Raw genomic sequence first — 141,408 nt, 5'->3', positions numbered from 1 at the left:
TTTCGGCCATCAATATGGCCAAAAACGGCCATATCGAAGCCTCCCGAGCCTCCCACAGAATTTCCAGTGTTTTTGGGGGCTCCGGCGATTTTCCGGCGTTTGTTCGCGGTGGCGGCAGGAGGTGGGGTGATTTCGTCATGAATTAAAGTTTTTTTATAAGCGGGGGTGTTTTAGCTAAATCTGAAATATTGGGGGTTAAAAAATAATTCAAAAATTAATAATAAAAATAATATTATATTAATATTTAAAAGAGGGTCAATTTAGTAATTTAAATAACATACCCCCATTTATTCCCATAACCAAAACATATTAATATAACATACCCACCAACAACCAAACATATTTTCTTAAGATTTCCAGTAATCTTCCAAGGTACTATTCTTTCCAGTAATCCAATATTCCCAGTAATCTACATTCCTGAACCAAACGCCCCCATAGAGATAAATCTTAACTCTAATTGTGAAACCCTTAATGTTCTCTTCCTAATGTCTGGCACTTTCCCTGCCTAACAATTAGGGATGGGCATTTTTGAAGTTTCCCGAATTAATTGGGATCGAGACGAGCTCGAGCCCAATGGCTCCCTAGACTCTAGGACGGGCCGAGGACGGAGGTGGTCACGTCCCGACTGCGGTCCAAATATATATACCATTGACCTTAATGTTCTCATTCTCTAATTTTGGGCCCTCAGGCGGGCTCATAACAAGGGTCCTTGGCGCCAACCCGGCCCATGCCACGCCCATGCCCATCCTACTAACAACCCCACCTCCTTTTTCTCTCTATGTAGCAGTCCTTTCACCTTCCCATCCCACATCTTATTTCCTTCCAACCCCAAATTGTCATAGCAGCAAACTCTAGCCCCCTTCCCCCCTAGCCCACTACTTCCACTCCACCATCACACTGTCACGAACCCAAGAGCCTACAACTTACCATTGCACCCAACCCCATCCCACTTTCCCCTATTGCCTTACCAAACCCATTTTCCTCGCAATCCTATTAACTCCACCCTTCATTTCATCCACCAACATTCATTTCAACACCACTTGCTCCAAAAACACGACAGTATAAATTTATTAACAAAATCCAGATAAAAAAAATTAAGCACTCCAGATAATTGTAACAATCACACATAGTATAACTCCACCCTTCATTTCATCTTTCCCCTATTGCCTTACCAAACCCTTTTCCTCGCGAATCCTATTAACTCCACCCTTCATTTCATCCACCAACATTCATTTCAACACCACTTGCTCCAAAAACACGACAATTAAATTTATTAACAAATCCAGATAAAAAAAAAATTAAGCACTCCAGATAATTGTAACATCACACATGAGTATAACTCACCCTCAAATCGGCTTGGGAAGGGTGTCCATATGGTCCCAAGTGGGTGTTAATCTTGTAAGGTTTCCTCAAGGACGATTCTACTCTGATATTAATTGTAACACCATAATAGATAAAACCTCACCCTTAAAACTAACTTGTAAAGGGAGGGTGCTTGCTTGGTTATTAACCATCCTTTAGCCATATGAGACTTAATTAGGATTGTTACAATAATAATTGGGTTTGGTTAATGGGTTGTGATTGAAATGATAGGCCTTTTCAATTTTTATATGATGGGTTTTAATTTAATTAATATGTTTTTATTTGTGGTGAGATTGTTGTAAAGATAACTACTTTGGAGGTTGGAAGAGGTGAAGTTTTGAGGTGGCTCTACTAGGTTAAAATTATTATTATTTTCATTTTCCATAATTTTTTGGAAATTCTATTAATTATTGATAATATAAAAGATAATTTATAATTTTATTCTCCCTACTCTTAAGGTTAATGAAAAAACACTAAAGCGATTTGGGGTTTACTGTTAGTATAATACTACATATACAACATTTTTATACAATATTATGTGACAAAAGATGATTGAATGAATGTTTATTTTTAATTTAAAATTAACCAATCATATTTTTTCATATAATATTGTATGAGAAATGTATAATAAGAGGTTTCTTGTTTTCAGAGAAATTTTAGGGTGCAAAGTGATCCCGAAAGGATACAACAATATTAATTAAGTGGTTATTTTATAATCATTTATTTTTACTCTACAATTGTTCAATAATTAGCTTTGGTATTGGAAAATTTTAGTTATATTCTTAAAAATACCCTCAAATGCATCTTAATGTTTTCGGAATTTTTTATTCAACTTGTACCACGTCTAAATACGTTATGGTTACCAAGTCCTATATAGATATTAGTAATATTAACTTATTGATGTTAAAATCATGGCATAAATTGATAAATAATAGGATTAGTAACATATTTATTAGAGATAATAGAAAAAATGAAAAGCTATTAAAATAAAAAAGCGTAATCCCCAAAAGTATCGCAAAATTGTAAGACACGTGCTGGTTATGACATTGCTTTTCAATTAAGACTTCCACAAAGAGGCTGCCGTATTTGCAACAGGTGAATAATAGATTAAGATACTGTATTATATCTTGATCTCTTTTAAGTTGATGGGGTTAAATGCTAAAGAACACTACTCCCTTTTTTTTCTCACGGAAAGTTATCCATTTTTAATCCAAATCTCCTGGGGCTTTTAGTTTTGGACTTTTGGCCCTATGAGCCTTGTTTATTTATCCAACCACAATAATTGGAGTAGAACACCTCGTTACTGATTAATTTACTAAATAAGCTTCACTTTTTAATATTTTTAATAATAATAAAATTATTCCTATATTAAATTATTAAAATTAATTTTAATTTCATAATCTTTATAAATATTTTTGACACTCTTTATGGAGTGTTTTAAGAAATAGATTTTTTATTTTTTATTTTTTTTAGTTCATTAGTGAGGTTCACATAATAAAAGCATGAAAGGATTTTTCTCAACCTCTAAAGTTTAATAAAACAACAAAGTTCTTCTTGAGATTTTAGAAATAATATAAATCATTTATTACGATTAGAATTTATAATAAGATGAATTAAATAAAAATTTCCCAATTGTTTTTATCCTGTTTATTTTAACATAAAAAACTTAATAATATTGAGATTTCTATTGTTACTATAATTATGAGAAGGTTTTTTATTATTTAGTTATACTTAAAAGGATATTATTTTATTAAAAACTTAACGGTTAGTCTTTTTTAAAGAATTGTTAAAAATGGTTTATAATTTAATTAATTATGATTAAATGGGTACAATTTAATTCAATATAACAATATTTACAAATTTCCCAATTAAAAATAGATAATCCAGCTGAGTTCTGGTTTTGGAAAATGGCAAGAGCCACAACCTTATCACCACCATGCGTCATCGCTCGTCCACCTTGCAAGCTTCGTCACTCTTCACTCCCGCCTCCACTAAATCTCCCCTTCCACAATTACCATAAAATCCTCAGACTCTCCATTATTTGCCATGGCCAGGTCTCCGTCCTTTTAAGTTTTATCTTCTCATTTATTGATAGTAAACTGGCTTAGTGCACTTCTAACATTGCACATGTTGTCATCATCAGTTGGATGGTTCAGCTGTTGGAGAGGCTCATGACATCGATGATGAAGCTATTTTCGACGATTTAATGGTGGATGATGACATTACTATTGATGATGAAGATGACACCGAGAGCAGTGTTGATTTGTTGATCAGATTCTTACAAACCATGTTCAAGAAACTCTCAAAGCGGGCCAAGAAAGCCTCTCTTTCCATCTTGCCCACCGGTATATCTTCCCAGCTGGTATAAATTTCTCACCTTTCACATTATTTTTAACGCCATTGAATTTGTAAATGCTATATCGACCCTGACACTGAAAATTTAAAAAAAAAAAAAAAAAAAAAAAAAAAAAAAAAAAAAGCACCCTGGATTGCCTTCTTAGAATTAATTTCTGGTAAGTTGTTTGTAGGGAGGCTTTCTATGAGGAATCGGAGATGTTTATTGCTAATTTCAGTACAATTAGTTTACTGTTTACTCACATGTTAATGAGGCTGGATTTTTTGTGACAAGGTTATTGTGTTAGTTGTTTAGTTGTAGCAGCCTGAAAGTTGCTCCTTATTTGACTCTTGATTTTTTATTTTCTGATGGGGTATGCACTATGCAGGTGTCTTTTGCTGTTGATGGGATTTTACTCTTAGCTATACTTTCCATCCTCAAAGCGCTTCTTGAGGTATTTAGCTTTGTCATTGCCAATTCTAGACTAGTTCTAATGCCTTCACTGTTTCAAGTAGTACTGTAAGGATTATTTTAGAATTAGGATAATTATGTGAAGTCTTTTATTATTATCTTTTATAATTATGTTAAGTCTTTTATAATTATCTTTGATAATTATGCTGTTATCTTGTTAGGATAGAATTAGGATTATCTTATTATCATTTTATAATTATGATAGAATATCTTATTAGATTTTAATTAGGTAATTAAAGTTTTTTAGGAGTCATTTAGAGTCAAGTGTAAGGCTATATAATAGCATAAATCTAGATCGTGATTAAGAATATTGTCAATTAATCTCTTCGTCTCTTGTTCTTGGAGGTCTCTGTTCCTCATATAAACAGATCTTATCCTAAACCCTATCATTGGTGCTCTCGTTCCCTTTCCATAGCAGACACTTCTTGGCTTTGGAAGAACTTGTCTCTCAACATAGGGCCAGACTGGAGCCTCAAGAGGCCAAACTTGATTCCCTAGAGAGTCTTTTGACGACTATTACACTAAAACTAACTGCCACTAATGCCAAGCTAGAACAATGACGACAAAAAAAAGAGCTCATGGGGTACAGTGATGCGAGTGGCAATGGCACTCTCCCGCCCAACCCAAGTTCGCATTCTTCTAGTTCTACGCCACCTTTTAAGCCTTTCCGATTAGAGGTGCCCCACTTTGATGGCGTGGATCCGCAACTCATGACCTTCTCATCGGAACTGAAGGTCATTTCCCAAGTGGGCCCCACCAAGCATTTTGCTGATTATGTCGCAATTGTCGCTGACCACTAGTCTACTGTTGACCTTCCCTTGGTCCCTCTGGGTCATAATAACAACAATCCTCTACCACTATTGCCAGCCTTCACCAAGCCTCCCATGCGTTCTGATCTCTCTCTGATGTCACTACCTAGCATCGTGTTGGCTCACAACAAAGGAACAAGCGACTTCTTTACCGTGCTGATTTTTGACCCCGGTGGTGGAACTTTCGTCGTCTCTTTATTGCCTTGGAACTCATTTGCGCCTATGATTTCTTATGGTGCAATATCTTGCAACCTTGAGGACAAGGTTGAACCAAAAGGGAAGGCAATGTTAGGATCATTTTAGAATTAGGATTATTATGTTAAGTATTTTATTATTATCTTTTATAATTATGTTAAGACTTTTACAATTATCTTTGATAATTATGCTATTATCTTATTAAGATAGAACTAAGATTATCTTATTATCATTTTATAATTACGATAGAATATCTTATTAGATTTTAATTAGTTAATTAGAGTTCTTTTAGGAGTCGAAGTATAAGACTATATAATAGCATAAATCTAGATTGTGATTATCAATGAAGAATTTTGTCAATTAATATCTTTGTCTCTTGTTCTTGGAGGTCTCTCTTCCATTTATAAACAGATCTTATCCTAAACCCTATCACGTACACTATTAATATTGTGTATGCTTTTGAGAGAATCGTAACTTGATTGCAAAATCCATTTTCGAGCTTGTAGACTTGACAGTGGACACTAGTTCCCCGGATACAATTATTTGTAAGTTTTTCTTTTAGCAGCAAAATTTGGTTCTAACAGGAGACGTGCCAATGTTTCTACAGGTAGTCTGCACACTTGGAGCCACTGTTTTTGTGGGGATCCTTCTCTTACGTGTTGTCTGGGCAGCCAGTTCCTATCTTCAGTCAAATGGAAGCGGTTTTAACCAGGGTGGAAACTCCTTTCGTGCCACATAGCCAACTATTAACACAGTTCTTATATTAATTAGAGCGCTAGCTCTTCTAGATTTCTTCAGAGTACCACGTGATTGTTCCGAAAAGAACTGAATATGGGATTGTTGATTCAAATTCGTGAGAAGCAATTATAATGTTTGATCAAACTGCATTATAGCTCAATATTGAATTGATGTTATGACAGAATGTGCGTGACTATTCTATCCCTGGGAATGTAGATAACTGAAACAGACGAATACTGAGGAATTGCTACAAAAATGGGTCAGCACCTTGTTAACGTTTATGCAAAAATGAAGCAACTCAATTATATTTTATTCATATTCAAAATGACCATGATTATCACATATTGCAAGTTATTACATAAAAATGATCAAAGTACTATTGAAGTTCAAGCATAGTCCATACTAAACACTATACGAAGGAGAACGTAAACATTGTCGACTCCAAGAAAAATTCCAGAAAACATAGCACCAAAATGGCTAATTTATTGATACACCTTCAGCTTCATAACAAACCCAATGTTAAAATTTAATGTAAGCATCAGACATTCTGAATATGCAAACATTCTTTTACAAGACAATGATTGTTCTCCGAAATTCTGTTCAGGTATTGGTACAACTTAAAGCCTAGTATGAGATATATGGAGTAAAGAATTCAGCTTCCAACACACAAACAAATGAAGATGTCGAGATATTAACTTTCTTTACTAACCTGAGAAGACTTTAGGCATCAATCATGTGCTCCATGCTTGATGTTGAAACTGGGATTTGAATTCTCTTGATTTAGTATAATGGTGTATAATTTTTAACAGCAACTGAAGGAGGATGCGCTGCCATCTAATGCTTTTATTATTAATTGATGAGGAATTTTTTTTTTTTTTTTTTTTCTAAGTCATTCTTTCAAAACCGCCAACCTGCATGTGCAACCACTCTGGTGATGTACCACGGTCGAAATCCCTTGAAGCTTGAGAACCAAATGGAATGCCAGCAGTATCAAATTCTTGTTGACCAAACTGAAAAGCCAAATTGGTTTGTTAAAAAAACCATTAGCCATAAGAAATATAATCATCCACAACAAACGTAACTATATGATAAATAAGTGATCAACATAAAAAAATGCTTTACAAAAATTTAGTAGTATCTCATTTAAGTGGAAAAAAACAATGAAAAGATCCTAAAGAATTTCCAAACTAGCAAAAGAATAAGGAAACAAGCTCATCAGATCCATCCGGGTGAAATTCATGTAGAAATGCAAATATATATTTTGTCTTTGCTGCTTTAATCCTTAACGGAAAAAGGGGGAAAAAAAATTAAAGAATAAGATACATATATTCGGTACACAAAACCTTCCCCAGAAACACGATTCATCAAAAAAGTAAACAGTTAGTTTATTATCCCAACTACCAATTGGAAAATGAAACCATTAAATTGAAGGCAAGAAGTCATGTGTATGCAGAGAAGCAGAAATAATAGCCATGGAAGGTGGGTGTAGGAATCTAAATAAGGTTCAAGAGAATAAAATTGTGGTCCCGGTATTTCAACAGACATTATTGCAATCCAAATACAGCTCACCTTGTTAAAACACGTTATCATGCATAGTTTTTCTTACTAAGAACATAACAAATCTCCCATCTCCTATAATGAATTCATACTGAGATTGTTTCTGAAGTATACTTCATTACTTTAATTTAGGACTCTCACAGAAGTCCATCCATCAAATGAGCAGGATGATACAGATGTTAAGAGGTTTGTGGTATGTGTTCTAATATAATATGAACCATCCTTGTAAGGTTAAAAAGGAAGTGCAGTACAAATAGCATGTAAACCAGAACTGGCTCCAACAAGGATTCAAAACATTAGGACTTACATCTTTAGGAGGAAATACCTCAATACCAGGGGTCACTCTCGAATTGACTGCTTCAAGCTTCATTGACAGAAACTGCAATTTCCAGTAAATTGGTTTGGCTCAAGTTCAAAACCAATAGAAAAAATATCCAATCAAAATGTAAAGCCATATTCAGAAGTAAGGATTTCACACCTCAACCTGCCGCTGTAGCGACTGGATGTAATTAATTATCTCATCAAGGACCAATGCTTTGCCAATAACCTGTATTCGAAAAACTTTCTTAAAAAACAGTTGTGTAAACAAACCATGCTACACAGAAACTGCAGAGAAATCTTAACGCTACTAGTTTATGACATATGCTAATGAGTGCCAACTATGTCAGTCTAGTAATCCATTAATCAAGAAGTGAAGATGGGAGTAGAACTATATGCAGTTGATCTAACGCAAAATATAACTGCACAAACTGCGCATACTTGACTACCAAACTTTATGAACAATCAAATGCTTACCTTGTTACAACCAGGGACCAGATCCTGTAGAATTCTCATCCTTTCACTTATCTTTTCTCTTCTAGCCTATCAATCAAATGGTTCAAATAGTGAAAACACATTCAATAGCACTATAACTTTTTATTCAAACACAAAGTTTTGTCATGGGTTTGGAATACAATTGAGTTTAATAGGATTGAGAAAATTACTCTTTCTGCTAGACTATGGCTATCAGTAGCTTGGCCCCTTCTTGCTCGAACGTGGATATAATCTTGTTTAGGTGGCTCTGCTGGTTGACCATTTTGTTCCACAGGCTTGCCTGAACTGGGTTCGGCATTAGTTTTTGAATTCTGATTGTCATCTCTATTTCCAGATGTTTTAATCCGTTTTCCATCAGAATCATTCTGAAACATAAGAATTTGCCATGTAACCATCATAATTTCACTATCAAATTTCTATATACCAACCCTATATAAATACCATAAATCAGAAAATTAGACGAAGTAGAGGCACAAATCAAGTGACTCCGTTGGCCATTCCAGACCAATTCTAATAATCATTTATTTATTATTAAGCTAGCTCAACATTCCCCTGCAGATTCTGTATCATGTAACAAGATAAAAGAAAATTCCACTTAATAAGAATTTAGATTATAAGAACCAACCATCCAAATTAACATCAAAATAACATTAGAAAATGAATAAACAATCAAACGAACAAATAAATTAATATACCACTCCATTGCCATTGCCACTGCTTGTTGATACAACCTTGGCTGACTCATCCTCTACCTCACACCGCTTCCTTGAACCATTCCCATGAGCTACTTTACGCTCCAAACTCACCGGATCATCACCAGAAATTTCTCGATTAGTCACAAATTGACTTAAATTCTGCCCATACTGAACTCCCCTCAGTCCCAACGCACCTCCAGATTCGTTCGCATTACCACTTCCATGAACCTGAAATGGCCAGATCTCTGCAAAGTTGTACGAACCCTCATTCATCATTGCTGGCGGATCCATCGTTAAAGATTCACACTACCCAAACTACCAACTCAACTTCCCTTCAAAAGGGTCTTAACATTTGTCCACAAAGATTCCAAGTAAAAATACGACCTTTGATTCAAAAGCTTACAACTTGCAAAATACTTGTCACTATTCTTTAAATGGGTAAGTTTGGTTCTAACTTTCGAGTGGCTTTGCAAAGAGAGAAAAGAAAGAACATATTTTTTTTCTTTAATATAAGCTTTAGCAATGGATAGATAAGAGAGCAAGTCTAAAGAAAGAAAGGTGTTTGTGTGATCTCCATAGACAGTGGAGATTGGTGCGCACTGTGTTGGCTTAAACTTCCTTTTTTCTCTTTGCAGTACCACCCAACTTGAAGAGTCTTGCAAGAGAGAGAGAGAGAGAGAGAGAGAGAGAAAGAGAGACAGGGACACCTCGAGAGTTGCAAACTAAGTCACTTCCAGTGAGGTTTTCTCGTGGGGTCCAAACTTATTTACATCTCTGTCACGTGCACATTAACTCCAATTCTTCACCGTAGGATAAGATTACTTTTTGATCAAAAACAAAGCATCAGTCATCAACGGTTGGTGAATAAGATGGAGGGTGGACCACGTAGTCGACAGGGAAGGTGGAGGAGCAGCTCCCGATGGGGTCACCGATCGCGTACCTTAGCTAGCGCAAGTACATGTACAATGTACAACATTGAAAGGTGGGGTTTTTGGTGATTAACTCAAATGTGATTAGTGCTTAGTGATTGCTAATAAAGTTCCAACATAAATAGATTTTCATAATCATTGTTGTGATTATGATATCTGGTTTAGGTAGTTAGTGTAATGAAACCCCAAAGTGGTCTATTTATTGTAAAAGCTATCGATGATGATGCTTTTGTCTATAGTTTTCTGCCTTCTTAATTGGTTCTTAATCTAAGCTTCCATGCAAAATCAAATATTAGCCATGCTTTTTTTTTTTTTGGTTAACTAGGATGTCCAAACTAATTTGAATATACTTTTAACTAATTTTCGAAATCTATTAAATATTTTACAAATCCAAAATAAGTTACAATATTATTGTGATAGATGATCACAATATTTAAATCAAAAAATTCAAAGAAGAGAGTAAACATTTTTATCGCTACGTGAATGGGTTTAGCTATACATTTTCCATGGGTCAACAATTTATTAAAATAGTTAATGTTGATCCAATCTTTAAAACGAAACAACTGTAAAATATAACCAAATCTGTAGCATTTACTGAACATAAACTATCCTTGTTGGAATAGATATACATTATACAACTACACAAGTTTTTCATACAAAAGTCAATTAAAGCCGGTGACAATGACTCTGCTAGAAATATATAAGGTCAAATTCAAACTAAACTATTTGCCAATCAAGATCTAAAGTGGTTCCTACAGTGGAAATTCAATATGAAATCAAGAAAATTGTCCTATTGCATANAAGAACATATTTTTTTTCTTTAATATAAGCTTTAGCAATGGATAGATAAGAGAGCAAGTCTAAAGAAAGAAAGGTGTTTGTGTGATCTCCATAGACAGTGGAGATTGGTGCGCACTGTGTTGGCTTAAACTTCCTTTTTTCTCTTTGCAGTACCACCCAACTTGAAGAGTCTTGCAAGAGAGAGAGAGAGAGAGAGAGAGAGAGAAAGAGAGACAGGGACACCTCGAGAGTTGCAAACTAAGTCACTTCCAGTGAGGTTTTCTCGTGGGGTCCAAACTTATTTACATCTCTGTCACGTGCACATTAACTCCAATTCTTCACCGTAGGATAAGATTACTTTTTGATCAAAAACAAAGCATCAGTCATCAACGGTTGGTGAATAAGATGGAGGGTGGACCACGTAGTCGACAGGGAAGGTGGAGGAGCAGCTCCCGATGGGGTCACCGATCGCGTACCTTAGCTAGCGCAAGTACATGTACAATGTACAACATTGAAAGGTGGGGTTTTTGGTGATTAACTCAAATGTGATTAGTGCTTAGTGATTGCTAATAAAGTTCCAACATAAATAGATTTTCATAATCATTGTTGTGATTATGATATCTGGTTTAGGTAGTTAGTGTAATGAAACCCCAAAGTGGTCTATTTATTGTAAAAGCTATCGATGATGATGCTTTTGTCTATAGTTTTCTGCCTTCTTAATTGGTTCTTAATCTAAGCTTCCATGCAAAATCAAATATTAGCCATGCTTTTTTTTTTTTTGGTTAACTAGGATGTCCAAACTAATTTGAATATACTTTTAACTAATTTTCGAAATCTATTAAATATTTTACAAATCCAAAATAAGTTACAATATTATTGTGATAGATGATCACAATATTTAAATCAAAAAATTCAAAGAAGAGAGTAAACATTTTTATCGCTACGTGAATGGGTTTAGCTATACATTTTCCATGGGTCAACAATTTATTAAAATAGTTAATGTTGATCCAATCTTTAAAACGAAACAACTGTAAAATATAACCAAATCTGTAGCATTTACTGAACATAAACTATCCTTGTTGGAATAGATATACATTATACAACTACACAAGTTTTTCATACAAAAGTCAATTAAAGCCGGTGACAATGACTCTGCTAGAAATATATAAGGTCAAATTCAAACTAAACTATTTGCCAATCAAGATCTAAAGTGGTTCCTACAGTGGAAATTCAATATGAAATCAAGAAAATTGTCCTATTGCATATAACCAAGAAAGTAAAAAAAAATCAAAACCATTATACAAAAACTAAAGTATTACATAACTAGGAAAGAACCTAGAGATACTGTTTGTGATTTGCCATTAAACACCAGAATTGGTAATTCTACATGTCTTTAAAACTGGGAATCAGATGGTGTATCCAGCACGAGATTAAATGCTTGCCAGCAGTGTTCGATATGATTGATGACTTTATATTTTCTCACGTGTATGAAAGGGCTAAGCAGCTAGCTAGAAAGCATATTGATTTTCCTCTTTGCTTATATCACCTTTGAAATTGGTCAGGAATGGATACAGCCGTCTGCATCACTGGCTCCGGCTGCATATTCTAATCAGATAAAACTTTCAGATTATAAATTAATGATATTAATTGGGGTCTTCACTGGTAATTAACAAAACTTGAATTCACACATTCAAACTTTTCTTTTTTCTACAGATATGTGTTCACATCCTTCTCCTCTTAAGAGCACTTCAACCTCCCCTAATGGGGCTGACCTACTTTGGTGCCATTGATAAATGCAAGTAGTCTCTTATCAAAGTGGTTGATGTGAATAGAACAATGATTTCTGCACCGGTGGTGCCAAACCTTGCCATTTCAATATCTTATTTAGTTGGGCAAAGATATAAAACTCCAAAAGAACAGTTTTATCCTTCCTTAAAATGATGTCAGAAAATCCAATCAACAGTGCAGACAATTTATTTCCATCACGTTTTGTTATCAATTTCAAGCTCGTGTTGTGCCTAATCCAAATGGATAAAAATGGTAATAATCGAAGCAAGTGGAGGTTTATTAGCCGTGTGCTTGGTGCCAAATTCCCATTTTAAGATAATGGGTGTGGTTTAGGCATTTGGCAACTTTGATTCTTGTAAAAACCACATGTGGGAAATGCATAACTTGTGGGCGTTTCATTGTAGAAATTTAATTTAACATAACATGTCATGTGCCAAATTTATTGCTATCAATAGTAATAAGTCCAACCTGTCCAGGATTGAAGTTGGGTTGGTTTCAGAATTTTTTTTTTTTTTTTTTGGGTAAGTGAGTTGGTTTCAGAATGTTGCTAGCTATTCTGCAATTGCAGTATTGGTTGCCAGTAAACACAGATGCTTGTGTTGAGAAAATTGTGAGAAAAAAAGATGCCAGTAAGTTGAGCATTGATTGATGGGGTTGCAATTGGTACATTCCACTGGTATTTTTTTTGTGCCTTTTAAGGTACTGTTTGGATAGGTTTTGTAGTAAATGCTCTTCAACAAACGCTTTTTTTTTTTTTTCTAAAAAGCTATTGCTTCTCTAGAACTATCATATAGTTAAATATCAAGTTCAGTTGACCTTAAACCAAAGACTTATGGCAACAGAACGACTAGATCAGCAAATCCATAGGTGAAATAATCTTCTGATTGACACAACAAAGAGCTACCTAATTAACTGTTAATGATCCCCATGAACCCACCGAAAAATAAATCATAATTCAGCTGTAAAAGATTCAATGAGATGATGATTCACAAAAATTATTTGAATGAATGAATGTTAACTGGGTTAACCTGAAGGCCATGCACCTCATGAATGAAGTAAATCAAAATATGATCCAATTAACCACAAAGCATGGTTGCTTTTGTTTATTAGCTTTTAAGATCGTAAACTTAAGTTGCTGAGATCTTCAATGATGAACAAGTTAATTAGTTAGGTGTCTCTGACAAAACAACTGTCAAGTTTTACAAGAGCTACCTATCCATTTATGTCAAGTAAATAGTTTAACTTAGGTGGATCGATATGAATGAAGATAGAGGCCATGAAAGAATGAAATGACAACTGGGTAGACAATGCTGCCAACTGCAATGATGAAGAAGAAGATGAAATGGGACAGTAATGGGATGTAAGCTCAGCTGGAGGCAGTTTATAGGCAACCATGACCCACAACCTGACTTATTGGAAGACATAGCCCCATTGAATGGACCCTCAAAAACCTAATTTTTTGAAGATTGGGATGTCCTTTTAGAGTCTTATAAATCAGAATTCTGGATACTTCAATTATTATATTGTTGAACCTGATCTATCACCCAGGCTGATTGGAAAATATTGACAGATATACCTTGCTCGACTGGCTGAAATCTAAGGACACTTGATGAATGGAAAAGGTAAACACTAAGATAAGATTTCAGAACAGGACTTCTGAATTATTGCCTTTTTGAACATTAACTTGGAAAAATCTTAAACTGGTTGTTTTATTTAATTAAATTTGATATTTTCATAAGGGCAATGTGGCCTCTTGAATTTGATTGCAGAAATAAATGATATTGGTGTGGTATTGACGTAGTCAGAAGTCATGATTTCTTAATTGAAGAAGAGCCCTACACTAAATAATAATTATAAGAATTCCTACCAAATTAGTTCTTTCAACATTTTCATTCAAGTGGTTTATTGACTATCCTTTAATTCTCCATTGTTTAACTCAAACTAAACATTATTGGTTACCAGAATTTTAAGCAATTGGTTTCCTCACCAAATGTTCGTAAGTGTTGAGTGAAGCTTTAAAACAAATCTGCCTATACGCTGCTGTTTTGAAGACCATTCAAGTATTGATCTCAACCATTGATTTCAGTCTGATCTAATGATCCTCAGCAGTCCAGCAAGTCAAACTATAAAACAAGAGAAGATTGACAGATTTGAACAGTGCATTTCATTCCTCTTTCGCAATAACATTGCTTTGCTAGGGTTCTTCATTTGGGTTTTTTCAAATGTTGTAATCAGGTCACAATCTTTGTAATTGTGGGTAGAAGAATAGGGTTTCTTCGGGGTAGAGTGGCTAGGTTCAAGTTCTCTCTAGGATTTACGATTACGACTTGATTTGAAGGATTATTGTGATGAGAAATTCAAGTATTGAGTGAGTTGGTTTGTAATCTTGTACATTCCTGATCCTTATAGTGCAACGAGCCCCAAATTACTTGGAGCTCAACGTGGATGGAGCTTATTCCATTGGAATAAGTGAACCATGGTAAAAATCTTTCTGTTCTTGAATTCTTTCCTGTTTGATTCGTGTGTTGTGTGCATTGGTGTGTTTGATAGTGGAATAAGTTAGGATTGAGTTTGATTTAAACCCAACAGTGGTATTAGAGCTCAAATTAGGGTTTTTTCTGGTTTGTCTTGGTTGTTCTTGAAACCTAGGGTTTATACAAATGGGGGGTTTCTTGATAATCCGTCAAATTGGTATCTTAGGGCTTGAAAAACCCTAGATTATCCTGTCAATTTCTTGGAATTGGTCCGAATTCAATCCTAAACTTTTTAGGCTTTCCTGTGTCGACCCTAAATCCAAACACTAATCCTACACTATGACTACTACACGAGTTGAAATCACCCAATTCGATGGGAAAATTAATTTCAATAGTTGGAAGAAAAAGATGAAGGCCTTATTATCAATAATAATGTAGCTCTTGCTATGGAGAAAGATACAACCAAATGGTCAGAGGAGAAACTGAAAAAGAAAGCAGAGGTGGACGAGGAGGCGTACAACCTGATTATAATGAACATCTGCGACAGTGTCTTGAGAAAGGTAGACGGTTTTGAAACTCCGATTGTTGTCTGGGGTAAACTCAAATCCCTTTATGCTTTACAGTCTGCTCCTAACTTGGCTTCCTTAAAAGGTGTTCTATTTTCATATAAAATGGATAGCTTTAGGACTACTAATGAAAACCTTGACAAGTTCTTGAAAATGACCTAAGTGTTGAAGGGTATAGATCAAGAACTCGGGGACTCTAGTTTAGCCATGATCTTGCTAAACTCTTTGACCAAAGAGTACCAAGTTGTAAAGAATGCCCTTCAATATACTAGTACTAGTCCAAGCTTAGATCTAATCGTCTCATGAATAAAAGCCAGAGAATTAAAGCTTAAGGTACAAAGAAGAACAGACAATAATTTTTTGTTAAGGGAAAAGGAGAATTAAACCAGCTAGGCAATGCTGCCCAGTCTGATAATGGCCCTAAGAACAAGAAAAGAGGAAGACAAACCGTAAAACCAAGGGATAAACTAGGAAGTGTTTCTTCTATAATAAAACTGGCCATTTAAAAAGGAATTGCTATGCTTGGCTTAAAAAACAGAAACAGGGGAACACTGAAAGCAACCTAGCAACCTCTAAGTCTAATATTGAAGAATATGAAGTTTTAACTAGATCCAAAACTGCTAATATAAATGATTGGGTAATGGATTCAGGGTGCTCATTTTATATGAGCCCCAATAAAGAATGGTTTCAGGACTTTGAGGAGAATAGGTTAGAAACAATGTATATGGGTAATAACAATGCATGTAAAGTCCAGGGAATAGGTAATATAACCCTAAGACTAGACACTGGTAAAACTATCAAGCTAACTAAGGTAAGGTGCATTCCAGATTTAAAAAGAAACCTAATTTCATTAGGTACTTTAGATGAATTTGGGTGCTGTTACAAAGCTGAAAATGGGTGCCTTAACTTTTATAAAAATAACAGTGTACTACTTAAGGGTGTAAAAAGAAATAGACTTTATATCCTGTGTGGAAGTTACTGCTCTGATTGTTTAAATTCTGCATTGTTTTCTACTAACTCGAATGCTACAGAGAAATGGCACCTAAGGCTAGGCCATATGAGCCAGAAAGGCCTTGACATCCTGCACAAACAGGGCCTATTTGGTAAGGATCCTATTGAATCTCTTAAGCTAGCTCTGATCGTGATATGATTTTTGTCGTTATGCTAGATAAAGAGGATGTATTGGTGTAGGAATGGATAGAGAGGGAATCTATCAATAATAAGGTTTGGAACCCTATTTCTATCTATTGATGAGACAACTATCTATTATTGATCCATCAGAAAGAAATTGATATTATTTGATGGAGTCTACATCATACGTAGAGCGCCCAAGCACTTTCTCATTCGTATTCTAACGAATTCTAAGGGACTCTTTCATATTGCACCGATGTTGGAAAAGATTGTACTCTTCCCTCCCGAGACAAGGCGAATTAAGCTATTTTTTTTTTTTTTCGAAAAGTCTCAACGTCTTCACTCTGCGAAACGTCCAGTAGTCTCTGACTTGGTATGGGGCAGATCGCCCTTCACTCATCAATTCCTCAAAGTCTGAAACCCCAAACTCCAACGGATCAACAGACGATTTGGGGACAGAACCTGACTCGGGGACAACGGAACAAGTGGGCCTCTTTTACTTATCTTCACCTTAATGTTGGTGAATCAACTAAAACTGCCTTCACCTCCGTCCTTGCTGTGAGATATTTTCAGGGTTTGCTTACTGCCCCTTCTCGGCCTCCACTTGATAATGCCAATGCAAGGTTTCCATAAAATCAAGAGTTAGGGGGGAAGCCTTCTCCCTCTCGGGCTAAAAAGTAAAGATAGCCCTTGCCATCTAATATATGTCACATTGGATTTGCTAGTATTCCTACCTGGGTATAGGGAACACTCTGCCAAATTCCATGGATCTCTATTTCGTTTAAATAATCATCCAATGTTTGCAAAAGCAGCAACCTCCTTGAGTGTAGAAAGAGTATTCGCGGATATCCTTGATTCGATAAATGATCTGATCTGGATCATAACCATATTCCTGACTAATCCATAACTATATAAATACGACTTGGAAGCCCTCGCTGGTCCAGACATACATTATGAACACAAGCTGAGTTTCCAAAGGGAACTCACCTAGCGGCCAATTGTTTGGAGTATTTGCATGCTAACATGTGGGGGCCTGAGAGGGTAAAATCACATGGGGGCAATAGCTATTTTCTATCCATATTAGATGACTATAGTAGGAATGTATGGGTATTCCTACTTAGGACTAAAGATGAAGCCTTGAGTAAGTTTAAGAGTTAGAAGGTACTTGTTGAGAACCAAACTGACAAAAAGGTTAAAACCCTTAGAACTAACAATGGATTAGAGTTTTGCAACCTAGAATTTGACAGCTATTGCACTGAACAAGGTATCCTAAGACATAAAACTATTAGGAAAACCCCTTAGCAGAATGGGGTTGCTGAGAGGATGAATAGGACCCTTTTAGAGAATGTTAGATGTTTGCTCTTTACCTCCAGCCTACCAAAATCCTTTTGGGGGGAAGCCCTTAACCCTGTTGCCTACCTTATTAATAGAAGCCCTTCAAGTGCTATCAACTTCATGTGCCCTGAGGAAAAATAGACTAATAGGAAACCTAACCTAGGACACTTATGGACCTTTGGATGTGTTGCATATGTACACATCAGTGAAGGGAAGTTAGAGCCTAGGTCCCTTAGGTGTGTTTCTTAGGCTACCAAGAGGGAACCAAAGGGTATAGAGTTTGGGAAAGAAGTGCTTCTAGGGTTAGGATAATAATAATCAGTATGGATGTGACATGCAATGAGAATGTATTTCTTTGCAAAATTGTTAACTCTGATGTAGGTATAACCAGTAGCCATCTTATGAGTCAGGATCAACCTGAGAAAGTTCAAATTAAGGTGGAGCCTCCTACACCTCAACTTGACCTGTAGCAGATGGATGTTGGAACAGATGCAACAGGCTTAGACCTTGATGTGGAAGAGGAACCTGTTATAGAAACTGATGAACTTCATCCTGATCCCTTAGCACAATACCAGCTGGTTAAAGATAGAAGTAGGAGAGAGATCAGGCCACTAACAAGATACTCTTATGCTAATCTTATCTACACAACCTTAGTGGCTGGGGCACAAGTGCAGAGGATAGAACCAAACTACTATGAAGAAGCAGTCAAATCCAAAGACAGAGAAAAATGGCAAGCTATAATGGAGGAAGAGATGTTATCCTTAAAGGTGAATGGAACTTGGTCTTGTTAGGAAACGATCAAGTTATGGCAGCAGAAAACAAAATTTATATGTAACATAGATCGTTTCTTAGAACCAAGATCAAGGCACAAATTTTTAGTTTATACATTAAAATTAGAATCTGCAGAAAAATCAGTTTAGAGTTAAGAAATCATACGCACGTTTGGAGGCTCCTTCAACTTATCTCTAAATGAGTTTCGCTACCGATCCAAGGGTAGGATCGAACCACCGATAGTCCATACGAAGATAACCTCAAGGAACTAAAGATGGATTTGCTAGATCCTTTTTAGTCTTATGAACTAAGAACTAAATCAAAAATATTTTGATTCAACAACAAAAGCAATCTGGCATGGGAGGAGAGAAAGGGGGTTGGAATTTTTAATCTTAATGATTGAATGAAAAATGTTATATAGTTTCACAAAAATTCTGCACTTATATAGTGCACACAATGCCTTATTCCCTCATGGAATAGGCTTGGGCACCAACCTAAACAACCCCTATGTCCAAACAGCCCCATTTACATATTTTAATTATTATTATTATTTCAATTCAATTCAATTAATATATATATTAACATTTGACAATAACAATAATTCATTTAAATATATGAGAACACTTATTTAAATATAATCTCACTTATTTAATTTTTAATATCAAATTAAATAAAGGCTACGACCTCAGCAAATTTAATTGCATTATGAGATTAACAAAATACCATTTTTCCTAAAAAAACGAAAACGCATTTCTTATATACTGGTTCTTAAATTATCTTTTATGTGTGTGACCCGTAAGCTCCTTATCATACCAGTAGTGTATAGTATCGCGATTAACACCAATTACTCGTCTCACTATACACAGACCAAGATTGGCCCATAGCAAGGCATCATGGCCACCCGATAGATTCGGATTCAGCGAAGCAGCAACTTGTTAACGATATGATTACCGTACAAACCAATCCTTTCATCATTTGTTATCTCAACGAGACCGAGGCATAGAAATAGTATCAACCTCAATTACTCCCGATATATGTGTATTCAGTTACTGAACCAATGACCGGAATAATAATCTAGACAGAGCAACAACTCAATCCCACTATGGCCACAGTTTTAGTGTCATCACCATTTTCTGAATGGTGCCGTGAGATAACTTCTCCCATACCCAGGAGTGATGAATCCTCTGTCGATCCACCATAGCCTTGATACACTCCTTGATGTAGCTAATCACTACCGTATTGATATCTCTAAATAGAACTGCGTTAGGCTAGTGTCAAACTGCACAAATCGGTGCACAAGGCGCTCCAGTGATCTCAAGTCTAAGGATCACATACATCACCATTCGTTAGAGGATTTGTTCCATAGACACTGGGGTTACCATTCAAATGGAATCCTCTGGTGGGTTAGTCTAGTGAACTTGCCTATAGCAAGCACCCATAGGGCTGTTCAAATCCGGATATCCAATCCGAATGGCTTTATTTCTGATCCGATCCGGATTTTCGGATCAGGATATATCCTAATCTGTATCTAATCCGAAATATGTGGATATCCGGTTTTTCGGATATCCAATTTTTCGGATCGGATAACTGGATATCTGAAATCTATCCAAATTTTTGAAAATTCTTATTAAAAATTTAAAATCAAATAATTCTTTTAATAAAATTGAAATACAATGCATGATTATCAACAAATTAATCCACAAGTTGTTTAATGCCAACTTAACACATAATCTATTACCCAAATTACAATTACAAATTTAATAAAAAGACAAACAAAATAGCCAACTTAATACTAATACATTTTTTTATCTTCAGGCCAACTTCATCACACCGACTTCACTCTTTTTCCTTCCTGAACTGAAGTGCGAGCAGGGTTCCTCATTCTCAAGTTAAAGCTACCTGCAATTTACAAAATACAAACTTTAAGTTTAGAAATTTATGCTTCTTTAATTATTCAACCCTAAAATTTAATTCAACCTACTAATATATAAAGACAACATTATGTTAGCAACCTCTAAAATGTCCAACCAATTTTAATGGATCCAAAACAACAAGTATACAACCAACAAAGTTATACTCATAAATTAAAACACTTCTATTTTTCCAATCAAACAAACCAGCCCCACCAATTGGCTGGATTTTCCCACTTCAACAATCAACACATTACATAATACAACATCAAATAACCAGAAGGCAATCAACAACATTAACATAACAACATTTTTTATCCAACATATATAATTAAATTATTTGAACCACAAAATTAATCATAAAATTCATCAAATTTCCCACGAAAAGTACAAGCTTTAACTTAATCCCTCTATTATCAAAGATAATTTGACTCAAATGAACATTCGCACAAATAAGAATTCCCACTTCAAATCAAACCATAAACTCATAAATATTTCAAAATGTAAATAACTAAGGAAATTGAATTCAAAAATTGAACACAACAATTCAGCTGTATCTTAATTTATAAATGATTCAGAATCACATGCCTCAATGTCAGGAACACAAGGAAATTAAAATGCATCAGATGCATTGAGATCAATGCATCAAATGTAGGCAGTTTGAATCAAATTTTCCCCCTAAACTCCAAGCAATTTTCAATTAGACCCTAACATAAAAACAGAAAGATAAAAAATTGAACTTGACTGTTTAAGATTATCATTATGATATCAAAAAACAATCCATTTTTTTCTTCACTGTCCTATAGCAGAAAACAGACCATGAATGAAGATCCAACAATCCATAGTCAAAGCATCCATCACAAAACAAGGCAGAAAATTCAGCAATTTTTAATGGAAAACACTACAATTTCGAAAGGGAAAAAGAAAATTCAGCAAATCTAAAGAAATTTAAAAACCCATTTCTTGGTATTTACCAAAAAAAAGAAACCAACCACTACAAAAAATTAGGGATTATTTGTATTTACGATATGGAGATGGAATGTAAAAGAAGAGATGAGATATGGAGATGAATAAATACTTACGATCGATTTGGGGCTTCAATTAGGGATTTAGGAGAGGAACTGACGATTTGGGGTTGTTGACGATCTTGACTTTGATGGTGGAAGGAGTGAGTGAGAGAGATGGTGATGGTGAGTTGGTGACTGTAAGTGAAAACTGAAGAAGGAAGATGGAGATGGTGAGGTTGAGTCGTGAGTTTGTGACTGTCGTCTATCGAGTGTCGAGCGAGAGAGACTGAGAGAGTTGAGTTTGAGTGTCTGTCGAGTGTCAAGCGAGAGAGACTGAGAGAGTTGAGTTTGAGTTAAATTAAAATCGTGTTTGTAGGGTTATTTTAAAAATCAAAACAACGTAGTTTTAGTAAAATCCGGATCGGATACGGATATCCGCATTTTTAACAATCCCGATCCGGTATCCGATCTGAATATTCAGATTTTCTAAAATTATGATCCGTATCCGATCCGAATTTTTGGATATTCGATTTTTTCGGATCGGAGCGGAGCGGATCAGGATCAGATATCAGATATCAGATTTTTTTTAACAGCCCTAAGCACCCATGTGTTACACTAGGTTGTCACCAAACAACCTTGACAAGTGAGATCAGTCATTTCTTTTCGACAAGGTCGTTCAATACTATGGTAACCTTACCATATTATCTATGTCCTTACTTCAGAATAATACTAGGGCTACGAACGTTTCTAGAATGGCCACCATATAAGCTCATAGGGTTCTCACTATCAAGATTTGAAACACTTGATACCCTTGTCATGGTTCTACTATTCTAAGGACATATATCAATACATACAATAATGATTTGCGCGATATAGAATAAAATGTATTTTTATTGATCAATGACCATTATTATAAAGAGTCAATTCTACAATAATTGATTGGCTCTAGGGCACCCACTCTAATAGGTCTTTAGTTCCAAATCCCAAAGACTAGAAATTGGTTGAGTGTAGATGGCTATTCAAGCTTTAAAAAGGTATAAACTTTTATGACCCTCCTGGGTGTAAGGCTAGTTGGTAGCCAAAGGCTACACACAATCGGAGAGAATAGATTTCAATGAAATATTCTTTCCTGTTGTGAAATACAAGACCATTAGGAATATGTTAGCCATAGTTTCCCATAAGGATTTAGAATTAGAACAACTTGATATTAAGACTGCATTCTTGCATGGCAACTTAGAAGAGAGGATTTACATGAGACAGCCCATTGGTTTTGTAGATAGGAACCTGCCTAATCATGTGTGTCTACTGCATAAGTCATTATATGGACTAAAACAGTCCCCTAGACAATGGTATAAGCGATTTGATGCATTCATTCTTAGTATTGGCTTTAATAGAAGCAAGTATGATAGTTATTTTTATTATGCACTCATTGATGGCATGCCTTTGTATCTCTTGTTTGTATGTTGATGACATGCTTTTAATTTGCAAGTCTAAATCCAGGATAGAAGAGTTAAAGAAAAAAATAAACTCTGAATTTGATATGAAAGATTTAGGGTGTGCAAAAAGAATTCTAGGTATGGTCATAGATAGAAATAGAGACAACCATGAACTGAAAGTCCACCAGAACTCTTACTTGCAAAAGTTAGTGCCTAAGTTTGGTATGACAGGATCCAAATTCGTAACTGTACCCTTGGCTGGACATTTTATGTTAAGTAAATTGCAATGCTCTAAAATTGATGCCGATTTAATAAAAATGGAGAATATCCCCTATGCTAATGCAATCGGGTCAGTCATTTATGCCATGATTAGCACAAGACCTGACTTCTCTTTTGCAATCTCCCTCATAAGTAGATTCATGTCAAACCCTGGTTTTGAACATTAGCTTGCCTTTAAATGGCTGCTTAGGTACATTAATAGCTCCTTGAATGTTGGATTGGAATATTGTAAAAGTTATGACTCATTTGATCTTGTAGGCTTTGTAGATTCTGATTTTGCAAGTGACAAAGATACAAGGAAGTCAACCACATCATACTTCTTTACTTTGGGAGGAAATTGCGTGATAGAACAACAATTGGCTGAAGCTGGAAGTCCCAGCTTCAGCCAATTGTTGCTCTATCCTCAACTAAGGCAGAGTATGTGGCTGTGGTTGACATTTTCAAAGAAGCTTTATGGCTTCAAGGGCTGTTATCAGAGGTTGAGCTACTTGATATGATAGTCACTAGCTATTCAAACAGCCAAATTGTCATACATTTGAGCAAGAATCCAGTCTACCACTAAAGGACCAAGCATGTAGATATGAGATATCATTTTGTGAGAGATCTTGTGGATAAAAGTGTGATCAATTTGAAAAAGGTGGCAACAGAGGACAATCCTACAGATATGGGAACAAAGGTGGTCACCCCAACCAAGTTCAAACACTGCTTGAACCTGCTACATGTCAAGTGAACGTCAGTAATAGAGTTGTGAAGAGTTATTTGTGGGTAAGCTGCACTAGTGAGTTTTCGTTGGAACTTATGGTGTTTTAAAGCTTTAAGGTAGAGATTGTTGAGTGAAGCTTTAAAACAAATCTACCTATATGCTGCCGTTTTGAAGACCATTCAAGTATTGATCTCAGCCATTGATTTCAGTCTGATCTAATGATCCCTAGCAGTCCAGTCCAGCAAGTCAAACTGTAAAACAAGAGAAGATTGACAGATTTGAACAGTGCATTTCATTCCTCTTTCGCAATAACATTGCTCTACTAGGGTTCTTCATTTGGGTTTTCTCAAATCTTGTAATCAGATCACAACTTTGTAATTGTGGGTAGAAGAATAGGGTTTCTTTGGGGTAGAGAGGCTAGGTTTAGGTTCTCTCTAGGATTTACAATTACGGGTCGATTTGAGGGATTATTGTTAGAAATTCAGGTATTGAGTGAGTTGGTTTGTAATCTTGTACATTCTTGATCTTTATAGTGCAGTGAGCCCCAAATTACTTGAAGCTCAACGTGGATGTAGCTTATTCCATTGGAATAAGTTAACCACAGTAAAAATCTTTGTGTTCTTGATTTCTTTCCAGTTTGATTCATGTGTTGTGTGTGTTGGTTTGTTTGATAGTGGAATCAGTTAGGATTGAGTTTGATTTAAACCCAACAATAAGATTATAGTCTTGTAAAGATGAAGAATAAGTGTATTTTACTTGGGATGATTTTGTTTGGATATATATAAATCAAATCAGAACAATGCAAAAATCGGTTAAGCTATAGGAAAAAAATCAATAAAGATTGACTCATAACCAGTGATTAGAAACCCAACTTGTATAGTGACCCAGCCTAGCCACCGAGTCCCAGGTTGAGAAGTTTGATCGGTGTTCAAAGGTTTGAAATCTAACAAAAATACTCCTTAAAATTACATGTAAGTCCCTATAGGTTTGAAATCTTGAAAAACACCCAAACACCACAGTTGACATCAACAAATAGGGCCTATTTCCAGCGATGACAACACTCCCCATCAGCACGAAAGCACTCCCCTTAGCCTCCTGACCAAAACCCATCTCACCCTCCCCCGCTTGCTTCCCCAATTGCCGACAACATTGAAATTTTTCTGGCAACATTGTTTTGCGATTTCTGATCAATTAACTCATTGGAATTCGACACCTTTGCCACCATTCCACTCATCGTCTATTTCTTTTCAAAAGCCCCAACATTCCAGCCTTCAATTGTTCATGAATCGATGTCCTAATTTCTAGAGTTTTGAATGAATAGGTAAATTTGTAACTCGACTCAATGAAGGCTTTGGGTCACGGTTTAATCGGTTCAACCAACCGAGCTAGGCCAAGTTCCTAATCACTACTCACAACCCAATCTTACAAATTTTCTCTCACAATTTCAACATGACAGTTTATAATTGGTCAGCTCGTAATTGAGTAGGTGAGATCTATTGTTGGGCAGACATAACTCATTGCGAACTGCCGCGTCGAGGTTTTGAGAAAAAATTTATAAAATTGGGTTGTAAGTATATGATCAAATCCACGCTAGCTACTATCTTGTATCTTACTTTTTTTTTTTTTTAATTTTATGAAAAATCTTATTTATATATTGATTGTTTTTTCTATTTTCAATCTTTTATTAGAAGAAAAAATAATCAAAGAAAATTTTATTAAGGAAAATCTTTCCATCCAATCAAATAAGAAGATACGAGTGCCACGTTTTAATGTTTGAACGTTGTAAACCAACTTTCGTCAAATTTTTCCCACGGCGGGAAAGTCCCCAAGCAAACTAGAAGAACGGTTCGTTAGGATTCAAATTGAGAGTTCAAGAAAAAAAAATTAAATTAAAACAGAAAAGCTTAACTAAAGCACTAAGCAATAATTACAAATAATTTATACGAGTTTCTGAACAATTTACAGTCGATAATGGAGCTGCTTAAGTTGTCCAAATTCAAGCTCCAGCTTCAAGCCCTAATCACGGAAGCTCGACATCTCAGAGTAAACTTTTTCCATAATTTAACTGTCTCTTATCTCTGTTATTATCTAAGTGATTCACACTTTTTTTTTTAAATAATAATTAGGAGAGAGAGCGCTTGGCGACTGAACAAATTCAAGTTTTAGTCCAGGTTAAGTGTTTTCAATTTATTTATTATGTGTTTGATTTCTTTTTCTGGAAGATTGACTTGCGTTTCGATACAGAAACAAAAGCAAACCGAGGAGGAATATTCTAGAAAGTTACAGGAATTACAAGCGGAATTAACTTCGTCTAATGAATCTCGTCAAAAACTTGATAGACAGGTTTCTGAATTTCGTAGTCCAAGTCTTTGTCAGAATGCTTGTTAATATTTTATTTTGGTTGTCGCTGTAGGTGAGTTTCCTTCAAAACGACAATGCATTGCTTGAAAACAAGCAAAAGGAGTTGAAGGAAACTATTAATAGACTACTTCAGTCTAGGGAAAGTTTCCTTAATGCTTACGAGGTTTGTGTTTAATGACAGTTGTTCTGAGTTTCACATCGTTATAGTCTTATAGAGAACTTGAAATGTGTGTTAAACTAGTCAGCATTCAATAATAACATGTTATGCGTCTGATTCCATTTTCTAGAAATTCCATTCGGTGATGTAATTATTTTGAACAGGAATCTACTTGTGATATGAAACGTTCAATTGAAACCAGAGACAGAAAGCTCAGTGTCCTATATGAGAAGATAAACTCTCACTTGACATTATTTGATTCAATAGAAAAGGAGGCATTCTCCATTAAGCAACTCGTGGATAATGCGGAACGCCTTGTGAGTGAAAAAGAGGAAGTAGGCATGTAGTTTATGAGTTTTTGCTTATTTCAGGTGTACGCGTGTCTGAATTTTCAGCATAAATAACTCATCAGTTTATTGAAGTTGCAGTATAATACTCATTTAAACTCTGCTGTTTTCAGTTGCTAGCTTGAAGAGCAAAATGGAAAAGGTCTCTTCGTTTGAAAAAGTTTTTGTTGGTAATTCCCCTATCCCACTGCCTGCCTCAGTTACCTTTTTATTCTATGAAAATGTTATGTGTTGCTTTAATGAATGTGCGTGTATAATTTATCTTTTTTATCAACTCTGCAATGACACTTGTTGATCATATGATTGCTTGAGATTGTGGGAACTTGCAGAATGATTTATTTTGAAAGTTACTTGCTATGGTTACACCAAATACTAAAAATTTCACATTAAATTTAACAACTCTTAACTTACATCAGTCCGGAATTCAGGATAATAACACAATCAATGATCTACATCTAATAACAATGTTCTTGAGTTATATATTCTCTTGACAATGTAATTGTTTGCATAATATTAAATTCCGAAAAGAAAAATTGTTTCATTACTTTTATGTCATATTATGCAGAAAAGATTTCTCTCCTGGAAAGTAAACTTAAAAATGACGAGGATGAGTTCAGAAGAAAGGATAAACTTATTTCAGAACTAGAAGCTGAGCTGGAAGCAGCAAAAGTTAGTAATGACTGCCAAAGTCAAATTGAAGAGATATCCAAAGAAGCATTGAAAAAAATTTCTGTTCTTTTTATTATAAAGAATCAAGTTACACTGTCAGCTTAAGCTATTTCTTAAATTTGTGAGCTTAACCGGCCTTACCTTCAGAAAACTGTATCAGCAAAGGATATTGTCATACAGAATCTGATCTTTGAGAAAGAGGTTTGAATTTACAGTTTTTGATGTTCATTAGACTTCTGCATGTTTGTGTTTATGGTTCTGTAATCATATGTTCAACTACATTATAATCAGGCATTGCATTTGGAGGTGGGGAGTTTGGGAATTCTTTTGCAGAGAATTCATGATGCTGTTGCTAACATGAATCAAGAGGTCAGATGAGGTTTAGATTTCTGGCTTTTGATATTGCAGTCTTTAAATTAACAGCGGCTCTATGGTTTTATTCTTAAATCTCATGACACTTTTATTACTGTAATGAGCCCTTTTAATCATGGAAAACTTAATTAATGATGTCTATCTTGGCCACGTTAATGGTTGAGAGGGAACTTACATTCTGATGGCATACATCTATTTGTAAATTCATCTTTTAAGTCTAACAGAAAATCCTTTCAGCAGATTGGGTGATTTAATTTTTCAATGTTATATCTGTCTTTTGATTTCACCTCTTGATTTCAATTTGAGACTTGTTATTCTTCTTAACAAGTTTTACTTAAAAATATTCTTGATGGATCTCCTATTGAAGCACCTTTTAATTCTGTTGGCTTTATTACTCTAGTAACTTCTTGTGCCACTGATCTGCTTGTTTATGTGAGAAGTAATTGTTTTCTAATCCAGGATAAGAAGGTATTCCATAAAATGTTAGTGGTTAAAGAAGAATGTGACATGGGTACTCCTAATGAAGATAACAGGTAATCATATACTTCTACTCAAAATCTGGGGCTCAAGTCGTTGAATACTTTCCAACTTTTAACTTACTAGCATGCATTGTTATGGGATTTGCCACTGTTACTGTAGAAAACCAGCATTCTATGTCTTGGGTACCTTGTTGAATAAAGATTTACGCTAGATGGTTAAGACTGCCTTTCTCTGTGGATATGTCTGTGTGTGCACACAACTATAAACTGCAATCGAGTTATGTAAAAAAGAGTAATTCTGTTGGAGTTCCTAGCAAGCATACATAAATCTTGGTTCATGTTTTCCTAGGAAATGCAGTCTTGAATGGCAACAGGGTCATAAGAATATTCTATTCCTGTCTGATCTTGCCAAACAAATGGGAAATATTCACCATGACTTCTCTTTATTTCTTTATTTTTTGGTATGTACTTTTGTTCTAATATTCACTTTGTAATGGTTTATCAGAATTGTCAATGTGGAACAAAATAGTGGAGAAAGATCACCAACTAAGGTTTCCATTATAGCTGCTCCGGATAATAGAGGTTTATGGTTTACCCGTCCTTCTCTTTGTTGTTTTCTTTTGCCAGGCTTAGGCTCAGGCTTAGAGTAACTAAGTATATTAGTAGAAATTTCAGCTCTGATATTTAATCATAGACTTGACTTTATGTTTATCTTAGGAATAGGCTTGTAGATGTATTGCATGTGAACTTGTGCAAAAGACAACTAAGCTTGCTGGTGTCATAGCAGGGAAATGCATTGTTGCAAAACAATCGTTATCAAGCACAATGGTTTGGTTTAGTTAATTTATTTATTTATTTTTTCACTTTCAACAATAAACGTTGTGCCATGCTATAGCATTTTCATGGTTAAGAAAGCATCATGATGCGTATTTTCAAGTTTCCCTTCTTGAAAACAAATCAAACTATTGGCTGTGGTCATTTGAAGTTCAATGGACTGTGGAGTCCATTTTGTTTCCCATAGTAGTTGCAGGCAGAAGTTCATATTCAAGATTAAAGACAGCTTCCATGTGCAATTGTAACAATTTGAAATGTCACTCCAAGAAATGTGAATCATTGTCATTTCAGATGAATAGAAGCAAATATGCACAGCAAAACTTTCTTTTGTTTCTTATGCTTGTGGCAACCATGATTTCTAAAATTTTGATACAACGCCTTTTTTATTTTTTGGTCCTTTCTCTCTTTTGGGGGTATTTTTTGGATTTCAGGTTCAGCTTCACCAGTATGTCAAGAGTACAAATCATGCAACATCCAGTTGAGGGAGAACAATAACTTGAATTTCTGTGTGTCTGAGGTAAGTAGTTTGTATTGTATGGTTGGAGATTTAGTAGGTGAAGTTTTGAAAAACAAGTATAAACAATTTTTAAATGATTCATTGCAGTTGGCTTGTTCTCCCCCAGAGTCAGTCTCCTCAGAACCTGAATCTGCATCAAATGTTTTGAGCATTTCTATACACGATGGGAAGGTATGAGGTACTGCAATACATGACATTGATGATTTAGAGTGAAATCGATTATGTTTCTTCTATAATTTACTTGATTGGGTAAGTTTCAAACCAAAGTTTGTTATTTTAGCAAATGGCTTCAGAGATAAATTTATTTGACGGAATCTATCAACTGTAGAAAACATCCTAGACTTACTTGTGACTTAACTGTTTGTGTATTGTAACGTATAGGACAACTGCACTGTTCCAGGGCACCACTTAGATTCTGAGTGCTCAAAGACCCAAGCAGAAGCCTCAAAAGATGCAGGTTAAAATTCTAGTAAGGGATTTTACTTATTCAGTTTTGGATGCTGGCTGACATGAGAAATACTCTTAGTAACAAGATTTTAATTATTTAATTTTAGGGTTGGGAGCATGATTGTGTATAGATACTACTACCATTTGCACTATTATGCCTGAAAGCTTGTATTTGACTCTTTCTTGGTATTGCTAAGCACATCCAGATTAAATTCCTTAGTGAATACTATAGCAGCATATATTCTAATTGGCTTGAGAGTTGAATACGAATTCCATAATTGTGAACGTAATTTGGGTTGGACACTAGAGAATTATCTCATTCTGCTTACATTTCAGGCTGAACCTTGCTCTTTTTTTATTCTTCTTCTTCTTTTAATTAGAATAAACAAAACCAGATTCTTGCTGATTTCAGCCAGGCTCAGCATGAGTTCGTATTCATACATCATATTATCATAGCATATGAAGATATTTGCATAAAAGTAAACTGGAATGGAACAAAGATTATTAGGTAAATTGTCTAGAAATATCAGTCCAGTCAAAACATTGGGAGAGAAATGAAAGGCCTGTTATTGTCATCACATCGTATTAGGTAAACTTCCAACTTTCTGTAAGGGCCTTGTGTTTCGAATGTATTATGGAAATGAAGATCGCTCTATTGGACTTATTTGGCTTTTGAATGCACATATTTATGNGCTTATGAAGATATTTGCATAAAAGTAAACTGGAATGGAACAAAGATTATTAGGTAAATTGTCTAGAAATATCAGTCCAGTCAAAACATTGGGAGAGAAATGAAAGGGCCTGTTATTGTCATCACATCGTATTAGGTAAACTTCCAACTTTCTATGAGGGCCTTGTGTTTCGAATGTATTATGGAAATGAAGATCGCTCTATTGGACTTATTTGGCTTTTGAATGCACATATTTATGGTTCAAAACCAATCTCCACAAAAAAGTCATCGTGAAATTGTCAATTAAAGGTGCGTTCAAAGTCATCTTATCAGTCACTTTCACGTTTTACGAAATAAATGACAAACGGTATCTAGATAAGTTGAATACTACTCCAATGTTTGAAGAACTTAATTTTTTAATAGATCAGATTAGAATTAGACAATTTCAAATATTTCATCACCTAATTATCAAATATTAAATATAGTATAAACTGGGTCAGAGCTTGAATCTTAATATGAAACAGATTTTCGTCTTGGGAGTTGGCAATGTTGATGGGGATATAAGAGAAATGGAGGAGGGAAATTGTTTTTTTCTAGGGGCTTTTGATCTCGACCTCCAGAAGTTTTAATCAAATAGAAAACATTCTCTTAATAATATTAGAAATAACAAAAAATCTCTTCCTGTTCATCAGTTGTTAGTATACGTTTGGACTTTATATATAATATGATAGGCAAATGAATATTTACTTAACTTTCACTCTTCCGTTTACTTTAACAACAAAAAGGGTATTTATCTTATTTTTCTAACTACAGAAAAATTTATATTATTTAATTATACCTGAATATTATCATTATTAACCATTTGTTTTCAATAAAGATTTACTTATAAATTGATCAATTTCAAACTGTCTCATCAAGATTATGTAAAAATTTATGAGATTAGACTTTTACATTTTGATCTGAGAATCCAAAGCTAAGGCCATAAACAACAAGAGTGGATTGGCATTTGGTTTTGGGCCTCTTAAATTGAGAGGTTAGCATGGACGCCACGCTAGCTGAAGCTGACCGCTTCCCCAAACATGAATTAATGTATTTTCTTTCCCTGAGCCTCGTCAAGTCAGCGGAGCAATGAATACAAAATTACATTCAATTCTGAAAACCTGAAATTCAATTTCTTACTTACCTTGGCAGTAAATGAAGGCAAGTGTATTATTAAATGCCAGAGAACCCACGGCCTGTTCATAAAAGGTAAACAATTATATCAATCTATTTACAAGTGTACTATTATAATCTTTGCGCTTTTGAATGTTGAGTGTAAATACAAGGGGTAGGTTATCAATATCCACTTAACCCAGATTAAAACAAATGAGAGAGACAATTTCAAACAGCTTTTCTTCAACTTAGTCAGACTGAGGCGCGTCCAAATTTGTAAGACCCCATACATCATTGTAAGATAGCTAAAAGATAGATATTACTAACAAAGAAACTAGAACAAAATTAAAAAGACGTCAAAAAGTACGAATAGCTGGGCATGCAACGAGCGGTAGGGTCGACCCACCAAACGCTCTGGGCTTGGTGTTATCAGTGGGTTCTGCATTAAATTTTAGGGCCAGAAATTGGTGGTTTGTCACCAACTCATACTCATTCAATGCTTAATTAATTAATTATATATATATATATATAAATGGGTCAGTTTAGTTTTAAGTTTTAGGTTTAGTGTAGCCAAAGCAAGGGCAATGATGATTAGTTTGTCAAAGGCTAAACAGAATTAGACAAAGATCCGAATAATCCTGTATTAAACATGGCTTTGCAGAGATGATGATGACCCANAACAAGAGTGGATTGGCATTTGGTTTTGGGCCTCTTAAATTGAGAGGTTAGCATGGACGCCACGCTAGCTGAAGCTGACCGCTTCCCCAAACATGAATTAATGTATTTTCTTTCCCTGAGCCTCGTCAAGTCAGCGGAGCAATGAATACAAAATTACATTCAATTCTGAAAGCCTGAAATTCAATTTCTTACTTGCCTTGGCAGTAAATGAAGGCAAGTGTATTATTAAATGCCAGAGAACCCACGGCCTGTTCATAAAAGGTAAACAGTTATATCAATCTATTTACAAGTGTAATATTATAATCTTTACGCTTTTTAATGTTGAGTATAAATACAAGGGGTAGGTTATCAATATCCACTTAACCCAGATTAAAACAAATGAGAGAGACAATTTCAAACAGCTTTTCTTCAACTTAGTCAGACTGAGGCGCGTCCAAATTTGTAAGACCCCCTACATCATTGTAAGATAGCTAAAAGATAGATATTACTAACAAAGAAACTAGAACAAAATTAAAAAGACGTCAAAAAGTACGAATAGCTGGGCATGCAACGAGCGGTAGGGTCGACCCACCAAACGCTCTGGGCTTGGTGTTATCAGTGGGTTCTGCATTAAATTTTAGGGCCAGAAATTGGTGGTTTGTCACCAACTCATACTCATTCAATGCTTAATTAATTAATTATATATATATATATATAAATGGGTCAGTTTAGTTTCAAGTTTTAGGTTTAGTGTAGCCAAAGCAAGGGCAATGATGATTAGTTTGTCAAAGGCTAAACATAATTAGACAAAGATCCGAATAATCCTGTATTAAACATGGCTTTGCAGAGATGATGATGACCCAATTAATTATACAACTTGTGGACCCCTTTTCAACTTGTTTAATTACTGTCAATTTGTATGGTTGATTACTTGGATTATATCCAAATTGGGATTCTAGTGATGATTATATAGGGTTGGATTAAATTTTTTTTTTTTTTTTTTTTAAACGGAGTATTCGGTCAATTTATGCGCATCTTAATGAATCTCTGGAGTTCATTAAACACTTTATACGCCCAAAAAACCAGATAAACCATAATATTATTGTAGTAGATGACCCTAAGATTTGAACCCAAAAACTCAAGGAATTGAACAAATAAATCTCTTTGATCGTCAGACCAAACCCTCGTGTTAGTTGGATTAAAATTTCTAAAAGCAGTTTTTTATTTTTTGTTTTTGTCGTAGAAATAAAAGGTTAGTCAATCAACCTAATAAAAGTAATAGATGTAGAATATGAAGGAAAGCAATCAATACCAAACTGTTCAGTTTTGTTGAGAAAATATGAAGTTGTTTTGAGAGACTTTTAAACAAGAGAAAAGGACATTACTTGTGGGAATGGAGGGTAAATCATGGGATCCACTTCAGTTGCAAATCTCTAAATAAAAAATGGGCGTGCGACCCATCAAGGGTCCCTCTTGCTCTACTTCTTCCATAATTTTATAGACCTTGAAATATGATATTGGTTTCCATGCAGGCTGTATCTGTACTGTATCTGTATCTGTATGTATCTCTACTAATTTTGTATTCTTCTTCTTGGAACTCTTTCTCATTTGATGCGTTTGCTTTGGTTGATGGCATCTCAATCTCATGATCTTGATCATGATCGTCCATCTACTCACAACATGGGTCCCATGCCAAATCATACCCATAAATATTATACAACTCTTTGACCGTACTTTAACAATTCTCATAGAGTCCATATTGAATACTCTATAAGACCAAAAGACCAGGTGATAAGTGATTCTAATGTTTGAACAAAAAAACTCAAAAAAATAAACAAACCTCTTTGATCGGATCAACCGCTCGAGATTAGTACATAGGATGTTACCATCAGTTTTCCATAAGATATTATCCAAATCAGATCATATTTGGTTCACCTGCCTAACCAACAAAATTAAATAGTGTGATACAAGCAATGTATTTTGGTACAATCAAATGTTATAATATAGTGCCTTTTCTCTCTCATAATACCTAATTAATTACTAAATTATTTTTAATCTGAATATTTCAGAATGATTAACAAAGTAAGAGCTTTAATTACGTTTCTTGAAAGGCAAAGCAACTTTCCGTTTAAAAAGCCTCCAGAGTTGAGTGCATTAGAAATTCCAGAAATTAAAAAAAAATAAAAAAATGATAAGGTATTGTACGTTTGCATATGGTACTCAAATCTCCAAGTACCAACTTCAACTCAACGTCAGCCCACCAATCACACTGTAATTGTAGATTTGGCCGACCTCATTTTCGTTGTAATTTACCTCATTTTTTCTTGCCGTGTTGTCGTTCTTGCGCCACACACACACGCATATATATATATATTATATTTTTTTTCTGATTTGAAACAATGACGTATACAACTAAAATATGAAATAAAATTATTAAATAACCCATTTTTTTGAGGTTTTCGTTGGAAAATAGCACTATTAGACCAAAATACCCTAAAAATCTCAAAACTGATTTATCATTTCAAGCCAACAACTTCCTCATCTGTTACGTTGAATGATTTAAAAGGTTATAACGGAACGGAGGATACAGCTACAAGGGAAGGTTATAACGGAAAATGGGAACGGTTTTTAAAAGATATACAAACTTACAAAGTGAAAATAACGAACGTGAATTGTAAGCAAATAATCACCGCTACAACCACCACCACCATCGGAGAACCAGATCCACGAACAGAGCGGTGCTCGACACCCCACGACTTGGGCTAACCGTATACACCCACGTGGCAGCATGATTTTCTTGACTGAGGTCCCACTCCAGTTCTTGGAAGATTATTAGATGCCTCTACGCAGGCAATAATAAACAACAACTGCCGTCACTCCCTTGTCTTTTTATTATTTTTATTTTGGCTTGAACTTTTTTTCAATTGTAAACCTTTTTCTGCTTTGTTTTTTTGTAAATATGACTCTCTAAAACCACCTCTTCAACTTATGTTTGTTTCTTCTGTTTCTACAGACTCTGTTTATTCGGTTTCTGCGTTGAGAAATCCCATTTTATTTCTGATGCTGATTTGCTGATTGATCTTTGTGCGTGTGCGTGAGATAGACATGGGAAGTTGTGTTTCGAAGCCTGAGGGGTGTGTTGGTGGAAGATTGAGGTCCTCCAAGAAGAAGAACCGCAAGAGAAAGAAAAGAGTTGCGTCTCGCTTATCTGATGGATCACTTGAACACCCTGCGCCACTTGATCGTCGTTCATCTTTCTCTAACCCCGCTTTGCAAGGTCTTTTTAACCTCTTTTTCTTAGTGGTTTTCCAATGAAATTTGCTTCTTTTTCTTTTTTATATTTGATCAGTCTGGTTTTTACTTTTAAATGTGATATTTGATTTATTATTATTATTTTTTTTGTGTGGTATCTTGTGATATTTTCTTTTCTTTTTCCTTTTTCATTTTGGGTTTAGATTCTTGTTTGTGGAGGGTTGGCGTTGAAATTATTGTCTGGAGGTGAATTTATTTGTTGCCGTGAAATTTATGCTTCTGGAGTAGCCGAATAGGGAAGAAAGCTTTGTGGACGTATTCTTTTTTTTCTTCAATAAGTTATTTTGTTATTGGTAATGCGACCATGAGAGAGAACTCTTCGTTTGAAGTAATGTGCTGGATATCTGTCAACTGTTAATTGGCATATTCTGGTTGATCCTTATGCGAAGTGAGGTTTTCTTTGGAGGGGTTTTGTGTCTGATTAATTTTTTTGGTTCTGTAAAAATATGAGCGTGGTCACCTCATGGTACAGAATATGAAGTTTTCATTTTTACTGATGATCAAAGAATGTAGTTCTTGAAAAGCGGGGTGAACCTCAATACTGTTTAAACAGAGCAGATTTTTGGTCACTGTTGTTTATGATGCTGTACCGAGATTGTACAGATTTGAATTAGATCTTTTTTTTTTTTTTTGGTGATAATTTGAAAGATGGGGCCTGATATTTGGTAGATGGAAACGGGCTAATGTGCATTTTGTTTTTGGATATAGCTGATTCATTTCAAAGGTCCTTTCTGAGATTGTTAATATGTGTTTGTCACTCAATGGTAGTCTTGAGAGGTGGCTTTAGACAATGTTCCTCTAAAAATTTTTTGATCAAAGCAAAATAACTATTCTGGTTCATTATAACGTTAATCTGTTATGGTAAACTCATTGGGTGGTTTTGATTACTCTTTGATTGAAAAAAAGAGGAAAAAGGAACTGTGAGGTTGATCATCTTAAGGTCATCAAAATGCACATCTGACTTTGAAAAAATGCTGCTGTAAAACTCATGCCAGGATTTGACTCGTTAGCTGCCTGTTGTCTATGTGTCATTCTGGTTTTTGTTGTCCTTCATGATATTTGATGAGTTTACTTTTGAAATCTATCATACATGATCTTCCTTTAGTTCTAAATCACCATAATTTTTTCAAGCTATGAGAAAGCGTTAAACAAGTCTTCAACCAATGTTTTTGATTTAACTCCATATTAATCTTCATGTTATAAAGTTCAAAAGACATACTTTGAGTATAATCAACATCTCTGATGGATGTTTCGTTGACGCAGTTGTCAATTGTTATACTCTGTAGTGCCTAACAAACTTTTTAATCTTAAATGTTGTATCTAGATTCCCTTTGAGTTTATTGCTTCAATCATGCTTAACTTGTTGGAATTTATATTAGATAAATTACTTTTATCTATTAACTTCATAATGTATTTCTCAGTTCTTGGCTCTAGTGAAACATATATGTTGTGTCACTTATGCCTGTTCTTTAATATATTTTTTATTTTGTTACTTTTTGCGGCCTTCAGCAGGAAGTCTTGATGAAGCTTGGTTTGATACAGTTGCAAAATTTGAGTCTGATTGTGATGATGATTTTCAGAGTGTTCAGGATGGTAAGATATTTGCAGATATCAGATGTCTGTTTTATAGATGAATTTATTTTTCTTACTTTGCTGATTAATCTGTCATGTATAACTAAAAATTATACTGTGTACCTTTGAGATGCAGATGTGTTATCTCTAAATGGTTCTGAAGGACTGTCCAGATCAAGTAATGCTTCTCCAAGAGATGCTAATTATCGAGCTGACCAGTTGCTGAGACCAGGGGACTTATCAGCTGGAAATTCTGCTCGCAATTCTGTCAGTGAGGTTGGCAAAAATTCGAATATTCGGGTCTCAAGCTCTGGTAATGTTGATCCCCAATCAAAATCAGACGGGCTTTCTAACGAAGGAAAGCAACCTGTGTTCCTTGATGAGATCTCATCCTCTGTGGATGAGGGTTCTGGCAAGGATGACGGATTGTTGGATAATTGTGGGATTCTTCCTAGCAATTGTTTGCCTTGTCTTGCTTCTACTGTCCCCTCAGTTGAAAAGAGAAGATCACTAAGCTCTAGTCCACCAAGGCCATGGAAAAAGGCTGCTTCAAAACTTTCCTTTAAATGGAAGGATGCACATGCTAATGCTACTCTATGTGAGTGTTTTATACCACTTTCATTGATGGTAGTTCTTGGTGGTTATACATCTGAGCTCAAATAGAAAATTTAACTAGGATGGTACCATTATTTATTATTATTATTAGTTTTCTGTTTTGTCCTATCTTGCTTATAATTGTTTGCTATTGTATTTCAGTTTCTTCAAAGAGGCTTCTGTCAAGGCCTGTAGCAGGTTCTCAAGTACCTTTCTGCCCAATAGAAAAGAAGATGCTTGATAGTTGGTCACAGATTGAGCCAAGTTCTTTTAAAGTTCGAGCTGAGAATTACTTTAGGTTAGTCTATAAGAAATTTTGTTAATTGATTACATTTATGTAAATTTTATGTTAATTTAGTGTGCGAATGCGTGCCTGCACTTGTGTGTTATTTCAAGGTAATGCTTCTATTGAGTAATAGTAAGCATTATATTGATATGAAAGTTTCAGACTTTTTATTTGGAACTTCACCTAGCTGGTTTTCTCCTGTTTTCAAAACCCGTTTCTTCTAATTTCAGTCGGCAACAAACTTTTTATATGATAGGGACAAGAAGAAGGATTTTGCTTCTAACTATGCTGCATATTATCCATTTGGTGTTGACGTATTCTTAAGTCAGCGAAAAATATATCATATAGCTCGCTTTGTGGAACTTCCTGCCGTTAGTTCAAATGGGAAGCTCCCAACTATCCTTGTTGTAAATGTCCAGGTACCCATTGCCACTTATAAATGCTTTTATACACAAGATGTCTTTTTTTTTTTTTTTTTAAAATTAATTCATGAATGTATTGTTTTCTTTATTATGTTTGATACTGACTATTTATGGTTTCTGCAGGTTCCATTATATCCTACCGCAATTTTTCAAAATGAAACTGATGGTGAAGGGATGAGTTTTGTTTTGTATTTTAAGCTTTCTGATAGTTACGCCAAAGAACTTCCACCACATTTCCAAGAAAATCTCAGAGTAAGTTGGAGCCTTTCTAATAAATCTAATTGCCATTCCATTATTGTCTTTGGATCTCAAACTTCAATAATGGTACAACTGAGTTACTGATTGGGTCCTTGTTTTTGGTAAACATATCTTGACTGTCATGCCATGGGCTTTCAGTTCTTGCATCATTAAATTTTCCCCTTTTTTCCTACCTGAAAATGGAACTCCCTGATTTCGTTGATGTTAAAAATTTAAGATCCTTCTGTATTTACACATCTGAGTTTAGCTGATCTACAAGCTATCTGATTAATTAACCCATGTGTACTTGTGACACAGAGGTTAATTGATGATGAGGTTGAAAAGGTCAAAGGCTTTCCTGTAGATACAATAGTACCTTTCCGGGAAAGGTTGAAAATATTGGGCCGTGTTGTGAATGTGGAAGATCTTCATTTGAGTGCAGCTGAGAGAAAACTTATGCAGGCTTACAATGAAAAGCCTGTTCTTTCACGCCCACAACATGAGTTTTTCTCCGTAAGTTCATAACCAACTCATATTTATTGGTTTTGAGTGAATCTTTATGTATGTGTTTCTATTTTATGGTTTGCAAGACTTGAGTTTATATCTAACAATGTGATAATTAATGAACTCCTTTACTGTTGCAAGGAAGCTCTTTTAAAATATTAATTTGTGGAAAATATGTGCATAACCACTATCTCATGTACTGTGGCTTTTCATCACAATTTCTAGTAAGGATTTCCAAATTCTGTATCCAAGGAGAAAATGTATAGTAGGGTGGGGGGATGTTCCAGTGCTATTGTAAGAGCACATGTTCTATGTTACATTTAAAAGGAGTCAGTTGCATCAGTATTTAGTCTAGTTGGTTAGATCTCTTGCGATGGGCCAAAAGGTCTAGTGATGTAATCCTTCTCATACCAACTTTGGACAAGTATCATTTAATTTGAGTTCATATATTTGGGAAGGTTGGAGTTGCGTGCCTGGTTAAAAAAAAAATGTTTGTTTCTCCTGAAATTTGAGTTACTTGATGTGCACAGAATTTATTGATGATTCTAATATGTTTATTTTGGTGACAAGTTGTTGCTTGGTACCAGCATATCTAATCTGCTTCTAAATGGGATGAGTTTGACTTAATTACATAGTCTTTTTATCCAAGTTATCTAGGATGAATATTCAAGTTGCACCAAGGTTTTCCTCCCAGTAGATTGGCGTTATCCTGCAGCAGCATTGTGTTGTCTGACATGAAATAATTGTAGAAAAATAAAAAGGGCATTTTCTGATCATGTTCCAAAGGTTTAAGTCCACATTTGGACTGACACATTCAATATCTGTTAGCTTGTTAAATTTTAGTAGTCACTATCTCAATAACCTGAGCAAGTTAACCTTTTAGTAAATATTTTGGATGATTTGCTCTAATGTGATCAAGTCCTAGCTGCATTTGTTTGCAAGGGATACAGAAAAAAATACTGACATAGTTTTGCTATGGTCTCATTCATGGACTTTTCCTTTTAGTCTTTGGGATCACTACTTATTAGACTAACCGCCATTATTTTTGACAGGGAGAAAATTACTTCGAGATTGATATAGATATGCACAGATTTAGTTACATTTCTAGGAAAGGTTTTGAAGCATTTCTGGACAGACTGAAGCTGTGTGTCTTGGATGTTGGCCTCACAATTCAGGCAAGANTTATCCATTTGGTGTTGACGTATTCTTAAGTCAGCGAAAAATATATCATATAGCTCGCTTTGTGGAACTTCCTGCCGTTAGTTCAAATGGGAAGCTCCCAACTATCCTTGTTGTAAATGTCCAGGTACCCATTGCCACTTATAAATGCTTTTATACACAAGATGTCTTTTTTTTTTTTTTTTTAAAATTAATTCATGAATGTATTGTTTTCTTTATTATGTTTGATACTGACTATTTATGGTTTCTGCAGGTTCCATTATATCCTACCGCAATTTTTCAAAATGAAACTGATGGTGAAGGGATGAGTTTTGTTTTGTATTTTAAGCTTTCTGATAGTTACGCCAAAGAACTTCCACCACATTTCCAAGAAAATCTCAGAGTAAGTTGGAGCCTTTCTAATAAATCTAATTGCCATTCCATTATTGTCTGTGGATCTCAAACTTCAATAATGGTACAACTGAGTTACTGATTGGGTCCTTGTTTTTGGTAAACATATCTTGACTGTCATGCCATGGGCTTTCAGTTCTTGCATCATTAAATTTTCCCCTTTTTTCCAACCTGAAAATGGAACTCCCTGATTTCGTTGATGTTAAAAATTTAAGATCCTTCTGTATTTACACATCTGAGTTTAGCTGATCTACAAGCTATCTGATTAATTAACCCATGTGTACTTGTGACACAGAGGTTAATTGATGATGAGGTTGAAAAGGTCAAAGGCTTTCCTGTAGATACAATAGTACCTTTCCGGGAAAGGTTGAAAATATTGGGCCGTGTTGTGAATGTGGAAGATCTTCATTTGAGTGCAGCTGAGAGAAAACTTATGCAGGCTTACAATGAAAAGCCTGTTCTTTCACGCCCACAACATGAGTTTTTCTCCGTAAGTTCATAACCAACTCATATTTATTGGTTTTGAGTGAATCTTTATGTATGTGTTTCTATTTTATGGTTTGCAAGACTTTAGTTTATATCTAACAATGTGATAATTAATGAACTCCTTTACTGTTGCAAAGAAGCTCTTTTAAAATATTAATTTGTGGAAATTATGTGTATAACCACTATCTCATGTACTGTGGCTTTTCATCACAATTTCTAGTAAGCAATTCCAAATTCTGTATCCGAGTAGAAAATGTGTAGTAGGGTGTGGGGATGTTCCAATGCTATTGTAAGAGCGTATGTTCTATGTTACATTTAAAAGGAGTCAGTTGCATCAGTATTTAGTCTAGTTGGTTAGATCTCTTGCGATGGGGCAAAAGGTCTAGTGATGTAATCCTTCTTATACCAACTTTGGACAAGTATCATTTAATTTGAGTTCATATATTTGGGAAGGTTGGGGTTGGGTGCCCGGTTAAAAAAAAAAAGTTTGTTTCTCCTGAAATTTGAGTTACTTGATGTGCACAGAATTTATTGATGATTCTAATATGTTTATTTTGGTGACAAGTTGTTGCTTGGTACCAGCATATCTAATCTGCTTCTAAATGGGATGAGTTTGACTTAATTACATAGTCTTTTTATCCAACTTATCTAGGATGAATATTCAAGTTGCACCAAGGTTTTCCTCCCAGTAGATTGGCGTTATCCTGCAGCAGCATTGTGTTGTCTGACATGAAATAATTGTAGAAAAATAAAAAGGGCATTTTCTGATCATGTTCCAAAGGTTTAAGTCCACATTTGGACTGACACATTCAATATCTGTTAGCTTGTTAAATTTTAGTAGTCATCGTCTCAATAACCTGAGCAAGTTAACCTTTTAGTAAATATTTTGGATGATTTACTCTAATGTGATCAAGTCCTAGCTGCATTTGTTTGCAAGGGATATAGAAAAAACTACTGACATAGTTTTGCTATGGTCTCCTTCATGGTCTTTTCCTTTTAGTCTTTGGGATCACTACTTATTAGACTAACCACCATTATTTTTGACAGGGAGAAAATTACTTCGAGATTGATATAGATATGCACAGATTTAGTTACATTTCTAGGAAAGGTTTTGAAGCATTTCTGGACAGACTGAAGCTGTGTGTCTTGGATGTTGGCCTCACAATTCAGGCAAGACATATATATATATATATATATATATATATTTTTTTTTTTTCAGAAGCAAGATAAATAGATTTTTGTCTCAGAAAATTATTATTTGCTGGCTTTAAATTTTGTTTTTTCTTGTTAATGTATTGATATTTGAATCTTAAACCAGGGGAACAAAGTTGAAGAGTTGCCAGAGCAGATCTTGTGTTGTATACGGTTAAATGGTATTGATTACATGAATTATCAACAACTAGGGCACAGTGAAGAGGCCCTCTGATTATAAGTTTGTCAAAACAATGTAAGGCTGAAAGTAGTATCCATTATCCAATGAAAAATTAATTTTCAGAGAAATTTCTGTTGCGGTTTGTTTGGTACTGGATTTTTCTTGAATCCAATAACCTGAGGAGACCAGTGGGAACTGCTTACTAGTCTTGCAGACACACTGACTTCAAGGTTTTTTGCGTAATCAATTTGTTAAAATATCTTGATAAACCCAGAAACAGGGATGTAAAAGGAAGGTCTAACAGCATGTATAGGCTTGTAAACCCAGAAACAGGCTTGTAAAAGGAAGGTCTAACAGAATGTATATGTTTAGAGAGAACCCAATCATATATGTCTAACATCGTTGAAAGAAAAGGTCTTAGGTTTTATACACCCATCAGGCGGTTATCATATAGACCTTTGCGCAGCATCTCCCTGTGCAATTGAATACTAATTTTCATGTTCTTGCAGCGTAGATATTTTTAATAACTGCATAAAGTGAGTTATCGGGTAGTGATGCGTGATTAACATGTGTTGTATACACAATTAGTATGTTAAGCAGATTACTCGGATCAAATAATGGTGATATCAGGATATAAAGAAGATAAGGGTATATAACTCAGATAACTTGAGAAGTTAATACATTAATTTGCTGGGATTGTTGATTTTACCAAAACGCGAGCTTTACAGGGAGTAAGAGGCTTGCCACATAAACCTCTGTTGCCAGAAAAGGAACTCTCAGGAAAGTTACTCAATGGATTGCCAGCAGGTATCTCCCCCTCCAAAAGATTGTCTGATAAATCCAAATCCTTCAACTTCCTCAAATTCAAAAATTCGCTTGGTATTTTACCAGTAAACTGGTTTTTCTGCAGCTTCAGTGTCTCCAACAAGCTTTCATTTGCAAGTGTGTTGGGCAACACAAAACCTAAATTATTGTAGCTCAGATCTAGACTTCTTAATGATTTCAATCTCCCGATTGAATTGGGTAACCGGCCTTCGAGAAAATTATGTGATAAGTTGAGAAACTGAATCCCAGTTTGTCCTCCTTCACCCATGAGCTCTATTCCACTTGAAAAGCTGTTGTCTGAAAGATCTACGTATGTCAGTGAACCACCAGAAAACCTTTGCCCTATCTCAAAAACCCGACTTATTAGACCCTTTAGCTTATTTGAGTGGAGATCAAGCACACCCAAATCCTGTAAGTTAGTAATTGTCTGAGGGATTTCTGAAACAAGAGCATTCCTTGAGAGATTCAAAGAGTAGAGCTGAGTGAGTCTTCCAAGCCATGCTGGTATGCTTCCAGTCAGATGGTTAACTGATAAGTCCAGTTCCTGTATTGGACTTGGAGTAGTTCTCAAAAACTGTGGAATTTCGCCTTCGATTCCAACTCCTGCCAAGAATATACGCGAAAGAGATGGCAATTCTGCTAGCCATCTTGGGATCGAAGACAGGTTTAAAGGGTTAAATGACAGATCTACCGTTTGAAGATTTTGGAGGGAGGACATCTGGTCAGGCAACGGTCCTTTAATCGAATTATGAGAAACACTAAAGATCAAGAGGCTAGAGAGTTTACCAATTGATTTTGGTATCCAGCCGGATAACTGGTTTCCGTTAAGATATAACTCTGTCAAATCTTGTAGAGAACCCAAACTAGCAGGAATCGCTCCCTGAAGCTTGTTGTTTGCCAGGGAGACTCTCTGGAGGGATGTAAGATACCCGAAATTTAGAGGTAGCGTTCCAGTAAGATGGTTATTATTCAGTCTTAAGAAGCTGAGGGAATGCATTTGGCCATAACTAGATGGAAATGGAATTGCCCCCTCAAGATAGTTATTATCCAAGTATAGGACTGAAATGACAGTCAAATTAGTTACGGAAGATGGGATTTTTCCTCTTAAGAGATTGCTTGAGAAATCAAGTTCTTCCAGTACCTGTAATTCACCAATCTTTTGTGGCATGTGATCATTCAAATAATTGCTATGAAGATCCAAACGTACCAGACTCGTTAAGTTAATGAACGAATCCGGTATCTTACCAGTAAATTGATTTGATTGCAGAAACAGCTCATTGAGATTTTGGAGATTGCCCAGACTTGACGGGATAGTCCCAGATAATCCATTCTCGTGCAAATGAAGTTCTTCAAGTTTCAATAGATTCCCAATGCTTTCCGGTACTGGGCCTCTTAGCTTGTTGCCATAAAGATACAGTTTCCGGAGTTTCTGAAGGCGAAAACCAATCGAAGTTGGGATTGTTCCAGCAAGACCAATGAGTCCACCAAGATCAAGGACTTCAAGAGAGGTGAGAAATGTTATTGAAGGAGACAGCAATCCTTCCATTTGCGATTGAAACACAAAATCATCCGTGGAGATAAATCCCGGGAGACGGATTTCTGTCACTCTGCCAGTTGTGTTATCGCACGAAATGCCTTCCCAGCCGCAACAACTTTGCCCAACCCATTTGGCTAACCGCTCAGACGTGTCATTGTGAATTCCAGCCTTGAAACTGGTTAGACCTTTCAGATCGTTGGGGTTGCATACATCGCCCACATTGATCTTTCCCTCCCCAGATGCTATGATAGTGAGCACTGCAACTATTAACAGCAACTGACAACCCATTTTCTCTGAACTGCTTAATGAGGTTCTTACTCTCACTAGTAAACTTCTGCGATATCAAAAGGAAGGTTAGAAATTGTACCGTAGTGGTTGGATATCAAATTAATTGCGCATTTTAAGGACTGAGATAATGGGAACAACTCAGAGTTGGTCAAAGATATTTTCTTTTGGTTTTTGCCTTTTCTTTTTATGACCCCCTTTTCTCTTTTCAGTATACTACTATACTGAAAAGCATTAATATGTCTGAATCATGATGTCCTTGGTTTTGGTTAAAGGAGCCAATGGAGATCACAGTTTTGCGCTTTTGCCCATTATATCGATCTGTAAAATGCCACAAATTTCTTCGCCCAATAGTTTCATAATGATTAAACTAATCCTCAGCTCCTTTAATGATGTTCAAAAATCAAAAGGTCCAAAACATCTTCCCTGAGAAACTGTAGCAATAACAAACCCAAGTACCTTATCCACTGCCTGCCTTCAGTCCATCAAGTTTGAGAATTGAGATGCACATGATTTGATATTCTTTTTTAATGTTGGCGACAGCTGATGAGCATATAATCCGTAGCTCGTGCTGGTTTTCTCAAGGAAACTTTCATCTTCCTAGATTACTGGTGGTCCTGGTGCTCTTAAGAAACAGATTTGGCCCTTTTTTATTCACCCTAGGAACTGACATGTAACTGTGTTTTCGGAACTTCAAGAAGGTTCCTATTGTCGTTAGCGTTGTTCAAAAAGATAAGATTAAGATATTGATTTCCGTGGGCGAGTTTGGACAAAAATTTGAACAGTCGAAGGTCCTTCCGATCCGTGTAACCTGGTAACTTGTAAGGTATTATTCTAATAAACAGAACAGGATCATGATTAAAGAAATGGGATCTCTGAAGCTATTCTGAAACAATGTCAAGATTGAGAATCAAATGGTCAAATTTGATGCCCCTTCAAGCACTTTAACCCATGTATGCATGTCCATATTATAGTGTCTTTGAACAAGTATTGTGCTAATATCTAAATAAATTCGTCTTATTGGTATACCCCTCAAACATTATAAGGATGTCAATGATCTATGACATACATTATCTCCCAGCTTTCATATATATATATATATATGTGTGTGTGTTGAAATATGGATGAGAAAAGTTTTGTCCAATATGTAATTAAGCCTAATTTTTAGTGTTTTTGCACTTCTAGTAAAACAAAATTTAATTTAGAGTTCTTGGAATGGCATCGTTTGATCTGATGTTACTTTGATCCATAAATACAACCCCATTCTAATTACCTATATCAATCTTCTCATTTCATATAACATCTCCCTCTAGTCGGGTATCCTCTAAGTATCCCATAATGAAAACTTATAAATTACACAGTTTTCCAAGCATAAATTCTCTAAGTTTTCATTGTGAGATACTTAGAGGATACCCGACTGGAAGGAGTGTTACATTTAAGTGGTAAGCAAACAAAGAAACAAGAAGAAAGTTCAAGTAAATATCTCCCATAAAGACGAGTAATTATCTTTTACACTCGAGCAGATAAACAATCAAAAATGAAACGTCTAAACATTTTTTATTTTTCCATCTAAATAGTACCTAGAAGGGGGAAAGAAAATAGTAACTTTACATTTCAATTAATTGACAACACCTACCAATTCTCATGAGACTCAAAGTTTGCATTATAAGTGGTTAGGATAGGATACTTCTCTGGGTTAATTTAAGTCCAAAAATATAATTTTGGCTGGACTCTTGAGGCTCCTTATTTCATTGGGTAAGTAGTAATCACTAATTCCTAGGATACAAGTTGAGTAGATATCTGACGTATACCTGTTCATCTTTCTCTATGATGTGCTGAAATTGAAAAGGGTTGAGCTCTAATTATCCATTACTTCCATGGTTTAAGAGTGATGACATGGAAGAGGTACCAACAATGGGGCTGGTAACATCCCGTTCTCCATTTCCATATTCGGCTTTCCCTGATATCATCTTTATTGCTATTTCAGCAACTTCAACAAACCAGTCATCCTCTGGCAATACACTGACAAAATAAGAGTTATTAGACTATACTCAGTAAATTGATACTCTTCGTGTTTATGGCTAATGGCTAAGTGAGACTTACCTGTAGGGATCTAATCCATTAGCAGCTACAGCATCAATGGCTCTAGCTATGATGGTTTTAATAACTTGCTGTAAGTGGCGTGATAAATAACGTCCTTGGGATGCAAAAAGCATCACAAACTGCATATCCAGATAAAACTGCATAAACAACAAACAATTATTCAAAGTTTCAAAGGCCTACATTAAACCAGTTGATGAGCCGAGATATATTTTTCCTTATGTACCTGTTGTAGTCCATAAGGACCCAAAGACTTTGGCCCCTCCTCTATCTCAACCCAGAAGTTTTGATCATCAGAAAGAAACAGAACCACTGTTTCGGTCAGTCTCATTAAAAGAATAGTTGCAAACCTTTCTCTACCAATAAACATATCAGTTGCAATGCTTGCCATCCGACTCAATTTGGCAAATAGTTCCTGAATGGAGTTCGTAATTATGATTATATTACCTATTTACATGAAGCCAAAACCACAAATACTTAAAAAAGAATACCTGAAAAATTGGAGATGGAAACCATTCAGGTTCTTCCATGAGCTCATCCAAACTAATGTAAATTTGGGGATTAAGACGGATTTCACCGTCTTCCGTGAAGATGAGTTCAAGGGCATGATGTCTACAGAAGCTATCTCGCAACCCATCAACCAAGCGTTGTAGCCTCCTCTTCCATTCCCTTTGCTCTGGGAAACGGTTCTGCCTATCTGAAGCTTTTCTTGGAGTCATATTATCCACTCTATTAGACTGGCTGAATGGTAAAAGCTTCATTCCAGCACGGGGTAGCAGCTCCTCTGATAAAAGTGATGCATTAGCAAGCAAAGCTATTTGTTGGGCGTCAGTCTCTGCCATGCTTACAATTTTATGAAAAGAACCTTCTAAGTTCTCTTCATTCTCCGTTGAACCTGGCAGTGCATTTATCAACAGATCGACATAAGAGCTGAATACTTGTAAAACACCGTCTAATGCCGGACCATATAGCTGTAGGTTTTCAAGGGGCGCAATGTCCTCGAGTAATTCCTGAATCAAAATTGAACAATTAAATAATGAAGCCCAATAATCGACTACTTCCAACATATATTACAGCACCAAAAAAGAAAGAAATTATGAGAACATAATTTGGCTACCTGAACCAATAAATTGAATCTATGAGCACTGATTGAAAGCTTAGGCTGTGAGATAACTGCACCACTGAGAGACGCAGTTGAAGATGAATGTCTTACACCAGGTGGTGAATGAGTGAGCGACCAGTCATCTGAAGCGGCTAGCGCTGCACTGCTTTGTTCAATTTTTCTTAAGAAACCACCTAATGCCTGTTCAACATAGGGCCTAAAAAGTCTCAACAAGACAGGAGATAGAGCCAGTCCACCATCTTCTAATAAAGAACAGTGCCCCAAGCATATCTGAATGCTTTCAGTGACAACTCTCAAAACCCCTGCAGCTGCTGATGAGGCTAGAAAGTGTTTCTGGAGGAGATGAGCAAAACCCTCCGTCTCTTTCACGGCCCAGGTGACAAGTTCGGATGAATATGCAGGCTCCTCCCCAAAAACCGCCAATGAATCTCTTGCTGCTTGTCCAATGGTTGAGAACACAAGCTGTGAAAGGCTAGCAGTTAATGCTCCTCCACATAAAGTACTTGACGAGCGAACAATTTGTATGGAGCGCTGCAACTTCAGATGGTGAGAATTAAGTAGCAATGTATGGGCTCGTGGACTATCACCAAGCTTTTTAAGAGCTGAAACAGCAGAACGGAGCTCAACACCCCGAGTTGAAGGTTGGCAAGTAGCCTCTGCAAGTTGATCAGCAAGTTTTTGCCTTTGCTCCGAGATTGCAGTTTGTAAAGAATAAAGTGCGGATCTGCTCATTGTGTGCCTGTTTTTAGCTTCTTTTACTATAGATTGTCCTTCTTCTAGCGCAGTCAGAGCTTCATCTACTCTCCTTTCAGCCAATAAAACTTCAAGAGTGTCTAAAAAATCTACTAACCACTTATCCATTTTTGAAAGTCCTTCGTTCTCAGAGCTAATTGTGTCCTCATCCATTGCATCTCCGAAAGCAGCAGATAGAGAATCAATTCGAACACCTTCAGCTAGGCCTTGAATTAGAGCTGACTGTGTTGATAAAAGATTTCTTATGGAAAGGAGCTGACCCTCTAGAATTGTAATCTCCTTAGATGTGCTGCCAGTGTGAAACATTTTTGATAAATTAAGAAACTATAATGAGAACTTTGAGATAGCAGTCACGATAAAACTGATAAAAACATGTTCAAGCTCCACTAATTGCTCAGAGCTAATACCCTTTAGGAGCAAAATGGCTAATAGCTGGAAATTCAAGAAAAATCATAAACAAGGCGAGTTGAGAGGAAGAACATCGTACTTGAAGCAAAATTGCAAGACGGCTGTAAGTTTCAACCGTATAATTTTGTTTTAATTTATGGTTCAGATTAACAAGAAAATGTTATTTATTTACTGTAAATTCAGATAAAAGTTTGTTCACAAGTGTGGTGGTAGAGGTACGGTGACCGGAAACGTATTATCATAACCATTCTGAAACTCATTTATGCTTTATTAGAAGCACGTTTTGCTCACCGTATGAAAGCAGAATAATTAGCATAAACGCTTTTACGCATTTCCTCAGCTGAGGCCTTCTTCAATTCAACAAGGTAAGAACACAAGTGCCTTATTTCCTGCCAAAAATTAAAGAATAAAAATATGATTATGGATTGATAGAACGTTACATGTATGCATGAATGACAAAGATAGAATAATTAAAGAGAGACCTTCTCGTTCATGTGCTGGCATTTGGAGGTAACGTATGCATCAGGATCAAAGTTAGAGCTTTTGAAAGCCTTTAAGCGATCGTTAAGGGTTAGGTTGCCTTCCAGTTCAGCTGAGTCTCCTATACTATATGACCCTCTCGATCCAGATGCCATTCTTGATTAATCAGAGAACGGAAAACTAGATGAAATCAAACAGAAAAAGGTATTTAAAATTTACATCACAGAAGACTGAAGGGAATTGAATTAAAGAAAGAAGAAAGGGATCTTTATAGATGGCCGAAGGGAGCACGTATTACTCGCTGGGTTTGTTTCCTTTAGTTTTACTTTGCATGCTTATGATCCTGCCACGTAATATATCATCTTTATAAATATGTAAAAATTATTATTTATTTGTCATTTTAAGAATATACACATTCTTTAGTACAACGTCACACTTTCAAAATAATCGAATCAACAGGATAATATTTAAGTCAATCTTACTTCAGAGTTGATAAATATATATACGTATTTGTATACATTAATAAAAATTTAATTAGCTTATGTATACAAAAAAGGGTTAATAATATTCCATCCACGAGATTCAACTGAATAACAAATATTTACAAGATTTTAGAAATAACAATTTTTTATTTATTATATTCAATAATAAATTAATAAATATTTATCTAAATATCCTCAATTTAATAATAGAAATATTTAGAGTAAACGACTTTTTCCCACCCAAATAATGATTTAATGATATTTTTTCAGTCATAGACTTTTAAAATACAATTTTACTATTCAAATTTATATTCTGTTTCTGATTCTGACATCATTGCAATCTCACACCACCACCCTTCTCCTCCTTGATGATCACTTACCAAAACCCCTCAAACCGACTCCCACCGACCTCGCCAACCGTCGGCAATTAAGCAATTAGGGTTTGCATAGCGGCTCCTCCCAAGTCAAATCTGATCAATCTCAACCACCAAAGTACAACTTTCCACAACCAAATAACTTATCGATCTTCCCTCTTCAAAAGTCTAACAACTTAGACCGAGTTTGATTTCTATTCACTGTCGAAATATAAATCTGAGTAGTAAAATGATATTTTAAAAGTCTGAGAGTGCAAAAGTATCATTAAAATCATTATTTGGGAGGAAAAAAGTCATTAACTCAAATATTTAAATTGTTTAATTAGGTGGAATACGGGTAACAGTGGTATTGGTAAGCAAATTTAGAACTTATATAAATATTCCGCTTTGAGTATTAAAATGATTCTAGAGATAATATTGCATATATTAATCAGCTAGGAATTGGTACAAGGACTTGAATCAGCTATAATCTGATTGTCAAAATGGTAATTAGATACCAACCCTGTACTTGTGTATTATCTTACAAAAATCGTTTGATTGCCTTCTCCAATAATTGCAATTTCTCTTGCAATTAATTTTATTATGAATAACATCAACTCATCTCTCTGTTTGAAGCAAAACATATTCAACTCCCCATCTTCCAAAAGTACCAATATAATACATCCTTAACCTCATCTGCAGGTAATTCCTTATTAATTACACAATTCTAATTACATTTAAAACTCGAAAATCAGCATCCCATTACTTTGTTGGGTGTATACGAAGGTTTCCCAACCACAGTTCCATCGTTCCCAGCAAGAGCCTTGTACTTATCCTTCCTCGTAAAGTTCGTGCATTCATACGAAAGAGTTGCAGCAATCACTCTCTGAATGTAATTTGCCACCTCATGGCTAGACTTCCCTGAACCGCACGTTAGCTCCAATGGCAACTTATTCAAGAACGTTACTTCATAAGCTGGGCTAGGGTTCATGAAGAAGTAAAACGGGTCCATCCCTTTCCACCCCCGAGCCGCGGTTCCGTGAAACATGCTCATCCGGTTAACCATCGCCACCGGCACAAGCTGGTCCGTTAGTTCTGCAAACAATGCTGAAAACCTCAAGAGAAACGGTTCCCTACAGGTGGTTCCCTCGGGGCATATGGCTAAGTCACCTTCTTCGAGTAGCTTCTTTATCATGGAGGCATCATTGGCTCGGTCTCGTGTAAGCCTGACGGTTTTGATGGGTGAAATGAATTCTGAGAGTCTCGACACTGAGTAGGTGACTGCGGGAATGGGACGGCCGAGAGCTGTGGAGAGGAATATTGGGTCGAGTAAAGTTCTGTGGGAGCAAACGAAGAGGACGCCGGATTGACCTGTTGATTTCTTGGCCGGGGGAGGTGGGGTGCCTTTGACGGTGACACGAACGCCGAGTGCCCAGAAAGCGTAATAAACCAGTGGCATTGGGAGGAGGGCACCGGCGGCGATACGTAAGCAAGCTAAGATGAAGCCGATGGGGACCCAGAGAACGATAAGCAGCGCCATGAGTGGTGTTGGCTTTTGGACTAGGCGACCATCGTGGAAGATTATTGGTTTCGGGAGCTTCTTGCTTGGAAATGCCCTAACGTGTGGTTTGGGTGGCACAATGTAGCCTTCCTGTGTGTGTTTTCAAATAGTCGTAATTACTATGTGAATTTTGACATATAATTAAGGACTTCTACCTGGATTTGAAAGAGTAGTTTTAATTATAAGATTAGGCTTTGTTTGAAAATTGTATGATATTCACTAACCTTGCACATAGCCATGAAGGGAAAATCAGTGTGCCTATCACCCAGTCCAATCTCTGGTTGTGCCTCTCCAAACGCCTTCCGAAGACCATCAGCCTTTTTATCTCCCACCAGTACCCCAGGACGACGAACAAACCCAGTTGCTCTACCTCTATAGGTGGCAATCTCGGTGCCCACAACCATGTCAACTCCCAATAAATCTTTCAGAAATGCTTCTACCATTATCCTGGGATTCGCCGTTAGAACACACCGTTTCCCACACGAAGAAAACACGCGCCACGACTCAGGATGGATATCACTAGAGTAAAATTTCGGCAGTACCGCACGTGCTACTGACTCAATATCACTCACCTTCATTCCAGCAAATGAGGAAAAGATAAGAACTTGGATTCCCGCTGATTCTGAAACAAAGTAATACAGAAGACCAGCGATTGGTGAAGCTAATAGCAAGAAAAGGAGCCTCAAAACCCCACCAACTTCGTATGCAACTAGTGCAAAGTAAGGGAAAGAGCTACGTCCTCTGAGCAAGGTTCCGTCCATATCGGCAACCACCGTGTGCTTTTCTCGACCTACTGATGCACATTGATCGATAGTTGGAAATGCATTAAAAGCCATGGTGGGTTTATAGTTAATTTGAAAGAGAAAAGTGCTACGTTTTGAAAGAATTCTTGATGTTTATAAGCTAGATATAGAGGAAGATAAGTAATTGGAGACATGTAAAACAAAGGGAAGCTGCATAAGAAACGAAAACAAGAAGGGACAAAGGGTTTGGTTTATGAATACTATGATGACAATGCGTAGTTAGAGCATAATTTGGGACACCGTATGCATATGGGTATAACCGAGGGTTTACCACTCTTGTTTTTAGAGGAAAAACAACAATGGTTTATTCGTTATTTAGCATCCTTGATTGTTTAGTCCGCCTATCTTTTGTCTTGTGTATGAGCGAGAGCTCATGCTGCAACGTTGATTTGTTTGTTAATTAGAAGGGAAATTTCATATTCATTCTTGAGATTTAAGGAAAATTTCATATTCATTCTGGCTTTTAAAACTGGGACAATATAGAAATGAAGGATATTATAGTATGTAAACAAACAAAAAAATCCTCCCAAATAACTGCGTATGTAAATGTTTATTAAATTTAAGGGAAATAAATCCTAGCATTTTAAAATAAAAGACCTAAACATAATTAATCAAAAACTCGGGGAATAAAATCTTTCTTTGACATAATCAAGGTAACTCGACAAGTCAGGTGACATGGAAAGAAAATGGAGTTGCTCTAATTACCTAGTGTTTTACTATATGTTAATTAAACTATACAAAAGAACTCCTCACTAATTGACAGTTTCAAAAGTATACATCAACTACATATCATAATCTTAGAAAGAAAAGTCTTTTTGACAATAAAAATTCCTCTCCCAATTACGACGTTTATATTTGCCATGCTATATATAGCTCTATATATATTATGATATGATTTTTATTATTTTACATATATAACAATTGTTTAATGTCAAAATATATATAAGTGGGAACATATAGGTCCTTTGTGGGTACTTGTAATTGCGATCTCCATGAGTTTAAAGAAATCTGTAAACGATTATAAATTTGCTATTAATTAGGATAAGAAAATAGTAGCAAAAGAGCTACAGTATTCTTGGAGATGTTTACATCAATATGATCAATTGGTCAATACATTTGCCTTAGATTAGGCATATTATTACATTAGGCTATGGTTTTACATTTATAAAAAGAGTCGTCTTACAAACAAAAAAAATTGAGGGTTTGTTTTGGGTCCATTTGGTTTGTTATTTTGGATAGGATTTTGAAAATAATATTGGACAGTTGAATAGGGTGATTATTACGAGGTAAAATTTAAAATTTAACCAAAAAAAAACCCCTAGGTCTGCTAGTTTAACTAAACACCCCAATATATAAACGTTTTGTAAAATGACAAAAACACCCCCACCAACCCAAAATCCCAGATTCCTGCCACCATCGTTGGAATCTGGTCGAAATCTGGAGTTATAACGCAGACCGGTCGAATCTGGTTGGACGTGCGTCCATTTGGCTTTTTTCGGCCAGATCGATGGCCAAAGATGTGGCCGTCATTGTCGGTCAACGACGACCATTTCTTTGGTCGGAAAAGGCCAGATTGGCGAATTACTAGCTAGTTTCGGTCGTTTGTAGGCCGTTGTGACAGATTTCGGCTACCACCGACGGTGGTTTCTGAAATCTAGCAACTATGGGTGGGTGAGGGTGTTTTTGTTAATTTTTAAACTTTTTTTATGAGGGTATTTAATGAAATTAATAAACTTAAGGGTTCTAAAAGTAATTAAAAAAATATAATAGTATTTCCTAAATAATTAAACAAACAAATATTTTGGGAATAGGATTGAGAATATGGTATAAAATAATAAACCAAACGCACCCTTTATTAGTTTAGATATGATTTTTGAAAAAGTTAACTTGGGTGGTTATTGAAAGATTGAATGCATGGAGAATGATGCATGTGATACTATAACATGTATATTCTCATTTTGCAAAAAAAATTAATTAAATTGAAAATAAGTAAGGTATAACTTATTACCTTAAGTCTTTAGCAACCTTGAAGACTTTTAATTTCAAGAGAAATTAAACAAAAGAGTATCCACACTAAAGTAAAAGAAGAATTAGGCCAAGAGAGACATTTAGGGTTCTTAAAATTTTTTTATCTCTATCTTAAAATTGGTATATCATTTTCTTTATATATGTAGCGTTGCAAACAAATCAATAATTGTTTTGGACTTCCTTAAATAATTCCATAATTGTTTTGGAATTCTAAATAATTCCATAATTGTTTTGGAATTGTAAATAATTCCATAATTATTATGAAGTTATTAAACCTCTTTAAATAATAACATTGGATTAACATTTAATCACAATTAACAATTTAACTCTTAAATTGTTTATTTTATTTTTTAACTTGTTCATATGTTTATAATTACAACCCATTGTTAAATTCAATTTAATATAAAGAAAATTATTAATTATGAATTGGAATTCCATTTAATGCCAATTAGCAGTTTAACTCTTAAATTATTCATAATAACTAATATAACCCTCCACTGAATCTAATTCAATGATAATAATATAAATAACTTTATTACTTTTGGTAAGTGCTAGCCAACCTTGGATAATCAACTCTCTTTGGCTATTTCTCCATTTTCCTTAGTTTTATGTGTGACCTCTTAGGTTTATTGTGGCCTAACCGTAGGCCCAATATCATAGTCTATTCTGATATGTTTTATCATGATTCTTTATGAACAAAACTCACACCGATTATGGTAGGCATCTAACAATGTTCCACAACCCCTAAGTCACAATGAAGATATACTCCAACAAACTTTTTTATAATCATACGCACTGTATAATCAAATCCTTCCATTGTCTAATCCCAATTAAGAATGGATTCATGGTATGTCAAAATCTTTATCTTAATTTTATATCAAATTGACAATCAATACATATGGAACGTGTCACCATGAAACAACCTTTTAGGTAACATTTTATATACTCCGGCCGGAGATTTCCCTTTTCCAATGTATCTTGACATTTGTTTAGGAATTTGATATCAATATATACCAAGTCAACGGATCCCATCTTGACTATCACTTGTCCTCACACATAAACAACACATGGTCAAATTGGCTTATTAACACATGATATGATTAGCCTCATGTTTATACACCATATAAACTATATGCGTTTATGCAGAATCTAACCGTGATATCTCAGGTCTATGTATTAATAATACACTAGTACGATCTTATGATACATCATTGACTACATTTTAAATATCCATGTGATTCATCATAAATGGTCATATTCGATAAACAGTTCACTAATCGCTTATCCATGCTAATGCCCTGGTGATATAACTTTTATAATCACCCACACTAATACTATCACATGATATTCTACGGAGGCATTTAGCATGCCTACTATGTAATATTATTGCCTATGTAGGGAATACTTTGATGATTTTGATCTTCTAAAAATTTGTATCATCCGAACATTTCACGTGTAATACATATATATAAATGAAGCAATAAACCACATGTAAAATAAGAACACTTTCTTATATTGATAAGATAAAAATGTATATACAAAATATATACATTAACATATATATACAAAACATAATACATTGAAACTGACGACATGATTGGTTCCTAGGGCATATACTAACAGTTATTACGTGGTAGGATTTAAAAACTAACAAAAACACCCCTTAGGTTTGTTAATTTAGCTAAACACCCTTACAATAAAACATTAAACATTAAAAATTAACAAAAACACCCCCACCCACCCACCCATGAAATGTCGATAGCCGGCGACCACCATCGGAGAATGGCTGAAAGTCATCATAATGGCACACGACCTGCTGGATATGCTCAGTCGTGCATCGATATGATCTTTTTTGGCCAGATCTATCGTGGATTTGATCGAAAAATGCCAGATCTGACCACATTTGGTTGTCAACGATGGCCAAAGATACGGCCATCATTGACGGTCAACGACGACCATTTCTAAGCTATCGTTGACGACCAGTTACGGCTAAAGATCTGACCGTTAATGGCCAGATCTACGGTGGATCTTGCCGGAAAAGGCTAGATTGGTACACTATTGGCTAGATCCAACCGATTGTGTGCCATTACGCCAAATTCTGACCACCTTCCGATGGTGGTGGCCGAAATCTGGCAAATGAGAGTGGGTGGGGGTGTTGTCAATTTTTAAACTTTTTTTTCGTTGGGGGTATTTAATTAAATTAACAAATCTAGAAGGTTTAAAAATAGTTGAATAAAATATAATAGAATCAGATTTTTAGAATAGGAAAATAAATATGTATTTTTTATAAAATTTCAAAAATCCTACTCAAAATAGAGAAACAAACAGATATTCTCTATTTATTGAAAAGTGTGTCTTTTGTATGTTTTTGTAAATAAAGTGTATCACAATAATTTTATTATTATTATTAATTTAAAAAAAAGTACTAATTTGATGCAAAATTAGTGGATAAATCGAAGAGTAATATAAAATAAAAGTTAATAAATGACAATGCATGATATGACTGTTAATAAATAGTAATGAGCTGGCCTAAATTTGTATATAAAAGTTTGATAAAGATTGCCGACAAACCCTTCTTATTAATTTTCTCCTATACAAATATTAGGGGTGGAAAAAAAAAAAACAAAAAACTAGACTGAATCGAAAAATTGGACCGAAATTGGTCTGAAAATTCTATTTTTTTTCTGGTTTCGGTTTTCCATATTTTGTAAACCGAATATTCGGTTCGGTTTTTTTAAATAACAAAAACGATTAATCGAACTGGATTTTTAAACCGGTTTAATGAATAAAAAAATAATTTTATATTTTTTAATTTTTAAAAAATTTATCCCTAGGTCTTCACTAATGCGCATTTTCCAAAATTCAATTTAAAAAAAAATAATTTTATATTTTGCGCATTTTCAAAAAATTTATCCCTAAGTCTTCACTAATGTAATTTTAAATTATTAATACTTGATGTAGATTAAAAATATATGAATTCAAATTATTCAATTACAATAAATATAACTTTAATTCAAGTTAAAAAAAAACCTGGAAAAAAAAAATTGGCCAAAGTGGAGGGTTTGACCGAATTGGGCCGAACAAATGCAGTCCATCATAATTAATCGGTTTATAACCGGACCGGTTTCGATTCAAATTTTTTTTGAAACCGAAAACCGATTTGGTTCAAGATACCGGTTAACCGGTTTTTTTCCACCCCCAACAAATGTGATATGACATATCGTAATTGATCAGCTTGCAATTGTTTAAGTGGATACTATTGTTAGACAGATAAGACCCATTATAAACTATCACACGTTTGTGAGAGAAAGTTAGTAAGAATGATTTGTGAAAGTATTGCCCATAAAAGTTTGAGTAATATTACACCAATAACCTCTTCTTTCAAACTTTCTCTCACAACCTTGATGTGATAACTTGCAATTGGTCAATCGCAATGTATTAAGTATGATCCATTATAAGCTGACCAATTACGAACTGCCACGTCAGAATTATGAGAGAAAGTTTGTGAGAAAAGGTTGTAAACTTAGTATTTTTGTAAAAGTTCATGCTTAATGGGCTAATGACCGCCACTATTTTTTCAAAACTTATTTGGTTTGTGTACTATTGAAATAGAGTAAAAGAGTGATGTAAGTGTAACATTACTCATTGAAATAAGGTTTGGTTAACAAAAGTGTAGAAAACATAAATATTAACATAAAAATTAAATTAAATAATAGCAAAAAATGTCAGACTGAAGATGGCAAAGTATCGGTAAAAATAATTTAAAATAAAAAATTACAAAGAAAAAAAAGTAATTTTCCCTATTTTGCTCTCCTTTTTATTAATAAATAAATAATTATTTTTATTCTTACTCTTCAAGACCCAATGATGCAACAAGTTAGCGTAACAGTAAAGTTAGAACTCGACTATACCTTTAAAACTGATAAACAAGCCTCAAACTTTGAATCATGGAAACTTAAGTCATAAATATGAATAATTCATTCAATATTCCATATTTTCAAAAGAAACAAATAATATGTTTATATAGGTTAGTTACAACCAACCCTAATAAGACTCTAATTAAACAAAAAAATAAAATCATACTTAAACAAGAAAACTATTAAAACAAGAAATCTCAACTATTGACTAATCATATAATAAGAAAGTAAAATTTAACTAAATTAAAACTTCTTAAATCAACTAAACTCCTAATTAAAATAAAATACTACTTAAATTCCTAATATGAAACCTTAAATAAATAAATAAATCAAATAAAGATAGTGACACAAAATTAAATTCTAATTAAATCCTAATTTAACACTATTTTCCCTACATCACCCAAAAATGAAAAGAATTTCCTGTTACAAAGTGAAAAAGATAAGTTGGACATTAAATGGTATAATGAGTAACATTGAAATGTTTAATCTTATGTGCATATATTTAATTAATCTATTGTACTAGTATTTGAGTTTGAAATTAATAAAACAAATCATTATTTAACAAATAACACTGTAATGGAAATATTTTTTATTCGTGCAAGCAGAATAAGATAATTACACAGAGTGTTTAATGTAATTAAAATAATTATTAAAGACAAAAATATTTAAAATGAATACTGATTTCTTTTGTGGATCCTTCTCCTATATGGGGGGGCCCTAGGGGTTGAGCCGGCCCTAAATGTAATGAAATATTAGCCTGAGTTTAAGGTATTTCAGAAAATAAAATTAAAACGTGATTAATGATGAAAACGATTGTAATTGGATTTAATCTCCCATGAGTAAAATTATAGTTTTACCCTTATAATATGAACTTCATTTGAAAGACGTCGTCAACTGTAAACGCACTTTTTTGACTAATTTGTCTGGGAGATTAAATAAAATATATGAGTAATTACACCCAAATCTATTTCAATAAGAAGCCTTTTGGTTCCAAATCCAATAAAAGGCCCGAATTTATTTTGTCGTAGACATCATTAGCTATTAATTGAGTAAACGACATATTCCCACCCAAGGTTTGACAAAATCCCAGGTGAGTACCACAAGTTCCATTTATTCCAGATTCTCACCCTTAAAGTAACAGTATTATGAACTTTTTAGGGTTTAGGACATGCAATTACCATAATACCCCTAACCTTAAATTAATAAATTATGTTTTAACCCCTAATTTATTAGAATTGTAAAACTTACCATTTTATTTTCAAATTATATCAAAAACACCCTTGGTCATTGCACACCCTTATCGGAAATAGCCCGATCTGGGCTGTTTCCGACGACGTCGAACGTCCTGGTCACTCCATCACCTTCCCCCTATTCCGTCGTCCAAAACCCCTCTAATTCCTGACTCATTTGCCCCTCCAATCGCTGGCACAATTAGACTTAGGGTTTTGATGTTCTTCACCGGATTCCGGTCGATTCCGGCGGTGAAAATCCAATTGGACACCACCAATGAACCACCGTATCCAGATCTATAAAATCCCATGTCCCCAGCACCTCTCATTGTCATTCGCCGCGAGAGTTCGTGTTCTTCGGTCATTTTTCGATGAAGCGTGGACGCGAACGGTGAGCTGCCGTGGCTAGAAAGGTTAGGGTTTTTGTAGGGGAGGATTGGAGGAGTCAAATGGTGGTGACAATGGTGATTTTGGGTGAAAAAATCGTCGGAAAAGAGCGAAAAAGTTTACCGGCAGTGGTCTGCTAACGTGCGCAGGAGGACTGTTACAGGCGTGGTCTGCTAACGTGCGTCGCCCATGTAAAATGACCATTTACCCCTTAACCGTTATATCAAACGTTTTTCCGTCACTTTAAGGGTGAGAATCTGGAATAAATGAACCTGTACTCATTAGGAATTCATCAAACCTTAGGTGCAATATGTCATTTACTCCTATTAATTTAGCACTCTGGCCAAAATTAAAAAAGGCAATTAAATTTAGAATAATATTTATGGAGCAATGCAATAATGAGAGACGTGAGTGCCGACCGAACCAACGCATAAGCAATAATTTAAAATTCGAAAAACGAGTGAAAAGCGCAACCTCAACGATTAAATACTCCACCAACCAACTAAACAACACCCGTCCTGTCCTAGTCCCCACCCCTCCCTCGTTTCTTTTGTTAACCGTTAACCAACTCTCATTCCTAATAAATTTGACAAATTAATTAAACAAAAAAAAATCTATATTTACGTTTTCTGTGTTATCGGCTGAATTGACAAAGTCTAACTTGATAATTCACGTTTATATTATTTTATTTTATTCTTGGAGGGAGGTAGATAATAATAAAATAACAAAATCGATATAGTGACTGTTGAGAAAGATAGAATTTAAATTGACATTGAACAGAAAAACATGTTATTAATGGATGATTTATTTTCAAACACTTTTATCCATTTTATCTCTTTAATCCTTAAAGTGAACAAATATAAATAAGAAGATTTAATTGACCAAATAAAACAATGTTCGTTGGTAGATAATATAATCATTACCAGAAATATAAGTACCGAAACAAAAAAAAACTGTTATTAATAGAATGATTTGAGAGTATTATTTATAGTAACTTATTTATAACTTCACATACTAAAGGTGGTTAATTATTTATAATTCAAAAAACTTTTTTAACGTGCACTCCAAAATAAAAATAAAATCTCTTATTTAAATTACCAACGTTTCAGAAGGAAGTCCGCCCACTCTCTCTCTCTCTCTCTCTCTTATTAATTTCATTTCTTTCTCTTTATTGCTTCTTCATGGAATCTTCCATTTAATGAAGCCATTACCGACAACCATGGAAACGCTGCCGTTTCTCACTTGATTAGCATTAGCTTTTCCTTTACATAGCAAAAACCAGAACCAGCTATATGACAGCCTAAATCGGGAAGAGAATTAATGGGTTTTGCATCAAAAGTTTTTTTAATAATACTTTGCTTTTCTCCTTTTTAAGCAAAAAAAATAAAAAATAAAAATTTATTTTTTACTATATTTTTTATAGTCCGTTCAAATATTAAAGCCAAAATCAATTCTTTCTCTTTCCCTTTCCGTTCCTTTCTTTGAAGCAAGTGCTTACAGTAACTGCGTGAACACTTCGCTTTCTTGGGAGTTACCTTGACTTCTAGGGTTAGTTTTGTCGAAGAACTGACAATAATACAACCCAAAGAGTGCGATCCTATCGCGGGTTTTTGAATTTGAGTTTTCTCTTTTTTTTTTTTTTTTTTTTTTTTTTAAAAAAAATGAAGCGGGGCAAATTTGAGTCGGTGTTGACGTTGAGTCGACTCAGGATGATTCAATTCTTGATGGGTGTTTTGTTTCTTTACATTCTCTTCATGAGCTTTGAAATTCCTCTTGTTTTCAGAACTGCCGACTCCGAGTCCGATGAGGGGTCTATTGGATTCTTCGATAACGCTTTGCCCAAGCATGTGCTGCTGGAGACCGAGTCGGAAGAGTTTAACGCGGCGAGTCAACCCTCGAGAGGCGTTTCTAATAGTTTTTCACGGACACCCGAGCGGAGAATGCGGGAGTTCAAGAAAGTTTCTGGCTTATTCTTCAACGAGAGCATGCTCGAAGACATTGACGGAACTAATGACGAGTTCTCTGTTCTCCACAAGACGGCAAAACAAGCGTGGACGGTTGGTAAGAAAGTTTGGGAAGAACTTGAATCAGGAGAAGCCGTTGCTTCAACCGAACCCGAAACAAACAAGAGGGCAGAGAACAAATCGGAGTCTTGTCCGCATTCGATTAGGATGTCCGGGTCGGATTTTTTGAAGGGGGGCCAGCTCATGGTGCTGCCGTGTGGATTAACACTTGGTTCGCATATTACCGTTATTGGTGTGCCGCATTGGGCACATCCGGAGAATGATCCGAAGATAGCGATGCTTAAAGAAGGGGAGGAGTCTTTGATGGTTTCGCAGTTTCTGATGGAGTTGCAGGGTTTAAAGACGGTGGATGGAGAGGACCCACCGAGGATTTTGCATTTTAATCCTAGATTGAAGGGTGATTGGAGTGGCAGGCCCGTGATTGAAATGAACACTTGTTATAGGATGCAGTGGGGTTCGGCTCATAGATGTGAAGGCTGGAAATCTAGAGCTGATGAAGAAACTAGTAAGTAATCGATTACAGTGTCTTTTTTGGTTCTTCTGGTTGTTTTTGATGCAATGTGGGTGCATGTAACTACATTTAGCTGATATTAAGTACCTAAATATAGTCGAGAATGCATGAAGCTGATATTTGCTGGTGTAGATTACGATTTTAGGGAGATGCAAGGTTTTAACTTTTCTTAAGTTATTTAAGAGTTATGCTAAATGTTGAATCAAAGTCAGAAATTATAATATTGCTACAGTAAACAATATTATTTTTTGTGTGTCATTTATCTAATTGATGAATAAGAATTGATTTGATTGTTGGAGCTTAATTGTGACTCAATTTAGTAATTTGGAGGATTTGCACTAATGGTTCGAATTAGTTTGTTAATCTTTTTTTAAAGGTTCTCTATTCACCATTATTTATGTTGCATTTTGTGAAGTTGATGGACAAGTGAAATGTGAGAAATGGATTCGTGATGATGATGATCACTCAGAAGAATCTAAGGCTGCATGGTGGTTGAACAGGCTGATGGGGCGAACAAAGAAGGTGACATTTGAGTGGCCATACCCATTTACCGAGGGCAAGTTATTTGTTCTTACCATACAGGCTGGCTTTGAGGGCTACCATATTAATATTGATGGAAATCATATTACATCTTTTCCATATCGAACTGTGAGTAACCTTGTCATATTGCCTGTTTGTGATGAAGGTGGAACCTCTTACAATTGACGATAAATATTTGCAGGGTTTTGCTCTCGAGGATGCCACTGGATTAGCCGTGAATGGTAATGTTGATGTGCATGCTATTTTTGCTGCTTCCTTACCCACTTCTCATCCAAGTTTTGCTCCCCAAAAGCATCTTGAAATGATAAATAAGTGGCGGGCACCACCTCTTCCTGATGAACATGTGGAGCTTTTTATTGGCATCCTTTCTGCTGGAAACCATTTTGCTGAGCGGATGGCTGTGAGGAAGTCTTGGATGCAACACAAGTTAATTAAATCTTCCAAAGTAGTGGCTCGTTTTTTTGTTGCACTGGTAAGGAGGGTGGTATGTGACATTCCTTTTTGATGAGAAATCTTCTATTTTGTAGTGCGGTATGAACTAATAATGCCTGCTATTTTTTGGTCTTCTTCTCCACAGCATGGAAGAAAGGAAGTAAACTTGGATCTAAAGAAAGAAGCAGAGTATTTTGGTGATATTGTTATAGTTCCTTACATGGATGCTTATGACCTTGTTGTAGTGAAGACTGTTGCAATCTGCGAATATGGGGTGAGTGGCAGCAGTGTTCAACTTTCTTTTTCTTCCCTGAAAATAAAAATAGTACATGGCCAATGTGTTTATTAAACATTCAAAACTATAAGTTTTGCTTTTTATATGATTTATTCCTTGTCAAAAGAAAGGAACAATTACATTTTGCCATGTTCATGGCTGTTTACAGGTTCGCACAGTTGCTGCAAAGTATATAATGAAGTGTGATGATGACACATTTGTTAGGGTGGATGCCGTGATCAAGGAAGCAAAGAAAGTCAATAGAGATAAGAGCCTGTATATTGGGAACATCAATTACTATCACAAGCCCCTCCGTTATGGAAAATGGGCTGTAACATATGAGGTATGCATTTTTGTTAAATTCTGCAAATCCTGGAGGAACATTTCCTTACTTTCCTTTTTCTTGCTCATTGTACTGTTTTCACTTTTGTGCTCTGATTTGATTTACATGGAGTAGCTGTCTACTTTGAAATTATTCTAATATTTCATTTTTTTTTACTGCATTATTGGAATTTTGGTTGAGGTTTTGGTAAAATGAAGGGAACTGAGGATCTGCTCTTTTTTCCTTCTATTCATCTCTCTTTTCCAATGGAGTCCATGCTTTTATTTGACATGATATTTGGTCTCCCAGTAGTGCAGGGATAATGGCCTTTTTAGGTTTTGTTTTTATTATTGTGAGATGAGGGCATAAGTATTATTGTTTGATTGATTGACCTATATCTCATAACAGAATTGATTTGATTATCATACATTTCTCTTACTGAGCAAAATTCCTCTATTGGAGGTTTCATTGACCCAACCGTTATTTCAGGAAGCATATTAGTTGTGATATATTTTGACATGCTGGAAATCACATATATTTCAGTCATCATTCTGAACTTGCTCTTTTCTACTTGGAGACTAGAGGAATATTGCTTTTGGATTTGAGAGATATAATAATTGTTAATATGTATTAATTGTGAAAATTTATGAAAAAATAATTATCTTATGGGAATGCTACATTCAGCTTTTCTTGTTTTATCATTGTGTGTAGTGTTGTTAGAAACGTAAAAACTATTTTATTCTTCATTTATCTGGCATAAATGGCAATTATCAATCATATGTGTCCACTGTTGCTTGAGCTAAATTTCCAGATGATCAATAGTTATCTGTTTTATTAACCTAATTTTTAATGATTACATTTTTATTGTTTATCTTGCACTTGTAGAATTTTTTGTTGTCATATCTTGTGTAAGTGCTTACACAATTTCCTTTCTGGTGAGTTCCAGGAATGGCTGGAAGAAGATTATCCACCATATGCAAATGGTCCAGGTTACATTGTGTCTTCTGACATTGGACAGTTTATCGTAAATGATTTTGAAAAACACATGCTGAGAGTAAGTTATTGATCAGCTGCAATCCACATAGCTTCTTATTGTTGCTGTCTTTCAATATGTGCAAGATTTATGTGAAGTTTTTTTTTATGATAAATAGTCATTATTCTTTTTAACCAAATTTTGCTCCTCTCCAGTTGTTCAAGATGGAAGATGTGAGCATGGGAATGTGGGTGGAAAAGTTCAATAGTACAAAACCAGTTGAGTATGTTCATAGTCTGAAGTTCTGCCAGTTTGGGTGCATCGAAGACTATTTAATTGCTCATTACCAATCTCCAAGACAGATGATATGTATGTGGGATAAGTTGCAAAAGCAAGGAAAGCCACAGTGCTGCAACATGAGATGATAATGAAGATGTTGTCCAGATACTGTGGTAAATCTGAGAAAGTACAGAGAACAATTTTGCAGTCACAGTAAATCTCTGTATATATAAAGTGGGGTTGAAGTTATACAGTTATACTGAGGCCATTTCTCTCCCTTTCAGCATTGATTCTATGTTTTGGCCATTTTGCTTTGTATTCTCCCCCATTTTCCTTTCAAAAGTGTAAGAATAGTGACCCAACAAAACTATAGGAATTTATACAAGGATTTTTTCTTTTTATAGGCAACACCTGGATTGTAACCCAAGACTAGAGAAACCTGTATCTATTAGCTGAAATGATGAATTCGGGGGGTCATTTATGACAATATTTATAGATGACTCCCCCTTGTAATAGAAGAGGAGAGAAACTCAGGTGGAGAATGAAAATATTTATGCGTTAATTCTCTCCCTGAAAATGAAGTTGGAATTTCTGTTGTAAGAGCTCCAAGGTTCATTATGATCAACACCTGGCTTGGCAATGGCTTGTTGATGAATATTTCTAAACCCGAGTTGTTAATGGTTTCGCTTATGATAATTGAAATTGTTCCTTTGTAATTGTAATTGAAATCTTAAAGGATGTAATTGAAATTTATTTTTACGAGAGGTGATTCTGCTGTCCACACTCCACAGTTGAGTCCTGCAAACGAACCGAATTGTTCGCAAACAGTTCGATAACTGTTCGACTCAACTTGATAATAAACTATTCGCGAACAGTTCGATGTTCGTTCGATAATATGTTTGATTCGAGTTCGAACATGGAATGTTCGTTCGATTATATTCGCAAACATTATACGTTCGATTGATCCATCCGTTTGCGAATAATCTGTTCGATTATTCGTTCGTTTATGTTCGAAAAACAAGGTATACATTATTATAATTTGTATATATATTTTTTTTCATTTTTATATTATGATGCTTTTATTTTTCTTATATATATAATATGTTTGGATTTTTTTTTTGAAAATGTCATCAATAATTAAATATATAAGTATATATCATTTTAATGAAAAAGTAAAAAAAATATTATGATACATAGTATAACAAATTTAATAACATAATACATTGTATAATCAAGTGATAGATAATATAGTAAATCCAATAACATAATAGCTTCATATTTTTTCAAATGTAATCAATAATTAAATATTATAAGATAGTATTTCAATTAATAAATAATAAATATAGTATGGTAAATTGATAAACATAACATATTGTATAATCAAATGATGTATAGCATAACAAATTTAATAATATAATAGCTTAGCTAAATATAGTATGATAAATTGATGAACATAACATATTGTATAATTAAGTGATATATAGCATGACAAGTTTAATAATATAATAGTTTAATTAAATATAATATGACAAATTTATGAACATAACATATTGTATAATCAAGTGATATATAATATGACAAATTTAATAACATAATAGTTTAATTAAACCTAAATTAATCACACATTTGTATTGATCATTTATTACAATAAATCTTTATATCACTATGAATTTATAATGATAATATATATATATAATTTAATAATATATTTAACCTATGATTAATATACGTATGATAATAATTTTGTATATACACAATTACACATGCTTTTAAGTTATATAAGTATTTAATTATTTTAATGGTTTGATGTTTATTTGAACTTAATTTTGTTTCCTTTGTGTATTTTAGACAGAGGAGTAATTGAAGATTGATCTTCCCATTGCATCAAGTATATTGATATATGATTACTTTTTTAAGTGTAACCATATTTAAAATCAGTCTATTTTTACTAATGATTTTCATTTTTTTTTTCTTTTGTAGATTCATACTATATACTATATAGTGGCATGTTCACTCCTATTGGAATCCTTTTGGTTGTGCAGTAATGTCTATGCAAAATACAAATTCTTTTTGTTTGTGTCATGTTTGATATGGAACCAAATTTGTTTTGAACGATTTATTGTTCTGTTAAATTTATTTTGAAGTTTTATTATTTATAATGACTAGTTATTTTAATTTACTGAGTTTTTATTGATTTATTTAAAATATAGATAGAGAGTTGGTTTATTTTCAAATGTTGAATTAAATGGGTATGAATTATAAATTGTTGTATATTTGTTTTTTAGAACATGAATTGGAAAGTTGATGTATATTTTTTATTTGAACAGATATTTACAAGTTATCGAAAGAATTATTCGAACAGGTATTTATGAGTTAGTCGAACAATCACGAATTGATTGTTTTGTTAATTGAACAAACTCGAACAGTCATCCTGTGTTCATTCGAGTTCGAACACTTCTTCATGTTTATCGAACGAGTTTCGAACAAAGGTGTTCATTCGTGTTCGGTTCGATTGGAGGCCTACTCTTTGACACATGGATAAAGTTTTTGCATTCATTACCTACTCATTACATGAGTACAAGTAATCTGATTCCTAGATAAAATGGTTATCTAGCTTGCATAAAAGTGGGATACCCGAAGATAAGAGCAAAAAACAGTGGGCATAAAGCGTTTATGTATATGTCACTTTCTAGAGCTTCAAAGGAAAGTAGCAATAAAGAAAGAACCTTTAAGATAAAAATAAGGAACCTTATTCCATTATCATTCTAGTATTATCAATTCCCCTGGCAGGTTCCAGAATCGTATTTCTATAACCTGGATCAGGCATATTTGATGCTTTTGATACATAATCTTCAACAAGTTTACAGCCCAAGTATGATGCAAGAAAATTTCCATCACCAAGTGGTTTGTTCTTTGATTCTATACCTCTCAATTTAAGACTGAACAATGTGTATGTCAGCCCTTCAGATACTGCATCATAAAACTTACAAAAGAAACAAAAGAGACACAATTACTTCAGCATTTAATTACCTTTCATCTCTTTAACAAATTACTTTCTACAACATGACCCAAACCAGAATCCATGCCAAGGTACAAGTCAACCAAGTCCCTGCAACATCAAGATGATTCATGTATGCTTGTAGAAATCAAATAAAAATCTGACAGTATTTTCAAAACATGTAGAGAAATTTAAAGAATAATTACCTGTCTTCCATGGGAGAAGCCTATGAGCATTACTGAAAGACGCTTCAAAGAAACAATCTGTTGTGGTGTTCACTCCACCGGGACAATTGCAGATAAATGAATTGTAGTCTCCACCATATCCGCAAGCTCCATTACTCTTCTCGCAGTTGGCACAAGTGCCTGGATAGTCGTTATACACATTAAATTTATATTTAAGTGCTATCCCGTACTTCCAATTTTCAGGGTTAAATTCCTGCCCGCTGAAGCTATAGAACCCAGAATACGAAGAGCAGTGCAACTTCTGCAAATCCATGTCAAATGAAGGCCCAAGATCAACCGGTGCATAAACACAACATGTAGAGATAGGGAGGTTGAGCGTGCTAATTGCTCTACAAGAATACAAATAACTGCAAATGGCTGCCCCTTTTTTGTCACATAAAGGGACTGCTGCCGTGCTGTTATCACCATTGTATGTGTTTGATCTGTAGATTGGTGAGGAAGTGATTGAACAGTCAAGTAGAGTAAAGACATTATCATCATGGAAACTGAAGGGAGCGTTCCAGTCAAGGCCAAAGCCTTTACTTGGTTGTGTACAAGCACAAGTTGACATGGAAGGATCGGTTAAGTATATGACTTGATTCGTGTAGTCTATATCGGTGATGGGGTAGCAGCCGGTGTGTGTGGTCAAGGTGAGTTTTTGATCATTGCAAGTTAGGAATTGTTGGAAACGTGGGTCACCACAGTCAGGGCCAGAGCCAAATGGATACTTGATTGGTGTTTTGCCACAGCTTCTCTGGCAAGTTTGTGATGACACTAAAGAAGGAAGATAGCGGACTAAAGAGATGAGGAAGAATAGAGTAATTCCAGGAAAACTTAGCTTCATTTTGCAGCAAATTAAGAAGAGAGTTGGTGTATGTATGAGTAAGAGAGAGTTGAGATGTGAAGTGAGGAAGTGAGATGTGGAATGTGGTATTTGTTCATATTTTATATGGGGGTTTAGCTTACTTAACGGGGTTCAAGTAGCATGTGCTTTTTCAATACATTTGTTAAGGGATAAGGGAAAGAAAGCCATTTCTCTTTTCTTATTTTCTTCTGTTAGTTTAATTAGTAAGATTCAAGAGAGGGTGAAAGATAAAACATTTTCACTTTACACTATTTCAATTAAACATTCCTATCTCCTTGTATGTATTAATTTCTCCTCTACCCCTTTTCTTTTCTCGAAGGTTTTCTTCTCCCTTATTTTGCTCTTACCAGTAAAAAGTATTGGTACCATTGCCTTTTGTTTTTGTTACTTTCGGTGTTATGGTGGCTAGCTTTTGGTTTCTATGCTTTTCGCTATTATTAGATGCCTTGTTTTCAGCATTTTGCTTAGCTTGATGAGTATATGATTTGACTTCCACTACTAAAGAATTCATTTGGTGATCCAAGAAGTGGTGAACAATAAAAGAGAAGAAAGTTTCAACAGTTTCCGTATCGATTCTTGTCTGTGTATTACATGATCATCTTTTTTCTTTACTGAGGAAAGCAAAATGACTTCCTTTCTCTCTCGAAAGTAAACCACTTGAGATTTCTTGGTACTTGGCATACAAGTTTTCATCCCATCCGAAAGCAACAAAATAATTTAACTCAGCTGTACATGTAAATCATAGCAATCAAATTATTAAACAAACGAGAATCTCAAGATTTTCCATGAAGGGCTCTCAGTCTCAATATGCTTCATGTGCTGCGCCTAACTAAGAGACTGTTCTCCGCATGGATGAGTTAGCTGAATGATTAATTTATGTAATTATGTGAATTAAGTATTGGACTTTAAACTAACTAGATCTTATGAGTGTAGTTCAATTTCTATAAGGCTGATCTGACACTGGTTACAACAGTACCAAGCTCTACATCATTGACCCTTTGATTAGTTTAATATCGGAATCACATGAATGCAAATATTCTTTAATCATTATAACCAGACTGAATTCAGTCGGTTTTCTGTCTCTGGTTTAGCTATATATACAGTTCTATTGGACCCCAGAAATTGAATTCCGAATTCAGAACATGATTTGAGTGGTCGGTGCATGAAAAAACAACTTGAAGATTTTCATGCCACTGTGCATTAATAATTTGTTTTTAAATAGATGATCTCCTTGTATCAAGAAGATACCCTTTACCTAATCCTCCACCAGCTGGAAACAAGGGCAGCCATTGAAGATGGGTGTGAAAGTTCACCATTTTAGTAATATATCTGTTTTTATGATTGCCCCCTTGTTCCGGGTCCTCAGGCAAGGCAAAAGAGTTTTTTTAATAACACAGGTAGTGAAAGTGAAAGTTCACTGCTGTTCAGATAATGTTCACAGAAAGTGTAATTTAATAAAACAAATTCGGTGTAAAATAGGCAGAAATAATGAGAACCGCTTGTTGATCTGGGGGAGGGGGGCTAATCTGAATTTATGCGATTCTTAGTGAGGGTGAGATAAGTACAGCTGGATGCAATCTCTATATAGAAGATCTGTATCGATACAAAAGAATGCTTTGCTTTGTTGTAGTGGTGATAATCTTTTCTTATCAAATTCTTTCACTATTCATCAATTATATGTTGGTGGGTAGAGTAACAGTTAGCTTCTTTTTGTTTATTTATAAACTTGTACATAATTTAAGCATCCATTGAATTGAAATGCTGAATGTTTCCACTACCTGTAGCTGTATGGGTATGGCCCATACAAAAAGCAGAAGATTCAAGGGATTTATGCTCTAATTATACATGCCCATTGATTGGCCTGATAGGATTGAACAAACGATTTGGAAATAGAAAAAGCAAGGGAATAATAACAAAAGGAAGATAAAATTGGAGTCTATTGCAATTGGGGTAAATTTACAAGAAAATAAGGTTTACTGGGCAAAGTCCAAATACAAGAAGGAAGAAAGAATCTCTTGACGTTACAAGAAAAGTGTAGACATTGCATTGGTCAGAATAGAATGTAAATTAGTGGAGCGTAGGGTCCTTGGCCCAGCCCGTTACGGGTATGAATGGCAATGGACCGGGCCACGACCGGATACCCCTTGGCCCAGGCCCAAGCCCGACCTCATGACATAGGCCCAAGTCCAGCCCGAGCCCGTTACGGGTATGATAGGCAAAGCCCAAGCCCGGCCTGACGGGTTTTTTATAAATGCAGGCCTGGCCCAAGCCCGCATTTTTTAATAATGTTTATTTTTAAATATTAATAAATTTCAATTTTTTTTTTATATTTTTAATTTTAGAAATAGTTTTTAAATATTAATTGAAGCTATTTCCGCAAATAATTTAAGCAATAAGTGAGAAATTAAAACTCCATAATATTTTATTATACTAACTTTTCATCTGTGCATAATATGTTGTGGTGAAATCCGCTTTTATAAGTTGAACCAAACCCATCTAACTCATTTAAAGGTAATTTTAACATGTTAAACTTTCAATATATGATGAAAATTGAGGTTAGGGTTTGGGAAAAATGGATATATATATATATATATGTAGAATAATATTGTAATTAAATATATAGTATAAGGGTAAATTAGTAAAATTAATATTAAAATTTTTGGGGACGGGCCGGGCCTAAAGATATACCCATGCCCAGCCCGTACCTGAGATCCGGCCTTAAAATCAAGCCCAAGCCCGTCAACCTCGGGTAAAGCCTACCCTTTTCGGGTTGAACCAGGCCGGGTACCCGAAAATGTCGGGCCCATTGCCAACTCTACGTAAGGAAAGGATGAGTAACCAAGGGTCGGTCATGAAGTTTTTGTTACCTTTATTAACTTTCTACGTTCAAACCACCTTGAGATCATTTATTATATTTGTGATTTATCTTGGAACAATAAGTTTGTATAATGTTCAATGAGTTTTAAAGATTAGTTAAAGTGCGTGTAAGCTAGTTCGGACACCTCAACTCCCTTTTAAGTCAAAAAAATTAAAAACTGAATAATGTTTCTCTTAAAACAGTAATTTTCAATTTAAACAAAAGAATTTTAACATAAGAAAATAATCAGCAACAAATTATGGACATATTTAAGACAAGCTTCTCGAGATTAGTTAAATAAGTTTTATTGGTTTTATTGATGATAAAATATTATGTTTTTCAACTTTTTTTTTTTTTTTTGACAAATATGTTGAACAGTTTTCATTTTTCACATTTTCATATATTGTTTTTAGACGCATACCGAACACATTTTTATTTTATATGTTTTCCAATCATTTTCAATATTCTCAAAAAAAACAGAAAACAAAGACGTATAATATAAAAGAATACACCTTAACTATTGGAAATTTTCCTAAAAGGATGTCATTCTCCTTCTTTCATATAATTTTCTAATTTTTTTTTTTTTTTTTTTCTAGAATTCTCTTAAACTTTCTCTAGGGAAGTAATTTTTAGCCCCCATCAAATTGATTAATATTCATAAACTTCTATTATATTTAATATATAAAATATGAACCTCATTTAATGCCGAAAATAGTCCTGCTTTTAATTAAGGTTTTTGTTTGCACATTCTTTTTTCCAATTTCAAATTTATTAGGGTTTTGGTTTACACTACTTTCCCCAATTTCTTAATTAGGTTTTTTATTTATACCCTTTTCCCATTTTCAATTTAAACTTACTTTTTCTATATAGCTTTAGCAATATGTTTTCATCAAATAAAGAAATATTCAAAATAAAAAAAAAGTTTTAATGATTTAAAAGGGTTAGAGTTAGGATCTATGTAATAAATAAAGGTTAAAAATTAAAGCAGAAATACTAAATAGAGTATATATATACATTTAGAAATTATTATGTCAATCATTTTCATTAAAATTAATTTGTCCAAATAAAATAACGTTTAAAAGAGCGCTTAAAAATCACTTCCCGTTTTTTATTTAACTTTTCTTAAACCATACACCATTTGTAAGACTAATTGAGTTGAAGTCCAAACTCCAAAAGTATAAGCCCATAGACGAATTTAAGCGCATAAAATGTGCCAGTAACCGTTGATGGGGTGGGTTGGGATGGGCCAAGTTTAAATTGAGTGAAACATAAGAAGAACCCATCGGTGTTCCACAAAGCACAAACGGCTGAGTGGGCAGGAGCCGAAGTGAAAGCAGTGTGCATCATTTTACGAAAACTAAAACCTCCCTTGTAGCCATCGATTAATTTCAAGGTATCACTTTTGCCATTTCTCATTTGATTGGTTTTCCTTATGTCCTTCATTTCATTTCATTTCAGGTTTCTGTATTTTTTTAATTGAAATTTAGCATTTTAAATTTTAGTTTCATGTACAGGACAGAGTCTGTAAACAATATAAGCTTTGTTTATTGATTTGTTTTTGAAAATTTTTGTGGAGGATAATTAGTTTACTACTAAGCATGTCTTAATACTCTTTATTATTCGCAATGCAAATGTGTACAGTAAATATTGGAAGCTATGCAGGTTGTGTTTGATAAAATGCCTCTTAGAAAAATAATTGAGAGGGAAGGTATTTGATAGAAAGGGTAGTAAGATGTAAACCTTTTCAAATGTTGGAACCCTTGAATGATTTTTTCTTTTGCGGAGAATGATGCTTTGATAGATTATACTCTTTTTTTTTTTTTTTTTTTTTTGGTTACAGAAAGCATATTATATCATTGACAAAAGAGATCAAAAAGTATACATGAAGTGAACTAGCTTTGATTATTATAATAAAAAGACAGGTAATATGGAATGTCAGAGTGGTTGATGTTACGTTAACCTCATAGAACACTAACTGAACTGAAGGTGGTTGATGTTATAATAACAAAATTCATGAAGTTTATATGAAGTGGTTTTAATATTGATGTTCTTTATCTTGTTTGGTTCAGGTTTGAATTGCTTAAAGAATAATTTTGTTCTCCCATTCATAAGTTCATGGTCGGGTTATAATCAGCATTGAAAATCTAGATGGTTTCTTATATGTTGAAATCAATGGTCAAAGCTATACAGTTAGGAACTTAATTCCTGTTAAGTGTTGATGGCAGATACCCTTATTTTATTAGCATAGGCCATAGAAAAGGCATTAATCCATTAAATTCTCAATTGGTAATTATATCAGATAAGTAGAGACAGATTGTCTGGAAGCTTTGAAATTATGACTTTAAGATGTTCAACCTTTAAAATCTTTAACTGACTTCAGTTGAGAACAAAAGTTTAAGATTAAGTTGCAATTTCCAGTAAATTTCATATGTTCCATGTTTTATGAATTGAATGCTTTGACATTGATACTTTATAGGTCATGGACTGATGAGGAAGTCTCTTTCTTTTAATGCTTCCAAATGGAGGGGAGTCACTGCATATTCACATACAGATTCTCTCAATTTCTTATGATGGGCTTCTCTCATAGATATGAAGAGGTGTGCCATCTCTTCCTTTAGCCCTTTTTTGAAACTAACTTATCATCCTGAAGGAATTACTTCAAGTTGTTTGCAATTCTCTTTCTTTAGAAGATGTTTGAGCCAAAGGTTATCTGCCTCTGGCTCACCAAACACTAGACCTTTACCAGATTATTCCCCAAAGAAACCCACCATCAGAGATGCTGAATTTGTCCATCAGATTTCTACTGCTGTAAAGTTGCGCCGCTTTGAGCCTCTTCGACGCATTTTAAAGCCTTACGAATCCAAGTTCAGACCTGACCATGTTATTTGGGTTCTTATGAACATTAGGAGTGATTACAAACTGGTTTTGGATTTCTTTGATTGGGCATGCCTACGCAAAGACCCTAACCTAGAAGTTCGTTGTATCGTTATTCAACTCGCTGTAGCTTCGAAAGATCTGAAAACAGCTCATTGGCTTATTCATGAATTTTGGGCAAAACCCAATTTGGATGTTAGTCTTTCATTCACCCATTTTGTTGAGCGTTTAATTTATACTTACAAGGACTGGGGTTCAAATCCCCATGTGTTTGATGTTTTCTTCCAAGTCCTTGTTGAAGTCAGATTATTAAATGAGGCAAGAAAACTTTTTGACAAAATGTTGAATTATGGGTTGGCTATCTCCATCGGTTCATGTAACTTATACCTTGCTCGTCTATCAGACAGTTATGATGGGCTTGGGGTGGCAATCAGGATTTTTAGTGAATTCCCTGAAGTGGGTGTTTGTTGGAATACTTCTTCTTACAATATTATCATTCATTGTCTTTGCCGATTAGGGAAAATAAAAGAAGCACACATTTTACTCTTGAAAATGGAGTTAAAGGGGTGCCTTCCTGATGTCATAAGTTATAGTACTGTAATCAACGGATACTGTCATCTTGGTGAACTACAAAGGGTATTGAAACTCACAGAGGAAATGCAAATAAAAGGATTGAAGCCAAACAAATATACCTACAATAGCATAATTTTTCTTCTATGTAAGTCTGGTAAATTAGTGGAAGCAGAGACTGTGTTGAGAGAGATGATGAACCAGGGAATAGTTCCCGATAATGTGATTTATACAACTCTCATTGATGGTTTCTGTAAGTTAGGGAATGTTGCAGCTGCCTGTAAGGTGTTTGACGAAATGCAGGGTCTGAAAATAATTCCTGATTTATTAGCATATACTGCTATTATTTGTGGGTTTTGTCAAATTGGGAAGATGATGGAAGCAGATAAACTCTTCCATGAATTGCTTGACAGAGGGTTGGAACCTGATGAAGTTACATATACAGCACTTATTGATGGTTATTGCAAAGCAGGTGATATCAAAAAGGCATTTTCTATACACAACCATATGGTTCAGGTGGGACTAACCCCAAATATCGTCACATACACTGCTCTGGTTGATGGCCTCTGTAAACAAGGAGAGGTAGATACCGCAAACGAGCTTCTTCATGAGATGTGCAGAAAGGGCCTTCAACTGAATATCTGCACTTACAATGCAATTGTTAATGGTCTTTGTAAAGCAGGAAATATTGTGCAAGCTATAAAGCTAGTGGAAGATATGAAAGTTGTGGGGTTGCATCCTGATACTATTACATATACTACTCTAATGGATGCTTATTGTAAGAGAGGGGAGATGGTTAAGTCTCATGAGCTCCTGCGGGAGATGCTGGATAAAGGGCTTCAACCTACTGTTGTTACATTTAATGTGCTGATGAATGGTTTCTGTATAGCTGGAATGCTTGAAGATGGTGAGAGGCTATTAAAATGGATGTTGGAGAAGGGTATAATGCCGAATGCAACCACCTACAATGCTCTGATGAAACAATACTGCATTAGGAATAATATGCGTGTCACAACTGCAATTTACAAAGATATGTGTGCTCAAGGAATCAGTCCAGATAGCAACACCTATAACATTTTAGTTAGAGGGCATTCTAAAGCAAGAAATATGAAAGAGGCGTGGTTTTTGCATAGAGAAATGGTAGACAAGGGATTTAATCTCTCAACTACGGCCTACAGTGCTTTAATCAAGGGCTTTCTTAAGAGGAAGAAATTTTTGGAGGCAAGGGAACTATTTGAAGAAATGAGAAGGAGAGGGTTGGTGGCTGATAGAGAAATTTACAACTCTTTTGTTGATATAAATTTTGAAGAGGGGCACATGGAAACCACTCTTGAGCTTTGTGATGAAGCAATTGAATGGTTTCTTGTGAATATGCCAAGTAAAGAAAACAAATAGATGGATATTGTTTTCTGCTGTGTGAACTACTGTGGAGTGTATGCCAATCTTGGTTCACAAAGGCTTGTATGATCCCATGACATTCACCGGATCTTGGAATCAAGGTATAGATTTTACTTTCAGCTTCTATAGTCCTTAGTAGGTTTTTGATAGGACAGTCATTTTTCCAAGTTGTCAGTATGTGCTAGCTGTTTGAATATTGAGGTTTCTAATTTGTGAATCCATGATATTGATGTGAGTCCTATGATTGTCACCACAACTTAGGGATCAGGGAGAGGAATAATTTGTTATTACGATTCAATTTTGGGCTGACCTTAACCTGAATTTGCTTGACTTTAGGTTGAGGTGTAGTGCAAACCAACCAATAATCAACTCGATTATAACACATGCTCAGACACACACTTTACTGACCCACTAACAACTTAGTTTTAAGCTTCAATATAGTAAGTCCTTCCTCCTACATGATCTTTTGCTCAAATGATGGTGCTGTTATGTTTTTCCTTAATTAATGTTGAATGAAGGGGGTATCAGGCAGCTGATGGGTTTGACTTACACGCGGCTTTCAAATTCAAATTTTAGTTTTTTGGTTTCATTGTCTATTAAAGCTTTCTACTATCCAGGTGATCAACAGGCATGTGACACAGCTGTCCGCATTCGACATGGATTGCAGGATAAACGATGCTGATGTACAAAACTAGCTGATCGTGGTGATTCTCTTAATAACTTTTTTTTTCTTTTCTTGTATGATACATCATTTTCTAGATGAGATATAAAGTTATCTCATATAATTATTATTTGTTGCAACTTCAGTGGTAAGTATCAACGAATTAACTTGAATTGATGCAGCAACTTCAGTGGTAAGTGTCAAATTTTCTGGCGAACTTCAAAGAGCTTGGTGCCAAATTAGATGAAGAATAGTCGATGGCATATGGCTTGAAGAAAGCAAAATATATGTCAAGGCGTTACCAGAGTAAAATTGATGTACAGCAATGCCAGAGCAAATTATATCGACCTAGTTGATTGGGACCAGATGTAGTGGGAGAATGATTGACAGTTGAAACCACCTTACATGAATAATTACTGATTTTGAACTCCAGTGGATCAAATATGAGACTAGTGTATTACACTATTTTTTCAGTGTTGTAATAAGGGTTTACTCGATCTCCATCTAAGGAAATAAATTCCCCTATAAATTCATGTATGATATATTGCTTGGTCTTTATAATTTAAAAACATGATGGATTTGTAATTGGAGATGATCGTAGTTTTATTGCAGGAAAGGAAATGTGAGAGTAGTTATATCTGGAAACTTGAAGCAGTCATATATATTTGGTAGGGTCTATGAAGCTATCATCGACAATGTTTTCTTTCATAAAATCTTGTTCAGCATTCAACAATTTAACCAACTAAATCTGGAAAAGATACATTACACGCCTCCATATAATATAATTTCCAGGAAAAGCAACAGCGAAGAAAAGCAGAGCATCAACTTCTTATGTGTGTAGGTGACCCCGTTTCTATACGAAGATGATGAAGAAGTTTGAGTAGAAAAAATCGTCATAGTTTCCTTGGGACAAGTAAAATTACAGCGACTTGGTCGAACCACTCTGTAAACCCCACTGCTGGCCAGGACATGTATATCTTTCTTATTATCCTCTCCAAATGAGTAAATGTAGCCTAAACCTGGCGGAGAACTTTCCGCTAAAAAATTGCACTGAATTGGAGAGTCGTGAGGACAACTGAAGGGAACTAATCTAGTTGTGAAGTTCCCACTATTTGGTGGGTTTTCAGTAGCTGCCCAGATGGAACTACCATACAAATCTCCGTACAAGTAACTGAAAGTACACAAACTGGAGACTGTTTGCAGTTCTTCACACATTTTCAGAAAAAAATTAGAGAAAGTGTTGGGTTTGTTTACCTGCCATACAAGCATGGATCAGTCATGGATCTATAGAAATATCCGCCACATATTGAGGCGGATATACTGTTGAGATCAGAGTGCTTGTATCCGAGTACAGGGAAGATTAGATTCCTGGAGTTGGCAGAATTGTTGATTCCTGCAAAAGGGTTTGAAGAATTAAAGAGAATGGGGCCTTCATAAACATGCCACCCATAGTTACCACCCTTAGTGATAATATCCACCTCCTCGTATTCATCCTGTAAGGCACATTTTTGACGATAATCAATAACAGTTTGGTGAAATCAATACAATACATTTCAGTTGATTAAATAACTGAAAGGAATGTTTTCTTTGAACCTGTCCAGCATCTGCACAGATGAAATAAAGTGGCCTTTGTGAATCGAAGCTACAACGCCAAGGATTTCTCAGGCCTAGAGCCCAAATTTCAGGCCGTGACTCCTTATCTTCAGAAAAAGGATTATCTTGAGGAACTGAATAGTTTCCCCATAGAGTAGCTATATCTGTTTCACCTGTATGTAAACATCACGGCAAAATTGGCAAATGAATGGTTGAAGAAAAATGTAACACTAGCAAATTAACTGTTTCAATTTGCTTTGCAGACGTAGATTTGTACTGAAAGTAACATAAAAATCATAATGGAACTGACGTAGATTATTACTTTAATCACGAATGTAAACGAAGATCCTTAAATGTTTAGTAAAAAGATTGCTCACTTGGTATGTTATCAACATCGAGCCTCAAAATCTTCCCAAGTAAGGATTTTTTGTTCTGGGAGAAACTAAAGGGATCGCCTCTGATTCCACCATCTCCCAACATCACATATAGATACCCATCTGCTGGTCCAAATAGAAGCTGGCCCCCATTATTGAATGCAACAGGAAGGCCTAATGAAAAGATCCTTCTGACTTCTAATGGTTCGGCTCTTTTTGCCTGGAAATTGATCAGTCATCAATGTGTTTTTCAGTCAAATCCATGAGTAAAATATCTTGCCTGGAAAAAAACCTGAAAGAGGGTAGGTCTCTACCAAGGAAAGTTCTGAAGCAGTGCCATTAGCAGTGAACTCTGCAATGACTTTGTGATACCGGCATGATTGAGTGGAATCCGAAGAACCTAGCTTTGATGGATCACACCTCTCATCCAAGTTGCATGAACACCTTCCATAACATCCTGGTGTCTTGACCTTATCACAAGTGAATGATGCAAAGAAGCGGCCATTATGAGCAAAGCTGGGATGAAAAGCCATTCCCATCATCCCAAAGCTATTAACAAAATAAACTTCCTCTGTCAAATCTATGAAGGGACTGGACTCATCAATTCCTAGAATTCCACCCAAGCCCTGTTCGGGAATAGTGGCTAACCAAATTTTGCCTGCTTGACTAGCAAAGAAGGCACGGTTGGACCCATCAGGATGGGCAGCCATGGTAAGGTATGATCCGTTGCCAATTTTTTCAAGGCACAAGCCCTTGGGGGGAAATGGATTTTCACCCTTGTTAAGCGTAGCTTTTTCACCATCAAAACAAATTGATCCATCATCAGAAGAACCACCATATTTGTTACAGAAATTACTTTCTGAATGCCAGAGTTCAGTTAATTTGACAGAAGAGCTTTGCAATGATGCAGCAAAGGGGGAATTTGACATGGATACATTTTGGCATGCATCCCAGACTAATGAACAAAAACTACTTGCTTCCATGTTTGACAAAAATGATTTTACAGATTTAGAGGAGTTACAAAGAACAGGAACTGGTCTAGTAACCAATTCCGATTCAACCTTAAACAATTCTGCTGAGAACTGATCGCAAGCCTGCAAATGATGAACATTAGTGCTTTATATGAGGCTGAATTCTATATTGCTCAATCATGTAGTACAAATTAGTAATACGTGTGTAGGTTGTGAAAAACGACGATCTGAATATGTCACAAGTGTCAACTGGCCTCAAAATTACATTGGGAGTCAGTAGTGGAAATGGCTGAAAACTGACAAGGAAAATTTTCAGCCTGAGGACAACAAAATTTCAGCATTTTGATGCGAATATAATATAAACAAATCACTCTTTATGTTATTTTGATATAAACTTGGACTTATATCAATTGCAGTAGCAGTAAACATGCCAATAATGGTGAAGAAAATGTATGAAAAAGCTATGTTTTCAAAATAATGATAATTTAAGAAGGCCTTACCGCACAGAGGATTGATTTCATAAGAGAAGCACAGACAGGATCAGAGATATGCATTTCAAGAAATTGTTTATGCAATTGCAAATCTTTGGCTGAGTCACAACAACCAGTCGCATTGTAATGAGAACAAAACGTTGGCAGTGTCTTTGGGGTGAAAGGCTCTCCTACAAAAACAAGTAAAAAGCATCAGTAATCTGAAAGCTTGAACAAATAAAGGCTGGGAGAGAGAGAGAATTGCAATAAGTTTACTTAAGTCAGTGCACAAACGAAGTGATGATGTGAAGCTAAAAGACAGAAGTAAGTCGAAAAACAGAAGGAAAATAGAAAAACAAGCAGCCATCTTTCTCTTGACAACTAACAAGAAGATAGCAACAACATTAAAGAAGCAAAATGAACAATCAAAACTTAGTTTTAACTCCTCAATTACAATTCAAGGTGAACTTAAATATAGCCTACAGAATCTGATGCTGTACGTACCATTCATTCGGGCAGACGAAATATTAAAATGAAAACAAAAAGTAGTCACCATTCTGGTGACAAGTTATGTAACTTTTCAAGTACATGACTGCCAGGAACTGAATAGAGAAAGCAATGACTTTTATGAAGTATGATGAGATAGAATTTATACCCAAATGATTCAATATAGGGAATATGTACCATGCCCACATGGCCACATTGCTTGGCCTTCTTTGTTAGTTGGGTTTTCTTTATTATTTTCTATTCTTATCGCTAATGAAAACCAGCATCATCAGTTCAAAAATGAGTACGCGAAATGGAAGGCAAAGATAGATTATTGATATACATAAATAAAGAGGGAGGGCTACATGCCAAATTGTGTAAGATTTCTTCATTAATTTACATGGACGTGTGTTAAAGGCCTGTGATTGATTAAAGAATCTATATCTATATATTTATATAATGTTGAAGCAGACTGCTTCTTCTGATGCCACATAGGATTGATATATGATCGCCATGTACGATATCGTTAATTGGTCCACGTGTTTACTGTTTATTGAACTTGCTATAATAGGGATTATTCATATGCATTCAATTAATGTATTTAATACAAATCTTTCACATTCTTCTTTTAATTTGATAAATTACTAATGATTCGCTTGTGTGTTATTGATTTTCATAAATATTAAGAGATTATTATAATAGAAATTATTCATATGCATTCAATTAATATATTCAATACAAATCTTTCACATTCCTCTTTTAATTTAAGATCTTTCACATTCCCCTTTTAATTTGATAAAGATATAACATATCTTTTCATATTCGTGAAATTCAAAAAAACACTTTATTAATCCATTAATATTCAACGTTCATTCATGCATATTAATTATTATTATTAATTAATATTAATATTTTTGTACCCTTTCACATTCAATTAATTATTATTAATATTAATATATCTTTACCCCTTCACATTCAATTAAACAAAAATATCAAACATAATAACGAAAAATGTTTTTTTATAAAACGTATTATCATTTAACATTTAATATAAATCTGAAAATTTTAAACTCGTCCAATAACAATAAAACATTTAAATCAAAATAACCATAACCAATAACATGCAAACACTTACTAAAAAATATCAAAAGTCATATTAATTAGCAATAATCCAATTACATTGAATATAACACGAACAGTTGTTGTAATCATTAATTATCATATAATATTACTTAATGACATCTAAAGCTATATAAGAGTAGAGAATTCAACAATCCATAACCTGCAAATCTTTCTTTCATTTCACTAACAAATGAAAGCAAAACCAACTATTGTCAATCCAAATCCAAACAAACAGAAGTGTGCGGTAAATAACCCAACTGATTACTCTTATATTCCTTCTACATATCCACTTTTACATGTCCATTTTTTTATTTAGCAGTCAAGCAGTAACGTCAGATGTTCGCCTGAACTGGAAGGTATTCTACAAAACCTTAAAGTCACGCTGGCACAACTCAATACTGCTAGAGTGATGAACAAAGATATAATGAATGCTTTGTGTAGAATAACAGGCTCAACCATACATGTATATTCGATTTGCAGAAATGTGAATCCCTGATTATTGCCAAAGAAAAGGAACTTGGTATTCCTCAAGGAAAAAATAGCACTATATATATAAACAGTTCTATTATCAATAAAATCGATAAAAGATTCATAGTATATTGTTCCCACTGAATGATGATACCAAAGCTAATATAAATACCGTTTATTCTATGTTAACGCATAATTCTACATTACTATTTTACACCTTTAATCCATTTCTTAAAGATTCCATTTCATTGTATAACTAATAGTTGGATTTAAATTTTAAAAGTTTTTTAATTAAGTAGTGAATAAGTTTCTCAACTTGAACTTATTCTATATTTGTTGAATGATTCATTTCTTTGTATAATTCAATGACTTAGATTTAAATATTGTTTTTTTTATATGTTCCTAAATGACATAAGAACTAAACGTCTACAGTTGTTTTTGTTCTCAAAATGATCCAAAATTGTCTTTTTGCAGATTGGCTTATGGCGATATGTGGATTGGTTCCAGTCCGGTTTGGAGGGTTTTGAGAGATGGAATTTAAATGGAATTTGTCAACAATGCTGATTAGTAGGCAGTTTGTGGGAAGTCAAAGTCATGTGTTATGTTTCAGAGAAGAAGTTTTGGAGTTTAGTGCCTTCGAGGAAGGTTGTTTCTCGAGTTGAATCTGAGGTTGTTTCTATGGAGGAAAGAGTCAAGTCATGTTATGAGGTTCAAGATGTCTGATTTCAAGATTCTTGATCGTGTTAGCTTGGCCTTGCTGGGCGGTATGTTTGTGTGAAGAATTCAATGTTTGTTGGAAATTTGATGGCGATTTTTTGATTGTTTTTGTGATTTAATTGAATTGGGATTTTCTGTAGGTTGATGAGGTTGTTTTTGAAGCCATTATGAATGATTCTAACAGGTTTCATTTCTTTTTTGTTTCTTCTCATTATTTTCTTATGATATGTTGAACTAAGGCGTGAACTTATGATGTTTGTATTGTGAGATTGCAACCCTTTGTATACCAAGAGTTGTGCTAGAAAACTAGATGAAACGTAAGATCAATGAAGAGTGAGTAACTTCTATTGCTACTGGTAGTGCTTTTGGAACCAGCATGATTATTGGTGATGGCATTCTAACTCCGTCAATGTCTAGTATTATTTCTTTCATACATTACATATATTTTCTATGTGAAGTTATAGATTGATTATGGTACACAGCATAATGGTATGGTTTTGTCCATAGATCTCCATCAAATTGGATATGATATGTTTTAGCTACTGCACAATTTATTAGCTTCCAAGAATTACACAACTTTCTCTTACTTTGTCACATTTAATGCATATACAGTATGTGTTTATGTGTGTGTAAGTTCAATTAAAGAGTGAGTAACTTCTATTGCTACTGGTAGTGCTTTTGGGAACCAGCATGGTTATTGGTGATGGCATTCTAACTCCATCAATGTCTAGTATTATTTCTTTCATACATTACATATATTTTCCATGTGAAGTTATAGATTGATTATGGTACACAGCATAATGGTATGGTTTTGTCCATAGATTTCCATCAAATTGGATATGATATGTTTTAGCTACTACACAATGTATTAGCTTCCAAGAATTGCACAACTTTCTCTTACTTTGTCACATTTAATGCATATACAGTATGTGTTTATGTGTGTGCATGTGCATGTGTGTGTGTGATGGGATAAATGAGTAACATCCTGTTAATTGTTTTTTTTTTTTTTTAATCATAAATGAACTTGATTACTTCTCAAACCCAGCAGCTAACATGATGGAAAGCAGAGACCATTTTCGAAAGGTAATCTTTTCTTTTATAGAGTAAAAAATTGATGATTTATGCGCCAACTTAGTGTAATCTTAAAAGCACTTACTCTTTAAGTTTTCTTAATGTCTAAATGCAGTTGAGATTTTTTTTTTCTTGGTGCTTTTATGCAATCAGACTAAATTTAGTAACCCATTATTTTCTTTGAGTATAAACTCAAACTTCTTGCAAAAAGAGTTTTTCAAATAGAAATTTTTAAGTTTTTAGTGAACTTTTGCGCAGAACTTAAGTTTGGATTAAAACATATGCAGATGTTTGACAAATTCTTGGATATTCATATTCATATTTGGCTAATTTGACTAACCTCTTGACTTGAGGATGAACTAAGCTCCAGCATCAAGCTCTTTAGAGAATCAATGATGCCTGTTTCATTATCAATTTTTGATATATTCATGGAGCTTGGAACTACAGTTCCCATCTTTCTCTCTGTGCTTGACTAAGAGTTGTTCCACCTATAACAATAACCTACACACCACCTGTTGAGCAACCAGAAGTGGTCATTCCAAGTGTAGCCAGCCATTACCCCACTCACAAGTGCTTACTTTAAACCATTGTTTGTTTATGAAATTTCATATTATTACTGATTTATTTCTGAACGTAAATTGATTCAGTTTTAATTCATTTATTATGCAGCCAACCTTTGGCAATGATGGTCATAGTGAGCATTGATGGGGGTGACATTCGGAATAATTTAATGAACACTTCTTTTTTGGCATAGACATAGTATGAACCATTTTAAAAAAAAAATATTGTCCATTTATTTTGTTTTTCTGTGTCTTATAAACAATGTTATATTGCAAAGTGTTTATCAATGAAGCATATTTTATTATCAAAAAGTTGTAAACTTATATTCTTAGATAGGTTATACAGGTTTTTGTTGTGGACTCTGTAGCCAGTAATAGTTTGTGTTTTGTGGCAACTCTTCTTTTGCTTTGAAAAGGGAATATATTCCTATCACTAAAATGTTCCAGTATTATGTAGTTCTTCAATTAAATTAATTTATTTGTGTCAAAACCACTTTCATAAGTTGCGGGACTTTCAACTTCTATGTATTGAATTCAATTAATTCAATTCCTACTGAATTACAAACTGACCATTTCAATCTTCCATCACTTGTATTTTATCAACTTAAAAGAGGAATGTGAAAGATCTGTATTACATACATTAATTGAATGCATGTGAATATCCCTATTTTATCAACATCAATAAGCAGCAAACACAAGGATTAATTAACGACATCCTAAATGACAATTATATAACGATTCTCATCAATTTTTAAACATAAAAGCCTGATTAAAAAAAAAAATAATAACAAAATGTTCCATTATAATCAATATTTGACATATTTTTTTTGTGAAATAATAATCATTTATAATTTCTTAAAATATAAAAATTTGATAATAAAATAAAAAACAACGCGTGCGTGCCATCTAGTATTAACAAGGCTGTGAAAGCCAATCTTCATTGCCTCTCCTTTCAACCCTGCCCTGGTTAAATAAACCAAAGCAATCTGTGTTTAACTTTATAAATTTATACTACTTAATTAAAAATTTAGAACGTTGCATGCATAATGAAGAAGCAGCACCAGTGGTCTAGTGGTAGAATAGTACCCTGCCACGGTACAGACCCGGGTTCGATTCCCGGCTGGTGCATTTTTCTTTTCCTTATTCTTTTTAAAAAATTAATGTATTGACAATTCTTTTTAAAAAAAATATGCCTATTAAAATGTGTAGAGAAATTGGAATTGTAGTAACACAGCCATATATATAACACCGGAACTAGTTTTTGAAAAAAAATGTCCTATATTAAGATAATAGAAACTATAAGGATCAAATATATTTTTCACTTTGGGTGTTATTGATTTTTCACATTTGTAAGTAGAATATTCTATTAGAAAACGGTGTCCAGGGGAGGTTGTTGAGGAAAGTTAATGCCTCAGACGTAAACCTCAGAGGAGCTACTTTATAATATACGCAAATTAAATATAATTTAGTTCTTTCTAACTAATTCTATTAGAAAACGGTATCCAGGGGAGGGTTTTTTTTTTTAGTAAACACCTATGTCAGTCTTTTTCAGTGAACACTTAAAAGGTTTTTAAAATGTTACCTAACCCTTGTGTGTTTGACCTTTTTATAAGAAGCATCGGCTAGTTTTAAACATGTAACTCCCTAAATTTAATCAATCTAACATCTAAAATCTGTTAACGATATTAAAAAGTTAATATATATTTTTGAGATTAAATTGGTGAAATTGTTTACAAATTTTAAGGTGGAATTGAAGATATTTTTGAAACATACACCTACTTCCTTGTATACAAATTTTAATTTGTCAACGTGGTTTAATGGTCTGGCGGGAACGTGGTTTTCCTGAAACCACAAATTTTGATATGTCTTCACTCTTTAGTCGGTTTCTACCAAAGCAAATCAATTCAGATCCAGAAGATTCGCGGAGCCAAAACAGCCTCTTCCAATTTCTGTTCATTAGCTTCCGACTTTCGAGAATCTAACTTGAATTTGTCAACGTCTACGGCAAGTCACATTAAATGTGAATTAATGACTACAACCGACCTCTCCCTCAATATTCTTCCAGTGTTCACACTCACCGTTGAATTCTTCCCACGCCTTGCTCCAACCTAACTCTTCACACCAAACTTTAAGCTCAGTAAAAGGAATGGTTCATATTCTTCCAAAATAACTTTACCTATTTTAATACAGGTCGATATATTTTAGCACCACCCTTTTAAGTATCATACGGAAACAACTGTCACCATTTATTCCACCTTGTATATATATATATATATATATATATATAGACATAGAGCTCCCATAAACAGAGCATAAGGACTATTATATTGAGGTTAAAGGCAATGGTGAAAAGTGACGTGAAGGTTTTGGGTGCATGGCCGAGCCCATTTGTGATGAGGGCAAGAATCGCCCTCAACATCAAATCTGTGGACTATGAGTTCTTGGAGGAGACACTTGGATCCAAAAGTGAACTTCTTCTCAAATCAAACCCAATTCATAAGAAAATTCCTGTTCTCATACATCAGGATAAACCTGTTTGTGAATCTCTCATTATTGTTCACTACGTCGATGAGGTTTGGTCCTCTGGTCCCTCCATTCTTCCTTCTGATCCCTACGATCGTGCCATCGCCCGATTTTGGGCCGCCTATCTTGATGAGAAGGTACCTACTTTTGGTTTGTTATTTTACTTTAGTTCTTTGTTTTGTTGTAAAAATTTAATGGGAAGTTCATATAAGAATGGTTAATGTATAATTTTTTGTCCAGTGGTTTCCTTCCATGAGAGGAATGGCGAGTGCCCAAGGAGAGGAAGCCAAAAAAGCTGCAGTTGACCAATTTGTGGAAGGTCTGAATTTGATGGAGGACGCTTATGTGAAGTTGAGCAAAGGGAAGCCTTTCTTTGGAGGGGACAAAATTGGGTACCTTGACATTGCATTCGGTTGTTTCCTGGCGTGGCTGAGAGTGACAGAGAAGACGAGTGGGATGAAGTTTCTTGATGAAGCCAGGACTCCTCATTTGGCCAAATGGGCTGTGAGCTTTTGCGCTGATCCTGCTGTGAAGGATGTCATGCCTGAAACTGAGAAGCTCGCTGAATTTGCTAAGCTTCTTGCCAAGTTCAAACCTGCCGCTCCAAAATAATTTCATTCTGAGATTAAATTATTGGAGAGGCTAGAACTAGTGATGGAAGTAAATTAGTTGTGTGCTCAAGAGAAATAATGTTGTTTTGACTTTCTTGAGAAATAATCTTAAAATTAAGTATGTATTGTGGAACTTACAAGTAATTTCTTTTGGTCACTTTTGTGTTTGGTTTCGGGGAAAACTCTCCTCTCCTCAAGACTCTCTCTTGGTTCCATTTAGAAAAGTTTAACGACATGAAACAGGCAGAGATTAGGAGCTCTAATCAAATGCAGATGCTTTTATTAGAGTTGGGACAGTTGGTTCATATGAATTAGTTTCTCATCAGTCTCTGATATTCTCCATTAATATGCGTACCAAATAATCCTTATCTAGTTAGTTTCTGAACTAGATGCTCATCAAGCAGACTTCGTATCCAATTGGGCACTTTTTTTTAGTGATTCTCTTGTTTAATCTTGTCCTCAATCTTGTAATTTGGTTTGTAGACAGTCACAGAAACTAAGACAAGCCAATGCCTATGTATATTCCACTATCAGAAAATTTATGGCATTGAATTATAAGGATTGGATTATCCGGAAAACAACCTCTGAGCGGCCCTTCCTACCCACCACTTAGCCAGTGTGGTAGCTGAACCCTGCTCATCAAATCCCAAATGTCCAAGATTTAAGAAAGCACGTAAAATATCGCATTGACCAACAGCTTGGATTGCATATTAAGTCATACAAGTTTGACTTGCAATAAAATCTTCCCAATCCTCTCCTTTATGTTAATTCAGTCGGCTTTTCTCGAGGTTGTTGCAGGATTAGAAAATCTCATCGTAAAGAGAAATAAATTGATGAAATCAAAGATATTTGACCAAAAGGGCGACAACCCAACCTCCCCTGAGGTTTAATTTAATATTCACAAGACCCCTTGAGTATTGAAAACCATGACTGAGCACCCCTCCTCACCCAAATGTCACTTGACGATAATGGATAGTGGATACAATGGAGCTCTATGAGGCATCTATTATAAGATAATTAATTTTGAGGATTCAAAGTTAGATGTGGTTTACATATTAATTAAACCTACTTTGACTATAAGGGTGAGCAGTTTCGGGTACCCTGTATTTTTCGGGGGAACTGGAACTGCACAGTATAGGTTCCCAAAAAAAGAAACTAGAATCGAAAATTCGGAATCACACAGTGTAGGTTCTTAAATTCAAGGAACCAAAACCTAAAATGCAGGTTCCGGTTCCTTTCCCGGGCACCTTATAAAAAATCAATTACCCCCTTATTAGTTTAAAAAATGACAAAAATACCTTAAAAGTTTACAAATTCACCCCTAACAAATTTTGTTTACTCATTCATTTGTGTCAAATGTGACTCATAAATCCTCTAATTTATAGGCAACACTTGAATTCAATCAATTCATCACAATTCACATAAAATTCCTCAATCAAATCCAAAACACAAACAATTAATTAAACAATCATAATATAAATCTATAATTTAATATTATAATTAATTAGATTTCTAATCATTTAATTAAGTATTGTACTAATGTTTAATAATTAATTAAATAATCATACTATAAATCTATAATGTAATGTTATAATTAATTAAATTTTTAACTATTTAATTAAGTAATGTAGTGATATAGTAAATTACTAATGTTTATAATGTAATGTTATAAATTTATAATTAATTAAGTAATCATTTAACTATGTAATGTTATAATTAATTAAGTGATTGTAATATAATGTAATTTCATAATTAATTAAGTAATTATTAAATTATAATGTAAAGTTTTAATTAATTAAATTTCTAATCATTTAATTTAGTATTGTACTAATGTTTATAACGAAATGTTATAATTAATTAAGTAATCATTTGTTTATAACGTAATGTTATAATTAATTAAGTAATCAATGTAATGTTATAGTTAATTAAATTTATGTTATAATTAATTAAATTTTTAATCATTTAATTAAATATTTTGTTAATGGAGTAAATTATTAATGTTTATAACATAATGTCATAATTAATTAAGTAATTATTTAATTATGTAATGTTATAATTAATTATGTGATCATACTATAATGTAATGTTATAATGTTATAATGAATTAAGTAATCATACTATAAATCTTTAATGTAATATTATAATTAATTAAATTTCTAATAATTTAATTAAGTATTGTACTAATGTTTATTATGGAATGCTATAATTAATTAAGTAATCATTTAACTATAATGTAATGTTATAATTGATTAAGTAATCATTTAACTAGTAATGTATTAACGTTTATCAATTTATCATATATAATTAATTAATTACTAATTTCCTACATATATACGTACTTAGAACTTGATAATTAAAGTAAATAACTAACTATTATATTATTATTCAATCAAATATACTATTTTATTCAAAAATAATTCTTTTAATAATATTAAAACACTTTTAATTGGTCCTAATTCTAATTATACATTTAATTAATCAAAACTTTAATATTAATATATTAAATTTTTGTATATGGAGTAGTTTATATGTAATAAGTATAATTGTATATTTATTTAATTAGGTTATTGTAAAAATTTAACTTTTTTCATTTTAATTTTTTTATATGTAAACTTATAATAGACCCCCCATTCTTCACAGATATTTTATTTCAGCATAGGTTCCAAGCCGAGTACCCGCTGTAGGTTCTGTTTTCCAGGTTCCGGTTTCGGTTCCTCCGCATGTAGGAACCAGAACCAGAATCGTACAGTGTCGGTTCCAAAAAAATGGAACTGGAACCTACCCGCACAGTGTCGGTTCTGGGTAGATTCCGATTCTACCCGCAAGTTTCGATTCTACCTACTACCTGTGCTCACCCCTAAGCATAAATTAAAATGAGTTCATGAAAAGTTTAACTTCACTTGTTATTTGTATCAATTGGCTTTAAAGTTTAAACTACCTTGTATGTCGCTAATTTGCTCCCTCCATGTGCTGTAATTGCCTAATTTGCCTTTTCCACACCGCTCCAGCATATATATATACACTAGGGCTGTTAACGAGCCGAGTATTTTGCTAAACGAGCTCGGCTTGTAAGGGGGGAAGTGTTAAACAAATTCAAGCTGAGCCAAGCCGAGCCGAGCCACAGATTGTTGGCTCGGCTCGAACTCGTTAAGGGATATAGGGCAATCGAGCTTAGCTCGCGAGCCGGTACTAAAACATCCAATTTTTTTTTTCGGACCAGACCTAGTTTTTTCATGGCATTCAATCAATTTTCTATCCTATACATTAAAACAACAACTAAATCTCTTTATAAATTAAACATAAAAAAAATGTTGGGGACATGCATGTATAGTATATTCCATTTTAATGCCACAAAGGCACAAAATATTTGACAAACACAAGTAAACCTGCATGTATTTGGCAAACAACTGAATCTCCACATGTGATCATTTCATCATACTATTTACAAAATACCATAGTCAATCTGTTTCAACAAATTAAGTGAAGTGAACTAAAGTTTTTATTTGGTTCACTTTACTTAATTCATCTTTCATCAGAACAAAAAGGGGACTATATACAAATTTAATCCCATAACATCAAAATATAATGTTTCATCAAAAAAATGGTTGTATGTTGGGCAGCTACATCCCAAAACCATTCTTGCCCTACTCCTGCAAAAAAATAAAATAAATAAATAAATAATCACTTAAGGACATAAGTACATAAAGATGAATATGTAAACCCAAACAAAAAATCAATTAAATCAAACCTGCACAATCTTGCTGCCACAACCAATGACATGTGGGAGAATCAAACAATCTAATGATTCCCGTCAATTGACGGGATATGAAGAATCTCCAAGTGGTCTTGCTCTTTTTGAAATGAAATAAGTAATAAAAATTAAGTTTACATTAATATAAAGTAACTGTAAATATTGAATTACACTAAAAATATAATCAATGGAACTTACTTTGCACCCTTTCTTTACTTCGTTCAAAGATCGACACCAATCACATCCACATAAGAGCATTTCCACCGTGTTCGGAGACAAAGATGCTCGATAACTGTCAATAACCATACTCCCAACACTGAATGCAGATTTTGAAGCAACCCTAATGATCAGATGGCTAGTATCTCACGAGTCATCATAGACAATATAGGGTGCTTGGTTGAATTTGTCTTCCACCATTGTAAAGCATCAAATGCCTCATGATCCCCCACGCACTTATGACACCCTTCTCAACAGTCTAGCTCAGACTTACTTGGCTCAACAGTTTCCACCACATCCAAAAAACTGCTAAAATATCTCAACTCGTGGCTCCCGGAGCTATTGCCTCCTCACCAACGGCTCCAACTCCATACCCCACTACTGGAGGCCCACGAGAAATAGCAGAAGCTTTATTAGCTTCAACATACTCTCCATATAGCTCATACAATGCATCCCGAACAGTTATAGTATTTGCACGAGCTTCTAACTCAGAATACATCTTGGAGAAGGCCCACTGAATTACCCTCATTTTCAATCGAGTATCCAATACAGCAACCATAGACATCAACACATTACATTCCCCCCAATATTTATTGAACTTTTGATTCATCTTCTTCACCATGTTTCTAATGAACTCATCTTCGTCTTCACTCTTACTATCCAACATCATTTTCACTAAACATACCTCCTTTAAAAAAAAATTAGATGTCGGATAATCACTCCCACTAATGAGATTGGTTGTACCACTAAAAACCTTTAAAATGTCACACACTTTCTCCACTTTCTCCCAATCCTCGTCCTGTGGACAGTAATAATAACTTGAATCCTTTTCTTTCAACCTGGGAAATACTTTTTTAAACTTAATTGTCGTTGCCAACATTTCATACATCGAATTCCATCTTGTTTTACAATGCAGAATAAGCTTCTGAAATGACAATTTAAGTTGTTGCACAATCTCAGTAAAAACCCTAATCCTACTCTCTAAAGCATTAATGTATAAGACGCTCTCATGGACATCGTCGATGATATGCCTAATCTGATAAAGTCCATCTTGAACAATGAGGTTCAAGATATGAGCACAACATCTAACATGAAACAATTTACTTCCACAAATCAAATTCCCCATAACTTCAAAATTTTCACTCAGAAATACTGATTGCAACGTCATTACTTAAAGTGTTATCCACTAAGATAGTGTACAACTTATTTGCAATCCCCTATTCCATAAGGCACTTGGAAATAGAGTCAACAATTGCAACACTGGTACGAGGAGGAGGTAAATGCACAAAGTTGAGAACACGTCTATTCATCCTCCAAGTACCATTTATCCAATGCTCAATGAGCACCATATACTCCATCTTCTGATTGTTGGAATTTCACAAATCCATAATCAAACTAATCTTGGTCACATTCTTCAACAACGTCTTCAACTTCACTTTCTCACTCTCATATACTTTCATACAATCATTTTTGCAAGTATGGCGGGAAACCGAACTCCATTCAGGAATCTCATACTTCATTATATTGTTCAAGCCCTCTTCCTTCACAACTCAAAATGGATGCTCATGCATAAGCACCCAATGGGCGATTTTTTCACTCTTCTTCATCATGTCTAACTTTCCACTTAAAGCAGGCAAAACAGAAGTTCCAACATCAGAACCGACAATGGGAAAAATAATGTGTTGTTGCCTCATGGAAGCTATTATCTTTGAACACTATTTCAAATGTCTATTAAACTAGGTGGTGTTTTTGGTGGCATTAATAGACAGCTTGGCTTTGCAATGGATACACTCTGTCTTTTTTTGTACCTTTAGGTAGACCTGGCAAAACGGATGGGTGGGCCGGGTACGGGTCGGGTCTTCACGGGTATGGGTCCAATATGGGTCGAAGAATACGGGTCCAAACTATTGGACCCGTACCCTTCCCTATGCGGGAACGGGTAGACCCGTGGGTATGCGTTTTTTCTCTCTCTAGGTTTTAGTTTTTACAGTTTCACCCCTAACTGTTTTCAATTATGACAGTTACATCCCCAAAATTTCTGTAGTTTTAATTTTTTACATTTACACCCCCTAAATCAACTACTCTAAATTCAATTCAATTTAGAATATGAACAAATGGGAACCAAAATAAACAAATAACACATAAACAAACAATAACATATAATACAAAACTACAAATACCAACAAAAAAAAAAAACAAATACATAATCACTAATACACAATTACACATAAACAAACAAAATAAGTCAATAAACTATAAATACCAACTAAAATAAACAAATACATAATCCAATATTCAACAAAAAACATTATTGAGACAGCAAATGTTCATCCCACAGTGGGGGTGATAGAGTCTCTTGATTCCACAGTCCAGAGATTAGTTAATGGCACATCAAGATCATCATCTGAATCATCATTCACCTCATCATCTATAAAACAATGATCAACTACAAATATTAATAAATGTAAATAATAAAATATATGAAATATTATGTTTACTTTGAGAAAAACAATGCATAAACAGTGAGATAAGTTATTTAGGGGACAATTATCTTTACTTTGATTTGCCTGTAATACATAAATCAGTATTGTTCTATAATAATCAAACTAGAGATTAAGGGTTGTTATGAAGATTATCAGAAAGGACTAGCTCTTGCAAAAGGGTTGAAATATCCAGTTGTTTTGCAAATATATAAAAGAGATTGTAGTTGTATTTAGAACTTATAATCTGTTTTAATAGTTTTATTTAGTATAAAATTGTTAATAAATAAATTAAAGTGGCATATATTGGTAAATTAGACGAGAGGTAAAATCACTTCCATTATCTAAAGAAATGCTTCCAGTCTAACGCAATTTTGGCCCAATCTAATTTTTAGTAACTCAAACCGGGAATGGCTTTTAAGTTTTTAAAAGCTTATTCATCAGAGATAAGTTTATCCATTACTTCCTCTACAAGCTCACATAGAACTATACCAACTACTAAAAAATACAAAACAAAAAGATTGAAGCTCGTCCTAATCACCTCTCCCAAATTTTCATGGCAACAACATTTCTCTTCCTATCAATCACTATGTCTCAACATAAAGAAGCAAATCAAGAATGAAGAGAACAACAATCTGCAATACAAGCATTAACCTCACGGTAAGAATTATTGTCAAATTGCCTATAGGCTTTACATCGAAACGATATATATCAACCTGGTAATAATCTTCCTCAAACATTGCTCAAAGATTTCAACCTTACTGCCATCAAACTTTTAGATACTTAATAAAGCAATTCATTAAACAACCAAAACATTAGATTTAAAGATTTATAATCACTATCTAACTGTTCCAAGAAAATCTAACTGTCCAGCACACAACTTTAAGATAATTTCACATGTTAAGCAAAATATTGTGCAGCAAGCATAAAAGTCAAGAGCTGCAGTAATAAAATATCTTGAAGCAAAATATTTAAGGTAACATTAAGAAAAACAAATCAGGGGAACCCAACTCACCGATCTGCGACTGCAATGGTAGGGAAGAGAGCTGCGAGTCTTGCAACGGAGAGAGACAGGAGATGACGAGCCGACGAGGATGAGTGAGGGCAATCGACGATGGTGGGTCTAGGAATGGGATCACGGTTCACGGATGAGAGATTGAGAGTTGAGAGAATGAATGAGTCAGGTGAGGTTAACACTTAACTAATGACTGATGAGTGAACTGAGTGATGACTGATAAGAGATTGAGAGAATGAATGAGTCTATTGATGAGAGATTTAGAGGCGAAAGAGAAGAGAATGTTATTTTGTTTTAGAGTTAATGACTTAGGGCTATTGGGTTAGGGTTCAAATTTGCAAAAAAGGGGTACCCGCGGGTTTACCCATATAACCCGTCAATAATACGAGTCGGGCTGGGTATGGGTTGGAAAAAAAATGGGTCCAACATATTAAACCCATACCATATGTTTTTTACCCGGGTACGGGTCGACCCGCGGGTCTGGACCCGTTTTGCCAGGTCTACCCCCAAAAGAACCACCTTCTTAAACTTTGTCCAAACAATTGATGTTTTAGCTCTTTTTTTCCTCTGAATTGGATTCTCATTCTGCCCACCATTATCTGGGCTATTAACACTGTGTTCCGTATTTGTAGTGGTCTCATTCAAGGCACATTTGATGCCCGGTGTAATCATAATTGTATTTTGCTCTATAGGGCTGCTTGAGGTACTACCGGCCATTTCCAAACCTATAATACAAAATAAAAACAAAGGGGTTAGCTACATTTAATATAAACTAATATAAACTAAAAGCAAACTTGCATTTAATATAAAGTTCATTCCAGTCGTGTAGCATTTAATATAAAGTTCATCACTCCTCATTCTCAGCACACCCTAATACCATTCTAAACAGCACAATCCACACTCCACATCACAAACACATTACACATTTCAATCTTTTCCTCAAAAGTCAACACAAACGCAACAACTACATCCCAAAACATTTTCATTTTTGAACATTAGTTACATAACACATACATTCATTTAAAGCATGTATTGCATTTAATATAAGGTTTTTTCCAACCGTGTAGCATTTAATATAAAGTGAATGTGTCATTACTCATTTACTCCTCATTCAGTCATCTCAACACACCCAAATAATTTCCTAAACAACACAGCATAGCACAAACACTCCACAACACAAACACCTTACACTTACATAGCACAAACACCTTACACTTGCATAGCACAAACACTCCATAGGACCATAGCACAAACACCTTAAAGTTACACAACACAAACATTACACTTACATAAAACACTTCCTCAACAGTGAACACAAACGCAATAGCAGTTACAGCACAGTGCACAACATTGGCATTTTTCAACATCACAAATTTCACATTTCAATCATTCATATTTCCATACAAGTATTTTTTTTTTTTTGGGAAAACAAAGAAGAAAATGGGCCAAAAAAATACCTGACGGAGTTACTGTGACGGTGAGAAGACAATAGGACAATGGGCAAGATCTTGGGCAGGAGGAGAAGCAGATTATGATGAAGAGAGCTTGGCCTGGCCGACAAAAATGGCGAAACGAGGAAGACGAAGGTGAAAGGCGAAACAGGTGACGCCGGTGGCTGTAATAATGGAAGATGGCAACTGTGGGCAACGACAATGGCGAAGGTTGATCGGGATTGTCAATTTTAGGTGGGGTTCTTTTTTCAATTTAGGGATTTGGGGATAAAAACTGTGTTTTAGTTTTTTACAATGGGGGGAATTTGTGAAATTTTAAACTACTATGCTTAATAACTGCAAATTTTTATTTACCCCAATAGATTGAAAACCCTCTGTGTTACCCTCTCTATCTTGAGCCAAAATCGGCTCACGGGCCGTTGAGTCAAGCCAAGCAATGTTCGAACTTGGCTCGCATATACTTCACGAATCGAGCCGAGCCGAGCTTTTCTTATCGAGCCGAATTGAGCTGGCTCACTAGTAGCTCGATTCGTGTAACAGTCATATGTAAAACCAACTAGGAAAACAAATAATAATAATAATACTATATACTAATTAATTAAAGTACAACATTGAAAAATTATCTTTATTATCAATTAGAAGACACATTCTTAAAAAACTGAAAGAAAATTGATACAAGTTTCATTTTTATCAATAAACGGACACATTTATCAATCAATGGACACTTATCATTAATAAACAAACATTTTTTCATATTTTTATTAAAAAGCTGATATATTTTTATTAAGAAGTGTCATTTAATTCATAAAGGTGTTTGTTGATACAAATGAAACTTGAGTTCTTTTTTCCATTAGCTTTTCAAAATGGTATCCCCTAATTAATAATAACCCAAAAAAAGTTTGTTTACTACAAATAAAGGTAAATTGTGTCAATGTCCAATAAAATATTCCTCTGACACATCAATCCCTAAACTTTATAAAACATAAGATATTGTTGTTGCGATATTTCGCACCAACGAGATTACACAAGCCTTCTTGGGGAGTTCACTCAAAGGGTTTGTGTGAGACCGTGAAATATAATATTGAACACATAGGTGATAATGGAAATAATGCGTGAAAGTAAATTAAAGAATTGACAAGAGCAGTTCTTAAATCGGTTCAAATGCAAGGCACAATTCCCGCGTCTACTTTTATGTTATTGATGTGTTTATAGAAGATATCTATTATGAAAAGAGACAACTGCTATTTATACTGTTGTATTGGTGGTCTTGCTCATGAAGCAACCCTCTTACTGTATGACACGTGGCCTAACAAACCGTTCTGATTGGAGACTTAATAGCGAAGCTGTTAAGAAATATAGAGTTATTTTGTTTTATTGTTTATTAAGGGTAGAATAGTCTTTTCATTATTTCCTTTGTTTAGCCTATATATAGTCTCTTTGTATTTAGGTTAAATCATTCTTTTGTATTTGATTGCATTGTGCAGTATCAATGAAACCCTGGCCTCCTATTTTTCTTATTTCTTTGGATTGTTTAACATGGTATCAAAGCCAAGTTTCATGGGACGAGGCTTAATCTTAAACACAGCTTATACGGATCCAACTTTTTTGGAGTGACCATACAATTTCGATAGGGTATTCGTTCAGTTTCTGCAGTCTGGTATTTCGTTTTCCTTTCTTTTGCGTTTTGGTTTTCTTTGTTTTTTTATTATGGCTACTGAAAGAGACGATTCGCTTCAATCTGTGAGTGTGAGGTTACATGGAAAGAATTCTTCGTATTGGAGTTATGTGATGAGAAATTTTCTTAGAGGTAAAAAGATGTGGGGATATGTTAGTGGAACTTTTGTGAAACCTAGAAATACTGATGAGCATTATGCTGCTTTGATAGATGCCTAGGAAGCAAACAATGCAAAAATTATTACTTGGATTAACAATTCTGTTGAGCATTCCATAGGTACACAGTTGGCGAAGTATGAGACAGCAAATGAGGTTTGGGATCATCTGCAAAGGTTATTTACTCAATCAAATTTTGCAACGCAGTATCAATTGGAGAATGACATACGAGCTCTTCAGCAGAAGAATATGAGTGTTCATGAGTTTTATTCTGCTATGACAGATCTTTGGGATCAATTGGCTCTTACAGAATCTGCAGAATTAAAGGCATGTGGTGCTTATATTGCTTGTAGAGAGCAACAACAGTTGGTACAGTTTTTAATGGCACTTCGTAGTGATTTTGAAGGACTTAGAGGTTCAATTTTGCATCGTTCTCCACTTCCTTCTGTTGACTCAGTTGTCAGTGAGTTTTTGGCTGAAGAAATACGTCTTAAGTCTTATTTTGAAAAGGAAATTCTTTCTACTTCTAATCCTTCTGTGTTAGTAGTACCTTCTAAGCCACTCTTTAATAATCAGAATAAGCCTTACACAAGGGTTGCCTTCGACAAGTGCAGTTTCTGTAAGCAGAAAGGTCATTGGAAGGCTCAGTGTCCTGAGTTGAGACAGCAGAATCAATCGCAGCAGCAATCTCAAGCTTGGAAGCTTGGCAACCAGTCACAATCTAATGCTCATAGACCACCTCAGGGTTACAAACCACAGTCTAACACTGCAACAGTAGTTTCATCAAGTCCTTTCACCGATCCTAGTACTCTGGCTGAGCAATTTCAGAAGTTTTTCTCCTTACAGCCACAAGCTATGTCTGCTTCTTCTTTCGTAGGTCAGTTCCCTCATAGTTCTTCAGGTATGTCACATTCTGTATGGGTCTTGGATTCTAGTGCTTCACATCACATGTCTCTAGATTCTTCATCTTCTGCTTTTGTGTCTCCTTCGTCTTCTATTCCTATCATGACTGCTGATGGCACTCCTATGCCTTTAGCAGGTGTTGGTTCTGTTGTCACACCTCACTTGTCTCTCCATAATGTTTATCATATTCCGAAACTCACATTAAATCTTGCTTCTGTTGGTCAGTTATGTGATTCTGGTAATTTAGTCACTTTTTCCTCTTCTTCTTGTTATGTGCAAGATCTGCAGTCTCAGAAGCTGATTGGGACAGGCCGTAGGAAGGGGGGACTATATATTTTGGATGAGTTAAAAGTGCCAGTTGCTGCTGCTGCTGCTACTAGTGCTGATGCTGCTGCTACTAGTGTTGATTTGTCTTCTTTTCGTTTGAGTCCTTCTTCTTCTAGTTTTTATTTATAGCATTCTTGTTTAGGTCATGTTTCGTCTTCTTGTTTGAGATTTTTGGCCTCCACAGGGGCTTTAGGAAATTTGCAAACTTGTGATATTTCTGATTGTAGTGGATGTAAACTGGCAAAATTTTCAGCTTTACCTTTCAATCGAAGTATTTATGTTTCTTATTCTCCATTTGATTTGATTCATTCTAATGTATAGGGACCTTCTCCTATTGCCACAAAATGAGGGTCTCGATATTGTGTTTCTTTTATTGATGATCATACTCGTTATTGTTAGGTTTATTTAATGAAACATCGTTCTGAATTCTTTGAGATATATACAACCTTTCGAGCTCTTGTCAAAACTCAACATTCTGCTGTTATCAAATGTTTTAGGTGTGATTTGGGTGGGGAATACACTTCTAATAAATTTTGTGAGTTGCTTGCCTTAGATGGAACTGTTCACCAAACTTCATGTACAGATACTCTTGAGCAAAATGGTGTTGCTGAAAGAAAACATAGGCACATTGTTGAAACTGCTCATTCTCTCTTGTTGTCTGCTTCTGTTCCTAGTATGTTTTGGGGTGAAGTTGTTCTTACTGCTGTAGGTTTGATTAATACAATTCAATCTTCTCATATTTCAGGTTTTTCTCCTTTCGAAAACTTGTATGGTTATGCCCCTGATTATTCTTTCTTTAGAGTTTTTGGTTGTACTTCTTTCATTCTTCGTCCTCATGTAGAACGTAGCAAGTTGTCATCTCGATCTGCTATTTGTGTCTTTCTTGGTTATGGTGAAGGTAAAAACGAGTATAGTTGTTTTGATCAAATTACTCATAAACTTTATGTGTCTCGTCATGTTGTTTTTCTTGAGCATATACCTTTCTTTTCTATTCCATCCACTACTCATAACTTGACTAGATCTGATCTTATTCATATAGATCATTTTTCTGAGGATTCTGATAGTTTGTCATCTCAGGTTCCTAGTACTTCAAATACCCCTTCTCATGTTCTTACCCCGTTACCTTTGCATTATACTCGACCAATTCGTACTGATCATTTTGCAGGTACTGACACTTTACTCACTGGCACACCTGAAGCTCCCTTTTCTCCTATGGTCCCTCAAGCTCCGTCTGAGATTGTGGATCCACCTCTACGTCAATCCATACGCATTCATAAGTCCACAAAGTTACCAGATTTTGTTTTTTCTTGTTATTCTTCATATTTTACTTCATTTTTAGCTTCTATTCATTGTCTCTCTGAGCCCTCTTCCTATAAAGAGGTAATTCTTTATCCTCTTTGGCAGCAAGCTATAGATGAGGAATTTTCTGTTTTGCATAAAACAGGTACTTGGGATTTGGTTCCTCTACCTCTTGGTAAGAGTGTTGTTGGTTGTCGTTGGATGTATAAGATCAAGACTAATTCTGATGGATCTATTAAGCGATACAAAGCTAGGTTGGTTGCAAAAGGGCACTCTCAACAGTATGGCATGGATTATGAGGAGACATTTGCTCCTGTTGCAAAAATGACTACTATTCGTACTCTTATTGCAATAGCTTCGGTTCGTCAATGGCATATCTCTCAACTTGATGTTAAAAATGTCTTCTTGAATGGAGATCTTTAAGAAGAAGTTATATGGCACCCCCTTCTGATGTTTCACATGATTCTGGGTATGTTTGCAAGCTCAAGAAAGCGTTATATGGTCTTAAACAAGCACCTCGTGCTTGGTTTGAGAAATTTTCTGTTGTGATCTCTTCCCTTGGATTTGCTTCTAGTAGTCATGATTCTGCTCTTTTTGTTAAGTGCACTGATGCAGGTCGTATCATTCTGTCTTTATATGTTGATGACATGATTATTACTGGTGATGATATTGATGGTATTTCAGTTTTGAAGACAGAGTTAGCTAGACAATTTGAAATGAAGGATTTGGGTTCTCTACGATATTTCTTGGGTATTGAGGTAGCTTACTCACTTAGAGGTTATCTTCTTTCTCAGTCGAAATATGTTGCAGATATTCTTGAGTGGGCTAGACTTACTGATAACAAGATTGTAGATACTCCGATTGAGGTTAACGCAAAGTATTATTCTTCTGATGGTTTACCTTTGTCAGATCCTACTTTATACCGTACTATTGTTGGGAGTTTGGTATGTCTCACTATTACTCGTCCAGATATTGCATATGTTGTTCATGTTATTAGTCAGTTTGTTGCTTCTCCTACTACAGTTCATTGGGCAGCTGTTCTTCGTATTTTGCGATATCTTCAGGGAACAGTCTTTCAGAGTCTTTTACTTCCATCCACCTCTTCCTTGGAGCTGCTTGCATACTCTGATGCTAATCATCGTAGTGATCCCATAGATCGCAAGTTTGTTATTGGTTTCTGTATATTTTTGGGTGATTCTCTTATTTCTTGGAAGAGCAAGAAACAATCTATTGTTTCTCAATCTTCAACCGAAGCAGAATATCGTGCTATGGCATCTACTACCAAAGAGATTGTTTGGTTATGTTGGTTACTTGCAGATATGGGAGTTTCTCTTTCTCATCCCACTCCTATGTATTGTGACAACCAGAGTTCTATTCAGATTGCTCATAACTCGGTTTTTCATGAATGAACTAAGCACATTGAGATCGATTGTCATCTTACTCGTCATCATCTCAAGCATGGCACCATTACCATGCCCTTTGTTTCTTCTTCTTTGTAGATTTCTTTACCAAGTCGCATTCTATTTCCCGTTTTCGTTTTCTAGTTGGCAAACTCTCGATGCTTGTAGCTGCTGCATCATGAGTTTGAGCGGAGATGTTAAGAAATATATGGTTATTTTGTTTTATTGTTTATTAAGGGTAGAACAGTCTTTTCATTATTTCCTTTGTTTAGCCTATACATAGTCTCTTTGTATTTAGGTTAAATCATTCTTTTGTATTTGGTTGCATTATGCAGTATCAATAAAACCCTAGCCTCCTCTTTTTCTTATTTCTTTGGATTGTTTAACAAAGCAATCCTGTCATAAGATGCCACACAACCTGGATGGTGATTAAGTCATGAGTTTTAATGTTGAAGCAAATCCTTTCAGTCTTATAGAAGAAGCCATCCTTTCTTGGTATAACATGTGACCTAAACACACTTGCATGGTCGTGGACACGTGGCAGAGAGTTTATACACCAATTGCTAGTCATATGAGATGTGTCGAGATTTTTATTGTGGGGTGAATTTACCATATAACAATACCACATGGGATAAGGTTACTGATTGTCTAAACAGTAATGCTACGTCCACAACCTCTCTCATAACTCTCGACTAACAGTTTGTAATTGGTTAATTTGTAAATGAATAGGTGTGGACCCATAATAAATAGGCGGACTTATTTGACGCTGTCATGTGTGAATTTGTGGAGAGAAGTTGTAAGATTTGGTTGTGGACCTAGCATATTCTGGTCTAAAACATTACTTATTTAACTTTACCTTGTTGAAAAATTCCCCGAGCCCCCATTAGTCTCAGTTATTGTCAAGAATTTATGTAATCTTTAATCCAAATTAATTTTACATAGTAAGAAACTAAGAATTAATGCATGTTTTAATCAAAATTCATTATTGACAAAACACTAGTCTTTAACTTACAAAGGCCGACTAATAAGCAGCAATTGATTGATCTGACGCCAAATCTCAAAATCATCATAACAAGAAACTTGACGAAAACGATGCCCTTGTGCTTGTCTAAGAACATTACTCAAGACTGTAAAACTGACAAAGACCACTGAACTCAACCCAACACCTTTGGCCGTTGACTCCCCGATCCACTTCCCTTTTGCCGTCACAACTCCACTAATTCATCTTTATCTTAATCTTGTTATTCCTGCCCCCCGTACGTGAGAGAAGGAATAGACAGCCAAATGGAAGGGTGGAAATTAGACAAATGGGTTACGAAGTCAAGACTCGTTCTGATTCTTGCGTTTCTGCCATCAACGCGTACTATCATCAGGTTGGTTTTTTTTTTTTTTTTTTTTTTTTTTTTATTTATTTTTATGGATTTTTTTTTTGGCCTCTGAAAATACGATTAATAGTTTTTCGGTTTGTTGATGTATGAAGGTTCTAGTTGAAGAGAGAGGTGTGTGATATTGGAAGCGGCAGAACATGATAAAGATTGCGTTTTGGCCAATTTTGGCTGCTCATTTATGGCTTCCAACACCTTCTAAAGCTTCTGCTTATATTCCGCAGCCGAGTCTCGTCTCGTAAGGTTTTTTTTTTGTTTTTTTTTTTTTTTTTTTTTTTTTTTTTTTAAATTATCATGAAAAAGAATCTTTGAGAGGCTCAACGTAGGAATAGTCCATTTGATTTCTATTTTTTTTTTTTTTTTTTTTTGTTATTTTTTTGTGTTATGGTTGAATTTGTGGTTATACTTAACAGAGAGCCCTTGAGAGGGTATTGAAGCTGTCTGTTATTTGATTTCTAAGGCAGAGACGATGATGTAGCTGTTGACTTGCACTTTAAGGTGGGGAAGAGTTTAAAATTCACCTATCTTCTTAATTGTCTTATAATGTATAAAACTTTCAAAATCTTCGAATTAAATGACTAGGCTATGAATTTTGTTTTGTCACAAAAGCACTTAATTATTGTGCATAATAATTGCTGATGTAGATATCTTGTTATGGCTTAAACATTGATTTAATTTTGCTACCATTCTATGATTACCAAATTGGAATGATTTGAGTTGACAGTATTAATAACAAAGTGACCATATAGTTGAAATATTTTTCATGTGAGCACATGTAACTGGCAGATTTTAACACTTCTCTCCTATTTTTTATTTAAAGCTCCAAATATTCTTATTTATGAAGTGAAGTATGAATTTTGCATGTTTTCTCGAGACAGTTCGTTGAGTTTATATCTTGATGTATTGTTCAGATCTTTGTTGCTTGCAAATGAAATTTATGTCTTTTGCAGCTACTAAAAATTTTCCCAAGATCTGGTTTCTCTGAAAAGGGTCCAAGTGCTGTGCTTCTACTGGGTCGGCCTGATCTGTCTTTGGCCATTGTTGAACAGGTGCCCTGCTATCGCTTAGTGAATTATGCTCATGTTCTTTAACTAAAGTGCAAAAATGAATGATTATTAAACATTCCAATAGCAACTTCTTATTTGTATTAAATTAAAGATTAACAGACCTATATTTTAAATATTATATGGTAAGGATATAGCTTCCAAAACAACAGTTATTTATGAAAACCACTCTTGAGTTGTTTGTTGCTCACTTGGGTTCTATTGATTGAAATTTGATAGGTTTACCCTATAATCAACTAGAAGAGTATGTATATGGTATGCTTGCTTTTCCTTTACTAAGCTGGGACGAATTGCAGATGCTGAGGAAGCTGCAAAAAAGGGATTTGAGATCACAAGCAAGACTTCTGGGTGCAACATGCTGTGAGTTGTCATTATTGTTCTTCTTTAAGAAAGTAACTTTACCATGTTTCTAAAATTTCACCTTAAGTTTTTGTAAATTACTTTTCTAGTTTAGATTTTGAATTTATGAATCTTACACTTCTTAGAAGCTTTCTGAGTTTGTCCTTATTTATTAGCTCTGACCACTGCAGCTTTAGAATTATGAAAAATAATGATCATCAATACCTGAGTTTCCACAGTGGACCTGATTAAAGAATGTGTCTTTTTCTATTCTAATTTATTAAGACAAGAAGCTGCGTTACGATCATCCAATGGTATTCATTAGTGATTTGCATGCAGTTGTGTCATGTCCATATGATGTCGTTTCCAAGAAGCAGTACGTTTCATGGAGAATGTCATCAACATGGAGTTCTTGCTCATCTTTCATGTATGTATATTTAATTCATTAAACTGTTTTTATCCATATTTTGGTTCCTTTTTGTTCTTATGATTTTGTGTGTGAATCGTTTAAATTTTAGGTATACACACAATTGGTGGCATGTGTCCCTTTGTTACTGGAAGTCATTCTCCAATGAGTAAAGTCCTAGAGGTTTATGACAATTATCTGGAAGGAGTTGGATCAGATTGATGCATGCCTCCAGAGGTATGTGTTTTTGTTCAAAAATAGGATGAAGATTTTTTATTGTGAGTCCTCATGTCTTCTGTATTTAGGTGTACCTTAATGCTTTAGGTTTGTTGTTGCGGTTCATGTCGAGGCAACTTGACATCTTTGGGGACCGTCTAAAGTTAGCAGGTCGTGTAAAAGAATAAGTGAGTAGACCACCCAAATTTTTTTAGTTTTTGATAAGTGTAACTAACTTGTCTTGAGAAAGTGTTTAATTCATTGACTTACAGATGTTCTAAGAATTGAGGTTAGAAGATTATTATGATTATTGTGGCTTCTTTTATTTATATACTGCTTACCAGAGCAAGTTTATCTTTATGACTTTTATTTTTTTTTTTAATTAGATTTTGCACATTTTACTCATTTTTGGACCATCCTGAATGTTTTTCCTTCGAGAACCTCTTTTTTGTTTTAAACCAGTATCTATTTGTTCACCTAGTTACATCAGTATGAAATCACATTTCTATGAACATGTGTGTTTTGAATAATATAAATACACATAGTTAAGAGACAGTGTGAAAGCGATAATAATGCTTATGTCCTTGTTAGCTTGCCTTTAATTACCAAGTTACATAAAGCTCATAACCAGTTATGAGTGGATTCTGTAGATATGATCCTGTCCTCTTCTAGCGAGTGTACGTTTGTCTGGAATGGCAGGTACCTAGTCTCACGAAGTGAGTGTTGCAGTTCATCATTGTAGTCTTCCTCTTATGTAGATCAAATAGGAGGAAAATTTTAAAATATTTATCTGTGCAATTTGGGAGAATGCATATGGTTGTGATCTGTGAAAGGAAACATTTTACTTGTTAGATTGCATGCTACGGTAATATAAACTTGAAATAGCAGCATTCTTCTTATGCGGATTGTTTCAAATGATGTTTATTCCATTTTTTTCACTATTAACCACATGTATATGCCACTTCACCATTTTTTATTTTATTATTTTTTGCATTATACAATCTGGATTTTCTACATGAACTAGGGCAACTGGTATTTAGAGTGGCATTTCGATCTGTTGATATTATGGGCATTAGCTTTACTGGAGAACTTTCTAAAGCAGAAGATTTCCTCAAAGGCCTGAAGTCAAGGTTAGAAGAATATACTTCCTTGCATATTTTATGTGCAGCCAGCATTTATTCATTTCAATTATTTTTCTTGCAGATTTTCTATGATATCAAGAGAAGCAACAAATAATGCAGATAGGATTACAGTTTATTATGATTTTCTCTTCTTTTGCCGCTTACCATAACTTTGTGTCTCGCCTTCTTCACTCGTGCTCTGATATCATGTAAAAGCTGCCTTGAGAATCTTGGTCACACACACCTTTAGCGTGTCTGTTATGGAAGGCTAAGGTGTTGACATTTTCATTGGAGAACTAGGAATACTGTTAGTTTTAGCTTAACAAAGATTTTGTGGTAATGTTATTACTAAAAGATGGATAGAAATATTAACATCCTGCCTCAGGCTTTGCATCTTAGCCTTTAAATACCGTGATGCTCCTACTGTGAGTATTGTCATGCTTTGCCTTAGTTATCCATTTTGCTTTACACAGCTTGCAGAAGCCCTATACATACGGAAGGGGTAATGACCAAAAAGCATGGGATTGGCTTGGTCCAGATTTGATGCCAATTTTTGTAAGGTATTATGATTGAGTAATGAAATCTGTGTCTGGATTCTGTCCTGTAGTGAAACATTTAAAACCGAAATTACTAAGTTTACTTCTTTATGCTCAGATGATTGGGCATCCATGAGCAGCTAGACGTATTTAATGAAGTCTGGTACATTATGTTGCTAAATACTGGACAAGCTGCCAAAGGTATATTAAACCTACTCGATTATATTCTAACTTCTCAGTAGTTCTCTTCTGACCGCATGTTTGAATTGCAGCCATAGAAGTAATTGAAAACGGATCAAGAAGAAGGGGCTCCTTTCACGTGCGTCTTCTGGTGTAGCTCTGCTGCGTATATTACTTTTTTTTTATGGTGTCACAGTTTAATGTAGATATTGCATCTTTGTTTCAGGAAAGAGCTTATCGATGACGAACATCATAAAGCAGCATTGCTGGAGAAAAGCCAAGCTAGAAGCTGCGTATTTCAAGTAGCCCAACACGAATACAGAGGTTGAACTGTGTCGTTCACCCTATTCTCCACAAAATTATTAAATAATGTGGTACATAGCTATTTTTCCATGTGTTAAGCTCCATTACGTATGTGTAATATGATTTGTATTTTGCTACTTGGAGCTTAATGGAATTGCATCATTGTTAAAATTTGTTTTTCTGGATCAGAATCTCAATTAATTCCTTGGGTCTTAAAACCGTCGTGTCGGATAAATTTCGAGTGATTACCTTATTAGTATGAAAAACTCGAACTCAAAGCTCGTGAAATCTTATTTTTGCTTTTTTTTTACCATCAAATCACCCAATATTAATGTATAATTGTTGTGACAAGAAAAGTAGACAACCTTTCCAATAAGGGTATGCATAAAAAGCCCTATCAGACTTGCAAGTATTGGTTCCCATGACCATTTCCCAGTTAAGAAAGAGATGTGTATCAAGTTTTGGGTGGTGGAAGTGGATAAAGCATTTATCCATGAATTTAAAGAAGCCATTAATGATTTAGATCATAGAATGTGCATTATACAGCGATTGCAGCTAAATCACTTACAAAAGATAGTATTAATCATTTACCAAGTGGTATGATGATTGATAGAGAATAGTATCACTGATAATTTATGTGTCTATACAAACACAGAAGTAAAATATATAGTGCACAACTGGGAATGTATTGACAACTAAGTCAAACCCCACTCCACACATGTGCATTTCCAGTGGACACATTCACAAATCACATCAATCCAATTCCGTTCAGTGTTGACACGTCACTTGCATTCGAATTCGACCCACGACGCCCACGTGTACGGCTGTTTCTGATTCTTTTCAGCTCCTCACTATTTCCTTTGCATCCGGACGGTATCTTTGTCAGCCGCCACACACCGAACGCCAGTTCAGCTGCCGCATCAACACCCCCATTGCCTCTCATCATCCACCAAAACCGGGTCCACCACCTGATGGAGCACCCAGTTGGATCTTCGACACCACTAATCACCAATGCCACCTCACGCTTATCTCTACTCTGATCCACTGCTTTCAACCCAGAAATCAACTCCCAGCACCACACCGAACTGTACACGTCACTCTTTTCAGTCAACCGGAAAGACCGGTGATAGTCCGGTCTAAATACCCGGCGCTCCCTGAGGTCCGGTACACACAAACCCAGAACTTGACGCCGACCGTCTCAGGAAGAACCATAAGCCTTGACAACCCACAATCTCCAACCTTGATTCTTCATGTCTTTCCAACAAAATATTTGACGTCGTGATATCTCTGTGTCAATTGGCGGCACAACTGAGAATGCAAGTACTCGAGAGCTAAAGCCGTTTGCAGAGCAATGTCAAGTCTCACTTGCCACGTCAAACCCTTTACGATACAGGCTATTGATCCATGAAGATGTGTCTGCAAGAGTTCCATTAGTGATATATTTCATACACTAAAGTAAGCCTCTAGGGTCGCTGCAGTACCCGTGAAGTTTGACGAGATTGGGTGATCAATGGAGCAAAAATCAAGATTTCATTGCAAAGATTTGGATAGAGAAGGCTTTGGTAGAAGATTGGTGTGCTGTGGTGTTGTTTACAGTGTATATTTTACTGCAACGATTCGGCCTAAGAGTTGACCTAAGTAGACTGAACCAAACCCTCCATCCCCGATTTTGCGCTTTGGGTCGAACTTATTAGTTGAAAATTCGAGTTCTTCGTAGGTGAAGACAGGAGGGAGACTAGCTGAGCGTGACGGTGAAGAAAGAATTGTTGGATCTTCATCTGAGGCTGATTTGAACTGTCTAGACCAAAAATAGCTATGCCAACTGAAAATGCAAGTAACAGCACATGTTAATGAAAGATGATCACTCAAGATAGCGATACGATTCGGTTGGTTTCGTGGATCCAAGGAGTTGATAAGCTAGATTTGGAGTGGAAACATATAAATGGCTTGTTGGGGTGTGAAGAGTTGAAGCCACAAACCCGTTCTGAGCATGGCAAGATTTGCAGCTCGAAAAGTAAGAGTCTTGAGCTTCATCATACTCAACTTGGATACCCGCCGATATCAAGAAATTACCAAGAAAATCCAAGACGTCACTTTGGCAACCCTGCTCAGATGAAAGATCAACATGTGTGTAATTCACAGTCATGGACGAGCTTCGCCGGGTTCTGATGAGCTTGCATTCAAAGGGACAATGGCTACAGTTGGGAAGATTTGGAGGGACACGCACAAGAACAGAGAGCGAGAGCAAGAAGCGTCGGAGACTCGAAAGGGAGAGCCGGAAGTTGATGGAATGGTCCCGGTACGGCAAGCAAGTGCAAAGAAGGACAAGCATTAGGAGATTTTGGGTTGTGGAGAGAGAGAAGAGAGGTGGAGTTGGGTTCGTAGAAGGAGAAAAATTAGGCTATTAATAGAGATAATAGCGTGTGAGAAGAAGATGAACATTTAACCTGAAAAGAGGATGGCCACAACCAGTGAAGAAGAAGAAGGAATGGAGTTGAAGTAAAGGCGGACATGCAGATCCAGAAGTAGTTTCTTTCTGTGAAGACATGACTGAGCAGCTCTAGAATAGTGAACCCCAGAAAAATGTTAAGGGAATAACATGAGAAGATGATGAAAACAACAAGAGCTTAAGGAACACATGGAGAGAAGAAATTAAATAAAATAAAATAAAAATATGTTGACATGAAAGGTAGGTAAAGATGTGAATTGAATCTTGATCTGGAGTGTGTGAAGGGAAATGGTTGCCTAGGTTATTGGAACAGAGAGAAGAAAAGGCAAAGGAGGCTTTTGGTTATCGGAAGCTAAAACTAAAGGTCAAAAAAAAAAAAATAACAACACTAGCGGGGTCACGTGAAATGAGGGGAGTGAGACAAAATACTCGAAAGGGTGTAGCCAAGAGAAGACTTAGGGGCCGGGAAGTGTGGAAAATACGGCCCTTGCTTTATTATTATTAAAATGGTTTGCTTTTTTGAATTTACATAGCTTTTCGTACTTGGGTCACTGAAAACTTTACGGTAGGTATGGAGTTTAATGACTTTGGATTGATCTGGGCCGTCGGCTTTCATTGTGGTTGGTCAATTCTGAATGCTCTTTTCTTCTCGTGATTCCCGCATTGTTTCTTCAAATTCTTCTGATTTCATCTTCTACTTGGCGCTTTTTATTTTATTTTATATTCAAAATAAAAGTGTTTTTTAAAGGCTGTGGTGTCAACAACAGAACCTGATAATTATGCTTAATTACATCTCCAATTTTATTTATTTCCCCCTAATTTCGCGATTCTTTCAGAGATATACATTGAAGAAGAGATGAGAGTGTCCTTGTCTGCATTCTGGTAACTATAATTACGGTTTTGAATAGGTAAGTGTACTCTGCAAAGTATTAGGCCTGCCCGCCTGCCTTATACGACTAACAATATTTAAGAAGACGCGTAGAGCTCCACGCCCCTATCACAGGCCACAGCTTTTTTGGTTTGATAATGTGAAAAGGTGGAACCATGAAATCTCCTAGAAGCCCTAATATTTGTTTATTATTTTTCTGTTTGCAGTCTCATTAAAATATAAATTATGTTCTTGGGCTTCATGTGTAGATTTCAGTGTTCTGGTAATGGGCTTTGATATAGTACATTCTATAGTCTATACTCATAGTCGAAAAGACCTTCTTCTTCTAGTCATGTCCCCACATAACAATAATTAAATAGATTGGTTGGTGAACCTTACCATATTCCCATCACCCAAACTATACCAAGATGTCATTCCACGAGGGTTATATGTTGAGCAGTAGAACTAGTACAGAGTATACCCCTTGATGTGCTCATCGCAACTTTCAACTTAGACGCAAGGCCCAGTGGGGACGAGAATTGACCATCTCAATCAATCCTCAGCATCTTAACCAGTGATGGATTTGGTTTTGAACATTCAAAACATTTATCTATAAACTCGTATTTGAAAATTTAAAAAATAATAATAATAATATTGCTAAGCTCACAACCACTCACACAAGCCCCGCTGTGATAACTCGTTATTGTCACCTCGTAAATAGGTCCCGCTTACTCATTTACAGAAGTTATGTAAAAAATTAACTTAACATTATTGATATAAAAAACCTTACAAGTGATGATAATTAACAGCTACTGATCATTTAGTTGATAAGAGCCACAAAGACTGATAGCTAATTCATATCTTTTGTCCAACAACGCACACAGAATTACACGGGGCAATCAAAATATCCTTCACTTTGGATTTCAATTCATATGATAACAATGAACTTAATCAGATTTAAGAGCTTTTTGAACAGATCCTACGAAAAATGCTTGCAATGTGAATTCGAAGTTAAACTCATACCATTACACCCTTCGTTTATTTTCCAGCATCATTATGCAACCCTAGAGAAAGAAGAGAACAAGAAAAGTAACTACTACCAGGTGGATAAATCCTCCTATGCCATTTGCACTCTATTTGTCAAACTCCCATATAACACCTCCATCCTCTGAATAAGATAGCCAATATATGTTAGCAATAAGTAAATTTTGGAAGACAAATACATAAAAGGTTAAGACAAATACTTCCAAATACCAACAAGTTTTTGGTCATGCCATTAGAACTATAATTGTTTAAAGAGATATTTCCATTACTTTCAAGCACTTCACGCGCCAAAACAACTGAAACATTCTAAAACAAGTCATCAATTTTCACAAGATTGAAATAAATTCCAAGATTCTCAAAGGCCAAAGAGAGAAAAGAAAAATATTGCATGATTTTATAAAGATTGTCATTCCCAGATTACATATGGCTACAACTGCTCATATATATGATATGAATAATGTTCACAATAAAAGGAAATGATTGGCATTTTTTGTTATCAGCACTCTTGTAATAGGCATTGCCTCCTTTGTTATAGATGGAAGAAATAACAACAAATCTTATTAAATGGGGATGCTAAAAAAATTACTCTCTCACTCTTTTTTCTTTTCCAATTCAATGTTTATTGTGAATGTTCTGATTAGCATTTAATGAATGACCCAGTGACAAAGGCACACCATTTTCTAGCAAAACATCCTGGACATCTCATCCCAATAAATCTGGGATGGGTGCCTCATGAAATTGCCACAACAAACAGACCATTATATGATCATTTTTCCATATCTAAAAGTTTAAGTTGCCTAGTCAAGCATCTCAGATTCCTAACTGGGTATGCATAAACATTAAAAATTCTTATCCATCTTGTTATATGCAACACTTTTCTCAAATGAATGGCTCACTTTCATTATTTTAACTTTGTTTAATAAAGTATATAAAAGTGATGTTCCTAAATCTTTATACTTCCCTTCTATGACTGAATTAGTATGCTCTAAAATTCTAGAATCATTTTCAAGATAGAGGACACCTTCAAATACACAACCTGAAAGGCTTCTGCCTGTTGAGGCTTTTGTTTTACATTGTAGTGAGTCAAGTATTCACAAACGCTTTAGAGAAGGAAGGGTCTAATCTACCCTAAAAGAAATGAAAAAGAACAGAAATCCAGGGAATACCTTAACTTTTCTTTTTTATCCAGATCTCCAGCAACATCCCGCACCAATTCCACCAGCAGCATGATCCATAGAATGCTATGGCAGAGGGTAGAGATCTACGAGGAAGGAAATAATACTCTGGAATTTGCCTAACCTTTTTTGGAAGCCGTTCTTTACTACTGCTTAACACCTGCACTTGGATCCTTCTGCAATTCTGCCAATGGCTTTCCAGTCAACTCCTTTAATGGATCTTTCGGCTCTTCACTTCCCATTACCTTACAATTTCAGTCCAATCTGTGAGTAGAAAGCTATAGATTGTTTAAACGGATCCAAAATATCAAACAATGTTAGAAATATGAACCAACAACACCACAATTTCAATGCTATGTCGAAACTCACATATACAAACACTCACATAGAAGCAGGCAAGTTGAATGCTCAATAATAGGTATCAATCGAAAGCCAGTTTCAGAAACAAAACAGATCATCTTAAGAGAAGCCAGTTTTTTTGAATCCTTGTAGAAGTTTCAGACAAATAATTGATCCACATCTCTATTATCTAAAGAGCTTGAACAAAGGAACCTTGCTGGTGCGTCTCTTTAGATGGTAATTCATTCATTAACTATGAGCTTCCATTATCTATGCTTGATCAACATGCATTTTAAAGAGAAAAAAAAATAGAAAAGAATTGAATAGTTTAATTCAGCCAAAAAGCCCGACTCACAAAATTTAACCAACAGTGATTTTAACTAAAATAATAAAGAATAGCGCATAACCAAAAACCCACAAATTATTACATTCAATCAAGTTTCTTTTTGTTTTTGCAATTCTGCATTAAAAAATAAAACTCTAATGCTATACAATACCACCAGTGCCATTTATCAAACACTTAATATGCAACATAACACACTGCAATTAAAACACAATGATATAAATCCAACCAATAAAAGACAATCCTGTTAACAGCATAAATCGCACATCCTCAATACCATATCAAGCATACATGATCATCATAACCAGCCATTTATCAAACACTTATATGCATACAGAACACATTTCAATTCTAAACACAATTGTATAAATCCACCAAATCCAATACAATCCTGTTACGCAGCATAAATCGCAACCGACAATCCCATATCAAGCATACATGATCATCATAACCAAATTTAATTTAAAAAAGGGACTGTTTCCGAAACTCCCAGCTAATTTTCCATTTGGTTACCCAAAAACCTAGATAAGTACGTATAAAGAAACTTACAATTGGTTGTGTATGTGTGGTATATAGTGTGAAAAAGCAAATCAAAGAACTTGTAAATACTGAGATTACTCCTTCTTCGGCGCGCGGAAAACCTAGAATAGTAAGTATAAAGAAACTTACAGTTGGTCTGGTGAAACTAGAAGAAGTATTGTTTGGCTTCGCAATATATTAAAAATAAGTTAGGGGCCATATGTAATTTTCAGGGTAGTATATTTGCAATGAAAACGATATAGGTTATTTATTTTTATTTTTTTTAATCAGAGTGTTCGGATCAGTTTGCGCATCCCTCAATTAATCATCCGTGACTTTAGAACTATTGGTCGAATAAGAGACCTAATGATCACCCCTATTAGCAACTGTAGGGACTCAAATTCGAGAGACCGTATTAGATCATCCTCTTGCTCTTTTACCATAAAAAAAACTTGAACTTGAGAGATCATGTTGCTCTTATACCATCATGTCACCCATTAGTAATAATTAGTTATTACTGTAAACCAAATTCCAATAATATAATAGAGTAAACGACATATTCCCACCCAAGGTTTGACGAAATCCTAAGTTAGTACCATTGGTTCCATTTATTCTAGATTTTCACTCTTAAAGTAACAGTGTTATGAATTTTTAGGGTTTAGAGGATGCAATTACCATAATGCCCTTAACCCTAAATTAATAAATTATGTTTTAACCCCTAAATTAGTAGAATTACAAAACTTACCATTTTATTTTCAAATTATATCAAAAACACCCTCAATCACTATACACCCTCGTCGGAAACAGCCTGATCTGGGCTGTTTCCAACGACGTCGAACCCCCTGGTCACCTCCATCACCTTCCCCGTAGTCCATTGTCCAAAACCCCTCTGGTTCCTGACTCATTTGCCCCTCTAATCGCCGGCACCGTTAGGCTTAGGGTTTCGGTGTTCTTCACCGGATTCCGGTCGATTCCGACGGTGAAAATCCAATTGGACACCACCAATGTAACCACCGTCTCCAAATCTATAAAACCCGTATGTCCCTAACAACCGTTTCGTCGTCATTCGCCGGCCGAGAGTTCGTGTTCATTGGTCGTTTTTCGTTGCCATGGCCAGCGATCAACGAGTGATAAGGGGTTATGAATGGTATGGTTTTGTAAAGGGGAGGATGGGGGTTCAAATGGTGGTGACCAAGGTGATTTTGGGTGGAAAAATCGTCGAAAAAGAGCGAAAAACGTCGGGAACGACGACTGCTAATGTGCGCCGGAGGACTGTTAGAGGTGGTGGTCTGCTAACGTGTTCCACCCATGTAAAATGACCAATTTACCCCTTTACCGTTACATCAAACGTTTTTCTGTCACTTTAAGGGTGGGAATCTGGAATAAATGGAACCAATGGTACTAACTTGGGATTTCGTCAAACCTTGGGTGGGAATATGTCGTTTACTCTAATATAATATCCTAAAAACCAGATCAAGTATTTATTATTGAATAAGTCTATCCTTACAAAGACTTATACAAAAAAGCCTACAAAGTGAAAAAAAAAAAACAAAGAAAAAACAGAAAAAGAGAAAGAGAGAGAGAGAGAAATCATGAAGATCAAGGATGAGGATTGTCTTTGTATGCCCTCTTTGTATTTGTCTTTGTAAGACTAACACTTCTCTTATTGAATAAGTTTATCCTTACAAAGACTTAAAAGCCTACAAAGTAAAAAAAAAAAACAAAAAAAAAAGGGAAAAAGAGAAAGAGAGAGAGAGAGAGATCATGAAGATCAAGGATGGGGATTGTCTTTGTATGCCCCATTTGTATTTGTCTTTGTAAGACTAATACTTCTCTTTATTATTTCCACTTCCATAGATGTGACTAAAAGCACGATCGACAATCTTTAAAATAGTTTATTTTATTGATTTAGCTCATCCGTAATGGATTATCGTTAATTATATATCCTTCTAACATTATTTAGATCAACGTTCTCTTTCTCACTCTATGAGTATAAGAAGAATATTGGTTATGACTTATGACCAATGCCCCACCTCCCCTGACTAAATTGTTTTTGTATCAAATATTTGTGAAAAAGGTGAGTTCCGCGCAGCTTAGTATTTAGTTTGTGAGAGGCTGGGGCCGTCCGTATGTTGGTTAGGTTGAATTTGATAGTGAGGAATCAATAAAATACTGTTACTCGTTAAATTAAAAAAGATAAATTAGCAAACAACACGAAATTTTTATAGTCTGGTTAACTACTCGCCACCAGTGGACTCATCAGAACTTTTAAACTTAGCCGTAAAGGCCCAGTAGGTAGGACTAGGGATGTCTACCTCTTGACCTACGAATTGAAAAGTTGACAAGTCAAACACCAAGTTGTCATGAAATTTGTAACTTACCAAGAAATGATACAAGGTTTAGGTTATTCATAGCATCTCCCGCAGAATTCAATTTCATATTTAAAANAACACCAAGTTGTCATGAAATTTGTAACTTACCAAGAAATGATACAAGGTTTAGGTTATTCATAGCATCTCCCGCAGAATTCAATTTCATATTTAAAATGAGTAAACGACATGTTTCCACCGTTTGACGAAATCCTAAGTTGGTACCATAGGTTTCATTTATTCTAGATTCCCACCCTTAAAATAACACTGTTAACATTTTTTAGGATAGTGAGGGTGTAATTACCATAATGCCCTTTAACCCTAAATTAATAAATTATATTTTAACTCCTAAATTACTAAAATTATAAATTAACCATCTTATTTTGAAATTACATCAATTACACCCTCAGTGACTGTGCACCGTCTCGGTTTTCACCGGATCTGGGCTATTTCCGATGCCGGCGAAACCCCTGGTCACCTCCATCACCTTCCCCATCATCCGTCGTCCAAAACCCCTCTGGTTCCCGACTCATTGGACCCTTCGATCGCCGGTGCCGTCAAGCTTAGGTTTTCGTCGTTCTTCGCCAGATTCTGGTCGATTCCGGTGACAAAAATCTAATTCGACGTCACCACGGCAACCAGCGTCTCCTAATCTACAAAACCCCTATGTCCCAGCAACCGTTTAGTGGCCATTCGCCGGTGGACACTGACAAAAACCAGTCGCATGTGGCGGCTATCGTGGCTGGAGATTGGCGGGCGATGAGGGGTTGTCAAGGGTATGGTTTTGTAGAGGAGAGGATGAGGGTTCGAATGGTGGTGACAAGGGTGATTTTGGGTGGAAGAATCGCCGGAAAAGAGCGAAAAACGACGGCGGCGATGTTGCTAACGTGCGTCGGATTTTTGTTAAGAGCAGCGATCTGCTAATGTGCGCCTCCTCTGTGAAATGACCAATTTACCCCTGAGCTGTTATATCTAACAATTTTTCATTACTTTAAGGGTGGGAATTTGGAATAAATGGAACCTGTGGTACCAACTTGGAATTTCGTCAAACCTTGGGTGGGAACATGTCGTTTACTCTTTAAAAATCAATAAAACGTTCTAGATTTCTTCGACATGCATTATCATAGGACATAATCATATAAACAAATAAAACAAAATTGTCTCAGAAAAAGAATAGACAATTTCAAAGAAAGTAGAAACTTGAGTTTGAACGGTGTCGACTTCTAAAATCAAACTTCAATCAACCATCTCTAGTCCTCTTCTACGACACATATCGAACAAGACAACAAACAACAGTGAACGAAACAAGGCCCACCCTTGTAGTTTTGATCTACTACAATGGAGGATGATTGTTTGAAAACAAAGCATCTACATCCCCATAATTAACCTACCCTTAAAATAAGAAGGATGAAGGATATATTTGATATTTTATGTATAGTAATATTTAATCATGGGGAAGTATGTATGGTGTTATTTAAATTTTGTTTAATTAAATCATATATTATTGTTGATACAGAAATTTGCACCAACTAGAGAATTTCGATTGACCATGTCAGAACCGGAATGAATGTGCACGTGATTACGGATAACCAGCAATGGATGAATAATAAATGCAATAAAGTAAATGGGAGAGAGATTTTTAAAGTGGTTCGGCAAGTTAGAACTTGAGTCTACGTCCACTATTATCCTATTGTTTTAGAGAGCTTACAAAGAATAGTATAATTCCTAGGAAAATTTGCTTAGAACAATTGTCCAGCCCCCTTGAAAACAAGTTATGATGGGTTTATATAGCACCCATTTACATGATAGAGTTGAGATAAGATTCAAATACGTAGGATTAGGAAGTTGCATGATTTTCAGCTACCTTAGTTGGAATCTAAGTCAACTTGAATATCTTCCTTCCAAATTGAGCCAATCTAAATATCTTCTCTCCTAATAGGGAATTATTCTCTTCGGATTGACCGCACAACAATAGCCTCCCAATTTTTGGAGTGCATAATCGCACTTCAAAAATTCATGTCTTTGATCTGGATGGTTGTCGCACTATAGGCTGCAGTCTCGAACTAAAGAACTTGAATTATGCTTGCCGCGGTCTAAGAGATCTGAGAGATCTTGAACAAGTGATCTCAAGCGAATGAGTGAGCTTATGAGATTAATCAGAAAGCATTAAGAGATTGATCTGAGAGCATAGGGAGCTCGATCAGAGAGTATAAGGAGCTCGATCTGAGAGTGCGAGGAGTTCGATTAGAAAGTGCGAAGAGCTTGATCTGAGAGCATAGCTCGATCAAAAAGTATGGAGAGCTTGATCTGAGAGCATAGCTCGATCAGAAAGCATGAAGAACTTGATCTGAGAGCATCGCTCGATCAAAAAACATGGAGAGCTTGATATGAGTGCATTGCTCGATTAGAAAGCATGGAGATCTTGATCTGAGAGCATTCCTCGATAAAAAATCATGGAGAGCTTGATCTGAGTGCATGGCTCGATCAGAAAGCATAGAGAGCTTGATCTGAGAGCATAGCTCGATCAGAAAGCATGGAGAGCTTGATCTGAGAGCATGGCTCGATCAAAAAGCATGGAGAGCTTGATCTGAGAGAATTGCTCGATCATAAAACATGGAGAGCTTGATTCAAGAGTATTGCTCAATCAAAAAGCTTGTAGAGCTTGATTTGAGAGTATATTGCTTGATCAAAAAGCATGAAGAGTTTGATCTGAGAGCATTGCTCGATCATAAAGCATGAAGAGCTTGATTCAAGAGTATTGCTCGATCAGAAAGCTTGGAGAGCTTGATCTGATAGCATTGCTTGATCAGAAAGCATGAAGAGCTTGATCTGAGAGCATAACTCAATTAGAAAGCATGGAGAGATTGATCTGAGAGCATTGCTCAATCAAAAAACTTGAAGAGCTTGGGAGCTTGAGAGCTAGCGAGCTCTTTCTAATCTGAGAGATTTTAGCACGCGATCTGAAGCTGAAGATGGAAGTGATCTAAGTGCGCAATATGAGTGATTTGATTTGGAACATGCTTCAATATTTTAATGATAACTTGAGCTGTAGACCTCATATTTGGATGATTCTTGGACCGTCGAAAAGCTAACTTGAACGGCTAAAATTCTTCTGTTTACCACTTAGCCAAATTCAAACTTTAGCCTACTCAAATTTTCACATTTAATGACGTAATTCTAGATTAAGAAGTTGGGATTTGTTGAAGAAGTTGAGACTTGAGGGAAAAACATGGAGAGCTGCTGTGAATCAGGCCCTCCTTCTAGCGCCAAAATGTTGATACAGAAATCTGCACCAATCAGAGAATTCCGATTGACCCTATCGGAACCAGAATGTATGTGCGCGTGATTACAGATAACCAACAGTGGATGAATAATAAATGCAATAAAGTAAATTACTGAGAGATTTTTAAAGTGGTTTGGCAAGCTAGAACTTGAACCTACGTCCACTGTTATCTTAGAATAGTATAATTCATAAGAAAATTTGCTTAGAACAATTGCCCAGCCCCCTTGAAAATAAGTTATGATGGGTTTATATATCACTCATTTACATGATAGAATTGAGATAAGATTCAAATACGTAGGATTAGGAAGTTGAATGATCTTCGACTACCGTAGTTGGAATCTAAGTCAATCTGAATATCTTCCTTCCAAATTGAGCCAATCTAAATATCTTCTCTCCTAATAGAGAATTATCCTCTCCATATTGACCGCTAGGGGTGTTCAAAAGAACCGGTTGGAACCGGAACCGACGGATACCCTGGGTTTGGTTCTGGTTCCTACACAGAACCAGTAGTCAATAAGTAGGTTCCGGTTCCAAATTTTTGGAACCGTTACTGTGCGGTTCCGGTTCCGGTTCCTATAGTTAGGAACCAGAACCAGAACCAAGAACCAGGAATCGAGACTAATATAAAATAAAATTAAAGATTAGGGGGGTTAATAAAAACTTTTGTAGAAAAAGTAATGTGAATACATTTATATTTATATTTTATAACATTTAAAGTAAGTTGGTTTGACTTTTGAGAATTTACCTTTACAAAGTAATGGAGTTTGTAATTTTGAATTTATAATTTGTAATTTTATTTTTGTAAACAAGTGCTAGGTGGGGGGGTATTTGTAAGTTTTTAAGAGTTTTTTTGCCATTTTAAAAACTTTTGGGGGGTCATAAAATTTTACAGGGTACCCAGAACCGGAACCGGAACCGTTCTTACAGGTTCTGGTTCTGGGTACCTAGGAACCGGAGCCGTCGGTTCCGGTTCTGGTTCCAAATTTCAAGGAACCGTCGGTTCCGGTTCCGATTCTGGTTCTTTCAAAAAGTGCAGGGTACCCGGAACCGAACAGCCCTATTGACCGCACAACAATTATATAAATTATCTTTGTTATAACATAATTTCATATTTATAAACTTTATCTTAAAAAGTATTGCATACATTATAAATTAACAATCATATTAAACAATATGTATTAAAATTTGAAAAGAAAAATATTGTTTAATTCTATGATTAACAACAATCACTATTTGATGTGCGTTAAATGACACCATTTATATCAAAACAATTAGTTAGATTAATTCTATCGTCATATGATTATGTTTAAAATGTGGATGTCATTAAAAGCCACAAAAGGTGGAGAGAAATTTAATTGATTTAACCCCAAGGGGTTGTTTTGACTTACAGGTTCAAACAATTTTAGGACTATCTATCACATTTATGACTTAACTTGAAATATTGAGCTTGTAAGGATTAGCCAAGATGCTACATACTGGCTGGGACACCTTGTTCACAAAAAAATAATAATTATTAGATTTTTTTTGTCTCATGTGGTTTACAACATCCTATATTGTAATTTTTGTCCTTGATTAATAGATCAAACTCAATAGGGGACATATTAGGTATATTAGATATTATTTGCCGGTTATTAAGATATGTTTGTGGGCATCCAAATATTATTTTAGTATAAATTTCAAATCAGTAAATGACTCTATGAAACATTTTAATCTTTTGAAAATCGAAAGAAAGTAAACTAAAATATGGGGACTACACTGTATTAATCCCAAACCTAGTACAAGTCTAGATACCAACGTACCAGAAACAGTTTACACACACCGTATGCCACGCTCGTTCAGCGCGTCAACTTCAATACTTCCTGAGTTCTTTCCTGACGCCCCACCTAGAAGTTTCATTGTATTGTATTGGATTTGATTTTTATTTGTATTTGGTCAAACCTCTATTGCAAATCTCTGTACACGTAATTTCATTGTCATCTTCCTTCTCTTGTCTATTAAGAAACTAAATTACAACAAGAAACCAAACAAATTCACCTTTCCTTTTATTAATTATTAATAACTTCAAACCACTGTGCAATGTAATTACTCATTTTCTTCCCCATATAAATATCCCATTTTTGTTTTAGTTCTTTAGTTCTCACTACCCCCAATTACTCTCTCTCTCTCTCTTAATCATCATCAACTAAAGCTTGCAGTTACAACTTATAATCTCTTGATTGCACATGGAGCTCTTCACCAAGGCCAAGGCAGTGAAACTCCGCAGCCATCTCGACAAGTATCTAGTCGCCGACGACGATCAAGAAACGGTGCGTCAAAGTAGAAACGGGTCAGTAAAGAGAGCTATATGGTTAGTCGAGTTAGTTGAAAACAGAGACGACGTCGTTCGTTTCAAAAGTTGCTATGGTAAGTACTTAACCGCCTCTGATCTTCCCTTTCTTCTGGGCATGACGGGTAAAAAGGCAATCCAAACAGTACCGGAGAACAACATGGACTGGAAAATTGATTGGGAGCCAATAAGGGACGGGTTTCAAGTGAAGCTCAAGTCATGGTGTGGGAAATTTTTACGTGGAAACGGAGGAACGCCGCCGTGGAGAAACTCGGTCACTCATGACGAACCGTATTCTGGTTCAACAAAGAACTGGATTTTGTGGGATGTGCAGGAGGTGGAAGTACCGGAAACGGGGTCGTTGAAGGAGTATTGGTCGTCAGTGTCGAGTTTCTCTTCGGTTTCCGATGAGGTTTTGGAGGTTTTTTCCGATGATTTTTTGGGTTCAGGGCCACAATCCCCCATGTCAGTCGTGTCACCTAATTTGAAGTCTTCCAGATTCTCAATTTTTCCGACTCAGTCGCTCAAAATTTTATCAAAAAAGCAGGTACGTAACCTAAACTACTGCTGCATCTTCTTTAACTTGCTAAACAATTATAGTATGATTTTACTAAGGATTAATTATTGATAATAAAAGACAAAGATAGAGTTTGGTGTTTGCAGGCTATGAAATTATTATATGATTAGAAAACGTTAATGACTATATTAGCAAGTCAGTCAATCTAGGTGACAAAATGGCAATTTTAAATGTCTCTTACACATTACTGTAGACCATGTACACATTATCAAATCAAATGGGCCTAAATAACGTGCCCAGCCCGTTCGTCTAAGGACATTTATCTTGAAACATTATTATAATTACTTGACTTTAAAAAATATATATATAAGACTAGTACAGAAGTTTCAATTATTGTGTCAAACCCCACCTCTAAGATTCTAAAGACACCTCAAAAAGAAAAATAAAAAAGCCAAAAATGTAATTATATGGTATGAATATTTGGGATGCGCATTTTGGGTAAAGTTTATGGAGTGAAAGCAAGTATATACTTGTGTTATTCAAAGACAAAATAATACAAAACCAAAAACTTATAACTCCATTAAAACGCACTTGTTATAACATAAATGCCCACCAAACATTAAGCACTAAACACGAAACCCACTCAAGTTTCTCTCCATTTTTGCCTCATCCCAATCCCATTTATTTTAGTCACCTACACAATCATTTATCACCTTCCCCTGCCTCTTGTTCTTGTTTTACGTCTTTTTTATCAACCCAATTTTAAACCTCTTTATCAGGGATTGATCCGATAATTAAGAAGTTTTATTTATTTCATTAATTCTTTGGGTTTAAACCATTTTGAGACTAGATTTACCTAGAACATTAAATTTATAAGATGTTTAATAAACATAAAAAATTAATTGAAATACGCATAAACTGGTTCAAACACCTTAATACAAATCTTAATTCTCCATAATAAAGGTCTTAACTCTACCAAATCTTTATGATTATTATTAAAAATGCTTGAGAATCATTATTAATTAGGAAGCACAGTCGTCTCCTCTGTATGAGTGCATGTGACTTTTAATACCACCTTAATTAGACATTTATATTTATTGTGCCTTACTCTTCTTCCTTTCTAACTCTTGCCTATCTTAATTTCTTTTAGTAAGTTATGAACCATACACGTGTGATTATTTAATCTCATTTAAATTTCGTAAGGTCTTGCCATAAATCTGACATAATCTTGTGAGATATTTAGATTTACATTATACTTTATATAGTAATTAACTCAAAAAAATTATTTCACACAGTAAAATGATACGTCGGTTGAAGTCAAACCCTGTAATTTATGTCCATTAATGACATTACTTAATTGGAAAATAAGAATAAAATATTATATAATTATGATAACTCGGCACGTTATTATCGATTAAAATTTCCTTAAACCCTTCTTCGTCAACACGAAGTTTCGTAGACCGACTCGGTAGTCATCTTGATGATGATCAGATCATCCAGATCTGGTGCCAACGTGGATTAACGGCAGCTGACACGAAACTCACACGCAAGCCCTGTAAAATTACTAAAATAACATTATGCCACGTATCCGGCAGCGTCCTTTTCACCGCGTGACTCCTCCTCCAGTTCCCTCTACGGCTGTCTCTCTTTGACTTTATCACCTCCAGCTCTGACCTTTCCCTATATATAAATTTGTCTTCACATTGCCTGCCCATGTGAATCTTGAATCTCCTCTAGCTCAGTTCACAACTAAAATTCCAATCTTTATTATCCACTTCAAGTTTTTCACACTTTTTATTTATCGCTTTTTTCTCAGTCAATCTCTGAATCTAACCACCACCGAAGTGGGATGGACTACTTTAACAACGCCAAGGCGGTGCGTCTCCGTAGCCACCACGACAAGTTTCTTGTTGCCGAGGAAGACGAAGAATCGGTTACTCAAGATCGTAACGGATCCTCCAAGAGTGCCAGGTGGACTGTTGAGCTTGTTCCTGGAACGCAGAACATAATTCGTCTTAAAAGCTGTCATGGAAAATATCTCACCGCCTCCAACCAGCCGTTTTTGCTGGGTATGACGGGTCGGAAAGTGGTTCAGTCTCTGCCCAGAAAGCTTGACTCTTCTGTTGAATGGGAACCCGTCAGAGAAGCGAACCAAGTGAAGCTCAAGACGCGATACGGTCATTTTTTGAGAGCCAATGGGGGCTTGCCGCCTTGGAGAAACTCTGTCACTCATGATATTCCTCATAGAACAGCAACTCAAGATTGGGTATTGTGGGATGTTCATGTGGTTGAGATTTTGGTTCAGTCTCATCAAGAAGCTCCAGCTCCACCACCCGTTCCTCATTCGGATTCTTTAGATTTTGGGTCAAATTCACCTTCTTCCGTTATTACCAAACCTGGGAACTTTTCAAGACAAGAGGTTCGTGATCTATTCTATTCTTCCTTAGAAAAAAATAAAAAAAAGTACAATTTTTGTTCTGGGTTTTCATTTTTTTAATGTCTGTTGTGTGATGGTTTTCAGTCAAACGATTCGCATGTGGGTTCGCCACCAAAGTCTGAGGGAAGGACTATATACTACCACGTGGCTGATGAGAGCGGAGAGGTTGATGATGTTGGAACGGAGGGTTATTCTTTAAGCTTTAAGGGAACAGGAGTTGAAGAATTGACTCAAAAATTGAAGGAAGATCTAGGTATTGAGGACATCGTTGTGTGTACTCGAAGTCCTTTGAATGGAAAGCTTTTTCCCCTGCGGCTCCAACTTCCTCCAAACAATGCTGATATGCATGTTGTTGTTGTTCTATTATCTTCAAAAGGTCAGATTTAGATTAATGCACACATATATTGATAAATTGCTTGTTTTGATCTTGATAGAGGCTGTGATTTTGTAATTTAGTTTAGATGTTTTTTAGTTTGCATCGCAACCACTCATTGCCATAGACTTCCTCTCTGATTGCTTTCTCAAACTTGTCTCAAATAAACATAAACATAAATCTTGATGTTTCTAGTGTTTGGAATTTGGTTGTTAGTCATATTGTTACTATAATTTTATTTTGGCATTAGTTTTTACCAACCAATCTAGTATAATGTTGTATTAGATAATTCATTCAAAATAATGTTGTGGCTTTTAGACATGGCTGGGTGTTGTCTCTTCATTTGTTGTTGGTTATAATACCATCGTAACACTAAGCATTTAGCACTTTGTCATTCTTAAGCTGTTAAGAGCACAGGTTAGCCCAAAAGGGAAAAGGGAACAAATTGCAGGCATAAATATTTTTCCCATTTGCTTACTCTGGAGCTCGTTCTCTAGTACTTGGAAAAATGTTGTTTTAAATGAATCTGGTAACCGCCCATAGAGATTTTTTGTGGATAGATAATACTGCCTAAACAAGAACGGGAAAGAATTTTTATTTCCTGGAATTTGTGAAAATCGATATTGCATCTCGAGGCTTTTCCTATTGGGTGTGCACATCATTGGAAGATGCATATAAGTATTTTTTTTTTAGTACGTTGGGTATCAAAATACTGTAGTCTAGATAATCTAACTTAAAACTTAAGAGTCCAAGGAAACTCCTATGCAATTTCTTGTGCTATTTCATATCTCCATTTTAGATGATGCCTTCTTTCATCCTTGCTTACGTTTTTTCTTTCTTTATATATCAGTGGCCAGAGAATTTGCAAGACAGGGGATCCAATCATAAGATGCATTATTTGGACATCATAGGTTGTATGCAATATGTATTCACAACCTTCATGTTCTGTACATACCAATTCAGCCATATCAATATGCTAGTTGAAAGCATTCAAGGGGTCAGTAAAAATGGGAGTTCCTTTTGCCTATTGTGAGACACAGCAGGAATGGTCTAGCACTGGGAAACATAAGAAAATGAGATGCCCTTGTAGCAGCTAAGGGTCACAATTTTATTCAGCTTGGAAGAGTTATTGAAATTTAAATTCCTTTGTTGGTTCACTGATCAATTTTGTTTTAGCTCAACTTTTTTATCATTAAAAAAAAAAAAAAAAAGGTTATGGTTTGCAGCTTGGAACCTCCAGGTGCTTGCTTTCTTGTAAACACTATACTTATAAAATCATAAATTTATTTTGTTGGCTTGAAACCTCTTGTTACTCTTTCATTTTACAGATTTTTTATCTTCTTTGACGTAGTAATGCATAAATCAATTGAAAAGGGTATCTACTTGCTAAGGAAAACTCATTCAGAGGTTGGTATGTGCATTTGTTATGAGTTTGAATAATGATTTGAGAATTGAGAGCAATTAGCGGCTGGAGTGGGAGGTCATTACCAAATGTTTGAAATAGTGCAACTGGCTTTTAGAAAATGATAAAAAGGTAGTAGTTGCGTTGGCCACTATCTATTGTTGAGATTATCTAGAAATACAACTGTCAAAGGCTTATTTTGATCTCATTGGGGATAATAGATTGCTATGTTAAAGGTGATCTTCACTAAAGTATAACCAGCGGTGCAGGTCTGAGGTTACATTGTGGATGAGATTCATTCCAGAAGTTTTGATTACTTGAAAGCAAAATTGCTTTGCACCTAAGAAAATGGAAAAAGGGGACTCAATTATTGTAGGTCCTATTTATAATAACTTTTTTGTTCTATTGTCAACACACGCATAACTACCTTTTCTTTTAACAGATTTGACAAATGAGTGATTAACAAAATCCCTCTTTATTTCTTACTTCCTTCCAAAGTAACATCCTGTCCTAACCAATCAACTACACCCCAACCAAAAATTATTCATCAATATCTACAGTTATACAAAATTAAAAATAAATTTAAATCAATTAGAATAAACAATAGAACATGAGACTAAATCAATCAATGTGGTTGTCAGATTCATTCGTTTACGGATTCAAATCCTAAAGCTCTTATAATCAAATGATCACTTTTAAATCTATCTTGATAGAAGAAAAATCTATTTCATCCCTCGGATATCACAAATTTCCTTCTCATATTGACATAATGAAAATTTGATTTTATTCCCATTAAAACAAAACCCCATTTGATTGATTTTGTGTCATGCTTTATTATTGATTTAAATTTACTTTTAATTTTGATGACTGAAAATATAAAGTTTTGAAGTGGAGTATGATAGAAGAAGAATTTTTTATATAATAATTTTATCCCACTTAAACTCGAAGATGGGGATTAAAGACAAAAATAGTGGGGAGTAAAAATCACTTCCCTAATTCTCTTAGGGGGCGTTCGATTGGGAATTATGTGGAATTACTGAAATTATGTCATCTTATATTTTTTGATTACCACGTTTGGTTATCAAGTAATATAAGATTCCGCTAATTTTCAAATACCAATAATTAGTTATTGTTGATAATATTGGACGTAATCTGATTACCTCAATTTTCTTAGACAATGTAACATTATTAAGATAATCTTTTTTTTTTACAATTCTATCACTTATTAATAAATTTTAAGATAATAATACCCTTATTTTAAAATTAATTTATATGAATATAGCTTTTACTATTTCATCCCAATTAATTAACTTTTGGACAAAATTACCCTTTAATTTAAAACAAATTGCAGCCCACCCAAGCCACAACCCCCACCCACCAGCCATCGCGGGCTGCCGGCAACCACCGACGACAACCAACCACCGTCGTCGCCAGAATGACACACGGAAGGCCGAAAATGGCTGCCATGAGCTGATATGGCTGGAAAATGACCAGATCTAATATGGTCGTTTTCGGTCATATCTAATTTGGTCGTTTTTAGCCAGATCGACGGATCTGGCCAGAAACAACCAGATCTAATCTAGTAATTTGGTCGTTTCCGACCAGATCAATGGCCTTTAATGGCCACGTTTGTGGCCGTTAACCACCATCGATCTAGCTGTTGACAACCAGATAGACAGATCTAGTCGAAAACGACCAGATTAGATCTGACCATTTTCCAACCAGATCTGTCACGATCTGGCCATTTCTGATCAGGTCTCTGGCTAGAAATGGCCATACGACACACGAAGGTCATTTCCTGCCTTTCCTGCACCGTTAGATTGCTGCGGCAGACAGTGGTTGCCAGCGGCCTATAGTGGCTTGGTTGGTGGGGGTGCATTGTTGATTTTCTAAACTTTTATTATGGGGTTGTTTTTTCTAAGTTTTTAAATGTAGGGGGTTAAAAAAATCCAAATAATAATATTTAATTAGAAGACAATTCAGTAATTTAAATAACATACCCACCAATTTATTCCTCCCAACCAAACATATCAATATAACATACCTGCAAACTAACCAAACACATTTTCCTAAAGATTCTCAGTAATCTTCAAGATAATCTAACTTTCTAGTAATCTAACATTCCCTGAACCAAACGCACCCTCAATATCATGAGCTTGGGAAACCGGGCTCCATCACTGGGCCCATTACTACAGCACCATGGCTAACCCAAGTATCTTAAATAAAATTTCAACTTCATAAATGGTGCAGTTTGGGTTTTCCCAAGGTTACACTTTACAGAACCATCAAGTGTTAAATCTATATGACCTCTTTTGTACAACAGCCATTAGCCCATTACCAATAATCCATGCATGAACAGAAGCCGTCTTTAAAGTGATGAAATCTGGCGCGATCTCTCACAATAATCTCAACATTGAAGATTTTAGAGATGAGTTTGGTTACCCGGTGACAGTCATTGCATACTCGAAGATTCTTGAAAACACGAATTGGTATGCCTGGTTTCAAGTTCAAGATCCCCAAAGCAATGGCAAGTCTCTCACTATGCAGCCTGAGTGAGTGTTGTTTACCATCATTGAGTTCATCAACCATGGGGGCTTGTGAATAGTCAGGTGAATACCCCATACCTTTCAGCCTATCATCAATCACATCCAAAACCCCATATATTTGTTTAGTTTGAGGATGGGAAGTATCCCCAGCAAAAAATTCATGGGCAACACCATTTATCTCTATTGAACTGCAGCCAGGCTCTTTTGTTACACCTTTGTCACTCATCAATTTCCTCACCAACCCAACATCGTTCCACCTGCTAGCTGATGCATACACTCTAGACAAAAGCACATAAACGCCACTGCAAATGCCGCCTTCTGACTCAAAAATTTGTTTAGCCACTTCTTCACTTAGCTCCACACTCGCATTTTTCTTGCTACAAGCATCAAGAAGACTCCTCCATATTACCGCATCAGGTTTCATTGGCATGTTTGATACAATATCTAGGGCTTCATCGATATGCCCAGCACGAGCAAGAAGATCAACAAGGCATCCATAGTGCTCTAATACAGGTGTAATGTTATACTCTCTTATCATCAGATCAAATAACTCACGGCCCTCGGTAACCATGCCTCTATGGTTACACGCACTTAACACACCAACAAATGTGATTGAATTGGGACCAAAGCTTTCGCCTTTTACAAGCCTAGCAAAATATTCCAATGTTGCATCAGCCTGTCCATACATGGCAAATCCTAGAATTATAGAATTCCATGAAGTTATATCACGTTTAGGCATCCTCGCAAAGACTTGTTGAGCTAATTCTAACGACCCACATTTGCAATACAACTCAATTAACGAATTGTTTATGAGAATATCCGAAACTAAATCAGATTCACATTTGTTCAAAATATAAGCATGTGCCCACATGCCTAGAGACAAAGCACCCAAACCAGCACAAGCACTTATAATACTCTGCAATGTATAACCATCAGGTTCAAACAAATTCTGCATTTGACCGAACAGTTTCAATGCAGAATCAAACTCACCGAACTGAACAAAAGCATCAATCATAACATTCCACGAAACAATGCTTCTTTCAAGCATATTCTCAAACACTTTCTCTGATAAGTCCAAGCACCCACAAGAAGCATAAAAATGAATCAAACTGTTATTTATATAAACATCTGAACCAAACCCATATTTCAAAATTTGGGCATGAGCTTGTTTCCCCTCAAAGAGAGCAAACAAGTATGCACAAGCTTTCAAAGCAAATGGGAACGTGTGCTTATCAGGCATAACATTTCCTTCCTCTAACATCCTTTTATAAAGGTTTATAGCCTGTAGTTTAGAATCAACTTTTTTTGCGCAAGCTCTTATAAGTGTATTCCACATAAAGGAATTGGGAGTATCGATTTGATCAAAAACACGATAAGCATAGTCAAGATCAGCAGAGGACGCGAAATTGAGAATTCTACTGAAGAGAAAGAGAGAATGGTGATGGTGAGGCAATGTGGTACGGAGAGTTTGAGCATGGATTTGTTTAAGCTGAGACATGTTGTTACACTCAGATAAGGATAAGAGAAGAAGGCTGTAATTACTAATTGAGTTGCCATTCTTGTTGTTGGTGGTGGTGGAGAGATTTTGAAGTGGTGGTGGTCGTGCGGTTAATGAAAGTGCTAGAACCATTTTCGCAAACAGATTAACGAAATGCTTACTTCTCAATGCGCTCAGCTTTTGCCAGAGTAGAGGTGACAAAATGGGTCGTAACACGACATACCCCACGCCGTTTACTTTAGCGACCACTCAGGTATGATATGGTGTGGTCTTTACCGATTACCAACCCGGTTGTCAAATCATGACAAGTGGAGGAGATGAACATGAACAAGCAAATTGACATTGTTTATTTATTTGTTTTTTTAATTTCCGACCTCAATTTTTCCATAAATTGTAAAACGATCTTAATAGTAATTTTTATCAATTCCATAAATGGCAACGAATCAACAATATGATCATATTTCTATTTCTTAAAATTGCGTAATCTTAAATCCAAAAAATCTTAAACTTTGATGCATTTTCACTATTTATAAAACCAATAAAACATACATGAATCAATATGTAATTTTTAAATGAGATTGTGAAAGAAAACATTGTATATCTCTCCCTTTATTCCCTTATTATCAAATCTCTTCTTTTGATGGATAAAAAAAAAAAGTGCCTAATGAATTAATTTTTGTTGGGAATAGAGAGAGAAGACATTTTTTATATGGCAGTTCAAAAACTCTCAAATTGTAGTTATGTAATTAGCTGCAGTAACCTCTCTATCAAACGTAAATGACCATCATGCCCTTCAGTTAATTTAATTATTTCAAAACAATTATATGATAAAATTAATACATGGACCACCATATGAGAAATATAAAATATTTATAACCTTCTCCCACTTGATCCATATAAAAGTAAATAACTTTAAGGGGCATTTGGTTAGGGGTTGTGCGGGATTACTAGGATTAAGTTATCTTATATTACTTGATTACTATGTTTAATTTGTCAAGTAATATAAGATTTTGGTAATCTTTAAATACCAATAGTGGCTACTGTTAGTAATATTTGAGGTAATCTGATTATCTCAATTTTTTTAGGTATTGTAAGATTACTTGGGTAATTTTTTTTTTTTTTACAATTCTATCCTTTATTAATAAAATTTTAGGACAATAATGCCTTTATTTTTAAATTTATTTACATGAATCTTGCTTTTACCATTTCACCCCATTTAATTAATTTTTTGGACAAATTACCCTTGAAATCAAAACAAATTTCAGCTTACCCAAGCCACCACCCCCACCCACTTGCTACTGCCTACCGCTAGCCAAACCATCGCCGATCGCCACCGCAGGAAGTTGGCAGAAGTCACTTGGAGTCATTGTGAGCAGGCCACCGTGATCGGGAGGCCCCGATATGGCCGAAAATGGCCAGATCTGACCTAATATGGCCGTTTTCGGCCATCAATATAGCCAGAAATAGCCATATCGGAGCCTCGTGGTCATAGTGAGCTACTCACGATGACTTTTGGAGACTTTTGGCTGTGGTTTGCGGTGGCGGCAGGCAGCGGCAGGGGTTGGGGGTGATTTTGTCGTAAATAAAATTTTATATAAGCGGGGTGTTTTAGCTAAATCTGAAATATTGAGGGTTAAAAGAATTATTCAAAAATTAATAATAAAAATAATATTATATTAATATTTAAAAAGAGGGCAATTTACTAAGTTAAATAACATACCCACTAATTTATTCCCCATAACTAAACATATTAATATAATATACCCATCAACTAACCAAACATATTTTCCTAAATATTCCAAGTAATCTTCAAGGTAATATAAGATTCCAGTAATCCAACATTTCCTGAACCAAACGCCCCCTATAGTTTAGAAATAATACATAATGTGTACACAATAATAATTAACCAAAAGACAATTTCTTAAAATGGTCAAGCATATAAACATTATTGAGCAAGAACTCATAAGGATCATGGCGGTCATATGTCATTGAATCAACACAGTCTCTTTCATGTATCATGTTACAAATTCTATACCTAGAATAATCTATAATGATTCTTAATGGTCCAACAATAATGTCCTTATCAAGGACAAATTCTATCATCTTTATCATTTATGTATACCAAACAACATAATATAAAGAAACACACAACAGAATAATTTATATGAATTAGAAACAACACATCAAGAGCTCAAAGTGTCCAAAACACGAGGAGCATAATGTAAATCAAGAAACATATACAACACATCATAAATTAGTCATGACGAGCAATAATACCCATCCTCTAAACGTGCTCACTATAGGTCTTAGTGACAACCCTTTAGTCAGCAGATCCGCTATCATAAAATTTGTGCTGATATGCTCAATAGTCACTCTTTGTTTTTGAACTTCTTCTTTAACGAGAAAATATTTCAATTCCATATGTTTAACACCCTTTGAATATTTGTTGTTTTTAGAGAAGAAAATTGATGCGGCATTATCACAATAAATTTTCAGCGGCCTGGCAATACTATCGACAATCCTAAGCCTTGAAATAAAATTCCGCAGTTATAATCCCTGAACTGTGGCCTCAAAGCATGCCACAAATTCAGCCTCCATAGTGGAAGCAGTAATGACAGATTGCTTCGCACTTTTCCACGAAACTGCTCCTCCGGCTAACATAAATACGTACCTAAATATGGATTTCCTAGTGTCTACACAACTAGCGAAATCTGAATCTGAATATCCAATTACCTCGAGATAATCAGATCTCCTATAAGTAAGCATGTGATCCTTCGTCCCTTGTAAATATCTCAACACTTTCTTTGCAGCTCGCCAATGATCCATTCCATGATTACTCTAATATCTGCCCTGTAAGCCGACTGCAAAACTAATGTTTGGTCTGATACATGTTTGAGCATACATTAAACTTCCGACAATAGATGCATAAGGAATATGCTCCATTTGCTTACATTCCAATTCAATCCGTGGGCATTGCTTAAGGCTCAACTTATCACCTTTTTGAATTGGAACTAGACTCGCAGAGCACTTATCCATATTGTATTTCTCTAGTACTTTATTGATATAAGCTTTTCGAGACAATCCCAACAATCCTTGTGATCTATCACGAATAAATTCAATTCCAATCACATAGGATGCCTCACCCATATCCTTCATCTTAAAGTTCTTAGAGAGAAACTTCTTGGTTTCATACATCATACCAAGATCATTTGTAGCAAGCAAGATGTCATCAACATATAGAACTAGAATTACAAATGCGCTCCCACTGACCTTCAGATATATACACCGATCAACAATGTTTTCCTTAAATCCGAAAGTGGTAATGGTATTATGAAACTTGAGGTACCATTGCCTAGAAGCTTGTTTTAGTCCATATATTGATCTTTTCAATTTACACACCATGTGTTCCTTCCCTTTAATTGGAAAACCATTGGGTTGTTCCATGTACACTTCTTCTTCTAAATTCCCGTTTAGAAAGGCAGTTTTCACATCCATTTGATGAAGCTCCAAATCATAATGGGCTACCATTGCCATAATGATTCTAAAAGAGTTCTTTGAGGAAACCAGTGAAAAGGTCTCGTTATAATCAACACCATCTTTATGAGTAAAACCTTTAGCAACAAGTCTGGCCTTGTACCGTTCAATATTGCCATTAGAGTCGCGTTTGGTCTTAAAGACCCATTTACACCCGACAGTTCTACAACCTTCAGGCAATACTACTAAATCCCAGACTTCGTTGTATTCCATTGATTTTAACTATTCTTTCATGACATCTAACCACTTTGCAGAATTATCACTTTGAAGGGCTTGTGAAAACGAAATTGGATCTGCTTCCATTCCCAAGTCAAATTCTGACTCTTGAAGATAAACCACATAATCATTAGTAATGGCAGATCTCCTTTGTCTTTGAGATCTTCTTAATGTCACTTCTTGTTATTCATTTACTACTTCATGTGGTTCATCCATTACATGTTCATTGACTACTACATTATTAGGAAGTGTTTGCTTAATTATTTGTTGTTCTTGATTGTAATCAGAACATTTGACAACTACAGGAACCACAACCTCAGTAGAAATCATAGGCTTAGGAACCTGTACCTTGATTTCTTGAATATCCACTTTACGTGGTTCAACACTCCCACTAGTTTCACCATTCTCAATGAACCTTGCATTTCCAATTTCAACTATTCTTGTACTATGATTAGGACAATAAAAACGATACCTTTTAGATTTTTCTGGATAACCAATAAAAAATCCACTAATCGTTCTTGAATCCAGTTTCTTTTCATGTGGATTATAGATTCTAACTTTTGCCAGGCAATGTAATACTCTCTCTCTAGCTAGTATACTCGGAAAATAACAGTAAAACTCACAAAATATATATAAGAAAATATACATATAGATGAGTAGAAAAGAATGGGTCCATAACTAATTTTTCTTTAAATAAAAATCTTTATAAACTATAATAACGTCACAAAACTTTAACTCGACAGTGTTGCCTAACCCTTTCGCTGCGTGACGTTCCAAGTGACCGCATCTCACCTATTACCTGCAAAAACATTAAAAACAACGGGGTGAGCACTAATTGCTCAGTAAGTAAACCCGCTATGCTACTCTTCTCTCTTCGTTACTTAAATTTTGAATTTATTTCCTTACATCACACTTCTCTATTCTTCTCTGTTCTTTCACTGTTCTTTCTCTATTCTTTCTCTGTTCTTTCGCTGTTCTTTCTCTATTCTTTCTCTGTTCTTTCTCTATTCTTTCTCTGTTCTTCTCTATTTCTAATTTCTCCCTACCCATGATAATAGACATGGTATCATGCAAATGCACAAATGCATAGAATGTGCATTTTCTTTTCTGTTTTTCTATTCTATTTTCTGTTTCTTTTCTCTGTATTTCTTTATTTCTTTCTTTTCTAGTCTTTCTTTCTTTCTATTCTTTCTTTCTTTTTCTATTGTTTCTTTCTTTCTATTGTTTCTTTTCTTTCTATTGTTTCTTTCTTATTCTCTTCTCTTATTTCTATTCTTATTCTCTTCTTTCTATTCTTTTCTTTCTTATTCTTTGCCGATCGGGCTCGGTTGAGACATAGATTCGAAACCCTGGCCGTGTGAGTGAGTACAATCCTCATCTACATGCACTCTTATGGACTGTACAAATTCTTCTTCTTCTTAAGCCACTCACTAAAGGCAGCGTGCATAATATTCTTCTGGGTACAGTCCTCATCCACATGTACTCTTACGTACTGTACAAATTCTTCTTCTTCTTAGGCCACTCACTAAAGGCGGCATACATGTGGGAATATTCTTCTTCTTGTCACTCAAAGGTTTCCCATCGTAACAACCTTCTCTTCTTTTATCTTTTTACACTTCTTTAGATAAAATTTCAGATTTGAAGTTCTTTAATATTTCTCATTTCTTTCTATTTGTTCTTTAACTTTAATGTTCATTATTGCTCTTTAATGCTCTTATGAGTATGTATGCATGCATATGGGCTCATGCTTATTATTCATTCTAAATTCACATGTTTGGATGCAATAATGCAATATGGAATGTGAACATGTCATTCTCTACCATCTACCAACTCATCTGAAGATATCAAATAATCATAATTATGTATGCACTTCTCTTTGACATTTTATCAAACAATTTATATGCACATATCAACTCTAATTTGACTACATTTCTACCTCTCTTCTAAGCGACCAAAATTTGGAATAAAACACACCAAGATTAACGTCAAACCTGTCCAGGATTCACACTCCATAAATTCTACTCCAATTCTTCCATAATTTATCCAAACTCTCATCAAACATCAAGTACACAAACACTTCTTCTCATGGATAAATTCCAACCATCATCCAATATCCATTCCTTCAACAATTCTTCATATATAAGCATATACATGCATAAAATAAATTCTCTACAATCCATCCAAACTCTCTTTCTCTTTTTTCTTTAATGTTCTCATACATGTGTATGTGCATGGAAATATGCTCATTCTTTGCTATTCTTTCTAAATGCAAATGTGAGAATGTGAGAATGCATTATGACATATAAAGATATCATTATGGAACTAGTATTCTCTACCAACAACGTTCCCGTACTTGAAATCAATCATAGATTATTAGACTAAAAATAACTAATAAATTGGAGGTACTTTTGAGGTAGTCATTCTGCACAGGTCATATTCAAGAAGACATATCTCGAGCTATACACATCGGATTGCTATGATCTTGGTCTCATTTTAAAGCTTAGAGAAAGGGCTACAACTTTTATGTTTACGTCTCAACCCAGTTTGATGGTTAAGATGCTAAAAAATCACTCATAAGGTCACGGATTTGACAGGACAACCATGGTAACATGTTTTCTCTTAGGATGTTCATCAAACAATTCATATGCACATGCTACTACCATGTTGGCTACACTTCCACAACTCTCTAATTCAACCAAATTGTGAGCCAAAAACTCACTAAATTGAGTATCAAACCTGGCTGAATTTATCACTTCTCTACACTCCAAAAATCTCAACACAAAATCTTCCACAACTTCAGCAAATCATCACATAACCATGCACTTCTTCTCATTGCTAGAATTTATACATCAATAAACATAAAAAACAGCCCATAATTCTCTCATACCATCACATACAAACATGCAAAAAAATTCATTCAACGAAGTCTTGCTCAAATTAAGGTTCAAATTAGGTTTACTTACCTTGAATTTGAGCAACTCTACACAATACTCTCTCTTTGGTAGAATTTCCTCTTTCTCAAACCCTAAGCATATACAACCATAAGAATTCAATACTTTAAAATTTAATCTCACTTCTTTGTGCAAGAATCTTACCTTTGGATGCTTAGGATTGAAAATCTATCAAAAGTTAGCCAAAATCCTATGAATTTCCTTGGAAATTTAATGAAGAAATTTGAGAGAATTTGGGTAGAGAATGGCTTGAATGGAGGGTAGAGTGGCTAGGGTTTCTCTACTTCAACTCTTAATATCATAAAATTATATATATATAATATGTTTTACCCTTGCACTTTCTATGGAATTTCATCTATGTCCCTTACTTAATTACCAAAATGTCCTTATTTTTATTAACTTCTCCATGTTATTCTATCTCTTTTCACTCCCCACTTTTTCAACTAATTATGAGTAAAAAGACCATTTTACCCCTAATGAAATTTTAGGGAATTTTCTTTACACTTGTTCAAGATAACTTTAACAAAATTCAACTAAGGGTATTAGGGCATAAATAAAGCTACCTTGATGTGGGCGTTACAGGCAACCCCAAACATGTAGGTGCCTCAAACTGGGTTTCCTTCCTATCCACAATTTAAAAGGAGTCTTTGGAACTGCCTTACTAGGAACCCTGTTTAATAAATATAAAACATTCTTTAATGCATCTATCCACAATGATGAGGGTAACAAGGAGTTACTCAACATACTCCTAACCATATTCATTAACATACGGTTACGCCTTTCTGCAACACCATTTTGTTGCGGTGTCCCTGACCTTGTGTATTAAGCACATATGCCTCGACTTTCCAGGAATTTAGC

General features: G+C 35.2%; 14 protein-coding genes, 1 non-coding gene and 2 pseudogenes across 22 annotated transcripts; 9 read left to right on the top strand and 8 right to left on the bottom strand.

Moving 5' to 3' along the window:
• Positions 1-3,246: 3,246 nt before the first annotated feature.
• On the top strand, positions 3,247-6,199 carry LOC116136226 (protein SHORT HYPOCOTYL IN WHITE LIGHT 1-like). The gene is made up of 4 exons (XM_031421948.1): positions 3,247-3,416; positions 3,506-3,724; positions 4,086-4,151; positions 5,780-6,199. The coding sequence occupies exons 1-4, from the start codon at positions 3,270-3,272 to the stop codon at positions 5,909-5,911; spliced, it is 564 nt and encodes a 187-aa protein (XP_031277808.1). The 5' UTR covers positions 3,247-3,269; the 3' UTR covers positions 5,912-6,199.
• Positions 6,200-6,794: 595 nt separating this feature from the next.
• Positions 6,795-9,654, bottom strand: LOC116136228 (transcription factor BHLH089-like). The gene is made up of 6 exons (XM_031421950.1): positions 8,976-9,654; positions 8,451-8,645; positions 8,263-8,328; positions 7,946-8,014; positions 7,775-7,846; positions 6,795-6,920 (listed from the first exon to the last, which is right to left on the bottom strand). Exons 1-6 carry the CDS (start codon positions 9,264-9,266, stop codon positions 6,795-6,797), a joined length of 819 nt encoding a protein of 272 aa, XP_031277810.1. The 5' UTR covers positions 9,267-9,654.
• Positions 9,655-26,055: 16,401 nt separating this feature from the next.
• Positions 26,056-30,429, top strand: LOC116136089 (227 kDa spindle- and centromere-associated protein). The gene is made up of 15 exons (XM_031421803.1): positions 26,056-26,127; positions 26,211-26,255; positions 26,329-26,427; positions 26,498-26,608; positions 26,767-26,941; positions 27,063-27,119; positions 27,515-27,651; positions 27,760-27,819; positions 27,910-27,987; positions 28,450-28,523; positions 28,975-29,051; positions 29,735-29,820; positions 29,908-29,991; positions 30,202-30,289; positions 30,375-30,429. Exons 1-14 carry the CDS (start codon positions 26,056-26,058, stop codon positions 30,280-30,282), a joined length of 1,236 nt encoding a protein of 411 aa, XP_031277663.1. The 3' UTR covers positions 30,283-30,289; positions 30,375-30,429.
• Positions 30,430-35,337: 4,908 nt separating this feature from the next.
• LOC116136177 lies at positions 35,338-43,228 on the top strand. Of its 4 annotated transcripts, none has more exons than XM_031421876.1 (11): positions 35,338-35,552; positions 35,760-36,023; positions 37,568-37,651; positions 37,767-38,228; positions 38,387-38,522; positions 38,767-38,816; positions 40,867-40,979; positions 41,106-41,234; positions 41,538-41,732; positions 42,776-42,898; positions 43,047-43,228. In XM_031421876.1, exons 2-11 carry the CDS (start codon positions 35,852-35,854, stop codon positions 43,152-43,154), a joined length of 1,572 nt encoding a protein of 523 aa, XP_031277736.1. In that variant the 5' UTR covers positions 35,338-35,552; positions 35,760-35,851; the 3' UTR covers positions 43,155-43,228. The 4 variants fall into 4 exon arrangements, with proteins under 4 accessions (XP_031277736.1, XP_031277735.1, XP_031277738.1 ...); XM_031421875.1 differs by having other exon boundaries at positions 35,338-35,596; XM_031421877.1 differs by lacking the exon at positions 35,338-35,552 and having other exon boundaries at positions 35,629-36,023; positions 37,571-37,651.
• Positions 43,229-43,751: 523 nt separating this feature from the next.
• Positions 43,752-45,815, bottom strand: LOC116136092 (LRR receptor-like serine/threonine-protein kinase FLS2). Its single transcript, XM_031421805.1, has one exon. It carries the CDS (start codon positions 45,748-45,750, stop codon positions 43,783-43,785), a length of 1,968 nt encoding a protein of 655 aa, XP_031277665.1. The 5' UTR covers positions 45,751-45,815; the 3' UTR covers positions 43,752-43,782.
• Positions 45,816-47,609: 1,794 nt separating this feature from the next.
• LOC116136130 (exocyst complex component EXO84A) lies at positions 47,610-50,766 on the bottom strand. Its single transcript, XM_031421836.1, has 7 exons — positions 50,614-50,766; positions 50,423-50,520; positions 48,965-50,012; positions 48,339-48,857; positions 48,074-48,262; positions 47,851-47,987; positions 47,610-47,769 (listed from the first exon to the last, which is right to left on the bottom strand). Exons 1-7 carry the CDS (start codon positions 50,764-50,766, stop codon positions 47,610-47,612), a joined length of 2,304 nt encoding a protein of 767 aa, XP_031277696.1.
• Positions 50,767-52,180: 1,414 nt separating this feature from the next.
• On the bottom strand, positions 52,181-53,849 carry LOC116136230 (glycerol-3-phosphate acyltransferase RAM2-like). Its single transcript, XM_031421953.1, has 2 exons — positions 53,232-53,849; positions 52,181-53,097 (listed from the first exon to the last, which is right to left on the bottom strand). Exons 1-2 carry the CDS (start codon positions 53,841-53,843, stop codon positions 52,198-52,200), a joined length of 1,512 nt encoding a protein of 503 aa, XP_031277813.1. The 5' UTR covers positions 53,844-53,849; the 3' UTR covers positions 52,181-52,197.
• An 8,942-nt stretch (positions 53,850-62,791) lies between these two features.
• On the top strand, positions 62,792-67,134 carry LOC116136207 (hydroxyproline O-galactosyltransferase GALT6-like). 2 transcript variants are annotated; one of them, XM_031421914.1, is made up of 7 exons: positions 62,792-63,900; positions 64,322-64,428; positions 64,628-64,918; positions 65,024-65,152; positions 65,322-65,495; positions 66,421-66,528; positions 66,663-67,134. In XM_031421914.1, the coding sequence occupies exons 1-7, from the start codon at positions 63,033-63,035 to the stop codon at positions 66,870-66,872; spliced, it is 1,887 nt and encodes a 628-aa protein (XP_031277774.1). In that variant the 5' UTR covers positions 62,792-63,032; the 3' UTR covers positions 66,873-67,134. The 2 variants fall into 2 exon arrangements, with proteins under 2 accessions (XP_031277774.1, XP_031277773.1); XM_031421913.1 differs by having other exon boundaries at positions 64,322-64,554.
• A 2,156-nt stretch (positions 67,135-69,290) lies between these two features.
• On the bottom strand, positions 69,291-70,871 carry LOC116136195 (wall-associated receptor kinase-like 15). Of its 2 annotated transcripts, none has more exons than XM_031421901.1 (2): positions 69,931-70,871; positions 69,291-69,709 (listed from the first exon to the last, which is right to left on the bottom strand). In XM_031421901.1, exons 1-2 carry the CDS (start codon positions 70,790-70,792, stop codon positions 69,702-69,704), a joined length of 870 nt encoding a protein of 289 aa, XP_031277761.1. In that variant the 5' UTR covers positions 70,793-70,871; the 3' UTR covers positions 69,291-69,701. The 2 variants fall into 2 exon arrangements, with proteins under 2 accessions (XP_031277761.1, XP_031277760.1); XM_031421900.1 differs by having other exon boundaries at positions 69,291-69,835; positions 69,931-70,870.
• Positions 70,872-74,931: 4,060 nt separating this feature from the next.
• Positions 74,932-79,816, top strand: LOC116136169 (pentatricopeptide repeat-containing protein At1g05670, mitochondrial). 2 transcript variants are annotated; one of them, XM_031421866.1, is made up of 5 exons: positions 74,932-75,063; positions 76,147-78,613; positions 78,849-78,952; positions 79,130-79,216; positions 79,356-79,816. In XM_031421866.1, the coding sequence occupies exon 2, from the start codon at positions 76,260-76,262 to the stop codon at positions 78,507-78,509; it is 2,250 nt and encodes a 749-aa protein (XP_031277726.1). In that variant the 5' UTR covers positions 74,932-75,063; positions 76,147-76,259; the 3' UTR covers positions 78,510-78,613; positions 78,849-78,952; positions 79,130-79,216; positions 79,356-79,816. The 2 variants fall into 2 exon arrangements, with proteins under 2 accessions (XP_031277726.1, XP_031277727.1); XM_031421867.1 differs by lacking the exon at positions 78,849-78,952.
• A 17-nt stretch (positions 79,817-79,833) lies between these two features.
• Positions 79,834-83,171, bottom strand: LOC116136170 (HIPL1 protein-like). 2 transcript variants are annotated; one of them, XM_031421869.1, is made up of 7 exons: positions 83,086-83,171; positions 82,612-82,772; positions 81,455-82,234; positions 81,144-81,360; positions 80,767-80,939; positions 80,428-80,666; positions 79,834-80,344 (listed from the first exon to the last, which is right to left on the bottom strand). In XM_031421869.1, the coding sequence occupies exons 1-7, from the start codon at positions 83,135-83,137 to the stop codon at positions 79,936-79,938; spliced, it is 2,031 nt and encodes a 676-aa protein (XP_031277729.1). In that variant the 5' UTR covers positions 83,138-83,171; the 3' UTR covers positions 79,834-79,935. The 2 variants fall into 2 exon arrangements, with proteins under 2 accessions (XP_031277729.1, XP_031277728.1); XM_031421868.1 differs by lacking the exon at positions 83,086-83,171 and adding an exon at positions 82,858-82,979.
• Positions 83,172-88,062: 4,891 nt separating this feature from the next.
• On the top strand, positions 88,063-88,133 carry TRNAG-GCC. The gene has a single exon. It is a non-coding gene; the product is annotated as a tRNA-Gly (tRNA).
• A 1,214-nt stretch (positions 88,134-89,347) lies between these two features.
• On the top strand, positions 89,348-90,161 carry LOC116136172 (glutathione S-transferase U17-like). The gene is made up of 2 exons (XM_031421870.1): positions 89,348-89,665; positions 89,769-90,161. Exons 1-2 carry the CDS (start codon positions 89,348-89,350, stop codon positions 90,138-90,140), a joined length of 690 nt encoding a protein of 229 aa, XP_031277730.1. The 3' UTR covers positions 90,141-90,161.
• A 15,957-nt stretch (positions 90,162-106,118) lies between these two features.
• On the top strand, positions 106,119-110,387 carry LOC116136129 (annotated as a pseudogene).
• A 722-nt stretch (positions 110,388-111,109) lies between these two features.
• On the bottom strand, positions 111,110-112,803 carry LOC116136128 (annotated as a pseudogene).
• A 12,097-nt stretch (positions 112,804-124,900) lies between these two features.
• Positions 124,901-129,412, top strand: LOC116136167. The gene is made up of 4 exons (XM_031421863.1): positions 124,901-125,623; positions 127,410-128,012; positions 128,115-128,406; positions 129,254-129,412. Exons 1-4 carry the CDS (start codon positions 124,973-124,975, stop codon positions 129,289-129,291), a joined length of 1,584 nt encoding a protein of 527 aa, XP_031277723.1. The 5' UTR covers positions 124,901-124,972; the 3' UTR covers positions 129,292-129,412.
• A 2,508-nt stretch (positions 129,413-131,920) lies between these two features.
• On the bottom strand, positions 131,921-133,997 carry LOC116136222 (pentatricopeptide repeat-containing protein At1g59720, chloroplastic/mitochondrial-like). The gene has a single exon (XM_031421942.1). The coding sequence runs from the start codon at positions 133,979-133,981 to the stop codon at positions 132,140-132,142; it is 1,842 nt and encodes a 613-aa protein (XP_031277802.1). The 5' UTR covers positions 133,982-133,997; the 3' UTR covers positions 131,921-132,139.
• Positions 133,998-141,408: the final 7,411 nt, after the last annotated feature.

Source organism: Pistacia vera, unplaced genomic scaffold, assembly GCF_008641045.1.
Source record: "Pistacia vera cultivar Batoury unplaced genomic scaffold, PisVer_v2 Contig31, whole genome shotgun sequence".
Lineage (NCBI taxonomy): Eukaryota > Viridiplantae > Streptophyta > Magnoliopsida > Sapindales > Anacardiaceae > Pistacia > Pistacia vera.
This window is presented reverse-complemented; position numbering and strand designations above follow the sequence as displayed.

What these genes read in the sequence shown, in the direction of transcription:
- LOC116136226 (XM_031421948.1), top strand. Translation starts at nt 3,270, where the DNA reads ATGGCAAGAGCCACAACCTTATCACCACCATGCGTCATCGCTCGTCCA. An exon ending in CCATTATTTGCCATGGCCAG is followed by an intron (nt 3,417 to 3,505) that starts GTCTCCGTCCTT and finishes TGTCATCATCAG; the next exon opens with TTGGATGGTTCAGCTGTTGG. An exon ending in CCGGTATATCTTCCCAGCTG is followed by an intron (nt 3,725 to 4,085) that starts GTATAAATTTCT and finishes TGCACTATGCAG; the next exon opens with GTGTCTTTTGCTGTTGATGG.
- LOC116136228 (XM_031421950.1), bottom strand. Translation starts at nt 9,266, where the DNA reads ATGGATCCGCCAGCAATGATGAATGAGGGTTCGTACAACTTTGCAGAG. An exon ending in GCCATAGTCTAGCAGAAAGA is followed by an intron (nt 8,329 to 8,450) that starts GTAATTTTCTCA and finishes TTTGATTGATAG; the next exon opens with GCTAGAAGAGAAAAGATAAG. An exon ending in CGCTACAGCGGCAGGTTGAG is followed by an intron (nt 7,847 to 7,945) that starts GTGTGAAATCCT and finishes TGGAAATTGCAG; the next exon opens with TTTCTGTCAATGAAGCTTGA.
- LOC116136089 (XM_031421803.1), top strand. Translation starts at nt 26,056, where the DNA reads ATGGAGCTGCTTAAGTTGTCCAAATTCAAGCTCCAGCTTCAAGCCCTA. An exon ending in GTCAAAAACTTGATAGACAG is followed by an intron (nt 26,428 to 26,497) that starts GTTTCTGAATTT and finishes TTGTCGCTGTAG; the next exon opens with GTGAGTTTCCTTCAAAACGA. An exon ending in TGAATTTCTGTGTGTCTGAG is followed by an intron (nt 29,821 to 29,907) that starts GTAAGTAGTTTG and finishes GATTCATTGCAG; the next exon opens with TTGGCTTGTTCTCCCCCAGA.
- LOC116136177 (XM_031421876.1), top strand. Translation starts at nt 35,852, where the DNA reads ATGGGAAGTTGTGTTTCGAAGCCTGAGGGGTGTGTTGGTGGAAGATTG. An exon ending in CTCTAACCCCGCTTTGCAAG is followed by an intron (nt 36,024 to 37,567) that starts GTCTTTTTAACC and finishes TGCGGCCTTCAG; the next exon opens with CAGGAAGTCTTGATGAAGCT. An exon ending in TTTTCAGAGTGTTCAGGATG is followed by an intron (nt 37,652 to 37,766) that starts GTAAGATATTTG and finishes TTTGAGATGCAG; the next exon opens with ATGTGTTATCTCTAAATGGT.
- LOC116136092 (XM_031421805.1), bottom strand. Translation starts at nt 45,750, where the DNA reads ATGGGTTGTCAGTTGCTGTTAATAGTTGCAGTGCTCACTATCATAGCA.
- LOC116136130 (XM_031421836.1), bottom strand. Translation starts at nt 50,766, where the DNA reads ATGGCATCTGGATCGAGAGGGTCATATAGTATAGGAGACTCAGCTGAA. An exon ending in AATTATTCTGCTTTCATACG is followed by an intron (nt 50,013 to 50,422) that starts GTGAGCAAAACG and finishes TCACACTGGCAG; the next exon opens with CACATCTAAGGAGATTACAA. An exon ending in GATTCAATTTATTGGTTCAG is followed by an intron (nt 48,858 to 48,964) that starts GTAGCCAAATTA and finishes ATTTTGATTCAG; the next exon opens with GAATTACTCGAGGACATTGC.
- LOC116136230 (XM_031421953.1), bottom strand. Translation starts at nt 53,843, where the DNA reads ATGGCTTTTAATGCATTTCCAACTATCGATCAATGTGCATCAGTAGGT. An exon ending in CCTTCATGGCTATGTGCAAG is followed by an intron (nt 53,098 to 53,231) that starts GTTAGTGAATAT and finishes AAACACACACAG; the next exon opens with GAAGGCTACATTGTGCCACC.
- LOC116136207 (XM_031421913.1), top strand. Translation starts at nt 63,033, where the DNA reads ATGAAGCGGGGCAAATTTGAGTCGGTGTTGACGTTGAGTCGACTCAGG. An exon ending in TAGAGCTGATGAAGAAACTA is followed by an intron (nt 63,901 to 64,321) that starts GTAAGTAATCGA and finishes CATTTTGTGAAG; the next exon opens with TTGATGGACAAGTGAAATGT. An exon ending in CTCGTTTTTTTGTTGCACTG is followed by an intron (nt 64,919 to 65,023) that starts GTAAGGAGGGTG and finishes TCTTCTCCACAG; the next exon opens with CATGGAAGAAAGGAAGTAAA.
- LOC116136195 (XM_031421900.1), bottom strand. Translation starts at nt 70,792, where the DNA reads ATGAAGCTAAGTTTTCCTGGAATTACTCTATTCTTCCTCATCTCTTTA. An exon ending in GCTTCTCCCATGGAAGACAG is followed by an intron (nt 69,836 to 69,930) that starts GTAATTATTCTT and finishes TTGATGTTGCAG; the next exon opens with GGACTTGGTTGACTTGTACC.
- LOC116136169 (XM_031421867.1), top strand. Translation starts at nt 76,260, where the DNA reads ATGAAGAGGTGTGCCATCTCTTCCTTTAGCCCTTTTTTGAAACTAACT.
- LOC116136170 (XM_031421868.1), bottom strand. Translation starts at nt 82,948, where the DNA reads ATGGCTGCTTGTTTTTCTATTTTCCTTCTGTTTTTCGACTTACTTCTG. An exon ending in CTGCTTCAGAACTTTCCTTG is followed by an intron (nt 81,361 to 81,454) that starts GTAGAGACCTAC and finishes ATCAATTTCCAG; the next exon opens with GCAAAAAGAGCCGAACCATT. An exon ending in GATCCATGCTTGTATGGCAG is followed by an intron (nt 80,345 to 80,427) that starts GTAAACAAACCC and finishes GTGTACTTTCAG; the next exon opens with TTACTTGTACGGAGATTTGT.
- LOC116136172 (XM_031421870.1), top strand. Translation starts at nt 89,348, where the DNA reads ATGGTGAAAAGTGACGTGAAGGTTTTGGGTGCATGGCCGAGCCCATTT. An exon ending in CCGCCTATCTTGATGAGAAG is followed by an intron (nt 89,666 to 89,768) that starts GTACCTACTTTT and finishes TTTTTTGTCCAG; the next exon opens with TGGTTTCCTTCCATGAGAGG.
- LOC116136167 (XM_031421863.1), top strand. Translation starts at nt 124,973, where the DNA reads ATGGAGCTCTTCACCAAGGCCAAGGCAGTGAAACTCCGCAGCCATCTC. An exon ending in AAATTTTATCAAAAAAGCAG is followed by an intron (nt 125,624 to 127,409) that starts GTACGTAACCTA and finishes CTTTTTTCTCAG; the next exon opens with TCAATCTCTGAATCTAACCA. An exon ending in TGTTCTATTATCTTCAAAAG is followed by an intron (nt 128,407 to 129,253) that starts GTCAGATTTAGA and finishes TTTATATATCAG; the next exon opens with TGGCCAGAGAATTTGCAAGA.
- LOC116136222 (XM_031421942.1), bottom strand. Translation starts at nt 133,981, where the DNA reads ATGGTTCTAGCACTTTCATTAACCGCACGACCACCACCACTTCAAAAT.